Source organism: Rhodnius prolixus, unplaced genomic scaffold, assembly GCF_049639745.1.
Source record: "Rhodnius prolixus isolate KJV_2025 unplaced genomic scaffold, Rpr scaffold_9, whole genome shotgun sequence".
NCBI classification, from domain to species: domain Eukaryota; kingdom Metazoa; phylum Arthropoda; class Insecta; order Hemiptera; family Reduviidae; genus Rhodnius; species Rhodnius prolixus.
The window spans coordinates 29,031,438-29,167,719 of NW_027411604.1; the positions used below are offsets into that span (position 1 = coordinate 29,031,438).

Genomic DNA, 136,282 nt, shown 5'->3' on the forward strand with positions numbered 1-136,282 from the left:
ATTGTACTTTCATTCATTCACGCGTCTTGCACAAGTCATGCATGGAAAAGTAGATCCGTAGAAATATCATTTAATTGTGTAATTGTTGTACTTGATTACAATTGTTTACTGATCTATGAAATGTTCCTGTCTAACAAAATTTTATTTATTTCTCATAAGAGAGTATGGCAACCGAGGATATTTTTTTAGTTTTTAACTTTCAATAGAAATTCGCATTCTTTAGACTTAAGAGCAATTTCAATTTATTGTGTAATATTTATGAGAATTAATTGTACTGCTAGAATTGTGAGCTTGAAGAAATGACATAATTCCATACTCGAATTCTGTGTAGAAGGGTATTCAAGCCTTTCCTTTAAAACCACATTTTACTAAAACGTTCTTTTTTAAATGTAAAACTATCATGGATTAAATAATCTTCGAACTTTATAAAAACCTCTTAACTGAAAGTGTCAGAAAAAGATATTGCAGTTTAAAAACTTTTTCCTGAAAATACTGATTCGTCAGGTGAATTCTGGGAAGGTAAGTTCACTACATATACAAAGTATTATTTTGTTAAAGAGCAAGTATTGGAGAAAAAGTAATTCAGTGAAATATCAGTTTCAGAAGTAGTCAGGACCTGTGTGTATGGTGAATTCCTGATACCTTATAGTAGCAACCAGCTAGCTTTAGGATTTATAGTTAAATTGCACAGAAAACCTCTGAATTGTGACTCATCTGTCACTAGAAGTAAAAAAAGGTATTATTAAAATAATACTTATTAAAATTATTAAAGTTAATAAAGGGCAAGAACAATAAATCAAAGAAAACCTTGGAATAAAAAGTAAAACTATTAAATTCATTCCACATTCCATCTTTATTTAAGCCCTTAATAACAAGCTAATAATAGCCAACCACTAGTTAATTTAATTTGAGTTTTGACTAATATTATTTGAGGTCTCTTTTTGACGAAAACTGTTTTATTTGACACTTTCTTTAGTTATGTGAGAAAAGAGTTGAAAATTATCCTTCGTACCATACTCAAACAAAATTAAATTTCAAATATTTTAGATAAACATAAAGTCCCCTTTCTTTTATTTGAAAGAAATGCATAATAGGAATTTAGTATATAGCTTAATGTAGTCAATAACAACAATAAAAGAAAAAAGTTTTAATGAAATATTACGAAAATACTAATAAATAAATGCGCTCTATTTAAATCTATCAAATATCAAATTTAACCTTTCATATCACAATAACTATTATTGCGTTTCTAACATTACTATTTATGCAAGATACAGAGCAAACTTTTCTCCAGATTTTGGTAAAGAATTCATTGAAATCAAAAAAGTACGAAGAGACATATTAACGTTTGAATTTAGAACGAATTCAATTCGAAAACTTGGATCGAAAACTTCCAAAATTAAACCTTCAATATCTCCCTCAGTATCATAGATGAAAATATGCAGCTTTTACCAGTTATACAGCTAACTTTTCTCTACATTTTGGTAAAGAATTCATTGAAATGTGATGAATATGAAAAGAGATATAAGAGTTTGAAATTTTGAAGGAATACGAAAACCTTAAAATTTTAGTATTCCAAATCATAATAACTATTGTAACTAGAACATAACTATTTATGCCACTTATACAGCTAACTTTTCTCTATATTTTGGTAAATAATTCATTGAAATGTGATAAATGCGAAAAAAGATTTAAAGGTGTATGAAGGTTTGAGATTTAAACGATTTTCAAAAGCTCCAAAATTTAACCTTATATATATCAGTAACAAGTCTCAGTAAAACACTGCTATTTATACCATTTATGGCAGGCTTTTCACAGTTGTGTAATGAAATCATTATAATCTGATCTGTATGAAAAGAGATATAATGGTTTGAAATTTGATCGATTTGCAAAATCCATTGCGTTTCTGTAATTTTGTCCCAAACCTATTCTGAAGACAAATAGTTCAACGGGTAGTCTATTGTGTGGCTCCAGAAGTGCGGCTCATGATTTGCTTCATCAGTTTCATACCTAGTCTTTTTATGAGTTTCTCCGCTGCGTTCTTTTAAATATTTTCTTTTTTAATTCTTTAATGAGAATGTGGAAGCAATTTTGGGGTATTCTTGACATGCTCTTACTGCTAAACATAAAATAGATTGTGTGTCTCTTCGTTGCCCTGTAACTCGCAGTGTTAATAATCCACTAACCCATTAATGCCTCACAGAATTACACCTTCTAAAAACATCAGCTTGGCGTTAATAGCTGGGCATTAGATTAAATTTATGGCACAGTGAGAAGTGTCAAAGAAGTCTACATGATCATCTCTCTTTTATGAAGCGCCTCTGTGGCCATCGATAAAGCTTTAAGTTTGAGGTTCTTCTTCCTTTAGGCGCTTCAACATCATTGTTAAATTAAATTCAAAAAATTCAATTTATTTAAAACTGAATGATAAACATAACAAAGAACAGAAAGAAGAGGTGGTTTGTTGAAAATATTAATCACGTAAAACAAATGCAAAATGGTAAACGCAACGCCATCTAGCAAATTCTTATAAACTCTTCATATATCTTATAGTTACTACTATCGCCGTTAGATAGTATTAGCTGTTTAGTGCACTATCTTTTCTGGGCAGATTCAGGTATAAATTGAAAAGGTCATACATACTTAATGAAACTTGAAAACACTCTTTTAGAATAGATAAAACGTTTAAGAAGCTTAGTTTTTACATTTAGACACCATTTATGCTGGTAATTATGTATCTTTTTATTTTGTATCATTTGATGACCTAAACAATAAAAATTCTATTGCAGGGTGTTCCAAAAAGGTCAAAGAGAAAACATAATTTTTATTTATCTAAGAATCTCTAACAACCATTAAACATTACTATAAGCAATGCTTCGGTTTTCGACCGTTGTTTATAGTTTATCCTTGGGAATTTTGAGGAGCGATCAATAAAGTTTTGTAGGGCATAGGTTCTGATGATGAACAATAACCAAGTCCTTGAAAATTTTCTTATCTTTCTCCATAGAGTGGACGCAAATGCTGTGAAAGTGAAACATTAAAATGTAATGAATTAATATCATTTTTCTTTCTTTTAAGTTTATTTATTTTTAATTCAAGCAAAATGTTTAAAAAATTGCATAATGTTTAATTATAATTATTATTCAGTTCCTCAATTAATATTATAATATTGTTTGTTCAGGAAATTTTAGTTCATTATATTGTATTAACTTTTATAATTGAAGTATTAACTAGAATGAATAGTTTCTGATCAAAGAATTGCTTTAAACTTTGATATTACTCTCTTTATTAAGCAGAATTGAGCTTTAGTAACATAATAGTTAAATGTAAGCTCACAATCGTTAAAATAAAAATAAAATACATAAAATGGACTTTGCCAAGGTTTACCTGGCTGATAGAAAAATATTTTTCTTTCTTTTCTTTTTCAAAATGTTCCTGCTAACTACGAGTACTTCAGCACCTGTTCTCCGAAGCAAAAAATTAAATCTATTCTAACCAAAGGTAGTTCTCCACCAGATTGAACCGAATTAGTTACTTGGATTGGTTTTAATGATCTAGCACGGTCTTGGGTTCGCTCTTAATGAATTCGCTTTCCGCATTCTCCAAATCTATAAGTTAAAATATCGGATTCACTAACACAGTTCACCTGAGCATTTTATTATCCGAAATTAATTGGGTTTCAGCTAGCGCTCGGGGACCGCGCATAAAAAATAAATAAAATAAAATAAAAATAAACTAATTATCAGTTTTAAAATTACTATAATTTACTATTTTCTTACTTATACTAGCGAAAGACATACCTGTTTGTAAAAAAAAAAAAAAAAACACTTCTTGTGTCCCAGTGTAAATGTGTTTCCATTTATAACTGATTTCGAAAAATTGTTCAAGAATTACTATTCCCTTTGAGTGATGAAAATTCTAGTTGATGACGAAATCTTCTTATCGAATGGTTTCTGTATAATATAGCTTCCGGTCCTGTGATATTCTGTGGTTAAGAAATCTTGTTCATGCAGTTCTTGTTCTTGACCATACAGAGCGAAAATAAATCTTACAAAAATCATTATTACATACTTCAGCTTCCCCAAGCTAGTATTCAGGTGCCTGTAAACCGGAATTTATAAATTTGAGTTGATACATCATATGTATTATATAATTATGAATTGTATTTGTTCGAATCAGAATACTTTTACATTTTATGTTTTCAGTTAATTCAGTTACCAAAGAATCTTTATATTTTGGCATAGAATAAACCGTCTTCTATTTAAAATAAAATAAAAAAAAAAATTATGCAAAATAAAAGCATTTATTAGGTAAGTGACAGATATTCTGCGAAATGTTAATGCAGTCCTATTTATTTTTTATTTTGGGTCAAGGGTGTTTGACATCTTTACATTTGCATATAATACATAAAGTTCCCATTATGACTAAATGCAGCTATTATTTAATTGATTCTTTAAATAATAATAAATATATAATCCTATCCCTATTACGACATAGTTAAACCTAACAATTAAAAAATAATTGGAAAAATAAATAATACTTGTGCATTTTTGAACAAAATTATTTGAGTTCTGCTTTAGTATATTAATAATTAAGCCAATGATAGATTATACACCAAGGGTGTATTTTGAGTTACGATTGAAAAATTAATGGAAAAGTAAGGAATTCTCGTCTAGTTTCACTGAAAAGATTGAGATTTCGACTTCAGTGAATAAATAATTAAGCCAGAAGTCGAATGTATACACAGCGTAGTTGTATATACATAGTAGTCTGAATTTTGAGTTTCAATAGCAAAATTAGGAATTCTCGTCTACTTTGACTGGAAATATTAGGATTTTTGCTTCACTGTACATTATAATTAAGCCAGAAGTGGAATGTATACACAGGGTAGTCTGAATTGTGAGTTACGATTGCAAAATGAATGGCAAAATAAGGAATGATTGTCTAGTTTGACGTAAGATTTCAACTTCAGTGAATAAATAATTAAGCCAGAATTATTATTTTATTTTATAATATTTTTCATTTGTTTTATAGGTTCTAAACCTGTAACAAAAGGCCAGTATACATAGGGTAATCTGAATTTTGCGTTACATTTGCAGACTTAATTGAAAAATAAGGAATTCTCGTTCAGTTTTACGGCAAAGATACTGCCATGTTAACCATACCCGACTTTTAAAAATATCGTTTTAATTTATCAATTAATGAAAATTGCTTGTCCTTTACCCCCTAATTTTGGTTGCTAATGAAAATTATTTGACCTTTGCTACAGAATTTACAAATTGAATGGTTTTTCACTAATTTGCGTTAATTTTTGGTAGTTTCCCTGGTAAAATGGAGAGTAAAAATACAAAACGGTCAGAATAAGCTTCACGTAGCTGAGAGAGAAGCTTAAGATTAAAAGAGCGGGATGGGACCCACGTCACGCAGTCACAAGAGGCTTATTGTGCCTTCCCCCTTTAGATCTAATAGACGAAGACGAAACCTCCCCTACTAAAGAGGTTGAGGACTTTCCCGACTAGTTCTTGTTGCGCTACTATCTCCTTTGGTGTCAAAGTTCCAAAGCGCGGCCACTCGAATGTAACGCAATCGAACTGCAGGTGAGAGGCCGTCTCCACCTCTTCCTGACACAATTTGCACAATGGTTCCAAACTAATAAGCCCCCTTGTACAGATGCTACCTGAACCAGCTGAGAGAGAAAGTGGATTTTGTCTCTTATTACACAGTTTTAATATGTTTCAAGTAATGTAATTCCATGACAAGTCTAAATAATCATTTTTAAACTTTTACCAGGATGTGTAACTTTACAAGAATTGTGTTGGTTTGATCAGAATTTCCATTCTTGCCATGGAGTGACGCCGGCATTCTCCAGATGTGACCGAACTAAATAAATTATTGATTTTTCTTTTTTCTTTTCTTTCGAATGATTTTACTTAAACCAATAAACTGTACCCAAAATTTTTAATATTCTTAGCTTGTATAAGATGTGTATAATCTTTAAGAACTTGTGCGATTCCTAGATGAAATGAGCTCAGTAACAATTCATATATTCTTGTAATCTTAGTTTTAGGAAAATAAAGCAAACAGAACAACTCAAACAGCCATGAGCTTAATGAAAAAGCTATAGCTGAACTGTTAAAAGTCACAAGTACATCATAAAAATTCCGCTTGCTGAAAGTTAGTAAAATTACGTTAATAATAAATCAATAAAATGATAAATAGATGTAGATTTAATCATGCAATTAAAGGTCACATTTGCGTAGAATTAGTAATGGTAATTCGCCGATATGTTCAAGGATGCGATGCCCGAAGGATGGAATGGAGACTACATGCATTAGAATGTCCAATAAGATCATTGGAGAAATTAGATTTTAGAAGAGCTACTTAAACAGAGTTGACCACTCAGCTATCAGACAATTGTTTCAAGTAAGCATATAATCATTTTAAAATCAGTAGTACAATAAATGTCTATTTCCAATATATTAAAGCTTTTTAAAAAAGATAAGTATAATTTCGTATAACCTAATACTGAACCTTCATGAGTCAGTATGGTACTTATTATTAACAATTGCAAATAAATATAACAAAAAATTTAAGAAAAAATGATTTTAAATTCACGGTAAAGAAGTGATGTGATGCTTTCTTTGTGTAGAACTGGAATAAAAAATTGCGATTATATTGGAAGAGTTGAAGACCAACATTAAACTGATGTACTTGAGTGTGTTATACTTAAATTTTGGGCAGTCAGAAAGTAATTGGTTTCACATTAACTGGAGTTGTAATTGTTAAAAAACAAACATTATCCGATCTAGCTCCAAATTCCAACTCAAAAAATGTTTGTGTGTCAAAATTTGATTTATAGTTTCCATAATTATTAAGACTGAAGATATATTAGAATGAATAGCTTTGTTGTTTAAGTGGTCCTGAAGTGAGTGAAGCGCTTTCAGCAACCCAGAAAGTATACTGCTGCATTTACACCATTAAATCCTTATTTTGAGCAGACTGCCCGGTAATATCTTCGGTCTCATTAGTGACCACTTATTTATTAAATTGTTATTGTTATTTCTTTTTTTTAATGGAATGGAATTGTTTAATTTTAATAGCAACGGAAGTAATAAATAAATTATCATAATTTCATTGCAATATTAGTTGCAGAACCGGATGACAAAAAAAAACAGCCTTTTATATTAGCATACAATTGAAATAAATTGGTTAAATTTTGGCTTTACCGCCGTTAATACTTATTAGTGATGCGTTAGTGTCCTAAGAAACTTATCTTTTTCTCTTGGCAAGTTTTGTGACCTACTTTCTGGACAAAGGTTTGTAGAGTTTGTAAATTATTATTCTCTGACTAATGTTGAGACTATTTGTGAATTGAGCTTTGTGTGAAAAAGTTTATTGTTTTGTTATTCTTGTAAATTTTTTCTAATAAATAATTATTCGAAGTAAGATGAGTAAAGTATTGGCTACAAAGTCAAATCCGCTAAGACCAATCTCAGGCAAAGTTTTACTATGGTGCCAGAGATTGGGTTGTTTGTAAAGAGATAAGGTGATAGGGAATGAGTAAAGGTAATTTTTAGAAGAGTTAATAAACAAAAACTTTTCGCTGTTTAAAATTTGCAACAAAATAAATTTCTGATTGTAGCACTGGATTATGTTGGACAGAAATACAAAAATGTTTACACATACTCCAAGTGGAACAATTACACATTCCTAATAATATAAAAATAGTCTATTTTTTCCGAAGCAATATTTAACATTTTATTCAAGCTTCTTGAATTTTTAGATAGCTATTGGATTACCAGTGAAATAAAAAGAGTCAGTCCAAAAAAAAGAAATCAGAGGTCATGGGCCCGATAAATTATGAAGTTGTTATTTCTGGAATTGCTGGCATTTTCCCTGGCAGTGACAATGTAGAAGAATTTGAGAGAAATTTAATGAGTAAGAAAAATTTGATTGGTGATACTTCAGGAAAATGGGAAACCGGTAAGAAATACATGAAAATATAAAAATAATATTTTAATAAAAATCTGCAGTCGTAGATTATCGCAGTAGGCATAAGGCGCTTCAAATCAACATTTCTGTTTCTATCTGGCTAAAGGATGTAAAGGAAAATGGGCACTAGTCAGAATCTACAACAGCCATTTCAAAATCTGTAGTTGTCTGCCTTACTGTGATCATAAAATAGTGCATCTAAATTGGAAACTGCAGATTTTTAAATTGAAGGATCAATGAATTTCTGGTACAAAATGTAGTTTTAACTGAGCGACGCTTCTAAAAGTTGTGGCTTCAATAACTTTTTTTTGGAGCGCCAATCTTGTGTAGACAGAGAACGTGAGAGATAACACTCATGATTTCGTGATTATGTAGAAACTACGAGTATATAGAATAATATAATTCTGCATTCTAGAGTCCACAGGCTTCCTCTGCAAAATGTACATACAACAGCTTTTACAACATTATATATACATATATATAGGCGCTTTAAAATTTGGATTCTTCAATTTGATTGGGCTGTTCGGAATCAAGTCCAAAACTAACTATTCCATTATATTATGTAGAAAATAAATTTTTCACCGATGATATTAATTCACTCTCGTAGCTGAAGTTAATCGCTTAGCTATAAATACAGGCAATTTTTAAATAATGTCACTTTTATTACATTCTCAATAAATTTTATCGGTTTTTAAATTGTATTTTTCTTGCTTCTAATGTCAGCTTCTAACAACTATATATTTGTAACGGTAAGAAGCAACATAATTGCATACAATTTTAATTAGTATATCTTTTTTTTTTCTTAATGCACTTATCTTTTAACTCTTATAACACATTGTCGATAATTTAGCAAATAATACATCAATTAATACAAGATTATTACCTTAGATAGGATGTAAATTAATTATTCAAATTCATTTTCAGGTTTATTAGATGTTCCAAATTATTTAGGAAAATTTAAAAACAATTTAACTTTTGATAATAAACATTTTGGAATTCCGAATTCACTTTATCAAATTACGGATCCTTTAACAACACAAAGCTTAAAATACTCGTTTGAAGCAATCTGCGATGCAGGTATTTTGTTCAAATTCTTTTTAATTAATAATTTGAAAATTTAAAATGTAAATTAATATTTTACAAATTTTGTGTTAAAAAAACAAAATTCGTCTTCTGCTGCCATTAAAAGCAAACAACTCAGTGAGGGGCCATATACCAGCTACGCTAAACTACAAATTTGCCTAGTTAGGGTTCTCCAGTTTGTCTAGACTGTTCGGAATCATTTACAAAATTAACTATTCCATTATACGAGTATAATATTTACCAACCAATGTTTGAACTCAAGGAAGCCAGTTGAAAAGAGGGAAAGCAGGTGTGTAGTTTTGTGTTGTTTGCTTCAGGATAATGCAAAAAACAACAGTATACACATGAACTCATTGATGGTCTATCAGGAAAAGGCACATGAAAATTTGTTGCTATAATGACATTGACATTAAAGTGATTTTACATCAAATCAATACCTTTAACGGTATCAATCAAAATCTAAAGTATCTGATTTGTTGATAACTGTTAAGAATTGCTAAATCACTGCTTAATACCTCCCATCTAGCTCCGAGCCCTAGTATTCTCAGCTGTCTGTTAAAAAATTGTTGTAGAGTATTGTTCATCATTTTTGGTGACTGATCCATTAATTCAAAAGGAAGATCAAAAATAAATTATGATCAATATTATATATTATCAATATATTATTAATACATTATGATCATAATGTACCTAATTGTACTAAGATATAGATGCTATCAAAATATCCGGTATCTGATTTTTGTACTAATTTCAAGATGTTTTATTTCCAATTACTATCACAAACTATCTGCAGGCACTAGTATTCTTATCTATTTATTACAGCTAGATTATGCTCGCATATATCATCATCTTCAACAAAATAAATTAGGCCACTTGACCTTTTCCGTCGCCAAATCGTCAAAAGAAGTCGCTAATTATATTTGAGGCATTAAAATTAGACAGTATTAGAGGGAGAATAATAAAACTGGACGCATTATAACAAATATTTATTATGTAGGTAGGATTATAGCGTTTTAATCACAGCAATGGTACAAGTATATTCGATTAATTTCAGTCTAAGGAATCTTCAGTTGAGAACGTTTAGACTGTGGTAAAGAAAGCTATTCATGTCAATTCTCTTCATTCTATTCCATAAACGCTTCTCAATTTTCTGTCAAAAAATTCCATTTTATTTATAGGTGTGAATCCATCGTCTTTAACTGGTACTAACACTGCAGTCATAATGTCTTCTAGTATTAGCGAAACTGAATATGAAGTTTTGCATAACTGTAATTCTAGACTTTCATCTATGGTTGGGCAAAGTAGAAATATGCAGGCAAATAGAATATCTTATTTTCTAAATTTTAAAGGTAATCATTATTTTAGTTATTCATGTTTTTAACCTGTAAGAACTTTATTTACAAAAATACAATGCAGACTAAACTTAAAATTTTAAGGGCCTAGTTTGGTATTCAACTCTTCTTGGACTGGGGGAATGCAAGCCCTGCAGGAGGCTTATCAACTAGTATCTTCTGGCCAGGCAACTGCAGCTCTGGCTGGAGCTGGTAACATAATCTTTGGACCGGAAATTTCTTTTCACTTTCAATCAATGGGCAGATTAAATAAGGATGGCAAAACTAAGTCCTTTAGCGAAGATGGTAAAAATAATAATTAAGATTTTGCTGATTTTTTTTTTTTGCAATTTTCTCTAAAACTTTCCTTAAAGTTTGGATATCACCAAAAAACATAGAAGTTGTCAATTTTATTTATACCATTTTGGGGTGGGGGGAAAAATGGCGAGATTGAGACAATAGAAAGATTTTTCTGAAAGGCCCAGGCAATTCTGTTTCTTTAGCAGTATAACTAGTTAATTAAGAAACAATACGGCCTAGTCACAGGGCATTGTTATAAAAAAATAACTTCGTTCTTCATTTTAAGAAATGTGTGCGTTATGATATGATTGTAAACGATTCCTAAAATTTGGCATCTGTAATCTGGAGTTTATCTGGGAATTGAAATTGTGCTTCTTTTCTGGCTTATTTAAATGATACTTTACTAAAGTGATGTTAAGTAAGTGAGATGCTTCATTCTTCGGGACCCAGACTGCCTGAGTGTAACATAAGTTTTTCAGATTAGATTAGAAAGACATAAGATGTCAGTTCTGTTTTGGGAATACTTTTCCTAAGCACCATTCATATCGAAAAATCTAAGAATGTTTTGAGATAGATAACAAGATTGTCAAAATCGGATTTCAAAGAAAATTCAGATTAGAAATTATCATAAAACAGTGTTTTTATTGTATAAACTAAAAACTTTTTATCCTGATTAAAATTTGATAATTATTAGTTACATTTCTTTATCAGATTTTTGAAAATTCTGATAAAAGTTGTATTGGTTACCATTACAGAATTTACGAATCGTTTTTATTTATTTAGCCACATTTACGTCTAGCTAGTGTTGCCATAAAGACTGTGACAATTAAACATAAAAATAAAATCCGCAATTTCAATGGAAAATAGCATAATTAGAGCTGAAGAAAAAGAGGAGCGGGTTCCGCAGTAAATGCCAATGTGCGATAAACCAACACCTAGCCATTTCCTAACGTTGAAAGTTTTACTAATCTAAAAACCTTATTTGCCTAATTGATTAAGAGCTACTAGAACAATTTTTTTTTTTAATTATCTCCTGATTAATGATATTAGAAAAAAGTGAACCTAAAATTTGATAATAAAATCACCACTAACCGTACCACAATTTTTTGCTAAAAAGCTTTTCATTTCTTGACTGAGCTTTTGCTAATTAATTATGGCTGGACAGGAAAAGTCGTTGAAATTATATAATTACCTAAGCTAATCGATTTCATGAGCGATTAACATTGATTTGACGAAATATATGTAAATGGCAAGTAAAATAACAATTTGTGAGATGAACGCTTAAATATGTTACAGCTGATGGTTACACCCGATCAGAAGGATGTGTCGTGTTCTTCTTGCAAAGAGCAGAGGATGCGAAGCGTTCTTATGGAACTATTGTAAACGTTCTTACAAGTAACTATGGTGCCCGAAGTACTTCATTTTCTGATTTTAGTCCAGAGCAATACAAAGATCTATTATTGCGCATCTATAAAGAAGCACATATTGATCCATCAGAAGTTTGCTACATAGAAGCGGATGGCACCGGAATTAAGGTGAACATTTTGTAAGGAGTCTAAGGTTATCTATTTATCAAACCGTTGTATTTTGATAAAAGAACTCAGATCTCAGTCAAAGATTTTGATAAGCCTTTTAAACCCTGTTATACGGCTCTGCATACACCGAGTATTTAATTTTATATTTTATTTTTTTAAAATAAAAACATTGCGCTTTTATTTGTTTAAAGTTTAAGTTACTGGATTTTTTAATTTTCAGAAAATGGATGCTTTAGAATTAAACGCCATTTCAGAAGTGATGTGCAAAAATAGAACCACCCCATTAGCTATAGGTTCTGTTAAAAGTAACGTTGGCCATTCAGAAGTAGCATCTACTTTTATATCAATCATTAAAGTATTGTTTGCATTCAAAACTGGATATATATCACCAAACTTACACTATTTTTCTCCAAATCCTGAAGTACCCGCATTGTTATCTGGTCAAATGAAAGTGAGTATCTGAAATCACTAAGAATATAATAGGTTGTCATAAGAAAATGAAAGGTTTGAATGGATTTTATAAGAAAGAAGTTCATTCATTTTAATTTAACATTTTTCAGCGAAGGAAAACTCGTTATCGGAATTTATGTCTTCTCGATGAAAAATTGTTGACCGTCCTCCCATTAAGAAATTAAATATAAAGAAGTACAATACAATATAATTTAAGTTTTTCCTTTTTTTAGGCCCGCTTTTTCGTCCAGTGCCACTTAATTAAGAGTTTTAAATTAAACAATAAGATGCTTTGAGTAATTCATTATTACACCAATTTGCCATAATTTTCCCAGCAGATCTTTCATTATTAAAATATATATCAGTTTGCCAGGTGAAGAAAAAGACATACCTCCGAGGTGTTTTGAATCAACCACTTCCTTATTCCTAATCTAATTGGGATCGTTTGTAACTCAGTAGTTTGATACTCTAAAACCCATTTCCATTGGGTTTAATTCCTCAAAATGATTTAAATATTATTAAAATTACTCTTTGAATTTATTGATATATTAAATTTTCTGAAATTGTTTAAACAGGTGATCACTGAACCAACTCCTCTCGAGGGAAATACAGTTGGAATAAGTGGTGTAGGAATATCTGGTTCATATAGTCATACGATTATTAAAAGTCCTGAAAGAAAACATTTAAGACAGTTCTCTGCAAATAATGTTCCTTGGCTCTTTGTAATATCAGGAAGAGTAGAACCTGAATTAGTTAAGGCTATTGAAAAGGTATCATTTTGTGCACATATATTGTTAAATAAATATATTTATATGTATATATATTGTTTAAATAAAATTAGATTAATACAGTTTTTATTATTCCAGGTAGAAGCTATGCCTTTTAAAGAGGAGTTCATTGCATTGACTCACAATGTTTTTAAATCTCATATAAAAGGACATTTATATAGAGGATATGCTATACTCAATGAAGGCGACCATAAATTTCATGAAACTAAGGTAATATTTTATTTTCCTTTTTCTCACCTGATTATAATGTGTCTAATGATTTAATAATTGGTTTCAGTTGTACGACGTAGCTGAAAAACGGGCAATTTGGTTTCTATTCTCTGGAATGGGCTCCCAGTGGCCAGGAATGGGTGCTGATCTAATGCGATTACCAACGTTCGCAAGAACTATAAACTTGTGTCATGAAATTCTTCTACCGAAAGGAATTAATTTGTTGAAAATAATTAATTCCAAGGATTCTCATATCTATGACAATGTGTTACATTCATTCATTGGTATCGCAGCCATCCAGGTATTATCATTTATAACATTAAAATTATAAAAGCAGTTGTAAACCACTCATGGAGTGTTTAACATAGGATTTATACCTAGTTGTAATCAAAAAGGAATAATACTGGCAATAAACTCTGGTGTAGAAGCTTGGAACACTGCTGCACTGGTGCGATCTATTGTAAAATGTGTGCAACTTTTTTATTTTTATTTTTCCAGCATCGCACATGATTTATTTGAAAGTTTGTTGTTCAGAGGAATTGATAATTTGACAGAGAGTGCTGCAATGACGCTTACCTTATTTACAAAAATTCTAGAACCTTTTCTTCAAAACCCAACAAGTTAGAACAAGTCGTGCCATTTAAGTCAAACGATAGCCAATCACATTTTATGAACAAGAATAAGAAGAAGAAAATATCGGTCCACTGTTTGCTCAAAACACTTTCAGTAGATAAAATTAAAATTAATACAAAATCTTAAGACCATTCAGTAAAATTCACTCGGTCATATCCAGCATTTTCGTAGCCCCTAAACAAACCGTAATTCGGATCTTCCTGCGGTTTCCTCTTTTTCATTACTCATTGCAATAATGAACGAAAACATTGTTGCCAGTCAAAATGTAGTTATGAACCTCGTGCTAGCATTACGGAAGACTGAGATTGAAATGAGAAAAGAAAGGTTTTGATTACGTTTTACGTTCTCTCTGTTAAAAAGTCTGTTTAAAGTATTGTACGAGAATGGCTCGTAGAATGGCTTTAAGTTTACAACTCTATTTAACTGAAAATTATCCATCAGACAATTGCGCCATCGTTTATAGTTTTATTTATCTTTGCATTAATTATTTATAATTTTTTCAACAGATGGGTTTAGTAGACGTACTTCGAGAAATAGGCATTGAACCTGACGGAATAATTGGACATTCAGTTGGGGAATTAGGTTGTGCATATGCCGATGGATGTTTTACAGCAAAAGAAATGATACTTTCAGCTTTTTCTAGAGGAAAAGCTTCCATTGAAACCCAATTAGTGAAAGGGATGATGGCAGCTGTCGGTGAGTATTTGAAATTTCATTCTAGACAAATTAAAGGGGCCTATCTAGAATTATTTTTTCATCCACAAGTAGGAAGAAAATATTTCACATTCATTTCTTAGTCCAATTACACAACCTCGGATGCTGTTTGCAGATCTGGATGTGGCGTTTTGGGGTGTACTATAATGGGGAAGAATTCTATCAGAAATCAAATTGCAAACTGAAAATTTATTTGATATGAAGATACTAAATATTTAAAATTAGGGTTTTGTGTACGCTGATAATTAATTTATTTTCCATTGGTAAACAAAATAGATATATTTCAAGGATGAAAAAGAGTAGTTTGTCAGTCTAAGGAAGAATGGGAAGAAAGATTATTAAATGCTAGAAAAATCTGATTGGTGAACATCTGAGGCCATTTGCACCTGGAGCTTTTTCTCAGTGCGTTACTGGTCACTGTGCAGTATTTGTTTTGATTTATTATATTTTACTTTCAATTCAATGTGGATGAGAGCTATATCAAGAAATTAAGATCCACTATATCGGCAGACTAATTTATGAGAAAATGTGGATCAGTTGGTTATTTCATTTCTGTATATTACTACGAAGTTCGAGATTTCCCGGCCTTAACTCCATAGCTGCGATAAATAATACATCAGTACCAAACAAGCTTTAGCCATAAATGCTTTCCATAAACTTACATAATCTGCTTTCCTAGCTTCAACAGGCTATCGTCTTAACTGCCACAAGTTGTTCTTACAAATGCACAAAATCTTTGCTTTCTTCTTTTTTTAAGGATTGGGCTACAAACAGATAAAAGATCAATTGCCTCCTTCGATAGAAGTAGCCTGTCATAATTCAGACACTAGTTGTACCTTATCTGGACCAGTTGACGATATGAATGAGTATGTAGCTGGCCTTAAAGAGAAAGGAATATTCGCTAAACTAGTTAACGTATCAAATATTGCCTACCATAGCAGGTATATTAAACCTGCAGCACCTGCTCTACTTAAATATTTACAAGAGGTTAGTATTAAGTGGTTCAGATTGATGAATTCCATTTGTCCTATAAAATAAAATAATAATATTACAGGTCATTCAAAAGCCAAGGAAACGAACAAAACGTTGGATAAGCAGTTCCATTCCTGAATCCTCTTGGGACAGTGATCTAGCAAAGTTCAGTTCAGCTGAATATCACACGAATAATCTGTTAAATTCTGTATTATTTGAAGAAGCATCGGCACATATTCCGGAGAACGCCATAGTTATTGAAATAGCGCCACACGGTCTCCTTCAATCTATTGTCAAAAAGTCACTTCCCAATTGTACCAATATTCCATTGGTTAACAGATTTGAGATTGATACTACTTTACATTTAATTAAGGCTATTGGCAAGTAAGTATATTCTTTCTTATTTTTTTCATTATTTGTTTTATTTGTACGATTAATGTGTGAAAGCTTTTTTTTTTATGGATGCTGCACTACTAGTTCTACAACTATTATCTAAATATTTTCTCTGAAATTCGATTAAGGGCAATTCTGAGGGAGGGGATGGTTGAACTCTCCTTTAATATGTCATTTCAGTGTAACGTATTTATTTCTTATTATCTCTAAATATTAGTAAAGATTATGTTTGTAACAAAAATTTCAAAATTGAAGCAAAAGTAGTTAACTGGATGTTTCCTTTTATCAATTAGATTTTGTTTTTTGTTTCTTCTTTCTATCTTGAACATTTATTTATAATCTTACAGTCATTATTTTTTAATAAATTATATATTCCAAGAAAATTCAGGAACGTAAACTATAGTAAAGGAATAACGTACGTGTCCACCGTAGGTTTTTATCGCTGTTTTAAAAGAGCCTAAATTGTTTCAAATTAGCCATTCGAATTAACAAAAGTTAGGTGTCGTGGACGGAAGCGTCTAGCAAACATACTTTACTGTTAATTTCTTTTTTTAACCATTAAATAAAATCCAAGGCCTAAGACCGGGAATCGAACCCAGTACCACAATAAGGCGCCATTCGAATTATGGCGATATGAAGAGGTTGTCATGTGACTTATTCTAAAGGATTTGTAAAATAGCTTGAATCTTGGTAATGAAAACTAGGCCTATTGCTAAAATTGTTCTTTCAAATCTTTATTGCTTGTTTTGTTTATCAAATACATGTTTAACATTTCGACAACTTAGAGAAAGAGATATAACAATTAGAAAATCGTTTCCCAGAAGGGTCTAAAAAATGTAAGCAATTACCAGACCATGGTTGCCTTTGTAATGTTTACAAGGTTCAATACCAGTAGATAGGTAATAAGCTGCACAGTTTCTAACAATGTTCTCTACTACTATACGTAGTATATTCTTGCAACAAAACTTATTCTCGAACCTCACATTTCATTCCCATAAAGTTTTTCTCATGTGCCTGTCGTGTGCGTACTCCAGTTATGATTTCGTACGGGCTTTGCGTGCAACTGTCCAACAGGTGTCGTAGAGGCGGATAACTTACTTCATTTAATTATCTCATTAAACGCATTAAATAAAATTCAAGGCCGCAACATATCTTAGCTTGGGGATGTGTGGTATCGATGTATGGTATCGATGTGTGGTAACACACTAGGAACCTCAGTCGATAACCATCTTTTACCCACGTGATTAAGCTTTTCTTTATACCTAATTCATTTTTACAGAACTATCCATTTTGATTAGGTTTTTAGAAACTATTTAGTTTCTCTGTTCAGACATACTTTCTGGGATAAATTCTGGGACCTGCCTGATCAGTGGATCGACCGTACTTTTCTCGACGGTGATAAGGTCAATGGCTGTGTGCTTCAAAGTGAATCTAAGCAATTACAGTGACAAAATGTCTTGAGAGTGGAAAATTTTGTCCTTCTTGTACTGGTAAATAGCTCCAGTTGTCTTTCTTTCCAAATCCCCTTGAAGGGACATCATTCTTTGTTGCAAGCATAATTTGTAGATAAAGCGCAGCGCTGTGGTCGGATCACGGTATGGTTAATATTCTCTTCTTGGACTCGGATATAACGAGTAATGGGGTGATGATCAGTCCACTTTATTTGGAACGAAAACATGGATGGGCTTTCTATAAAGATTAGAAAGTGTTATGAGAACGTGTAATTTCTCTCTTAATTAGACTTATTACCAGTTATTCTAAATTTGTAATTTCTAGTTAAATTCTTTAAAATAATGATATACAATACTGGCAATCATCTCAGCTACACATTTATTTATTTTTTTATGTAAGGTTATATTTGGAAGGAATATCTATAAAAATCGACAATTTATATCCAAAGGTTGAGTTTCCAGTGAGCGGTAATCTACCTTACATTGCTCCAATGTTAACATGGGATGGCACCGGATCTTTCCAGAGGATAGAAGGAGTAAGTTCTTTATTTTTATTTAAAAAAAAAAAAATCCTCTTCTCGAAGCAGATTCTTGCAGGATCTGATTAGAGAAGCTAATAATGCTTGTACTTGCGGCGACAGTAGATGTTCGGACCCTCTGCCAAAGATGTGATATACTAGTGTATAAAGACGCCGTTCAATGTAGACTGAAAGAAAAAAGATGTTCTCTATCCTGTTTAATAAATTCGGAGGAAAACGTGGCGAGCGAATGTTAAGCGAATGAGTGAGACTCAGCATTCTCCAAGAAGTTGGAATTGATTCAAAAATGACTGACTTCATTTTGGATACAATTGGATCATTCATCACTTTTTTATTGATGAAAAATAAATTTCCTTCTATTACTTCCGTATCCATTACCTTTATTTATCTGCGGTCATTTTTGTTATTTAAAAATTAAATAAGGGCCAACACACTAACAACTTTAAATAAAGTGATACACTTTTAAATGAAGTTGCGGCCGTTAGAACAATATGAAACTTATAGAAATATTGTCAATTAGATTACGTTAGGCGATAGCAATTTTGTTGTGCGAAACAACAACGAGGTGTTTTTCTGTCTCAGAAAATAGAAACAAATAGCCTTCCCTAATGAACATTTTAGATTCAATTTCTGCCTTCATAATTACGAAAAATTAATTATGTAAAATATTAATTGCAGAGCTTTAAAAAAAAACCTTGCTGGGAATATTACAAGTTGTCAGAAAAACGATTGGAGAAGTACTTAGGCTGCAAAATATTTGATGCAGAAGTAATGCCTTCAGTTTCATTATTGGTAAGTCACATTTTATCTGCCATTACAATCGAGCTTCATTCAAGTAGTCAACACTTTAGATTTCAATCTGTTTTCAGATGCATGCATTGGATATATTTGCTAGAAGTAAGGAATTTTCGAAGAATGGAAATCCTTTATTAATAGAAAATATTCAGTTTAAACAGTCGCTTGAGATTGCAAAATATAGTAAGATAAAATATAAATACCAAATTGATTATCTTTGTTTTTTCTTTTACTAATGTAATGATTTGTATTTTAAATAGAAAACGCAGAAATATTCTTTCACTTACAAAAAGGTTTTGGAGACTTTGAGGTAAATTTCAAGTCACGCATTTTAGCATCTGGTCGAATAAATTCGCTTGAAACCAATCCGGTTTTTGAATTAGAAGAAAATACAATAACAAAACCAACGATTGTATTAAATCAAGTTGAAATTTACAAATATTTTAATGAATTTTCGGTTGAATTTGGTGACAACTTTAAATTAATACAAAATATTTCTTTTTGTGATCCTGGTAATAAACGTTTGTGTATTAATAAATATATTACTAAGTTATAATTTATAATTCAGAATGAGATGTTACAGTGCTTAGGACATTTTAATGAATAGGTAAAGATTCAAGTGTGAAGAGAAATCGATGATAACAAAGAAAAGGATGAGTTGAGGAATAGGTAATATTGATGTAAAACAATCAAGTAAGTTTTCACGGGATAATCTTCATTGCGGCAAAATAGATCTGTTGTGCCTCCTACAGTAGCAAGGCGATACCAATCACCTAGGGAAGAAATAACGCGCTCCTTTAACTCAAATTAAAAAGTTAGCTGTATGTTTGTTGATCCTTTTAACTCTGTTTATTCCCCTGGCCAACGGGAAGCATATAGCGGAGCCAGTGCTGTGCAGGAAGTATATATTCCGATCCTAGCTTGGCTTCTAAGGAAGTACGTGGAACAGGGGGCAAAGATGGTTCGCAAGACCCATTCGAATGAGGTGAGCTAGATTTTGTTCTTAGAATCGCTGTAATTTGAGCACACAAACTCTTCTATAAATTAAGAGTTTTTTTTTTAGGCTGGGATGTCTGAAAAGTCATTTTTCTGACTTTGACTGAAGGAGTAGCTAATCTTTTAGATTCCAAAATCAGTTAGGTACTTGCTGCACAACTTCAAATTTAAATTTAAAAAAGTAATTTTATTAAATGTTCTTGGATATATTTACAATGTCATCAGCGATCTTTACCTAAAATCTAATACTGCCCTCTTTCTGAATTATTAACATAATTTTTTTGTTATTGCTCCTTCCATGTTTGTGAATTAAATTATTTTTTCTTTTTTTATTCATAATTAGATATAATTGCTACTGTGCGCTGGAAGGGACAGTGGGTGGAATTCTTGGATGCCTTACTTATGGTAATATCACTGTTCAATTCATTAAAATATAATGAACTCAAAATTGTTCATTATATAAGGCAGTTATATATTAATAAAACCTATTTTGAATCCTTCAATATTAAAGGTACTTTACACGAATATTTAATGTTGAATACCACACTACCTGTGCTTGTCCTACTTATTATTTATATTTCAGACTTTAAAGTATTTTTTAATATCAACACAAAAATACTTTCTTGTGAAGGATTGACATTGCATTCACCAATATTAAAGCATTGCACCATTACGCATTCTGCGCCAAATCTGATTAAGGAAATTTGTCAATTTATGCCGTATTATAATTCTTCTGCTGAAGTAAGTATTTAGTAAATCTGAGAGGGTACTAACGTAACGTGTGTGATTAATGTAAGTTTTTGTTTTATAAATGTTTTTAGAAATATCAAGGGCAATTTGTTGATTGTTTTCAAATAGTGTTTCACCATATAGAGTGGTTCAAATGTATTACAAAGAGGCTGATCGTAATTCTAATCAAAGAAGATGAAGATTTCAAAAATATGTTATCAACTTATAGTAGTCATAATAATATTAATGTAGGTATTAAGCTTTTTAATTTATCACAATTTTATGTATGAGAACAGACAAAATAAAATACTAAACATAACTAAAAATTCCAAAGACTTTGGTGTTTTTAGAACAATCGGATATTTCTGCTTTTTCCCCCTTAACAAAAATGCTTTATTTTTTTACACCTAGTTATAATTAGGATTATTTATTCTTATTACATATTTAGGAATCTCAATTTTATAAAACGATTCCAAATAAAAAAAGAAGCCTTGTCGAGGTTCTACTAAATCATGCTAAAAGATCATTTTTTTTTTTAATTTTTTTGGCGCATCGACTGCCTTGGTCATTAACGCCTATAATTATTATTATTATTATTATTATTATTATTATTATTTTGTTACTAGCCTTGGAGATTCTAAATCGAAATTAATCTTTTGGGATTCTAACAATTTCTTTTCCTTTTTTCCCCCCACAGTTAATCTTGTCACTCTCTCTTTTACTGCCTCAGTGCACACAACAAAAATATGCACAGGCGTTAAACTTATGTGCGACATCTAACTGCTTAATAAACTTTAATAAGCAGGTTCAACGATTACAAGTTGTTTAAAATTGGGCAAGTAAAGTTAAGTTGTTTATAATAACTTTAAAAAGAATAAGAACCTTTTCAAATTTTATGGGCGCTTAGTGACACAAGACAACCCTCTAAAAAGTTTCATCTTGACATCTTCAATGTGGTCCATTGAAATAGGATGATTAAAAAACGCTATAAAAAAATAAAAAGTTTATGTATCACTTTTTAAACACAAAACAATTATAACTGAGGGATTCTTATGTCACAACAAATAGTTTTTCATTCTGAATCAAAGGGGATTTAAATATTGTTTCAGATTGACTTCATAACATCGCCAACCAAAGATTCAGTTGATGAGCTGCACCTAAATTTAAAAAGCTGGGAGCATTTGTTAATTATTGGTGAACTTCCTCCATACGAATCAGTATTGAATTGTTTAAAGAAGGTAAAAACTGGATTTATCCTTCAGAAAGAAAACAAAAACAAAAATGAAAAATTAAAAGACTTCCTTCCAATATTTCAATTTAAATACAAAGAACAGTTTTGTACGCTTTTTAAAATGGTAAGCTCATTATAACTTTATTTTTTATGATTTTTTTTTATTTGGAATTGTATTTTTACTTGTGTTTTGTTCTCATTTCGCAGATTTATGAAGAAAAATTTGATTTAAATATAATTAAAATTAATACAAGTAACAATTGGAAAGCTAATTTGAAATTATATCTTAAAAATAATGTTTCAAGGATTAAGTCGTCTAATGTTCAATATGTTGTGGGGAAAATAAAGACTTTGTCCACTGTTTACAACATAGTGCAATTTTGTAAAAAGTTAGGAACATCAGAAATGATCAGGTATTTTGGAAATTAAATCATCTCTTTGAATTCAGACAATCCAAGAACTAAATAATTATCTGGATCAAACAAACTTTTCACTTTTCAACCAATATTTTGTTATTTGTTTAGGTTCATCTTTACGGATGATGAGTCTCCTTCATTTTCATTAGATCTTCCATTTTATCAACAACAAATAGCATTAGATTTAATAATGAATATTTCTGTAAGAGGTAGATGGGGTTATTTAAAACTATTATCCCTTCCTAATAAACCACTTATGTATCCAGTAAATACAGAACAAAAACTTATCTTCCCTTTATCATCGATTAAGTAAGTTGTTAAACTTTAAGATCATTTGTTGCACATTGAATTTAACTTATCAATCGTTTACTATAAAACCAGTAATTCTTTTTAACAGGGGCGAGGATGTTAAACTGACTACACTTGGTATAAATTTATCGGAAATTGAAGAAAATTCACAAGAAAACCAGGTAACTTTTTTTGGAGAAGTGATTTAAACTTAATATTTATTTAAATTAAACTGTTTTGTTTTAATTTTTTTAAATAATTATCAAACTTCGATTAACAGTGATTGGATTCAGGTTGGAAGATATATGTATATGCAATTTTTTTTTTAAACGCCAAGCCGTTGGTGCTCAGTCCATTCGGCTTCTGGCAGCCCAATATAATTTAGTCATAATGGCTTTATTGTCGTGAATATTTAGATTCGTGCTGCGTTCGCGATGACATCTATCAAGGCGTGGCAGACTGGTAAGTGCTGATTATCCATTTCCTCCTCTTGCAGGCACAGGGGACACATAGGGCTGTCCACCACCCCAATCCTATGCAAATGTTTTTGGAGGTAGTCATGCCCTGTAGTCATACGAAAGCATGCCACAGCCTCCCCATCAAAATTAGTGCACATCCTACCCACTGGCTCAGCCCCTGCGTTATGGGTCGCCGCTCGGGCGGAACCATCTGTGTAGATATGTAGCCAGTCCCGAGCTGCGTATCGGGAATGTATTGTCTCCAGGGCCAACGCTCTCATTTCCTGCTCGGAAGTTTGATCCTTAAGAAGCGGTTGCATAAGATTTAGCCTTGCCTCCGCCAAGTGTCCATACTGCACGAAGCTGCGCTCAAAAGGTTTTCTGCCTAGATCCAGGCCTCTTGTTTTTTTTTTTTTTTTTTTTTTTTTTTTGGCGCATCAACAGCTGAGGTCATTAGCGCCCGGAGCTTATTCCAGTGCACTGCCGGCCTCCGGACAGTGTTCTCTCGTTACAGACAACACTGTCCATCACCGGACAGTGAGCTGTAAGAAGCAAAAAGGAGGAGCTGTAGGAAGAGAAAATCTAAGGGTCAGCTGCTGGATTCGAACCCGGGACCTCCGCGTGGGAGTCCAGTATGCTAACCTCATAGCTAATCCCTTCCCTCTTGTTGCTATGACTGTATATGTAAAAAATAGAGTTATGCATATTTTTCAGTCGTATTTTACGCCCATCTACCTATTAGGTGTCATGGATGAAGGCAGATAGCAAATACCATACATATACTTAACTACAAATTTAAATGTTTCCATCTTCTTTCTCCATTGTCGCATCTGGTAATCTTTATGAACTCCCTAGGTTTATTCAGTGCACTGGGCGATTGAGTCGCAATGCTCCCTAGTATGTTGTCACTACTTTTATCAGTTTATTGTACTGCTATTCGGCAATTTTTGGCCGGATTTATTGGTCTTGAAGCCCCCGGTGTCTTTTACGAGGTAAGGGGTGGGCGGGGAACAATGGGCATTTTGGATTGCTTGCGTTCCTTCCCCCTCTTGGTGGGACCAATACCTCTTTTATACAATCAATCATCTATAAATTCCTTTTATTAACCATTAAATAAAGTTTAAGTTCTATACCAGGATTCGGACGCAGTGCCAAACATGTACATATATTGTTCGAGATAAATGATGTCCTAAATGGGCGGAATTTAGATTTAATTCTTACTAACTTTATACAGTGCGGAACTGAATCATTACATTGAAATTGCTCTACCCACCTCTTGTCGTACAATTACCTTTGGTCAAATATTCCTGGCAAGATGTTTCAAAAACTAGCCATTTTCCAGGTAATCTAAAAATAAACTCTTTTCCAAACTACCTACAAGTGACTTTAAATTACATTAATCACTAGCAAGAAAGAGAATGCTTAGCGTATAGAAAGGAAAATTTGGTAGCTACTTCAGTTAATTCCAGTTTCCAGTATTTCATAAATTCCAACAAAGCTATCAATCTACTGTCCATTATCTATTTATTATTTGTTTAAAAATAAAGAAAACATTGTTGAAAACCAGGATTTATTTTCGGTTAAGCTATTTGACAATTCATTTCTAAGAAATTATTAAGGAAATTAATTGTTATACATATAAAATGCTGGTTAATGTAAATTTAATTTTCTTATAATTTCTAATATATATATATATATATATATATATATTAGATTTCATCATCTTATGCTTCGGTTTTTCAGCTTGTAATTTTTGATTACTGTGGACTGGATAAATTAGGTCGAGAAGTTTGTGGTATTGGAACCTTATCTCACACCATGAAATTAATCGATGATAAACTCTTATGCTGGCAGAAACCTCAGCATTGGACTAACGAAGAAGCTGTCAGCGTACCTTTATGCTATTTAATTGTAAGTTTCTTTGCTCACAATTATGGTATCAATTCTAAATTCTGATCCATTTTCGGATAGCAAATGATAATGTTGCTCAGCTTCCAATTCAGATATCCTGTTCCACAAACTTTGAATTTTCTTTGGCTGTTGCAAAAAGTTTTATTTTATCTTTGTTTTGCAGGCTTATTCTATATACGAACATGTATATAGTACATGCTCGTATGAACTTGCTTCCAAAAGTACAATACTAGTTCATAGAGCTACTTTGCTTGCCTCTCAAGCAATTATTTATGTAGCTCTGTCAAAAGGAATTGAAGTTTTCGTAACATATACAACTTTGGAAGAGAAAAATCTAATACTTCAGTTTTTTCCTCAAGTAATATATTTGTGCCATTTGCTGTCAATATTATTCAAACTGTTTCATTCATTTCATGATTATTCAATTGTTTTAGATTGACAAGAATAATATATTTCCTCGTAAAAATGGAATATTTGTATCACTTTTATTAAATAAGATTAAAAGAGGTGTTGATGTTGTTATTAATAGTGATGAAGATCGCTTAATGTTGGATTCATCTCTACAATGTATTGCTCGTCATGGGATATTTTTCCAGATGAATAATCATACTATAAATGAAAGTTGCGCAATAGGTAATAGATAAAGAAATTAAAAACATCATTAATTAAATTTGTCTGAAAATAAAATTAATACACTTGGTAAGCCAAATTATTTGTTAAAGAGGGTCAGAAAAGCACTGGCATTATCAAAGTTACTTTTATTACTAATTATTTTTGTCAACAAGCGTAAATTTCTTTATGAGTATATAACTCCTTTTTCTCTGATTTTGATTAAAGTTCATTCCGATCTTCCTTTATATTTTCGCTGTTAAACACATTATATTCTCCTTTAAATTATAAATTGAAGTTATTTTGTGTGGTATTTCAAATAGAAGACGTTCAAATCCTCCACAGAATAGAATTTTACAGATATTTATGGAAGATGTGCAATATAAACAGGATAACGTTGAAGTTAAATTAAACTTACGTTTTTAGTATTATGCAGTTTAAAAATCTTAAAGAGTGAAGTAATATTTTATAATTACAGTGCTAATCTATTTATATTTATTTTCAACTTTATCGCCAATTCATCAATTTATTTAAATTTAATGTCCCAAGAGTGAATATAATATTCTTAAGTCAAAATACGAGAATTACTGGAAATTGAAACGATCTTAAGTCCACCCTCCATGTAAAATAAATATTCGGTTACCATTCTTAAAGTAACCAACCCAAGCCAAATAGAAACGTTCCCTAAATTTATATTTACTATAATACCAAGGTTTTTTTTTATTAATTTTTTAAAGAAAAAATCACACGCGGATTCCAAAAATTTGCGTTTAGCTACTATGAAAACCTATGAGGCTGATAAATGGAAGATTGAAAGATCTTCTCCTTTAGATCCTCTTTGATTATCTCTTTCTTACTCCTCAAAGAAGAAGTATTGCGATTGAGCAGAGTTTAAATTTTCATTTTTTACCAGAAATACTATGGTTCTGACAGAGCGATATCATTGACTAGTCACTCTTTTCACTCTCCGGCGTATTTTAAAATTATAGGGAGGAAGAATTTAATTTCGAAAATTTGATAAAGTCACATTATTTCCTCTTATTACTGGAAGGCAAGTAAAATTTAATTCTCGTGATTTCGCTTTAAGAAGTTCTATTTGTTTGTGAGAAAATCTTTTTTTTCAAAAAATAAAAAGATGAACATTAATTTTACAATCTGTAAAATATTGGTACTTTATTTATAAAAAAAAAATTGTTTTGCTCATAGGAATGAAAGTTTTCTTGAAGGAAATTAGGGTTATTGGAGTATCAGCTGAATCTTTGTTAGATCGGCCCTTCTCTGTAAAAGAAGAACTCCACAGACGAGTACAATTAGACATAAAAGAAGGACATGTTAAACCTTTAAGAACCAACATCTTGCCTTACAATGCTGACAATGTTGATGCAGTTGAAAGGTTAAAATAAGTTTTTCATTTCTTAGTTTTAAGATCTAAGATGGGTATAGCCCACTAATGCAAATTAGCTTAAAAGTAAGGCTGCCGCGCTTGATGCTCAGAATATTATCGACCAGGATTGATTCTTTAATAAAATAGCTGTCTTTAAGACTGGCAATTGGTAGAGGTTAAGGGAAAATGTTCTTCGATGCTGAGGAGATGAAGCAGCCAAGTTGATAGTCACTTATTGATTCTTAAATGGCTACTGCGTGATAACTATGAAGATAAACAACTCTAAGGAAACGAGCAGTAAAGCGATAACGTACATTACAATATCCGATCAAATATGTAGTAGAGTATAAGCAGTGTATAAGCCTGTGTAATTAATTTAAAATGAACAGATTATGAAAGTAGGGTTAAATAAGATATTTTAAATCAGTGCGTTCGGAAAACGAATTTCTAAAGTTTCTCTAATAATTTAATAAAGATTATTGGAGCAAATAAAATACCTAACTCTCAGCTCTCTCAGAGAGTCAGTGAAGTTTTAAAAAACAATCAGGTAATTTACAATGAATAAATGAAAACTGCCAAAACATAGTTTTAGGATGTATGAGCCTAACATAGGGTGAAATTAACTTATCTTCAAAGTATCCAAAGATATATCCTTGAAGTTTGAAATACCATGTTAGCATGACTTTAAAACTGCTTTCCTTCACAATGATTCTACTAAAAGTGTGCACCGACCTGAGGCTGAGAAGTTTAATTTTAGAACTTCTGTGCACTTTACTTATATTGATTTGGAATATTATATATGTAAATGTTTTATTAAAATAATTAATGATCTACTTCTTAATTTTCTAATGACAGAGCTAAAAATGAAAATTCAGCAAAGTTAGTATTTAGTATGTTCTGCAATAAACCAGAAAGTATAAAGAAGGACTTGTTTATATGTTCTGAACGGAAAAGTTACATCATTATCAGTAAGATTCATAAATTTTAATAATGATTATTTTTTAATCATTCTCGTTTAGGTTATTTTTATTTAATTAATTAATTTTTAGGTAATGAATATAAATTTTGGTTGGACTTAGTTGGTTGGTTGTTAAACAGAGGGGCATTAAATGTACATGTATTCAGAGATCTCCAAAACATAACTCAGAGAAATAAGCAGAGGTGAGTGCTTTCTTGTTAATTCTGGCTTTTTAATTTTAATTTGTTAATACTTTTATCAATTAAGCGCATTAAACTTTACAAACGACTCGTAAGCTCACTAAGCGAACAACTACCTAAACGCCTTAAAATCTGATTTTAAAAAAAAGCTCTTTAAAGAAGTTCTACCACCATTCTTCAATCAATTTAGTCAGGATTTAAGTGGGCCCTTAGAATTCATTTTTTATTATATTGTAAAATACATTCAGATAAGTTGTTTTATTTAAGGAGTAGAAATAATAAAGAAATACCGATTCTCTGGTTTAAAATTTACCTAAGTGATACATTTGAAATCGAAAATTTTCTGGACCAGATCATATGGATTATATAAAAAGAAAGTAAAGCGGCAGATCCTAGTTTTAGGCGAGATTCCATTACTTCTTTCTCTCACTTGGGAAGTATTTTTGGTTTTGAGTTTTAAACGAAAATATTTGTTTTGAGTTCTCCTGAATCCAAAAAATTTGTTTTAGAAAATTTTGTGTACGAGTAAAATGTCTGAAATACTTGAACAACGAAAAATTACAGTAAAATTTTACAGGAAAAAAAACATTAGGGGATCCGACTGTAACTTACCGAATAAAATCCAGTAACCAGAAGTACCTCTGTACACTTTTTTTAAATTTCATCTTCATTCGAAATTACCTGCAAATTAATAAATAACTATTATTTGTAAAATTTGTCACAAAAAACATTTTAGGGCACTTTTGAGAGATAAGTGGTAGTTGGCTTTCTTCAAAGTGTAGTGTAATTTATGGTTTTAAAAACTTTATATTATAATTGAGGACTGTTAGCAAAAAGTAAATATGTTTTGTAGTTTGAAAAATTATAATAAGAGAAAATGTAAACCTTAAAAACAAGCATATTTTTCACTACTCTTTTTGATGATGACTTTGACATTCTCATATAACCAATTTTCTTGTCAAGAAAATTTGAGCGCCACCATCAGACTTTACTGTTAATTTCAACATTTTTATGTTCTTGTGTTTATGGTGTTTTCATTTAACAGTTTTTTTTTTTTATTCAAATTACCTTTCTACTTCTTGCAGAATAATGAGCATTTTGAATAAATATCCTTCAGCCAAGATAAGTTTGCATCCAATTTCAAACCCTACTAATTTCTCCGAAATGAAAAAATATTTTGTTACTATTAATTGCATTGCTGAAATTTCTGAAATCTTCATCCTAGGAAAGGTAAAGTAACAATAGAATTTTAAAGCGGTAAAAGGTACACAATAATAATAGCTTATTGTTAGTTAACCAGTTGTTAACTAATAATAATCAAAAATATTAAAATTTATTATTTTATTAATGTCTTTAGCACTAAGGATTCAAGATTGGCGAGGAATCGGTCAAATAAAATAGCCACGCCCTGAAGAAGACAATACATTTGTCGAAACGTTGGCAAAAAGACGAGTTTTTTTTTATTTGACCGATTCCTCGCCAATCTTGAATCCTTAGTTTAACAATAAACAGTCACGAAACCTATATATTCGTATTTAGCACTTTTTTTTTTTTTTTGTAATCCTGCTTAGTAACGTCAAATGCTTGGTATATTTTGGCTCAAACATAGTGTTTACGGTGAAGGCCCCAGTCAAATTGTTTCTATACCCATTATATTTATGTCATCATTTTATTAATGCTGACAATGAAAACTTATGAGGTGCTTATTTTTTTTTTTAAATAAAACCTTTTGTAAATTATATGTACTCGTATATTATTATTTTTTTATAGATTTAGGTCTTGGATGAAATTTTCAATTTATTTTGACTCAAAATTTTTGAGAAAAACAATTCCACTGAACAACTGCATTAAATTTAAAAAGATCATTATCATTTACTTTCAGAAGATTTAATATGTCCATCTTCTCATTTATGTAAGGGACTGATTAGAATGTGTACTATTCTAGGGCGAGTAAAATATCACGCCTCATCCAGCTTGGATTCACCTTATCATCTCTTTTTGGATTCCTTAAAATGTTTAGTGAAATCTTTATGGAGATGGTCTGTTTTTTGCCAGAAACTAATTCTGCTATTATACTATTCTGCATCAATGTTGAAAGTTGAACTACCATTCATAATTGTAACTTAGTATTTTCTTAGGTAAATGAAGAAGAAGTTAATAAAACTGAATCAATTTTAAGACAGTTGAATCGTAATACCAATTTGATTTGTATTGGAAATGGAGGCGAATCTGTCTGTGAACTAAGAAATAAAGACAAGATTCCATCCCTTGCTATTTCTTGTGACCAACAGTTAATGAAGGCGCATGTACTTCTGCCAGAACTCGATAATTTAATTAAGATTTCTAAACACAATAGCGTAATTTTCTTAAAAGAAAACATCATTAATCTAAACAAAGGTATTTTTTTCATCATTGCAAGCTTCTGTTTAGCAAGAAGACTAAATATTATATCTTATTCCATTTACAGAATCTAATGGATATAGTAGTTACTTCTATCAAAGACTTCCGGCAGATATCAAAGAATTGTTGGAATTCAGCAGCAAATCAGTATCTAAAGCTTGCTTTGTAGAAATAATGACATCAAGTCTTCCAAATAAATATAATAGAGAATTATCACCTATATTTGTAATTCCAAGTTTAAGGCCAAACGAATTATCTAATTTAACCGCCAGATTACATTATCCAACTTTTGAAGCGAGATTGCCTAATACTTTTGACGATATAGATAAGATAGCCAAACAGTTATTTGAAGTAAGTCGTTCTTTGTAAACAATTCGTCTTTAATTTAATGTAAAAATACTGTCACGTTAAGGCGTTATGAATGTTTTCTTAGAATAAGTAACAATAATAACTCAACTTTCTGCACTGTCAACTTCATTTCTTCTAATTTTTTCATTTTGGTTTATCTGCAGGATACGAAGCGATTCAAATTAAATGTATTCACCATTGTAGCTAATGATTGGGGCAGCGTTCTTGGATTCAATTTAGCCAAATATTTAGAAAATGATGGAAAACTTGTATTGCTTATTCTGCTGAACGGTTCTCCAGATTCTGTTAGAAACTGGGTTGGATCAGCGCTTCAAATGGGGGAAGATAATATCATTTATAAATACGTTAAGGCTCCGTATAAGGTGAATTATTCATATATCATATGTTTTATTAATATTATTTGTTATTTTTACATTTTATTCACTTCAGTATTTATATGGTTCTATTGATACATTAGCATCTTAATTTCATAACTGATGAGATTATATTTTAGCGGCAGCTTTTTAGGCTTATCGGTACCAGCCATTTTCCAGAATATGTCTGAAGGAGTGCCGTCGTCGTTAATTAGTTTGGAGGTACTTATCGTACCGGTTCTATCGGATGAGAAGAGGTTCGAAAGTGTTCTTCTTTGCGTAGTGTTGCACGCATTTCCGGTTGTTTGAAAGATTATAATCCTTTAAAAGGGTTAAATCCGGTTATGTATGACTGTGATAATGTTATGATTAAAGCGAATGGTAAATTGTACGGTAATGTACTACATTAGCATTGTTTGAGTTTTAGATCTTTTTTTTTTATATAACCATGTTAGACATATAAACAGGACAGTTAAAAAAATGAATTTGATAAACTTAGTGGTTATTATAATAGGAAATAAAATAAGGAGAACCTTAAGGAAGGCGCTCATAATTTGTTAATCTTTTTATTGCAGGTTCAAAATGAATTATTAAAAGAGAATAATTGGCAACAAAAAGTTTGCATTGCCTTACAAAACTATAGCAAAGAAGAAACTGAAAGGGAAGAGCTCAAAAATGCGTTGAACTTACTGAAAAATTCTTTATTATGTGTGATGAAACAAAATTTCTCTGACAAAACGTTTAACGGAAAATGCTTTATTTACCTTCCTAGTGGTCTAGAGGCCAGCTGCAACATTGCAAAGGTATTTCCATTGCTAAAGTCCAATTAAACTTTGATTCTCTTCCTATAAATATGTTCCAATCCCCTCTGCTCCAAAAGCCAATTGCTTCAATTGATCTTTTCTTCATCAGCTCCCAATTTGCATAATATAAAGTAGTTTCAAACAAAATAAATCAAAATTTTAAATAAAAGTTACATATTTTTGTTTTAAATTTAAAATTTTTAAATCACTATCAAATTCGAATATCATTGTCAAATAAACTTTTATTTAGCAATACTCTTCTGCCTCCCTCAACAAATTATTCTTCCTGGTATTCCTGTCCAATACTACTTCACTAAATTTTCCAACCAAATTCCTATATCGGGTCTACATCTGTCTCAACATATTTTCCAGTCCAAATGCGTTGAGTCTTTTTAGACTGCGATCTTAGATGGATCTGGAATATTGTAACTAGATTTTAGAAAATGTTCAGAGATTATTTCCATATTCTTTAGTTGTGAAAAACCTTTGATCAGTTTAAAGATGGAATTTCTGAAGTATTTCCAAAGATTATGTTATAAGAGTAGAAAATGGCAATAGTTCAATGACTATATTTCTTATAGGAAACGTAGCTATTGGTTTGGAAAAGTTCATTTAGTTCAAATGTTGTTTTTTCTTTTACAAAATACGTATTTCATGATTTTTTTAACTGCTTTATATGTATATTTTTTTAAAAAAAAAACATAAACTATTCTGAGAACGAAACTCAATGAATTAAATATTTTTAGAATTGTAAAAGAAAACCTGAAATCATTGTAAAAAATGCTAGTAACCACCAGGAAATGTTAGATGATCAAGAAATTGCAAATGAAATCAGTAGCCTTATTCCTTATGAGTATAAAACTGCAGCGCAAGATCTGGACTGTGAATCATTTGGCGTAAGTATTATTAGAGTTTACCATACTCATTAATGTTTAAAGAATTAAATACCTTTCATTAATATTTCCATTAGTTTCGAAATTGATATTATTCAAGGTCAGAAGTTTTCACTCTTCTGTTGTAAAGGAAGTGGGTTCGGCACTGGGTTTCTTACTTCGGACATCTGAATCAACTAAATTAAAAAAGGTTCTCATTTATCAACAATAGGCACATAATTTAAATTTCAGTTTGAAAGCATTCCAAAAGTGATATTCCCACGATAACTCCCAGATCAAAGCATTGATATGACATTACTTTTTGAAAACCTAAGAAACCCTACTCTGGTATTGGATCGTAAAGCCCGCCTGGCTGAAAAAATTGGCATGAATGTAATAATATATATGTATGTGATCATAAATGAAAATGTGTTATAAAAAAAATAATTTTAATCTAGATAAAGGTCAGAATAAAGAGGAATGATTAAGAAATATTTAATCTTTAAATATTGTAGAAATTAATGAAAATACTTATCCAATGTCCACTCGCTAAATTAAGTAGTTTTAAAAAGCTCGTTGAAAGAAACGTATTATAAATTCAAAGGACTAGCCTAAGGACCTTCCTCGTTTTTCTTTATTTTCCTTGACATTAGAATATATCTAGGAACTCATTGATTTCTGAAGTATAATTTTTCTTTTTCAGCAATATGAACACAAATCCTTGAGAAATTGGCTTTTTGATGAGGTAAGGTAATTTGGAAATAAAAATACATTAATTAGCTCTTAGATACTTTTTCGCTGCACATCATTTTCAATATAACTCCTTAACAAAAACTTACAGTTTTAAAAGTTAAGTATAAGGGTTGATTAAACGCCAAAAGGTACACAAATCAGCAGTTCCCAACATTTCATTAATACTTCATTGATATAATTTAAGTAATTTTACTGCATTAACTTTTCCTTCACATTTTTTAGAATTTATTAGATGTCACAGACCCTTATGCTGGCCATTTTCGTCTACAAAATATTTACTCAAGTAGCACACCATTTAACTTAGATTGACTGTAATATCTATTTATCTATAATAATCAAACTATTAATCACAGGTGAAAAAGAAAACGTTATAAAAAATATAAAAAAAATATGAGGCTAAAAAATTCATAAAATTTTTTAAAAAATGCTTACACCAACATACATCAATGATTTTATTTATTTATTTTTATTTTTAAATAAAAATCATTGGTTTAAGTTCATTCTTCGATTAAAGTAATTGTTATTTTATATAGTAGTCAAACGTTTGTAATAATAAGTAATAAATAATCTGGCTTTATCGCAAATAATATAGTTTTATTCAATTACATTCTCAATCTAGGTATTCATCCCACAATGTTATATATATGTAATATAAAATAAAGAAAATAAAGATATGCATATTTTTAGGGCAGCTAATTATTCCAGTATTTTACCATAAGTAAAATTAGGGGGACTAAATTAAATTACAATTGAGAAATGAGTAAATATTGTTGAATAATCTACTTGTTATTAACTGTATGTTATTTGTGCTCACGAATATTTCGGTAAGACGAATTCAAGACTGAAATATTGTTTTGAATCCTCTGTGATTCAAATTTAAACAGTAGCCGACTCTAACTTAGGCTTTTTCTACTTTAACATGCATGTATATGTGACTACTCAGAATAAAGGGCATATTAAAGATAAATCAGAAGAATAATTTGGAATAGAGTTAAAATAAAGTACCTATTTAATTAGGAAGATATAATATACATTTTATCATAATTGTAACAAAATAATATTATGAATGAACTGGCCAGCATAAGGGTCAGTGACATCTAATAAATTCTAAAAAATGTGAAGGAAAAGTTAATGCAGTAAAATTACTTAAATTATATCAATGAAGTATTAATGAAATGTTGGGAACTGCTGATTTGTGTACCTTTTGGCGTTTAATCAACCCTAATACTTAACTTTTAAAACTGTAAGTTTTTGTTAAGGAGATTTTTGTACCTTTTGGATAGATTTTCCCTTTTGTCTATTTGCAAAGTTACGTCTGCTTTACAGATTTTTTAAAATTTGGAATAAGCTATTCTATCATTATAACCTGATAAGGTGTTAAATCGGAACCGTAACTACCACTGGAGAGATCTTATTAAAGAATGATTATAGTTGCGGTCCCCAAACCATCCTCAATAACAATTTTTTTAAGAAAGCGTTTTGAATAAAATAAGAAGGTATTTGTACGTAAATAGCAAAATTAAACTGCGATTTCAGTACTTCCTTTTAAGAGGAGCAAGAAAAATAAACTACGATTACAGTACTTCTCCCTAAAAGGCAAAGATTTTGAATCGAACGACAATTCATTGCTGTAAATCGGTTCACTCATTGATAATTTTAACGATTGCAGTACTTCCCTTAGTAGGTGTAAGAGCATGATGGCACTTCACAGCCACGTAGAGGAGCTTTAATCACTTTTTCGTGCTAAATTTTATCAAAATCGGACTAAGCGTTATAGAAATATTGGTAATAAAAGTTTTAGAAAGGGCCTTATTTGGGTGGGGCAAAATTCCCTTCTTATGAGGCATAGCGTCGAGACTTTTAAAGTGCAAATCTGTACAAAATTTCAAATGACACTGCATTCATGAAAATCGGTTCACGTGTCGATAATTTGAAACGATTGCTATACTTCCCCTTAACAAGTGTAAGAGTAGATCGTCGCTTTATTGTTACGTAGGGGAGCCCTAACTCTATCATCCTACCAAATTCTATCAAAATCGGGCCAAGATTTACAGTTTTTTTTTTGTTTTTTTTGCGCATTAACAGCTGAGGTTATTAGCGCCCGGAGCTTTTTCCAGTGCACTGCCGGCCTCCGGACAGTGTTCTCTCGTTACAGACAACACTGTCCATCACCGGACAGTGAGCTGTAAGAAGCTCCTAAGAAGAGAAAATCTAAGGGTCAGCTGCTGGATTCGAACCTGGGACCTCCGCGTGGGAGTCCAGTATGCTACCCTCATAGCTAATCCCTTCCCTCATTTACAGAGTTATTAGTAATAATAATTTTAGAGGGGGCCTTACATAAAGAAGGCTAACTCCTCTCCCATTAGATATACAGCGCTGAGACCCCCAAAAGGCACATCTACATAAAATTCGGAATCGAATGACACCTCATTCATGAAAATCGGTTCGCGCGTTTAGGCGCTACGTTGTTTACAAAAAAGGTAACAACAATAACAACAACAACAAGAACATTTTTTGAAAAAGCCGTTTTTGCTCATTTTCGGCAACTTTTTTCTCGAAACCTATTAGATCTGGGTGGTTGCAAAAAAATTATAGTTATAAAAGAGGATTTGCCCTATATTTTAAAGAAAATTTAGCAATTTTATCTTTTATAGAAAAATAGAAAAAAATTGTCAAAGTTGGGTGTTTTTCAATGTTACGCTTTTCCGTGCAGTTTTTGATGGTCAACCCTTATACAACCGCCCTACCGGACAGTTTTAATAATTGAGAAAAACAAAGTGTACAAGAGAACGAAATTCCATACTAATACGTGGTTCACAGTGGGAGATATAGAACGGCCATAATTATACAGAATTTTATGACCCAAAAAATTTTCAACCCTTTATATTTTTTACCTTTTTAGGTCTGTGAACAAAATAACTATAGTTTATAATTGATAAAAACAAAGTGTACAAGAGATCAAAATTCCATACCAATACGTGGTTCACAGTGAGAGATATAGAACGGCAACAATTTTACAGAATTTCTTGACCCAAAAAATTTTCAACCCTTTATATCTTCTACCTTTTTAGATCTGTGCACAAAGTAACTATAGTTTATAATTGAGAAAAACAAAGTGTACAAGAGAACGAAATTCCATACCAATACGTGGTTCACAGAGGAAGATATAGAACGGACACAATTTACAGAATTTCATGACCCAAAAAAATTTCAACCCTTTATATCTTCTAAAATGATAGATCTGTGCACAAAATAACTATAGATTATAATTGAGAAAAACAAACTTTACAAGAGAACAAAATTTCATACGAGTACGTGGTTCACGGTGGGAGATATAGAACGGCCACAATTTTACAGAATTTCATGACCCAAAAAATTTTCAACCCTTTATATCTTCTACCTTTTTAGATCTGTGAACAATATAACTATAGTTTATAATTGAGAAAAACAAAGTGTGCAAGAGAACAAAATTCCATACCAATACGTGGTTCAGAGAAGGAGATATAGAACGGACACAATTTACAGAATTTCATGACCCAAAAATTTTTCAACCCTTTATATCTTTACCATTTTAGATCTGTGCACAAAATAACTATAGATTATAATTGAGAAAAACAAAGTGTACAAGAGAACAAAATTCCATACTAATACGTGGTTCACAGTGGGAGATATAGAACGGCCATAATTATACAGAATTTCATGACCCAAAAAATTTTCAACCCTTTATATTTTTTACCTTTTTAGGTCTGTGAACAAAATAACTATAGTTTATAATTGATAAAAACAAAGTGTACAAGAGATCAAAATTCCATACCAATACGTGGTTCACAGTGAGAGATATAGAACGGCCACAATTTTACAGAATTTCATGACCCAAAAAAATTTCAACCCTTTATATCTTCTAAAATGATAGATCTGTGCACAAAGTAACTATAGATTATAATTGAGAAAAACAAACTTTACAAGAGAACAAAATTTCATACGAGTACGTGGTTCACGGTGGGAGATATAGAACGGCCACAATTTTACAGAATTTCATGACCCAAAAAATTTTCAACCCTTTATATCATCTAAAATGTTAGATCTGTGTACAAAAAAACTATAGATTGTAATTGAGAAAAACAATCTTTACCAGAGAACAAAATTTCATACGAGTACGTGGTTCACGGTGGGAGATATAGAACGACCATAATTTTACAGAATTTCATGACCCAAAACATTTTCAACACTTTATATTTATTACCTTTTTAGATCTGTGCACAAAATAACAATAGTTTATAATTGAGAAAAACAAAGTGTGCAAGAGATCAAAATTCCATATTAATACGTGCTTCACAGTGGGGGATATAGAACGGCAACAATTTACAGAATTTCATGACCCAAATAATTTTCAGCCCTTTATATTTTCTACCTTTTTAGATCTGTGCACAAAATAACAATAGTTTATAATTGAGAAAAACAAAGTGTGCAAGAGAACAAAATTCCATACCAATACGTGGTTCACGGTGGGAGATATAGAACGGCCATAATTTTACAGAATTTCATGACCCAAAAAATTTTCAACCCTTTATATTTTCTACCTTTTTAGATCTGTGCACAAAATAACAATAGATTATAATTGAGAAAAACAAAGTGTGCAAGAGAACAAAATTCGATACCAATACGTGGTTCACAGTGGGAGATATAGAACGGCAACAATTTACAGAATTTCATGACCCAAAAAAATTTCAACCCTTTATATCTTCTAAAATGATACATCTGTGCACAAAATAACTATTGATTATAATTGAGAAAAACAAACTTTACAAGAGAACAAAATTTCATACGAGTACATGGTTCACGGTGGGAGATATAGAACGGCCACAATTTTACAGAATTTCATGACCCAAAAAATTTTCAACCTTTTATATCTTCTACTTTTTCGATCTGTGAACAATATAACTATAGTTTATAATTGATAAAAACAAAGTGTACAAGAGAACAAAATTCCAAACCAATACGTGGTTCACAGTGGGAGATATAGAACGGCCATAATTTTACAAAATTTCATGACCCAAAAATTTTTCAACCCTTTATATCTTTTACCTTTTTAGACTGTGCACAAAATAACTATAGTTTATAATTGAGAAAAACAAAGTGTACAAGAGAACAAAATTCCAAACCAATACGTGGTTCACAGTGGGAGATATAAAACGGCCATAATTTTACAGAATTTCACGACCCAAATAATTTTCAACTCTTTTTATTTTCTAGTTTTTTAGATCTGTGCACAAAAAAACAATAGTTTATAATTGAGAAAAACAAAGTGTATAAGAGAACAAAATTTCATACGAATAAGTAGTTCACGGTGGGAGATATAGAACGGCCATAATTTTACAAAATTTCATGACCCAAAAAATTTTCAATCCTTTTTATTTTCTAGTTTTTTAGATCTGTGCACAAAAAAACAATAGTTTATAATTGAAAAAAACAAAGTGTGCAAGAGAACGAAATTCTATACCAATACGTGGTTCACAGTGGGAGATACAGAACGGCAACAATTTACAGAATTTCATGACCCAAAAAAATTTCAACCCTTCTAAAATGATCGATCTGTGCATAAAAAAACTATAGATTATAATTGAGAAAAACAAACTTTACAGGAGAACAAAATTTCATTTGAGTACGTGGTTCACGGTGGGAGATATAGAACGGCAACAATTTACAGAATTTCATGACCCAAAAAATTTTCAGCCCTTTTTATCTTCTACCTTTTTAGATCTGTGCACAAAATAACTATAGTTTATAATTGAGAAAAACAAAGTGTACTAGAGAACAAAATTCCATACGAATACGTGGTTCACAGTGGGAGATATAGAACGGCCATAATTTTACAGAATTTCATGACCCAAATAATTTTCAACCCTTTATATCTTCTACCTTTTTAGATCTGTGAACTAAATAACAATAGTTTATAATTGAGAAAAACAAAGTGTGCAAGAGATCAAAATTCCATACCAAAACGTGGTTCACAGTGGGAGATATAGAACGGCCATAATTTTACAGAATTTCATGACCCAAAAAATGTTCAACTCTTTATATCTTTTACCTTTTTAGATCTGTGCACAAAATAACTATAGTTTATAATTGAGAAAAACAAAGTGTATAAGAGAACAAAATTCCATACGAATACGTGGTTCACGGTGGGAGATATAGAACGGCCATAATTTTACAGAATTTAATGACCCAATAAATTTTCAACCCTTTATATCTTCTACCTTTTTAGATCTGTGCACAAAATAACAATAGTTTATAATTGAGAAAAACAAAGTGTGCAAGAGAACATAATTCCATACCAATACGTGGTTCACGGTGGGAGATATAGAACGGCCATAATTTTACAGAATTTCATGACCCAAAAAATTCTCAACCCTTTATATTTTCTACCTTTTTAGATCTGTGCACAAAATAACAATAGATTATAATTGAGAAAAACAAAGTGTGCAAGAGAACAAAATTCCATACCAATACGTGGTTCACAGTGGGAGATATAGAACGGCAACAATTTATAGAATTTCATGACCCAAAAAAATTTCAACCCTTTATATCTTCTAAAATGATAGATCTGTGTACAAAATAACTATAGATTATAATTGAGAAAAACAAACTTTACAAGAGAACAAAATTTCATACGAGTACGTGGTTCACGGTGGGAGATATAGAACGGCCACAATTTTACAGAATTTCATGACCCAAAAAATTTTCAACCCTTTATATCTTCTACTTTTTCGATCTGTGAACAATATAACTATAGTTTATAATTGAGAAAAACAAAGTGTGCAAGAGAACGAAATTCTATACCAATACGTGGTTCACAGTGAGAGATATAGAACGGCAACAATTTTACAGAATTTCATGACCCAAAAAGTTTTCAACCCTTAATATCTTCTACCTTTTTAGATCTGTGCACAAAATAACAATAGTTTATAACTGAGAAAAACAAAGTGTACATGAGAACAAAGTTCCATACCAATACATGGTTCACAGTGGGAGATAAAAAACGGCAACAATTTACAGAATTTCATGACCCTAAAAATTTTCAACCCTTTATATCTTCTACCTTTTTAGATCCGTGCCCAAAATAACTATAGTTTATTATTGAGAAAAACAAAGTGTACAGGAGAAGAAAATTCCATACCAATACGTGGTTCACAGTGGGAGATATAGAACGGCCATAATTTTTACAGAATTTCATGACCCAAACAATTTTCCACCCTTTATATCTTCTACCTTTATAGATCTAGTTATCTATAATAATGAAACTATTAATAACAGGTTAAAAAGAAAAACGTTACAAAAAATAAAAAAAAATTATGAGGCTAAAAAATTCAAAACTTTTTTTTAAAAGAAACTTCACCAACATACATCAATGATTTTCAAAAATCGTCGGTTTAAGTTCATTCTTCGATTAAAGTAATTGTTATTTTATGAAGTAGTCACACGTTTATAATAATTATCTCGTTTTATCGCAAGTAACATAGTTTTCTTCAATTACATTCTTAATGTAGGTATTCATCCCACAATGTTGTATATATGTAATATAAAGTAAATAAGATATGCATATTTTTAGGACAGCTAATTATTCCAGTATTTTACTATAAGTAAAATTAGGAGGTCTAAATTAAATTACAATCGAGAAATCATAATTGTTGTTGAATAATCTACTTGTTATAACTGTGTGTTATTTGTCCTCTCGAATATTTCGGTAAGACGAATTCAAGACAGTAGCCTACTCTAAATTTGTCTTTTTCTACTTTAACATGCATGTACATATATGTGATTTATCATAATTATAACAAAAAAATATTATAAATGAAGTGGCCAGCATAAGGGTCTCTGACATCTAATAAATTCTAAAAAATAACTTATTAATGAAAATTAATGCAGTACATTTTAAACTGTAAGTTTTTGTTAAGGAGATTTTTTGTACCTTTTGGATAGATTTTCCTTTTTGTCTATTTTACAAAGTTACATATCTGCTTTACAGATTTTTTTAAAATTTGGAATAAGCAATTCTATAATTATAACCTGATAAGGTGTTAAGTCGGAACCGTAACTACCACTGGAGAGATATTTTTAAAGAATAGTTGCGGTCCCCCAAACCATCCCCAATAACAATGTTTTTGAAAAAGCGTTTTGAATAACATAGGAAGGTATTTGTACGTAAATAGCAAAATTAAACTGCGATTTCAGTACTTCCTTTTAAGAGGAGTAAGAAAAATAAACTACGATTGCAGTACTTCTCCCTAAAAGGCAAAGAGGCAAAGATTTTTTAATCGAACGACAATTCATTGATTTAAATTGGTTCACTCATTGATAATTTAAACGATTGCAGTACTTCCTCTTAGTAGGTGCAAGAGCATCAGCAACGTAGTGGAGCTTTAACCACTTATTCGAACTGAATTTTATCAAAATCGTACTAAGCGTTATGGAAATATTGGTAATAATAGTTTTAGAAAGGGTCTCATTTGGGTGGGGCGAACTCCCCTCCTTATGAGGCACGGCGTTGAGACTTTTAAAGTGCAAATCTGTATAAAATTTCGATTCGAATGACACTTCATTCATAAAAATCGGTTCACGTGTCGATAATTTGAAACGATTGCTATACTTCCCCTTAACAAGTGTAAGAGCTGATCGCCGCAATAATGTTACGTAGGGGGGCCCTAACTCTATCATCCTACCAAATTTTATCAAAATCGGGCCAAGTTTTACAGAGTAATTAGTAATAATAATTTTGGAGGGGGCCTTACATAAAGGGGGCTAACTCCTCTCCCATTCGATGTACAGCGTCGGGACCCCCAAAAGGCACATTTACATAAAATACTGAATCGAATGACACCTCATTCATGAAAATCGGTTCACTCGTTTAGGCGCTACGTTGTTTACAAAAAAGGTAACAAGAACAAGAACAAGAACATTTTTTGAAAAAGCCGTTTTTGCTCATTTTCGGCAACTTTTTTCTCGAAACCTATTAGATCTGGGTGGTTGCAAAAAAATTACAGTTATAAAGGAGGGTTTGGAGTAAGATTTAAAGAAAATTTGGGAATTTTATCTTTTATAGAAAAAGAGAAAAAAATTGTCAAATTTGGGTGTTTTTCAACGTTACGCTTTTTCGTGCAGTTTTTGACGATCAAGCCTTATACAACTGTCCTACCGGACAGTTTTAATATGGAGCTATACGTGCACTAGCTTTTTAGAAACGTTTCTGTGTGAACTGAAACAATTAGTAAATTTTCATCATCTCTTCTTGCTATAATTATTATTATAAAATAATTATTTCAAGTTACTTTCTTTCAGAAAAAATTTATTCATTTTATGTTTTAGTAGGATTAGGAACAACTCGAGGCTTCCATGCTACAATTCTATTTATTTTTTTTAGACTATTCTTTAGATAAGAAGTGAAATTCAGAGTTGGATTTCTTAAAACAATAATCAAGAATGCGGAACTGGATGATAGATCTATTTAAATTAATAAATAAAAAAGAGAAAGTGGATGGTTCCAGCTAAAGAATAAATACTACATTCTGGTTGGAAATGAGAAATATTCGCAAATGTAACCATCTTTCTCTCGTTCATTCTCACCTTCTTTCCGTTTCTCATATAAATAATCTTTGTAAATATATTTATGGTTTTGTTGGATTTTTTTGTTTCATTCTTATCCCTGAATAATTTACTATCCAAACATTTTAGAGAGATTTTAGAAAATGTTCAATTACTTCACATTTCGTAAATGAGATACTGTAAGATTTTAATACAGAATTTATTAAACATGTTTTTTTTTTTAAGCAAAATAATAATGCCAATGACAAGAGCATTTGGGCGAAATTCTGCGCTCATTAAACAAGAAAATAATCTTTTTTTTTACGAGAGAAGTTGGGTAACGAATAGTGTACATGGCACAATTTTATTTTCACTAGTTTAATACTGCATTTCGAAAAAGCATTACTTATAAGATTGATTAGGAATAATAGTAAAAGGAAGTAAAATTCTTATAAAACATCCCTAGACTCATGGAAAATTAATAACCTTTAGTTGAAATTATTATTAAGATAGAACTAACTGTTGAAATTACCCTGCCTAAGCACATTTAGATCGAATAAGTGGCCTGCAATGGGGGCCTAACCTGCGATCAATCCTACAAGAAAAAGGTTCTACTCCATTAATAAACTTCATGGACTTTTTGTCTTCATGTCTCGGGCAATCCAGCAAACAAATAATCCAAGAACAATTTCATTGAATGAAAGTTATCTAAAGACGTAAATCCATGTACACAAACCCCTCAGTGGGCTACCTCACATTCAGGTTATGTGCACACTCAATTACAAATATAAGATACACATCACATATAGAACCTGTATAACTTTAATATTTCTAACACTCGGCGCCTCTTGGGTATAATGTTGTTGTAGTACAGATTACCAAGCCTGTCAGATGTCAGTTATTTAGTACAGATACATCTGTACTAAACATCAGAGAGATAATATTCTTTTCTTATGAAAGCATATTTTGAACATTACAGCAACAAATGGATTCATTAGAATTTGGTGTCTTCATGTCACACATAATAATGTGCTTATCTTCTTTAAAGTAAATTTAGCATCATGCCACATGTCTTTCGGCCTGCTCCAACTGAGGTAATAGTGTTTCCACCCAGATGTACCCAAATATGTTAATAAGTACATTATGATTGAAGCTACTTAAAATTACTGAATGCATATAGAGAAAGAAGATGCAACTCTTGACAGAGATTAAATCACTCTTTTTAAAGAGGGAAGAATTGTCCGATTCATTAAAACTATGCAGAACGAGGTATTGAAAAATTTTGACTTTGCGGCTCAAACAAGTCCCTCCCGCGATCTATTCGCTACTTCAGCTACTTATTCAAAATATCTATAAAATTACATGAAATTGATTTTTTCAAATTTTCTACCGTCAGTTGCTTGGTTCATGATATTTGTGTGGAAATTGTGTTTTACAGGCTGATTTTTGGCTGTGCAAAAATATGAGTATCTTATTTTCTTTCAGGATGTCTTCTACACATGCCCCGCAACAATTTCAGCCTGGATAACTGGAGTAATTGCCCCCTAAAAAATGTCAATGAATGTCTCTGGCTTCACACATATCCCGGCAGTATGGCAACATGCCATCTAAACTTTTTTCGGGCCAATTGCTCGTAGCCCAAATAGTAATTGTTCGTATTCAACTTTTAATCTTGGAAGAATATGATTTTTTTGTCGTGCTAAAGCAGAAGAAGTTATTCTAAATATTGAGTAAATGTCTTTTATTTTAACTACAATCGCGCATTTTATTTACTCTGTGTTCAAATTCTTTTCTTTAGCTCCTGGATCCTTTTCAAGGTAAAGATCGTCTGTCACATCACTCGTTACTGGCAATGGGCGCCTTATAGCAAGATTCTTAGGAAGGCAGGCTATACACCCATTTGGTCACAAATCAAGATTTCCCGCTGTGTACAGTATACTAACCATTTAGCTTTGCTCCATCCTAAATAGAAGCCGTTTGACTGCTGACTCTAAATACGTATCTAGAAATCCGTTGAGCACACCCCTTCGCATGCATTTCCTTTGCTGCCAGTCTCTGACCATCAGGTAAACATATTTGCCTCATAGCCTGGTTCTAGGTACTGTTCAATTTCGTGAGGTTTTCTAAGTGGTATTTCACACAGTACTCAATGGTAAGTCTTGCATAAACCCCGGTACACCCAGGTTCAGTACTTTCTCAGAAGTGCCTCATTTAGATCCAATCAACTTTTTTAATAATAGCATCCTTTTTGAATCCTCATTATCAAATTATTATTAGTGTGTTTTGTCTATTGAGCTCAGAATTTAAGTAGATATCGATATATGCGACTTATATGTCAAAAAAAAGAGAGGTTTTTTGGTCGACATGTAAATAATTGAAACTGGATTTAACTGATCGTTAAAATCATTGTTTATTTACCTATTTCTATTGAGTGGTTAATTCATCATTAAGGCTAATCTCCAAAATTTGAATTTTACCGTGAATAGTTCACTTTACCCGCCCAACGGCGTAGAGCTGCACTTGGGATCTGGAATTCTTTGTATAAGTTCCCTTACGTTATTATATTAAATAGCGTTGAACCGATTATTGTTCTTTATAGAAGACTTTGCCTGGTTTTCGGATTAAAAACCACAGTTCATTATACTTAATTTAGATGTAACTTTGCTTAAAAAAAGAGGCGATAGCATTAACACATATTACCTTTTATTTATTTTTTTTTTTCTCATCTCGCAAAGTGAAAGGGATGTTAAACTCTTCTGTCAGAATGGTGTTTCTGAGCCCATTTTGACTCTATCCTTTCCAAATCTAGCTGGTTTCTGGAAGGATTGTACACGATCACAAATTTTCGTTTGATTCCTTCTGTACTACCAGCTCGACTGCCCCTTTTTCTGCAATCAGGATCTCGGATTGCTTTCTTTGAGACACAGCTCTGGTAACCATGTAACTGGAAGAATATTTCATCATCTATACTAGATCAGCTCCTGCTATTACAAAGAAGTCTGTGACATAACTTAAAAATGATATGTTTAAATTATGTGAAATTGAGTTTTGAACCAAAAAAATATTCTTTTAGCATCAAGTTTGAAAAGATCATCAAAAGTGGGATACGTAACACAAGGTGTAAAATTTAATTGAAAAATTTGCCAGCTTTTTTGTATTTGAAGACGAACCTAAAATTCGCTTTTAAAGCTTTAACGTTTTAATTAAAATGTTGAACTAATTAACTTTTCGTCCAAAAGAATATATTCTGCCCGTTTAGCTTACCCGGGGTTAATCTAAGCTTAAGGGTCAATTCTAGTTTTATCCCGTACTTACTTCCTTTCTGCCTTAGAGCCGTTAATGTACCATTCACAAAAGATGTTTTATAAGGAGCTGCTATTGAACTTCTCAAAAGATACTTGTTGAAGCAAACTACACGCATTGAATGCCTTGCCTCAAGAAACTTTCTTAACTCAAGGTTACTTCAGAGGGAGAAAGAAAAGAAAAGAAAGATCATAATTTCAAACTTAATTTACCTTGAAATGTGAACAAAAAAAAATGATCAGACAATAAAGATATCGTGGAAAAATATTAGTTTTGAATAAACAAATCAAAATTACAAATGCCTTTTTATATATCCAATAAATTATGTCTCCTCCGCGAAAAAAGCTTGCTTTAAATTTTAAATTTTGTGTGTTTAGAAATGTATATCACCTCATACAATTCCTCAAGACCTTAATACAATAAAGGTCAGTTTTTATGTAAAACAGGTATCAATACATGTACAGTGACTCCCATTAATATTGGGACAGTACATACAGAAGTTCAAAATTGACGAAAATTAAAAGTGGCACCCATTTATTCAAATTTTTATAAATTCATTTCATTATATAATTACTATTAATTAAATAAAAACTATTTAAATAAGTACATAAAAATGTTTTGGTAGATTAAAAAAAATATATATAATAATAAGTGCAAATTCTACCTCTCATAAATATTGGGACACTATTATAATTTATAGTTTGTCCAAGGTTTTGCCCGAATATTTATACATTTTGTAAATATATACCTTAAGCATATATTCAATATGAAATTAATAATTAAATTAGTTTATATAAATCAAGCCACGTATAACATGTCGCGCAAAAATACAAATACAACGATTGAACAAAGAAAAATTGTAATTTCTTTGCACAAAGACAATAAAAAGTGTTAGAGAGACGGAAAAACTGATCGGACCTAAAACATCTACTGCGTGGAACATCATTCAGCGTTACCAAAAAGAAAAAGAATTGTTTCAATCCCACAAAAAGGCCGTCCTCGACTGCTCTCTGAGAGAGAGCAGCGTTATACATTAAAAGAATTAGAAAAGATCACCGACTTAGTGCTCCAAAACTTCTATGTGAAATTTTTGACATGTTCAGAGAGCAAAAAAGGAGCAGAAACTGTTCGGAGAGTGCTAAGAAAACTCGACTATCATGGTAGAGTAGCCTGGAAGAATCCTTTTGTCAGTAAGATAAATCGTGCTAAGAGAGTGAAATTTGCCGAAAAATATTTTAATGAAAATAGTGAATTTTGGAATGATATACTCTAGCGATGAATCAAAATTTAATATTTTTTAGCCAGATGGAAGGGATATGGTCTGGAGGAAAGCGAATGCTGAACTCGAAAAGAAGAATTTACAGCCAACTTTAAAGGGTTTTAAAGCTGCACCACCGGGTGGTGGGTCAGTTATGGTTTGGGGCTAGATGTCCGCATCAGGATTTGGAGAATTAATGTTTGTTGATGGAGTGATGGACAAAATGGTTTATAGTAATATATTAAAAAATAATTTGAAAAAAAATGCCCAAAAATTGGGTATTTTAGGGTCTTTTAAATTCTACCAAGAGAACGACCCCAAACCTACGGCTTGGGTGATACGCCAGTGACTGTTATATAATTGCCCAAAAGTATTCCAAACCTCTCCGCAGTCTCCAGGTCTTAATCCCATTGAAGATTTATGGCAATATTTAGCTAGTGCTTTAAGCAAACGAGTAATATCTAACAAAAATGAATTAAAACGATGTTTCCTGGAAGAATGGGAAAAAAACACCACCTGAATTAACCAAAAATTTGTTTCACCTATGCCTGATCGTTTGAGGGCTATTGTAAGTCAAAAAGCAATTATTAAATTATTACCAACCAAATATTAAATAGTAGGAGATTTTAAATATTGAACATTTAAACTCTAGCACTTCTGGTGTCCCAATATTTTTGAGAGCCTTATTTCACACTTTTTCAAAAAGTGCTACCTAACAGTTTGGAATTTCATCGATTTGTACTTATATATAATTTCCACAGATGTTGCTAATGTAATTAAAAAAAAAAAATCCCAAACTTTTATATGTTGTTTTCGTTTTCCTTTTAAATCATTTTGTAATAGGTGTCCCAATATTAATGGGAGTCACTGTATATATATGTATATAAACAAGTTCTTCGGAACATAAGCAAATTTAAGTAAATATCTATATATAGATGGATAGTCGTTATTTTAATAATTGATACAGAAATTTCTAATTAATTTCAAAAAATAGGCGTCAAAACAACGTCGGTATTAAGAACGGAATTCACCTACCATAAGAATATAATTGATAAGAAACATCAAATCCAGTAACATTTTTTGCAAACATCTAATTTAATAATTAATTAATTTAAGAACTATATTCAAAAATATAAAACTTACATTATAAATAATAAAATAAAATAAAAAGAAGAAAAATGAATATGATGTTAAATGAGTGTTAGGTACCAATTTCGAAAGAAAGGATTTTCGTTTAACGAGTTTAGGACTGTGCGCTATTCTTTAGTTAATTAAAGAAATATGCCAAATAATGTGTATAAATCATCATTTTGAACTACTCAATAAACTTTTGGAATTAACAGGTTGTGGAGAGCTAATGAATAAGCCAAAAACTTAATAATCGCTCTAATCCCCAGATTAAATAATAGTGGATGGAATACTTCACAGGACCGTCTGTACATAAGACGGTAAGTTTAAATCTCTAAACCAAACTCTCTGATAATGGATGGAAGTCCGAAACCAGTTAAGGATACAATAAACTTGTTGCAATGGATCAAATCAAAATCAAATTTTCCTCTATTCTCTGAAATTGTATTGAATCACTTAAGTGACGTTTTTAAACTTAGTTTATTAACCACATTTACAAGAAACCTTTTCCCAGAAAATATATTTTAATGAGGGATTGGGAAGGCTTAAACATATCAAGTTTTTATTTTTGTTTTAAATTTAAACAATATCAATATCGGAGGCACTGGCGCTCGGAGCCTTCTCGGGGCACAGTCTGTTTTCAGATAGGGCTGTGTCTATCACAGGAGGTTAGTGAGCTGTTAGGCTAGCTGGATTCTGTACATTTCCGTGTATAAATTCTGTGCAACACCATATAATCCCTTTTCTCTTAATTAGCTATAAGCAGCTATTATTATATCATGATAATTATGATTTGTAAAGAATAAAGAAAAATTCTAGAGTCTAAGGCTAACAGTTGCTTTATTCTCATACATTTTTTTTAAGAGAAGGCAGAATAAAAATATGGGCTTTAACTCAAATAAAATTCAAATGTATCGATTACAATAATTTTGTAGTCTACTCGAAATTAAGATCATGCAAAATATCCAAAATTGAAATGCAAATCTTGATATTAAACTCTAAATTTGTTAATCAAGAAAGAGGAGGGAAAAATGATTAGCATACAATGGACAAAAATACGTATAATTTGCTTTTGGGTAAATTCAACGCTCTAGTGATCTTTTGAATTTAGAGTGATAAATCTAAAGTTTGAGCACTATTTCTTAGTGAGTAATTTTTAAGAATTATGTTTGGTTCTAAAGCTGTGACCTTGATACAAGCATAGAGAAATACAGGCTTCTCTATGTACTATCTGAGCATCACCCGAATTTTTAAGGATGTATTTTCGTAGTAGATAGGGTTTATAATATTTATAACCTTGTTTCAGCGAGCGCGATAATGAGCCTTAAAAAATATGAAGTAGTGATATCTGGTATGGGAGGTCTATTTCCTGGATGTGAGGATATGTATGATGTGGAAAAAAAGCTGTATAATATGGAGGAAATGGTTGAAGAGCAGCAACTCTGGTATTCAGGTATTTTAAGTAGAAGCTGCATTATTCCAAAATGTTTCTATTTAAGGTCAGTAACGGACGAACAGGCATGCCAAAATAAACCCAAAATTGTGCGCCTACATTACGAAAATGCAATATGCGGAATTTTATATGTATTATACTGAGGAGTTGGCAAGTGTAGAGTAAGACGGAAACATAAGTGAAGTCGAATTCTCTACACTAAACTGACTTATCTGTCTCTGATGATGGATAAAAACGGTCTAGAATACAAGCACGCATGCTTCAAAGAATAAAATTAACGATACTATCCAGCACTGCGGACCTTACCACATTTTCAACAATTATTTTTTTCATTTTCAGATTTTGGGGTTCCTAAATTCATTGGAAAATTAAGATATTCACACGCTTTAGACAACAAATTCTTTGGCCTCTACTCACAATTGTATAACATAATGGATCCTTTAACCACACAAAGTTTGCAGTACTCATTTGAAGCAATATGCGATGCAGGTAATGTAAAAATTAATTGCCACTTAAGGCAGCCATTTTTTACGAAACTGGTTAAAAGAAAGGCTTGTAAAACTACATTTTTTCATTTCTTGTACTTAGGATCTAAAACTTTCATTTGAACATCATTTCCCGGACCATTTGCGTTCAATTCTTATCTTGCTCCCCAACTTTACAATTAAAACATAGTTAATATCACTTCTTGGCAAGCGGGGTCAAATTTCGACATTGATTTTTAATTTCAAATCTTCAAAAATATTAAAATAGGATGATATATGCACTTTCTTGGCTTATTTGGTTACTATACAGGGTGTCCCAAGCTATATGGATAACGACTTTTTCTCGGAAACTAAGATAGCTAGAAAAAAACTAAAAAATATGTGTTCCCTTAGTTTTTTGTTAGGAATACAAATTTAATTTGTAATTTTTTTTCGGTGCATCCAGAAGCGAGATACAGGCACCAACTTCATTTTTTCAAATGTGGAGGTGTGGTTTTTATTTCAGAAATAGATTCCTCTATTTTTTTAAGAAAAATTTACTTGAACAGTTTTTTTCTGTGAGCAATATTTTACAAGTTATGAATGAAAACATGATTCTTATAAGAAATTTCAAAATGATATTATAACGGCTTTTTGATTGAATAAGAAGAAAAGTACTATTTTATTATAAATTTTACTCCTCATTAATATTACAGATCATGCTAGAAATGGCCTCCACCATTAGAGATGCATAGCATGCACTTTCCTGCCAATTGTCCCTTACTGCCAAAGAAATAGATTCGAATTTAACCGAGTTACAGGCATCTATTATTCTCTGCTGTAGTTCATCTACAGATGCAATTCCGGCTTGATTCTTATACACCTAGATTGAGAAATGCTTTCAGATAAGCAGAAATAGGAAAAGAAAGAAAAAAGTTATGAATAATCACCTTGTTTTTCAGGTATCCCCAAAGGAAATAGTCCATAGGTGTCAAATGGTGGCCATTGAATCCCCCCCGTGTCGATATAACACGCCCATCAAATTTTCTATCGAGATATCTCTTTACATGCCTGAATTTTTATTATAATTAAAATATTGTATCTACTTTAATAAAGGGTTTTAAAAATAATAATTTATTTTTTTCCTATCCCACGACAAAGGCGTTAAGCTATTTTTTGCCTGGCATCCCTATATTTCTCATGTGTAGTACTCATGCCCTGTAATGCCGGACACGCGTTCAATAGTTAAAAAGTCATAACGCTGTTATTGCACAATGGGGAAATTGGCGAGTCCCTAATACCTATTTTGTGGAGGTAATCGTGCCCTGTAGTTTCTCGGAAGAGCACGACAGAATCTTTTCTTGGCTGGTCGGCAGGGATCTTATCACCTAGCACCCACTGCTTTCCAGCGGTCATGTCTTAAATTCCGCGTACATAGAACATAGAAAGTTCTATATAAAACTTAATGATGATTCGAGTGCCAAAAAGTATCTTGATTAATGAGAATTACTAATAATTAAAACTGTCCGGTAGGACAGTTGTATAAGGGTTGATCATCAAAAACTGCACGAAAAAGCGTAACGTTGAAAAACACCCAACTTTGACAATTTTTTTCTCTTTTTCTATAAAAGATAAAATTCCCAAATTTTCTTTAAAATATAGGGCAAATCCTCCTTTATAACTGTAATTTTTTTGCAACAACCCAGATCTAATAGGTTTCGAGAAAAAAGTTGCCGAAAATGAGCAAAAACGGCTTTTTCAAAAAATGTTCTTGTTCTTGTTCTTGTTGCTGTTGTTGTTGTTGTTGTTGTTGCGATCAGCTCTTACTCTTGTTAAGGGGAAGTATAGCAATCGTTTCAAATTATCGACACGTGAACCGATTTTCATGAAAGAAGTGTCATTCGAATCGAAATTTTGTACATTTTTGCACTTTTAAAGTCTCGACGCTGTGCCTCATAAGGAGGGGAGTTTGCCCGACCCAAGTAAGGCCCTATCTAAAACTATTATTACCAATATTTCCATAACGCTTAGTCCGATTTTGATAAAATTCAGCTCGAATAAGTGGTTAAAGCTCCTCTACCTTGCCGATTTTCTTGCTCCTACTAAGAGGAAGTACTGCAATCGTTTAAATTATCAATGAGTGAACCGATTTAAATTAATGAATTGTCGTTCGATTAAAAAATCTTTGCCTCTTTGCCTTTTAGGGAGAAGTACTGCAATCGTAGTTTATTTTTCTTACTCCTCTTAAAAGGAAGTACTGAAATCGCAGTTTAATTTTGCTATTTACGTACAAATACCTTCCTATGTTATTCAAAACGCTTTTTCAGAAAAATTGTTATTGAGGATGGTTTTGAGGACCGCAACTATAATCATTCTTTAAAAAGATCTCTCCAGTGGTAGTTACGGTTCCGATTTAACACCTTATCAGGTTATAATGATAGAATTGCTTATTCCAAATTTAAAAAAATCTGTAAAGCAGATATGTAACTTTGCAAAATAGACAAAAAGGACAGTCTATCCAAAAGGTACAAAAATCTCCTTAACAAAAACTTACAGTTTAAAATGTTAAGAATAAGGGTTGATTAAACGCCAAAAGGTACACAAATCAGCAAGTACCTAACATTTCATTAATTCTTCATTAATATTTAAGTAATTTTACTGCATTAATTTTCATTAATATTTTTTAGAATTTATTAGATGTCACAGACCTTTATGCTGGCCACTTCATTTATAATATTTTTTTGATATAATTATGATAAATCACATATACGTACGTGCATGTTAAAGTAGAAAAAGACAAAGTTAGAGTCGGCTACTGTCTTGAATTCGTCTTACCGAAATATTCGTGAGCACAAATAACACACAGTTAATAACAAGTAGATTATTCAACAACAATTATTGATTTCTCAATTGTAATTTAATTTAATCCCCCTAATTTTACTTATAGTAAAATACTGGAATAATTAGCTGTCCTAAAAATATGCATGTCTTATTCATTTTATATTACATATGGGTATACAACATTGTGAAAAGAATACCTAGATTGAAAATTTAACTGAGGAAAACTATATTATTTGCGATAAAGCCAGATAATTATTACCTGTTGTTATAAACGTTTGACTACTTCATAAAATAACAATTACTTTAATCGAAGAATGAACTTAAACCGACGATTTTTATTTAAAAATAAAAATAAATAAATAAAATAAACAAAATCATTGATGTATGTTGGTGTAAGCATTTTTTAAAAAAGGTTTTGAATTTTTTAGCCTCATAATTTTTTTTTATTTTTAATAACGTTTTTCTTTTTAACCTGTAATTAACAGTTTGATTATTATAAATAACTAGATATTACAGTCAATCTACAGAGCTACTTGAACATATATTTTGTAGACGAAAATGGTCAGCATAAGGGTCTGTGACATCTTATAAATTCTAAAAAATATTAATGAAAATTAATGCAGTAAAATTACTTAAATATTAATGAAGAATTAATGAAATGTTAGGTACTTGCTGATTTGTGTACCTTTTGGCGTTTAATCTACCCTTATACATTTTAAACTGTAAGTTTTTGTTAAGGAGTTTACTTAAGCGTTGAGGTCACACAGAGTTATGTGAAGCCATTCTATTGTAATTTAGCTAACCATCTTATGATCTTAAACGACAAGTTCTAGATAAGAATTAAACTTTCATTTATCCACTTTAAGACTATATACTGATCGATTTATAAATTCTATAATAAATTCATCGTTTGACAAATGCAATTAAACAGCAATTCAAAACCGAAAAAACATCCAATTCGCCCTAATTTATTACAACTCGCTTTGCCTCTTTTAACAATTAATCTTTGCTAGCCAGTTTTGGAAAAATTTAAAAACTAAATACTTTAGTTCAGCTCTTATCAGTTTCCACTTTGATCATTTGCCTGATTGTTTGAAACTTTACTATATCGATCTCTTCAGATATTTCAACTTTCAAATTCCATTACTTTAGAGTAGGTACAGTTTTAATGGACTTCCAATTTAGAAACTCAAAAATTGTAAAACCAGAGTCTGGCCGAACACTTTTAACATTCGTAATCTGTAAAATATCAATTTAATCGAGCTCCTTAATTATTTATGTGGGATTCACTCAATCAGCTCAACTGACATTCTGTTTTTGTTATCTCAAACTATTTGACCTAGGACTTGGGCAGATAGAACTAAGATAGTGGTGATGTATTTTTATTTTTTTGTAACTTCAAAAACTATTTTGGTTTTCAGCTAATATTTTGAAGATTAATAACATAATTTTCTAGGTGTCAATCCATTTAGTTTAAATGGTAGCAAAACTGCTGTTTTAATGTCGTCAGCAGTAAGTGAAATAGAATTTAGCGTTATTGAGGCGTACAAGCAACAAAATATTGGATTGGTTGGACAAAGTAGAGGAATGCAGGCAAATAGAGTATCATATTTCCTAAATTTACAAGGTAGTTATTTTTAATTGATATATAATTTATTTTTAAGTTATTTATTTTTCAGTGATTGGCAAAGTTGAGTGCGTAGAATTCATTGAAATGAAAACGCACTTATCCTTTACTAACATTCTCTTAACAATGCAGCAAATGTTATACGCTGTTAAATATTAATGGCGATTGCTGCTTTGCAGCCACCCAATCCGTTGTTCCAGTTGAGGTATTTTGATTGCTAGGTTGTTGTCGGGTTCCCCGGTAGGGTATCTAATTATAAAATTTCAGTTTTTGAGGCATCTTGTTCACACTCACTCGGACTAAAAATCACTTTTTCGGACTGGGGAGGCCTCAAAGTGGATATTTCCACTTATGGAGTAAACCTCAAAATAAACAACTTGACAAGTCGCAATACTTACCTGGTAGTAGTTAATTATTAACAATAGATAATATGTACAAATTCTCAAGAAATTTACGAATGTTGAGCAGCGATACAAAAAACTGGGAGAGAATACATGGGCATATGGAAGTTCTCTAATAATCATTGACTATTAAGATGTAGGGACGGATCCATGTCGCTTGATAACTTGTCGTAGATACGAGGGTCGTTTGAAAAGTCCGTGCAAAAATAAAAACTACTTAATTTTTTGGGGTAAACCTTTTTTATTTTTCAACATAGTCTCCTTTTAGGCTTATACACTTCGTCCAACGCTGCTCTAGTTTGTTGATCCCTTCCGAATAATAGGATTTGTCCAAGTCTGAAAAATAGCCATTCGTTTCTGCAATCACCTCCTCGTTTGAATAAAATCTTTTTCCCGCCAGCCATTTCTTCATATTGGGGAACAAATAGTAGTCCGAGGGAGCCAAGTCTGGAGAATAGGGGGGATGTGAAACGAGTTGGAACCCTATTTCCATTAATTTTGCGACCACAACTGCTGAGGTGTGAGCTGGTGCGTTGTCGTGATGGAAAAGGACTTTTTTGTGGGCCAATCGTGGGCGTTTTTCTTGCAGCTCGGTTTTCAAACGGTCCAATAACGATGAATAATATGCACCTGTAATAGTTTTACCCTTTTCCAGATAGTCGATGAGGATTATTCCTTGCGAATCCCAAAAGACAGTCGCCATAATCTTTCCGGCCGAAGGGACGGTCTTCGCCTTTTTTGGCGCAGATTCCCCCTTGGTAACCCATTGTTTAGATTGTTCTTTGGTCTCAGGAGTGTAGTGATGTATCCATGTTTCATCCACAGTGACGAAACGACGATTAAAGTCCTGCGGATTCTTCTGGAACAGCTGCAAACCGTCCTTGCAACACTTCACACGATTTCGTTTTTGGTCAAGCGTGAGCAATCGCGGCACCCATCTTGCGGATAGCTTTGTCATGTCCAAATGTTGATGCAAAATATTATGTACCCGTTCATTCGAGATGCCCACAGCACTAGCAATCTCACGCACCTTCACTCTTCTGTCATCCATCACCATATCATGGATTTTATCAATGATTTCTGGAGTAGTAACCTCAACAGGGCGTCCAGAACGTTCAGCGTCACTTGTGCCCATATGGCCACTCCGAAAATTTTGAAACCACTTATAAACTGTTCTAACCGAAGGTGCAGAGTCACCATAATGTTTATCAAGCTTCTCTTTAGTCTCCTGAGGCGTTTTGCCTTTCATAAAGTAGTGTTTAATCAACACACGAAATTCTTTTTCGTCCATCTTTTGAAAATCACTCGACTTCCTCGATTCAAACGAATGCCAAACACAAAGAAATAGACCGATCTGGCTGAAACTTGGTGTGTGTTCTTCCAAGAGATGCTACTAACTAAACATAACCTCGATACGCGCCAGTAGTGCTATCTCTCTGACTTTGCACGGACTTTTCAAACGACCCTCGTAACTATTTAAATCTTCAAAAAAGTTTGTAATAACAAAACAATTTCTCTTTAAATTATTAAATTATGTATTTATTTGGATTTACGTAAAACCTCTTGTTTTTCTCAAGTGACGCCAAATGTACAGATCAAAGTGAAAAATTGTCTCCCACCATACACCTCTCTCTCTCACTCGCTCATACGCGCTTTCATTCTGCCAGTATGCATAATGGTACAACAAAACTCATTGCTTTCGATCATCAAATGTTAAGTCAGATGGTTGATTATTTATTGTGGGCAGAGTGTGGTTGAGGATTTCTTCTGACAAACAATAGTCAACCAAAGTAAAACTATATAATGGGTTGGGGAAAAAGAAATCCATTATTTACTCGGTAGATGGCTGTAGTGATCGATATCTCGTAAAGTATCGATCTAACAATTTCAAGTTTATGCTCGTTGTCAAGGTGACATTTCACACTAAAAAAAATTCTTTTACTGTTTTTTGTTTGTTCCATTCAGTTGTGAGATACAGGGTGTTAACAATGGAAGTCAACAAAGAGAAAATTCGGTACATTTTACAATTTTTCCTTGATAAAGGCGAAAATGCAAGCCAGGCCGCTGAAATTGTGAATGGTGTTTATGGTGCCGATACTGTAACAGCTAATTACGTGCAATTTTGGTTTCGACGATTCCGTTCAGGCATTTTTGATGTTAAAGATGCACCTCGCACAGGCAGGCCCGTCGTCGAAAATGTCGATAAAATCACAGAAATAATCGAAGTTGACCGGCATGTTAGTAGTCGTAGCATCGCCCAGGAGCTAAAGATTGACCACAAAACAGTTTTAAACCATTTGCGCAAAGCTGGATTAGAAAAGAAGCTCGATGTTTGGGTGCCACACCAATTAACATCAAAAAATATGATGGATCGAATTTCCATCTGCGAAGCCTTCGCCAAACGGAATGAAATCGACCCAGTTCTTAAACGGATGGTGACTGGGGAAGAGAAACGGGCCTCATACGACAATATTGTGCGAAAACGATCGTGGTCAAGGCGTGGTGAAGCAGCTCAAACGGTGGCCAAACCAGGACTAACTGCCAGGAAGGTTCTACTGTGTATTTGGTGGGAGTTGAAAGGAATCATTTATTATGAGTTGTTTCCGTATGGCCAAACTCTAAATTCAGATCTCGACTGTCAACAACTGGACCGTTTGAAGCTAGCGATTGACCAGAAACGGCCAGAATTGGCGAACAGAAGAGGTGTTGTGTTCCATCAAGACACGTCTGTAGTGACTCGCCAGAAACTCCGGGAGCTTGGTTGGGAAGTTTTAATGCAACAAGCGATTACCACCTTTTTCTCGCATTGCAAAATTTCCTAAGTGATAAGAAATGGGATCGATTGTGAAAATCGATTACTAGAGTTTTTCGCCAATAAGGGCCGAGACTTCTATGAGAGAGACATTATGAAGCTACCTTTAAAATGCCAACAAATTATACAACAAAACGGTGCATATTTGACCCAAATCGGACAATTCGAAACATCTTAAATAAAGTTTTGAAGTTCACACAAAAATAATGGATTTCTTTTTCCCTAACCAATATTTGAAATACAAGTAAAAAGTGCCAGGCACGTGTTCACAATGGAAAAGTATAAAAGGTTAACAATAACAGAAGGTAGCAAAACGCAGTGTTGCATTATAGTCCTTTATTTTTAAATATATTTTGTACAGTTTCTTGTGGTGCAGTTAGTTCCACTTTTAGTTTATTGTATTACGTTGGTATACTTCTTGTATTTACACAATGCCTCAGATGGTGTGTGCAACTATTTTGGTTTTGTTTATCATAACATTGTTACACAGCTCACATTGTTCATAGTTGTCTACGTTACACGAACAAACCCTATCACTAAATAAGGCTTTCTTGCTCTTCTAATCCGAAGAACTCTTAAAAGAGAGCATCCATGTACCCGAAAATTTTTCAAAAAAACCCTTTCTCTAGCCGTTTCCGAACATCCTTCCCTTCATCCTTAAAATTTACGGCCTGACGCAATATGGACCAAAAATCTAAATACTTTTAGGGTTCAAATCTCTGATTTATTCACATTTAATTTATTGGATTCACTACAGTTGATGTAACAAAAAAAACATTTATCAGGGCCAAGTTTTCTAGTTCAAGACACTTGGACTGGAGGAATGCTAGTTCTCCAAGAAGCTTATAGGTTAATATCTAGTGGTGAATGCCCTGCAGTCGTAGTCGGTGCCGCAAATACCGTATTTGGGCCGGAAATGTCTTTCCATTATCAAGCGATGGGCAGATTGAATAACGATGGCAAGACCAAGAGTTTCAGTGCAGATGGTAAATAAATTAAGAAAAGTTAAGTTAAATAAAAAGAGAATTTTTGTTGCCAAATAAAACTATATTTGTTACAGCTGATGGTTACACCCGATCAGAAGGATGTGTCGTGTTCTTCTTGCAAAGAGCAGAGGATGCGAAGCGTTCTTATGGAACTATTGCAAACGTACTTACAAGTAACTATGGTGCCCGAAGTACTTCATTTTCTGATTTTAGTCCAGAGCAATACAAAGATCTATTATTGCGCATCTACAAAGAAGCCCATATTGATCCATCAGAAGTTTGCTACATAGAAGCAGACGGTAGTGCTTCGAAAGTATGTACACGTAATTCTTAGCACAGCTATATGTAACTTTCACATCATATGGTCATTCCATTATCTTTTTCATATTTATTCCGGCATGTACGGAATGATTTGCTGAGAGATTTTTAAAAATTGTCAGAAAGCACCAAGTGTCCTAATAAGTTAAATTCTGGTAGGATTACAGCAAAAGCGCTTTCATCTTTAGAGCTATGCTTGCCATGGCCGTCCAACTACTTTCCTTTTTCTACACATTACCTAATTTGATTTGTTTAAATATAACCCTTTCTTTTATAGAAGAAGAAAAATACTTAGAAGTATTTTCCTAGGCGTAGGGAGGTGGCGGCTCCATCGCCCATCCAGTTAGGATGCGATCAGCCCCTCGCAGGGGAAAACTGATGCATGCAGTTTCGGGAGTAGCGCCCCCGCGGGTAACCGCAGCTCAGTATACCATGCAAAATCATTTACTCAGAACATTACACATACACACCAACACTGACACTAGCACATATTTTACAGTACTCACCCGTTACCGTTCCTAGTAAGCCGCCCCGGATGGAGGAGCCTGTCTAGGGGCTTGGAAGGGGCAGCCCCTCTACTAGAATCGGATGCTGGGGGCTAATCCCCTTCACATCTTAAATCAAAAGATTCCGAAACCCAAAGATATTTTTTTAAGAATAATCTGGATGGATGTAATGGAAAAAGACATAGGAAATCGGATTTGGTTTTAGCTACATGGAATGTACGTACGATGCTCCAGCCGGGAAAAATGGCTGAGATTGCGGAGAAGATATTGTAATTTAACATACGAGTAGACGCGGTGGCCCTACAGGAGATTAGATGGCAAGGTAGCGGTAGAATAGATAAGAAGGAATATACAGTACTGTACGAGTATAATGGACCCGAAAGGAGAAGTGGAAGAAATGGAACCGGATTTATGATAGGTAAGAAGGTGAGGAAGAGTTTGTTAAGTTTTGAACCGGTAAATGATAGAATCTGTAAAATTAGATTGAAAGGCAAATTCTGAAATATAAAGCTGATAGCAGCATACGCTCCCACAGAAGATGCTGACGATGACTCGAAAATTGATTTCTACCAGAATTTAGAGTTGACATTTAATGCTACTCCGAAATATGACTTAAGAGTAATCCTTAGGGATTTTAATGCACAATTAGGCAGGGAAAGTTTCGTACAGCCGCGGGCCATTTCTCGCTTCATAAAGAAACCAATGAAAATGGAAAGTACTTATGCCAATTCGCAAATGCCACCAATATGTTGGTGAAGTGCACCTCCTTCCATCATAAAGATATACACAAGGAAACATGGAAAGCGCCCAATGGTTTAGTTACGCAAATAGACCATGTCTTAGTGAACAAAAGATATGCCTCATCAATTATGGATATGAGAACTGCACGAGGTCCTAATTGTAATTCAGACCACTTTATGGTTAAGGCAAAATTAAGAGAACGGTTGGCTTGAGTTGAGGGTGGAAGCGGAAAAAGATATAAAAGGAAGAGGTGGGATATTGATAAACTTAAAAATGAAGAATGCGCAAAAAAAAATTCAGAAACCAGGAAGTAGAAAGAAGGATTGGAAAAAAGGGGTGAGGATGAAATTGAGTAAGGCAACAATTATTAAATTGCAAATCTACCAAAAACAAATACCTCCAAAAAGATACAGGTAATCTACAGAATATGTAATAGCGTCCGACTTAGACAGCTGACCACTTAGCCTAAATTATCCCAGGACATTCATCCAGATTAAATATTTAAAATTTAAAAGTACAGTAAAATGTACGATATACTGGCTTACCGGAGGGAAGTACATTTCCAAGGATAGCATTAAATAATGTTGCATTAAGTGCCCCTTGCATTATTAAGCCTTATCTAGCAGGTTTTTCAGTGATACAATGGTGGAAGCTATGTTTCCCTAGAAAAGATAATTGTTACATTCACTTTTGTAATGCACTTGACAGTTTCCAAAAACGGTTAAAAATCGTTCTAGCGGTTGAAAAACGATCTTGTTTTCATTTCTTCCTTCCTTTTTTAACCATTGAATCGGAAGTATCTAATTAGGAATCTGAACTTTTGTAAGCCCCATGTGAGACTTTTTTTTGGGCCTGTTATCATTTCTATTCCATAATTTTTATAAATAAAAATTATTTGTATTATACCGAACCACGTTGAATATATAAAAATATGAATGCCTCAATTTCAATTGAATCAATTAACTTGGCATTTCTTGATTTTTAGTAAAGATTATAGAACTTTCAAAAGATATTGGATTAATCAGATATATGCTCTAATAAGCTGATTCATTTCCTACAATAAGTTTTTCTACTTCAGATAGATGTTAATGTTCCGTGGATTATTAGCACACATACGATATGAATAGCGTTGTGATTCTGATTACCACTAAAGTTCAGTTGTTACAAAAATCTATGAATTAATTATGATTATATCAATTATTATTTTTAAGTTTCTTATCTTTCCAATTATTTTGGAAAAATCACCGCTGCTGATGTAAATATTGAAATAAGTAAATGAAAACTAATATTCATTTCTTTTTTCTAGAAAATAGATGCTCTAGAATTAAACAGCATATCAGAGGTGATGTGTGCGAACAGAAAAGAACCCTTAGCTGTTGGTTCGGTTAAAAGTAACGTAGGCCATACGGAAGGAGCTTCAAGCTTTGTGTCACTCGTTAAGGTTTTGATCGCTCTAAAGTTTGGAAAGATTCCTCCAAACTTGCATTACACTGCACCAAATCCTGACGTTCCAGCATTATTAACTGGCCAGATGAAAGTTAGTATCGTTTATATATTTTAGTTTACTACTTTTCTTAAGATTTTTTTTTTTGCATGAAGGAATAATGTCAACATACAAAAGCCCCCTCCCTATTTTTCTGTTATTGGCGATAGAAAATTCTTAATGCAATGAAGGCATAGAGAACAAAGTATAAACATTCTAGAAAATGCAGCCTCCCCGAGCCATTGAGCCACTACCACTTTGATCTATCTGGCTATCTCCCTCATATCATTAAACTAAGTACGCAATAGTAGAAGTGCGATTATTCGCTGCAGAAAAAGTGATGTGATTTGGTACAATGACTGGCAAATTGGTTCTTGAGGATACTAGCAAGAGCGAAATAGGCTCTCTTCACCCACAATATTCTCTTACTCACCACCTCTCCCTTATCCTATTCTTATTAATTATGAAGTCGAGGACCTGGAAAATGTTAAACGCTTCAAAAGTGTAGTTCCGACAGCGTAGTGCCGCTGGCGGTGAAGTGATTCACGAGAGAGGCAAACATGCTCTTTTAAGCTGAACTTAGAAATAATTTTTCTCCTAAGTAAAAGTAGAAACATGTTCTCACATTATTTTGCTATTTCCTCAAAATCCAAGGATTTTCTTATTTTTCAAGCTTCAAGAGTCTTATCAGACATCAATTTTTTTTATTTAATGTCACAGACAGTTTAAAATAATTTGTTTAATCAATGTTTAATTTTAATTATTATTTCGAGGGTTGTTTCTGACAAAGCACCATATTCATATTAAAGTACTTTTTCTACTTACTTTCAGGGAACAATTAAGTGTACTCTAGAGTGCAAAACAAATTGATTTGAAGGTTTAGCTGATAAAATTGAAATGTTTTCCTTCCACAGGTGGTTACTCAGTCTACTCCTCTGAATGGTAATATTGTTGGAGTGAGCACAATAGGCTTGTCAGGCAGTTATGGACATGTTATTATCAAACAAAATCGAAAAAATACAAACAATGAAAAACAATCATCTCCAAATAATATACCTCGGCTATTTCTGATATCAGGAAGGAATGAAAATCTTTTGAAAGATGTAATTGAGAAGGTAATTAGTTTTAGTTAATTGTGCTGTTCATAATTAAATAAATATCCTAAGAAGTATAATAATGTTGTAACTGTGCAGATTGAAGCGATGCCTTTCAATGAAGGATTCTTTTCACTGATAAATGATATCTTTAATTCACACATAAGAGGACATTTTTTTAGAGCTTCCACATTGAAGAATACATTGGATAAACAGGAGCCTGAAATCAAAGTAATTGTTTATTTTTTACTTTTGCAAGAAGTTGACGCAACTTTCGCTTAGATAGAAAATTATAAATTCGATTAAGATAAATCAATCAAGAGTACGGTCTCTTCTGTTCAGCAAGTAGTATCTATTCTCTAAGTTACCTCCCCCCCCCCCAGAATTCCTTTCTCCTTTACATTGCTTGTTTTTAGCTAATCACAATTTTAATAACCTTTCAGGTCACACAACTTATACGAGTTCTCGTTTGATTAGTGACATATAACTTTAAATCCAATTTACTTTTAAAGTACATACTTATTTTCACTTACAATTTCCAAATACTAGAGGGAACTGCTTAATTTGTTTCTTTTTCTTTGTAATTAACTGGTTAGCGGGTCTTGTTTTTGCACCTTTCTTCAGATTCTCTTCTTTTCATCATTAGAACACTTAATTTTCGAAGCAGTTCCTCGCTTTATTAAAAAATATGTTGCAATTCATCCGTAAATGGTTCTTAAGTAAGTTCATTTTAGTGATTTAATTAAGCTTTTTTACTTATAACTCTTTTTTTTTATTGGCTTAATATTATCTTAGTGAATACAACTGTACAACTTAAAATATTTCGAAATTGTTTACAGAGATATGATGTAGGAGAAAAGAAACCTATGTGGTTTTTATTCTCTGGAATGGGTTCTCAGTGGCATGGAATGGGCGTTGATCTTATGCAGTTACCAATCTTTGCAAAAGCTATAAATCATTGCCATGAAGTTCTTCTACCTAAAGGAATTAATTTGCTGGAAATCATACATTCTACTGATCCCCATATCTACGATTCAATACTAAATTCATTCGTTAGTATAGCAGCCGTACAGGTATTATTATCTGCTTTCTTTTCATGTTTTCTTCATTTTCATATAACATTTAACTTAATTATTAAGACCATTTAAACTTTGTGTGAACTTATAATGGAGAAAACAGTTTGATGTTTTAAATAAACAAACTCTTAACTGTTTGAAATTAGTTATGTATGCATAAGTTATTCACTAATGACCAGATTTAGAACAATATGTTTAATGGGTAAAGGCCAAAAAGGTTGAGACAGAATCTACACAGGCTATCCCTCTGCTTTGCCCGTGCTATGCTTGTGTTGCTTTTATTTAGTGACTATTTACTCGTTGAAAACTGGACATAATCTGGGATGAGTCCTGAGGAGTTTTCTCGTGACGCTTTTGTGGCAATGTATAATAGTGGGTCAACATTGAAGCAAAAATGATCGGGACACAGTAGAGCAGGGAATAAAATTTACCCATAACTACTCGCCTAAACTTACGATCGAAGGCCTCCTAACAAGCCATTGTAGGTTAAAGAAACTCATGCATCGTATGGGCCCGGAAGAGAACAGCCCGTTTAGGTGCTGTTAAAAAAAAAGAAAAGAGGAAATGGCATTGCATTTATTTGGCTAGTGCAAAGGGCTGGTATGTATCAGGGTTCGACACTGAAAAATCCGTGCCTTTATACTTCGTCAAGAAGCCCCCGCTACAGACTCTAGTGTCTAATCAAGTCTTAATTAAATTAAGACTGAGAGAGGTGCTCTAGCTATGTGTGCCACAATGCACCTTTCTGTTTGCCATGACAAGGCTATTGGCCAGCCCTGATAGAATTTTATCTAATTTGACCTTTCTGATCATGAAGCGTAATCAGAAAGGACAGAATCTAATTCTCCAGTGTAGAAATTAAGTTTTTTTTTTCTAAAAAGCGTGATATTTTCGGGGGCTATTGCACTAAGGCCAGAAATACTAACGTTAACGGGATGAAACCATAATTTATCTAAGCACAACTTCATGTCGTTAATTAACCACCAGGTAAAAGCAAGAAACGTTTCGATCCCTGATTCAGACCCTAGCTTTCCCATTCCCCATTTTCGCTTAGGGAGCAAGTCCACCAAAATGCAAACATTTGCATCTTTCGTAGATCAAAGAAAAGCACGTATCGAGTGTTAATGTAGAAAAATGCGTTAGTGTTGTTCTCATCGTAGATTTGGTTTAATAAATTTCTGTTCAGTTTATTTAAATTTCATTTTTAGATTGGATTATTAGATGTGCTGAAGGAATTAGGCATAGAGCCGGATGGTATTATTGGACATTCCGTTGGTGAACTGGGCTGTGCTTATGCTGATGGTTGTTTTACAGCAGAACAAACGATCCTTGCTGCGTACTCAAGAGGAAAAGCTTCGGTTGACGTTCCTTTAATAAAAGGAATGATGGCTGCAGTTGGTAATAAAATTTTAAAAATCAGTTCTGGATTATTGCCCATCGTTCTTGGCGACCAATTCATTAATCCAAAATGAAGGAAAAATATTGTAATTTCAGTTTTTTTATTATTGAAATTGGCAATATTCTTTCTTCCTATTAAAAATTAATTGATTGTAATTTACTCATTACAATCAATTTATCAGCATGATTTCTTTCAACTTTAATTTCCCAGCTTCCTTGCAACTATTCTCGTTACTTAAATTTCCCTTGAAGGCAAAGAAAACAATTAAAATCAACCATTTGTAAAATATGGTTGTAAACCTCTTTCTGTGCCCTTTAGTAATAGGAGCATTACCGGCTTACTGCTGATTAAAGAACTCTATCTAGAGATACACCAGTTAGAACTGGTGCTTGGTCGATAAATCCTTTATACTAAGGAATGTAAATATCAACATTTTTCATACCACTAACTTTCCAGACAAATAGATCTATTGTATTATTTCTTTTGCATAAAGATGTTTTAGTTAAGCTTAGAGCAAATGAAAGATTAATTTAATTCGAGGCAACATCTGAGTTTATCAATTCCCAGAATCTTTTCACCGCTGTTTCTGTTCAACATATTGGTGTTTTTCTATGAAAGAAACTACCACCAGCTATGAAACCTCTACCTAATAATGATTCTAACAAGGTTAGGGAATGAAGATTTAACACCTGTTAGTTGACTTTTAGACTTAAGGTCCTCCTGCTAAAGGCTATTCAAGGTTTTATATGAAATAGTGCTCCGCATTAACGTGTACGCTGATTTGAATAATCATGAAAAGAAGTTGACGTAAAGACGACTTCCAGCAAACAGGCACTCCAAAAGTCGGCACAGATTCTGGCCTCTGTATGTGAGACAATATCACACAATGTTCCTTAAATGATAAAAGCCTTTATTAACATAGTGAGAGCTGCTGAGAAGACAGATTGGAAGTTAATGAGATCAAAACAAAATATATCCACGCAAGAGACCAGGAAGAACTGCAGGCGTAATATTGAAAGGGTGAACATCTTTATCAACTTTGACACCATGAAATAACGATGGAAAAAATTGGTTGTACCTTTGTTTAACGTTTCACGACCTTATCACACTTTTGCATTTTATTTTTGATAAATCTAAGATATCTAGAAAAAATTAATACAAAACATAGTTTATGTTAAGATTTGAAAAATAAATTGATTTGAATAAATGAATCAACATAAGAACACTTCTTTCAGGTTTGGGCTATAATCAAATTAAAGATCAACTGCCTCCTACCATTGACGTAGCCTGCCATAATTCTAACATAAGTTGTACATTGTCCGGACCAGCTAATGACATGGAACAGTACGTAAATGGTCTTAAAGAGAAGGAATTATTCGCTAAACTTGTTAATGTAGCTAACATTGCCTACCATAGCAGATATATTAAATCTGCTGCACCTGTTCTTCTCAAATATTTACAAGAGGTAAGTATTTTTTTATTTGCCGCCTTAAGTCGTAAAGTCGTTCATCTGTGTGTACTTCAAAAAAGTGATTAGAAATCTAAACATTTTTGCTTAGAACACATATGCCCGCAGGTAATACCAGAACCAAAGCAACGTACCAAACGTTGGATAAGCAGTTCCGTTCCAGAATCATCATGGGATAATGATGTGGCGAAGTACAGTTCGGCTGAATATCACACGAATAATCTACTGAATCCAGTACTGTTCGAAGAAGCCTGTGCACATATTCCAGCTAATGCTATAGTGATAGAAATCGCTCCTCGTGGTCTACTTCAGGCTATAGTGAAAAAATCACTTTCAACATGCACTAACATACCATTGGTCAATAGATTTGAGAAAGATACCCTGACTTATTTATTTAAGGCTATTGGCAAGTAGGTACCATTTCATGAGTCACATTTTACTTCTTTAAATTAAAATTGATTTTATTTTCGTTTAAAAACTGTTTCTAGAATATATTTGGAAGGAGTTAATATTAATATAAATAATTTATATCCGAAAATTGATTACCCAGTGTCTGGGCCCATACCTCCAGTTGGTCCACTCTTAACTTGGGACAGAGTACCATCGAAAGGATTGAGCGTTTTTGCTGAAAAAGTAAGGTTTATTTTAAATACGTCCATACCCTGGACTTAAGCTGTGTTTGAGTGAGCCATTTTGAGTATAATACACATTATATTGATTATTATGGATTAAAAGAAAAGCTGCATTATTTAAAAGGTCATAATATTATTTGTATCTGACGTAAAAGAGAGAGTAAAGTAATTTGGTGACCATTTCTTCACTACCTTGTGTAACAAAATATAATGAACCTGAGAAGTGTAACTTAATTAGCTGATATTCAAATTGAATATTTAATTGATACAAAAAATAAATTGATACAATCAAGTTAGCGCAATGAAATTTCTCAGTTAAAATTACAAAATTATAAATACTCATCAATACACATTGTTTATCGTGCAACTAATTCTGAATTGTGTGTCTTGAGGGGTTTATTGACATAGAGCATTTTATGAAGTACTTATCTAAATATGGAGAACTTGTAACATTTAGCATTGAACACTGAACATTATTAAATGCACTATGTAATTATTATTGTTTCAGTATAAAGCTTACAGATTTTCTATTTTATACTAAGTTAATTCGGGTCCCACATGGAGGGACAAAATCGAAGTACGATTCGTACTCAGCTTCATCCGCCTGCGATTGGGGGATACACTTTCTCACATACACATCAGATCATTTTCTATTAACCTCCTTTTCGGACTAAGAGGGCCTTAAAACGGTTAATTCTGGTGGATACTTAGTATCGAAAATTTGCGAAAATAATATTGCAATACTTTCCTTATCTAATTAAAAAATAAAGTGTGAACAATCACCGATTACTTCTTACTATCGCATTATTTCTATAATCCGCATTCATATAGCTCAAGTGCACATGACAAAAATATTAATGCTACCCGATGCAGTGATGAAACTTACTTTGTATCATTAATTATTTGATTATGTAGAAATAAGTACACCAAACGATGTAAATTAATCAATGGTTGAATAAAGATAGGGGAAAAAACAAATTAAATAGTAAAAATTGTCAACTTTAATCAAATTAGTTGAGTAATAATGGTAATAATTATTGGTTAAAATTCAATTGCAGATTAAGACCAGCAAGTCTGTTGCCCAGATTAAGATAGATAGATCTTTAGAGAAATACTACGGTCACACTATTTGTGGAAAACAAATTATTTCCCTTGCTTATTTATTAGTAAGTATAATACAAAAATTCTTTTCAAATACTCTGAGGAAAGTAATTATTCATTTTAAGTTCAATTAATACTTTCATAAACTTGGGTCGATATAATTTTCTTGAGTTGAAAATCAGAGATAGGTTCTGAGATTATCCTAATTAGTCAAGAGTTTACGGTCATAAATTTATAAAAGAATCGAAATTCCTTAATGAACTCGATAATCTTTAATCTAGTATTGAAGGGAACAAATTCTTGAACGATCTAAATTCCAATAGCTTGCCCAAGATGAATTCGTTTAGTTTTAGGGAGTGGATGAGGTAGAGTTCGCCTTGAGTTTGCTAAGGGAAAACCATAAAAACTATCAATCCAGAATTTATGGATTAGAGTTTAAGAATCGCCACTGAATATTATTCGTAGTTTTGGGATAACTGCAAGATAGGTTGGAAAATAGCTGGCTTCCTTAACATTCTAGACAGCTTAAGAGTTTCCTTTGACCTTGCACATCCATGCATTGTTTTATTACAATGAAAATTAATTTTCTTAAATTAGGCCTATTATCAAAGCTTTTATAGCTTCTCCAATAAAAAAATTACTTGGTGCTCTAAATCTGAGTTGCAAAAGGTGTTAAAGAACGATCTTTTGTGGCGCTTTGAAACTTCGAGCAATGAGATTCTGAAAAAACCGGACCCCATTTGCGTTATTTTTTGAATTAAGCTCCAGAAGGAATAAAGAGAGGGACCTTTCTTTCCACTCCTTACTAAATAAAAAATTCCAGTTTACAAAAAAAAAAAGTATTCTTTTTTCATTATATCTCTAATTTCAGAATACTGTAGTAGATAAATCCAAAAAATTAAAGGATGCGTCCACAGATCAGAATTTATTAGTAATTGAAAATTTATTTATTTATCAACAACTTGAGGTTTTAGGAAACTGTAAGTTATCATTACTGATTATTTTAAAATTTATAAATCCTGAATTTATCGTTGAAGACAATTTTTAATTGAAACTATTTTCATATATTTTAGTAAATAATGAAGTTGTCTTACAAGTACAAAAAGGGGGTGGTAAATTTGAAATAGCTCTTAATTCCAAGGTTATAGCATGTGGCCAAATCTTGTTAGATTTTCTTGCATCTAACAATGATTTCAGTCGAAATAAAGAAGAAAATACTATCAAACAGAATTTTTTGGAAATGAATCACGCAGATATTTACAAATATTTGGAAGAATATTCTGTAAATATTAGGAATAATTTTAAACTGATCCAAAAAATTTATTACAACGAAACCGGTAATCAACTTTTAACCACTTTTTTTGTTATCAATTAATGCAGGATTTTTGTTTTATTTAGTCTTTTTTAACTTTATAGATATTAAAGCGTCAGTTTTCTGGAGAGGTGACATGACCACATTCCTGGATGCTTTACTTATGGTAGTATCTTTGTTTGAAACAATGAAAAGTAATAGTTTTCAAATTGTTCACTTTGTAAGGCAGATTTACATAAACTATTCTTATTTTAATTCTATCAATGACAGAGGTAATGAGAATGCTCTTTTCAAATGTTTTTCAACAGATTAAGGTAGTATTACTTACTAGTATCGCTATTTTCAGAAATTGATGTTTCTTATAACAGAGTTACCCAAGAACTTTATTGTGAAGGTTTAAAACTACATCTTCCTTATACCAGATATTGTAACATTAAACCTGCACCATTAAAATTGATCAAGAAGAGTTGCAAGTTTTTACCTTACTTTACACCAGATAATGGAGTGAGTTTTATTATTTCCACTTATCGTACATTTTTGTTAATGTACTAATTTAGATTTGAAAATATTACATCTTAATTCTTTTTCAGGAGCACCGTGGTCAGATTGGTGACTGCTGGCAAGTAATATTTCAAAATATATTTCAACACAAAGATAACCCCAAGAAACTTACCGCTATTTTATTTGATGGTAGTGTTGATATGTACAACAATTTATTATCGCTTGGAGAAGAGGTTTGTTTTTGCTTAGGCACGACAAGTGCTTTGTAACACACAAAAAATATTTGAAACAGGGATTTAAAAATTGATAGAATTATAGTAAAAATTCGTCCCCTCAAGGGAAACTAAACTCAAGGAAGGGAAAGGCTATGAATATACATACATAAGGGGTAATCTAAAGAATAGCTCCCCGGAGGTGTGGCCTGTTTATTTTTAGGGGGTGGGAAGTACAGCGCACCTACCGGTGAGATTTTAAACTACTTCCCGCCAATGAACTGTTTCGGATTGTGCGAATTTCGTAACTCTTATGTTTCGCGGGCAAGCGCAGTACACTTTCTGCATAGTAACTGCTTCCTGTTTAATGTATTAATAGTTCCCGCGAGTGCCCTGTTTGTGACTTGAGGTGCCCTTTTTTTGTAACTTTATGAGTATGAGCGTTTTAAATTTGCAGTTTTTTTTTTTAAATTAAAGCATGATTGTAGTGTGAGTGAGGATGGAGTAATGAATGTTCTAAAATTTTGTTCGATTTTCTGGAGGGAGTTCGACAAGTATACCCTCCTCAGGAAAAGGACTCCACAGAATAAGGTAAGTTTCTTTTGTGTTGTTCTGTGTAATTATTGTAATGAATCTTGTGACACAAATTAAAAAATTGAGGGTGATTAGTTAGGTTAGGAGGGGTTATGGGGGGCGAAGCCCCCATTAAGAAAAAAATCAGTGGGTGTGGGGGGCGAAGCCCCCATTAAGAAATAAATAAATCAGGGGGTGTTTAAATAGAAATATCAATCCTAAATAAATAATTCGAAGTGATTCTGATTCGCTGTTACCATATAACCCGCTAGATTTAAGTGTAAATATAAAATAAAGAAATAGTTTTATATTTATATGGAGGGTTCTATAGTAACAGCGAATCAGAATCACTTCGAATTAGGCCACTCCTCCGGGGAGCTATTCTTAAGATTTACCGCGAATAGATTTGGATTTGAGAACTTCGAAATGCTTTCGTTAGGAATAAATAAAAAATATATGTAAACACTCGTTCGACTTACACCTACATACTTCTGTTCTCTAAATTCTAACAAACGAATCTTCTTTAACCTCCGAAGTTTTTAGTTATATTTAATTCTTATCAATTTAAAAGAAATGTACCTAACCTCTTTCTCAGAAGTATCCTTAATCGAATGATTGAAATTAAAGTTGAAACAATGAATTTTTTATGTTTACAAAACTTGAACCATGTGTTTTAATTATTCATTTCTAATTAGAGATAATACGGTCATTCTTCAGAACTTTGACAAGGTGAATACTACTAGTGTGTTAGTACAATACAAAAACGTATGATATTAGTTGACTTGATCTTTGTAAAGAAATTTTAATTTAGACCAGTTCTGTACACTTCGTGGAAATGCATAACCTAAAAGAGCGGATGGATGCAGCATTAAAGCTAATTTCTATCCGATTATCGATAATTAAAGTAATCTAATTTGGGGATTTTCATGTGTTGGCTCCATTAAGGAAAAAAAAAGTCAATTAATGAGTTACAACATTCCAACATTAATTAAAATATTACTGCATTTAAGGTGGAGATTATATCATCGCCAACAGAAAACAGACTGGCTGAGCTGTATCAAAATCTAAAGAGAGAGGATAATCTGTTATTGGTTGGTGATTTTCCTTTCAGTAAGACAGCTTTAAGTTGTTTAGAAAAAGTAACCGCTGGATTTGTTCTTGTGAAAGATAAATCATCTTCTTATAAGCTAGACAATCTTTATCCAGTTTATCAATTCAAATTCAATAATGCAGAACTTACTCTTCACAAAGCAGTAAGTTTGTAACAATAGTTTGTATAATTGCGAGAATTTGTATGTATATTTACCTTAATTTTTTGTACATTTTAGTGCTATGAAGAAAAACTGGCGGCTAACACAATAGTTAAAATTGATATTACAGTTGATGACAAATGGGAAACTAATTTGAGGTTATCTCTAAGAAACGTTAATCATGAAAATTTCAAGAATAATTTTTCAAAGATAGTATATCTTGTGGGAAAAATGAAGTCTTTATTTGATATAAAAGAATTATTGCAGTATTGTCAGAGTTTGGAAAACTCACATTTTATCAGGTGTAACACATGTTGAAATATGTATATATTTATTTGTTATTTTTTTAATTTAAGGCAAATTAACTTCTAAGGTCCTCTGGTCAGTGTTCCCTCGTTAAAGAACGCATAGTGAGCTGTAAGAAGCTGCTGGGAAGAGAAAATTTAAGGGCCAGCATCGATCCGAACCCGGGATCCCTGAATGGGAATCCAGCACGCTAATCACGGAACTAATCCCTTCCTTCTATAAAATATTGTTTTGTAAATATATAGATAGGGATTTGGCTATTAGAACTATAGAGATTGGATGACCTTCCCTTACCTAACCCCTCAAGAAATTTGTATACCACTCATCCACGAGCCAGCAACTTAGTTGACATTTTGAAGCAGTTAAGCGGCCTCCAAAACCCACTTTATTTGGGAAGCTACTTATGCTGAAAGTCACCCGTTGCCTCGGAGGATCCGCTCATGACAAAGTTACACCCTTCGACACGAGTTGCATGACACCATTTAGATTGGGCTTGGGAATTGTTGAGAAGAAACTGTAGCAGCGGGGATGTTTTACTTCCTAGCGCGATGTAGATATTTACTTCTTTCGTCACCCCTGGTGTTCTTAGGGTAGCTTTCTTTGCCCACCTCTCAGCATAATAAAGTAGTGTGGGATTGAGATCCACAATTCTGGCAATGGGGCAATATCCTCACACTGTCTCTCCTGGCCTGCTTCTAGAAACAGTTTACCCAGAAGGGATTACCACGAGAAGGAGTGTTCGGATATTTTTATCGTAGGGAAAAGTAATTTTAATTAATTTAATTTATAAGAACCCATTATACTATTTTATAGGAGTTCTTTTTGCACATAAGATGAAATTCTGTCTTCCGCTCATGGTTTCATAACATGGTTACATTAGACTAGCCCTAATTGTAGCTTTTGAAGCTAGAAATGAGCCGTCATTTCCATAATGAACCTTGTTCAAAAACTTAATCTTTGGAAAATAAAACAAAACCTTTGTAATTTTATAATGTTAATGAATCGTGAAAAATGAAAATTAATGAAACCTAATACTTGTTTGAGAATAAGGATTGTAAAGTTGGAGTTGTGTTTTAAATGGAGGGTGCGTGAATTTAAGCAGAAAACACAGAATTATTTTAATTTCTTGATTTGTGTATCATAAAAATTGCTGTTCTATTTTTACTTATTAAATTTATTTATTTTTTTGTAGATTTATCTTTGCAGATGATAAATCACCTCCATTTTCTTTCGATCAACCGTTTTATAAGAAACAACTGGCGATGGATTTAGTAATGAATATTTGTATAAATCATACTTGGGGTTGTTTGAAATTATCAACACCTAATATCAAATCCAACCGTGTTCCATTAGAATCACAGGAATCAGTTTATTCCATCTCTTCTATTAGGTAAGTAAGCGATAAGTAATTGACTTATATATGAGCTGTTATTTTTGAAAGTGGTATAAGTCCATTTTTCCATGTATCGAGATATTTAAGGTTTTGCATTTGAATTAATTTAAAAATATTCGTAAACCTTAATCTATTCAAGTGATGTTATTAACACAAATATACCTTTTAAATTTTATTATGAAATAATAATTATTACAATTCTTAAAAAAATAAACGATATTTTTAGCTCCAAATGTACTTATACCACATTCAAAAATAACATATTACAAGAAATAAAAACAGAAGTAAATTTAAGTCCATATTTTTATAGACATTAGCTTTACTGAAATGGGTTTTTATGTAAAAAGTAATAATTAAAATGAAGACATTTAAGTACACGAATAACCAAGTTTGTTTTTTTTAATTTCAGTTATATTAAAAATATAAAAATGGAAATTACTTCGTTAAGATCTTTAAAGCAAAAAAATATATTTTAAACTTATTTTTCTTTTTCAGTTAGCTTAATATCTGCTAACGAGCAGCGTACACTGAAATAGCAATAATCAAAAATAATTGCAATAAGAAAGTTGTTTTAATTATAATTATACGAAATGGACTTATACCACTTTCAAAAATAACAGCTCTATAATGGCTGGTGGATTGTTCTAAACAAGAGTCTTTGTCAACAAAGACTCTTAAAGTTATTTATCCTTGAACGTTAAAAAAATATCTGTATAAGAGGTTTTGTTTTTGCCTAATCTACTGAGAACCTTAGAGATGCCGTTAATCCTTGAAAAAAAAAGCATGAATCTATTCAGTTTTTCTGTAATTAAATCACCCTAATTTTGCAATTACTGATACATATATATGTACCCTCTCCAAAAGTTGTGAGATTGACTCCCTTTGTCCACGTCTCAATATATTGTTGAGGGGAGTGCTTGAGGATTATCGCGATCCGGTCTTTGATAACGTCTCAATTGATGTACGGCTGGAGCAATTGTTCGATGGGGGCACCATGATCAATAAAATTTTTGTCATTGAAATCTGTAAAACAAATAGCCAAGATAGTTTACTGGAGGAGTAACAAGTAGTACTTTTAAGTTGCAAAGTGTTACCGGCTTAAGCAAAACACTGATAAATAAAGAATAAACCCTCAATTCGCATTGAGTAACCAAGTCGGTTCAAAAAAATGAAAAACAAGGTTACATTAGGAAAGTTTTAGTGGATTTTATACACTTCAAGACGCCTTCAAAATCGACTTTGCGAGTCATCATTTTATCGTGTCTAAATTATTTTCATTTCGTTTTAATTAATTGTTTTTCTAAGCAACCTGCACAATTAAAATAAAACTTAATCATAAGTATTTTTTAGTAGATGGGTAGTATATATGTAAGTAGCTGGGAAGGTTCTAAGTCTATTACTGTTTTGTTATCGTTTTCTGTAATAGAATCCTTTTTCAGACAAATGCCAACTTATGGGCCCAATATTGTGGGTGGAAAAGACGTAATTTTATCACAATATACCCACGATTATCATTTTAGCTACTCTCGTCATGAAATTAACTTTAAATTAAAACTAAGTACTTTAAATTTCTTTCTCTTTCCGTACTAAATAAGAGTGATATTAAACAAAGTACAAAGTACAATTAAGTACAAATTAATTTGGAAAATTTTTCCCGGAAAAAATCTTAAATATTCTAGCGACTACTAAATGTGAAACCAGGGTCACAAGGCCTAATATCTTCAATTATTGGGCACCTATTTGGTCATTGATTTAACATATGTACAAGCCAACTGGAAATGCCATAGGTAAGACTTCAAGAAGTATTACAGTTTCTTACAAGAGTACTACGTCGGATGGTACAATTAGATTTGAAACTGTTCTACCTCTCATGTTAATAACTCTCTTCAGATAATGGCTTGCTCTGAAAAAATTTTTAACTCTAGCCTGCCTAGATCTTGACTTTGCCATCCTTAAGTGCTGCTACAAGCAAAGCGTGGGAGTCCAGAATTTTGGCTTGCCTATCCGTTGATTGTGCCCAGTTTGAACAGATTCTTTATAAAAAATAACGTAATTTTGACAATAAACTGAAATTTGTTTTTCATATTTTAAATTACCATAACTTTTGAAAAACCTAACCGATTTCAAATTTTTTTTTTTAGGAGCTCTAATATTATAAAAATATGCAAAAAAATTATAACGTTCTATTTGAAAAAACAAAGTTGGATGCTGTATCTCGAGATACAGGGGTTTAAAAAAATACCCATTTTTTGTGATTGACCCCAATCACAGAAAATAAACTTGACTAAAAATGATTAAATACGTGTTTTTAATTTTTTCGAAATTTCCCGGAGTTAAAAAAAAGTGGGTGGAGCATGTAACCATGGTTACCCTGTATATATATATATATTTTTTTTTTTCAAGTGGTGAAAATGTAACACTGACTGCACTCGGTTTGAACGTAAAAGAACTTCCTGTAAACTCTGAAGGCGGTAAGGTAAGTTTGTATTTCTGTTTTTATTGTTCCAGTCTGGCTATTTAAAATTGAAAATAGTACTTAAAATCAACTACATTAGAATTTAAAAATTAGGTGTTTGTACAGTGGAAGGTGAGGAAACATTTGCGCATGAAAAAACTTTAGTTCTGAACCAGGTTGGTGTGTCGTATGGCACATGTACGAGTATGTCGACCTTCCAGGCTTAGACTGCTTCGCCAGATTCATCCTTATAGTTGAGCTCTGTGGGCAATCGCTAGAATAAAATTTTGATTGGGAATCCGTCCTGGGTTGTTAGTTCTATGTTCTCTCACAGACACCATTGCTTCCCTCTCTTTCAGAATTGCAGTTTTCTTAAACCTTAGAGAGTCTCCTTAGACACCTTTACAAACTGGCGTTTGTAACAGACGCCGATTGTGGTATAAATTATAAAAAGTTGAATAAATCCTTAACAAAAACTTACAGTTTTAAAAGTTAAGTATAAGGGTTGATTAAACGCCAAAAGGTACACAAATCAGCAGTTCCCAACATTTCATTAATACTTCATTGATATAATTTAAGTAATTTTACTGCATTAACTTTTCCTTCACATTTTTTAGAATTTATTAGATGTCACTGACCCTTATGCTGGCCATTTTCGTCTACAAAATATTTACTCAAGTAGCACACCATTTAACTTAGATTGACTGTAATATCTATTTATCTATAATAATCAAACTATTAATCACAGGTGAAAAAGAAAACGTTATAAAAAATATAAAAAAAATAAGAGGCTAAAAAATTCATAAACTTTTTTTACATCAATGATTTTATGCATTTATTTTTATTTTTAAATAAAAATCATTGGTTTAAGTTCATTCTTCGATTAAAGTAATTGTTATTTTATGTTGTAGTCAAACGTTTGTAATAATAAGTAATAAATAATCTGGCTTTATCGCAAATAATATAGTTTTCTTCAATTACATTCTCAATCTAGGTATTCTTCCCACAATGTTATATATATGTAATATAAAATAAAGAAAATAAAGATATGCATATTTTTAGGACAGCTAATTATTCCAGTATTTTACCATAAGTAAAATTAGGGGGACTAAATTAAATTACAATTGAGAAATGAGTAAATATTGTTGAATAATCTACTTGTTATTAAATGTATGTTATTTGTGCTCACGAATATTTCGGTAAGACGAATTTAAGACTGAAATATTGTTTTGAATCCTCCGTGATTGAAATTTAAAAAGTGGCCGACTCTAACTTTGTTTTTTTCTACTTTAACATGCATGTATATGTGACTACTCAGAATAATTCATCACTCATTTTATCATAATTATAATAAAAAAATATTATGAATGAACTGGCCAGCATAAGGGTCTGTGACATCTAATAAATTCTAAAAAATGTGAAGGAAAAGTTAATGCAGTAAAATTACTTAAATTATATCAATGAAGTATTAATGAAATGTTGGGAACTGCTGATTTGTGTACCTTTTGGCGTTTAATCAACACTTATACTTATCTTTTAAAACTGTAAGTTTTTGTTAAGGAGATTTTTGTACCTTTTGGATAGATTTTCCTTTTTGTCTATTTGCAAAGTTACGTCTGCTTTACAGATTTTTTAAAATTTGGAATAAGCTATTCTATCATTATAACCTGATAAGGTGTTAAATCGGAACCGTAACTACCACTGGAGAGATCTTATTAAAGAATGATTATAGTTGCGGTCCCCAAACCATCCTCAATAACAATTTTTTTAAGAAAGCGTTTTGAATAAAATAAGAAGGTATTTGTACGTAAATAGCAAAATTAAACTGCGATTTCAGTACTTCCTTTTAAGAGGAGCAAGAAAAATAAACTGCGATTACAGTACTTCTCCCTAAAAGGCAAAGATTTTGAATCGAACGACAATTCATTGATGTAAATCGGTTCACTCATTGATAATTTTAACGATTGCAGTACTTCCTCTTAGTAGGTGTAAGAGCATGATGGCACTTCACAGCCACGTAGAGGAGCTTTAACCACTTATTTGAGCTAAATTTTATCAAAATCGGACTAAGCTTTGTAGAAATATTGGTAATAATAGTTTTAGAAAGGGCCTTATTTGGGTGGGGCGAACTCCCCTCCTTATGAGGCATAGCGTCGAGACTTTTAAAGTACAAATCTGTACAAAATTTCGATTCGAATGACACTTCATTCATGAAAATCGGTTCACGTGTCGATAATTTGAAACGATTGCTATACTTCCCCTTAACAAGTGTAAGAGCAGATCGTCGCTTTATTGTTAGGTAGGGGAGCCCTAACCCTATCATCCTACCAAATTTTATCAAAATCGGGCCAAGATTTACAGAGTAATTAGTAATAATAATTTTGGAGGGGGCCTTACATAAAGGGGGCTAACTCCTCTCCCATTCGATGTACAGGGCCGAGACCCCCAAAAGGCACATCTACATAAAATTCCGAATCGAATGACACCTCATTCATGAAAATCGGTTCACGCGTTTAGGCGCTACGTTGTTTACAAAAAAGGTAACAAGAACAACAAGAAGAAGAAGAAGAAGAACAAGAACAAGAACATTTTTTGAAAAAGCCGTTTTTGCTCATTTTCGGCAACTTTTTTCTCGAAACCTATTAGATCTGGGTGGTTGCAAAAAAATTACAGTTATAAAGGAGGATTTGCCCTATATTATAAAGAAAATTTGGGAATTTTATCTTTTATAGAAAAATAGAAAAAAATTGTCAAAGTTGGGTGTTTTTCAACGTTACACTTTTTCGTGCAGTTTTTGATGGTCAACCCTTATACAACTGTCCTACCGGACAGTTTTAATACATAACCACCATAAGAGGATTGTTTGGTGGTTTAAGAGGGTTGAATGAGTATCTTTAATCGGAATAGGTGGACGTAGGTATTCTTTTAATGTCGTTGTAGTTTTAATTTCTTCGGGCGTTTTTGAAACTTTTATGGCTCAGATCCGGCCGTGGACTTTTTTCCTGGACTTGGGTTTGTTGTAGTGTTATTTTTCTTTGAAATAGTTACACAAAAGGCATGGAGAGTCTTTGAATAGCGTATGGCTTCCAAATGCAGATAAGGAAATAGCATGTAAGTAGTGCAGTTTGACTTGAAATAATAAATCTAAAGCGCGGTTTTCATTTCACATAGTAAAGCAATATTTTGGACCGTCTCAAGAAAAAAATTCTTTAAGTGGTACAAAGCTTGGGATCTTAGTTAAAAAAAACTACTTCTGTAGAATTGAACTTCATTTTAAGTACAGTAAAAGCTCCTTATTCGCGCTTCCTTCATTCGCGTTTTCACTATTCGCGGATTAAAAAAATGCGACCAAATTCCTATATTCGCGGATATTCGCAGAAGTACACTATGATAATAAAAGGATTCCAATAGGTATCCAACCCAATATCCTTTGTAAATGCCGTCAAATGGACTAATAAAAAAAGTAAAATAGATCTTATTACAACTTTGCCTAAAGTATGTTGTTAAATGATATCGCCGAGGACTTTGACATAAGCCGCCTTCGCCGCGATCGGTGTTTTTGAGAATGTAAACGCACAGAATGAAAGCAACCTTATTACTCGATGAATAAAGTATATTTTTAAATGTTGCTGTTCCGTTCTATAGTAAAAGCCGCTTTGCGTGTTTTATTGTTTCGTCTTTCACATTCGTTACAAAAATTGTGATCGAGTAACACGTCTCTACCGCTCTTTTTCTAATTTATATTGTCAACTAAAAAAAATGAGAAACGAGTTTCGACACGAAAAAAATCTGTTACCGCTAAAAGTGCAAATAGAAATGCTTGATCATTTACGCCTTGGAGAGTCATTTGCATCCATATCACGCTCATTCAATGTCAACGAATCAACTGTACGATCGATAAAAAAATCCGTAGATAAAATAAGATCGTCTGTAGCTTCAACTTCACTGTCAACGAAAATTGTTCGTGATCCAGCAATAGAAAAAATGGAAGTGGCGTTGTCATTATGGATCGAAGACCGCAACCAAAAAAGGGTGCCCCTGAGTGGTCCAATGGTCCGGGAGAAGGCAAAGTATCTTTACGCTCATTTTAAAGAACCTGATGGTAGTTGTAGTGGCAAGTTCAAACTTTGACTGCAAACAAAAGCTTTTAAAAACTGCCAAGCAAGAGAAAATTACAAAATTCTTCAAACCATTGCCTAAGCCTTAAGATAATTAATCAAAATGTTCAAAAACTTCAATTAAATTGATTTTTTTATATATTAGTTTTTTTTTTTATTTTGTCAGCTAGGAACGTATCCCCTATAATCCCATATAAATTACCATTCCGTATTCACGGTTTCTGTATTCGCGGCATATTTATGGAACATATACCCCGCGAATACAGAGCTTTTACTGTACTGAATTATTATTATTAGATTGGAGTACATTGTATTTTTAAAATGCTTTTTTGCAGCTTTATATCTTTGATTACTGTGGCTTGGACAAAGCAGACAATGTTATCTGCGGTATAGGTAGCTTGTCAGATAGAAAAGTATTAATCGAGGATAAAATACTACGCTGGCAGAAGCCTCAAGATTGGACTGATGAAGTTGCAGTCAGCGTTCCTTATTGCTATTCAATTGTAAGCTAATTACTTATTATGTTTGAGAAACATAAAGAAGTATTTCCCAAAATTTATCGTATTAGGTGCAGTTAATAGCAGTATTAGATGTAGATAAGTATGTACTGCTCCGCTCTGAGCAATTATTAACCGCTCAGATGAAAACAAAGCTTAACAGATCAAAGCGAGATATTCGAGATTGTCTGTAGAGCTGAACGGAGGGAGTAGATGTTCCAGAGAAGAACGCGACCAACTGACCTTGTCGGTGGCAGAACGGTTTTTATCATTACTGTTCAAAATTTGAATAAAAGAATGTAATAAAGCTATTTAAACGCTGACATAGTGTTACTCTAGTTCTGAAGAATCGGTAAAGGTTTGTAGGGAGTCCTATTTTACAGGAACTGGACACTGGGATTGTGGGGTACAGAACTGCTGCCGCATGTCGCGAAAAGATTTCACTCAAGCCAGTGATTCGAAAACAAGAACCAGTGGTACAATGGAATACCTACTAACTTACAATCTAAATATTGGGTATATTTAATCCACAATCAAGGTTTTTCTTACACTTTTATTATCTTTTTAATGTGTGTCATGTATGTGTAATAAGGTTTTTACGTGAAAACGAACAGAGAAAATTTTATATATTTTATCTTCTTTTAAAGTATAAAAGAATACCAATACCAAAAAAAAGAAGCTGAACAGCTGATTTTCTTGATTCTAGAAGATTAGAAATCGGCTAATCCTCATCAACTATAGTTCTAGTTCCTAATATAGTCCACTCAGTATTTTCCATATAAGACAATGCTGTTAGAATTACTTTATTTTAAAAATTATTTTTCTCGGTGTTATACCTTCAGGCGTACTACATTTTAAGAAGGAGTAATGAAGATATTTCTATAAATAGAAACACTATTTTGGTGCATAGAGGAAGTCTGCTTATATCTCAGGCTATAATTCATATAGCTTTATCCAAAGGATTTGAGGTTTTCACTACCTACACAACCGTTGAAGAGAAAAACCTAATTCATCAATTATTTCCGCAGGTAAACATATTGATCACAAAGAAAATACCTAAGTACAAATTATAAATCAATTGTTTAAACAAATTTTATGAATGGCTATAATTTACTCAACGGGCAAAATATTTATGTCTTGGAGCGGTCAGAAAAATATAAAACTCTCTTTTGGTTTTCTATTATTGCTTCAAATGTGCTTAACATTTAAAAAAAAAAAACAACCGTTCATGGCAATTAGCTTAATAAGGATTTCTATTCCTGGTTTTTACTGTTTCCTTAGAACTCAAGACAAAATTATTTTACACCTTGGAAAAGTTACTTTTAAAAATACTGTTTGTTTTTTTTTATGATATTCAATGTAAGATACCATTTAAAGTAGCTAATCCTCTTTTAATTTCACTCTTCCTTCATAGTTATCATATTCGCATCAGCTAGTGAATGAGAATTCCCAGATTCAATGCATTACTGCGAGTTGAAAACCTTTTAAAGTCAAACTTAAGTCCAAACTTAATGCCTTAAAAACCTTTAAAGTCCAAACTTAATGAAGAAAATTTTTTTTTTATAGTTTTTTAATCAATTATTTATAAAATGATAAATTTTGTTCGTTCTATAATTATAGGAGCATTAAAGGCACTAATGACGGTAGAAGTCGATGTGCCCTCCCGAAACTTGCATTAAACATAGCTGTAATTAATACTTATTTTTATGTGTTCACAGATTAATTATAGCAATATATATTCATACAAAGACACGTCATTTGAAGAAAGGTTATTAATTAGAACTAAGAGTAAGGGCGTGAATATAGTAGTGGTGACTTGTGATGATCATGCAATGGTTACTTCAACGATGCTGTGTTTGTCAAAACGTGGTCGTTGCTTCCTGCTAAATACAAGTGCCGTGAATAATGACAAAGCAATAGGTAAAAAATAGTCTTTTATTATTAAAAACTATCATCGAAAGCAATTTTTGGTAGGAATGTTTCCTTAAAGGGTGTTTAAAGACTTTAAAAGCAATGAAAAGAAACACTTCGATCGCAGCAGCAGAACTAATAATATAATGTTAAGATGATATTTCGGAGGTATGTAAGAATAAGTACGCAGTCCAATATGGGAAAGATAACTGTGAATACTTATCAAAGTTGTGACGTCAGTTAGCTTCGCCTAAAAGTTTCTTTACAACTTAAAAAGCGATGGGTTTTGAAATCGGCACAAAATGGCACACCTAATCCTAGTCTGAAAGTAATATTTCCTAGGTAATATTTCAATATTTCTTGCACCCTTTTCCGAATTTGATGAATTCCGTCCAGCTTCATTATTGCAAAATAAAGTGGATAGAAGAACGTAAAATGACGAATAAAGTAGAAATGAACACCTTTATTGAAACAGTAAACTTAAAAACAATCGCTCCAATGTAAAGGAACGACTGAAGTCTAATGTATAAAGAAAAATGTGAATATTGCTGTAATTTGTTTACCTGGTAGATGGCGAAATTAGAAATAAAGCAATTATTTTACTTTTTAGGAGAATTAATCGCTCTTTATTACAATAAAGCAAGTAGCAAAGTTTCGAAGCATGTCCACTTTCTGTAAAGGAGGGTTTTGGAATTTATAAGTTCAGTGACTTTGAGATATTAGATATATATTATATTGTAATAAATGTAATTGTAATAGGGATGTTCCGTTTCCTGAAGGAACTTACTGTGGTAGGAGTACCTACTGATATCCTGCTGGATTTGCCTTCTTATACAAAAGAATTAATTCAGCAAGATATCACTACTGGCCTAAAAGAAGGTCATGTTAAACCATTGAGAACTGTCTCCTTACCTCCTGATATTCTAAATATTGATGCAATAGCCATGTTGAAGTGAGTAATAATACGAGTTTTAAATAACACATTAGCATCTTCCTGCGATAAAGAGAAGAGTTTAATTCCATTTTATTAAATGCTTCAGTTCCAAGAGCAGTTACAGCGACAAATTAGTTGCTACAATGGATTACGGTAAAAATCAAAGAGTGAAGGACTTATTTATTTGTTCTGGCCAAAGTAAACAAATTATAATATGTAAGTGATCAATATTGTAGTTAGTGTTAATTGTTAAGGTATAATTGTTTTTTTTTAATTTGATTATATGCTTATAGCTAGCAATGAATCAGGCTTTTGGTTTGATGTGGTGAACTGGCTGTTATGCAGAGGAGCCATGAATGTAGATGTTATTCTGGTTGGTGTTAAAAAATTAAATCGCTCTAAATCTCAAAGGTATGTTGACAATGTAGTTTCTTTGGTGACTATTAGTTTAAATCAGACTAATTGCTTTACGCTATCTCAATTGGTTTGAAATTTCCTGCGGTAATTTCTCTCTTTCTTTAACAACTCCTTCCTACAATCTCTTCTTGTGGTTTTCTCTTGCACATAGGTGTAAAAGCATTATAGTACTAAACCTAGTGGAGGAACAGTCACAAAAGAAGTAGCAGTCATTGTGGAAACTCTTGCTATAAATAAAAGACAAAAAAAAAAGTGTGAACATTATGTGAAGCAAGTTGCTTTAATAATAAAGCGGAATTGTATTAGCTTACGGAGGATTAGCCAAATTCAAATTTTATAGAAATAAAGAAATAACTGATTCAGAGGTTAATATAGACATCTCTGAACAATTCGAGCCATTACATAAAATAATTTGCGAAGACAATAAACTATAATAAACTAACAAAAAAATATCCATTTATGGAAAAGTGTCCCTGAATACCTCCTTAATTGTAGAGCCTTATCAAATAGTTTTAATCGTTGGATAGAGACAAAACTTTCTGTACAAGAAATTATTTTTTTTTGTGGTGTGTGCAACTATATCATGCACCGTAATGTTTTAATCCTTATTCATAATTATATGGTAGGTAGCCATATTTTATTTATTATGCTTATAAATTTCCATTGATTTTAGATTAATGAGCATATTGAACAAATATCCTACAGCCTGTGTAAGTTTAATTCTGAAGGAATGTTACTCAGGTTTGGAAGCGTTATTCGAAAAAACAAATTCACAACAAGTAATCTCTGAGGTTTTCTGCTTAGGAAAGGTAAGATGAAGAATATTTTATTTTGAATTTAGATTAAGCACAAAAATTGTTTAGGAAAATGACCTAGTCCCTGAGTAGATCATCGTTTCGTTATTTGGGTAATAGAATAGGGTTTCAGGATTTTTTTCTCAAAAAATCTATATGCACAGTGAAAAATTATATACACTAATGTCCGGCCCAAGCCGACAGAAGGAGCAACTGTTTCTCAGAATTCTATTGTATTAAAAATAGTTTTCAAAAAGAGTTTCGATCTAAACTGTGCACATGGGCTACTTTTTCCTTTTCTTTAATTTATATACAATATGAAGTCAAATTGATAATTTCGGTCTTAGGTAGAGAAACATCTCGAAAGTTTCATTACTTTTGCTTTGCGACGATCGTTACGTATCTATTTTATACGATTACATTTAGCCCACCATTTTAGCGATGATATTAGTCTTTTCAAAAAGCCACTGAAAGTACTAGGTCGTTTTGTAGGTTTCTACAGCATAATTTGTTATATTCAATAATGCCTCTTGGCATGAATGCTCACAGTCGGTTTCCATTCTGCACCCAAATCTTAATGCCCATTATTTTTCTTGGGATAGCGGGGTTAAAAATTCAGAAGCGAGTACCTTGTTGGAAGTTGTAGTCCTGGTTCAATCAGTGACAGAAACATTATCAATTAGCTTTTTGAGGATCTAACATCCCGCCTTTTAGATGTCTGCTCCTGGGCGAAATTACTACAGTTTCCATTACTGTTTCCAGTTAATGTGATCTGATCTAGCGCAATCAACTTAATTCAGACATTAAGATTGGTGAACCTAAAGTTAAATGTGTGGTAGATTTTGAATATTCTATCCTAAGAATCATTTTTGGAGTTCCGTCGCTCAGCGCGCGATAAATTAGATCTATCCAAAATTTCAGTCTATGAATGCTAGTTCATGAAGATGTTGACTTTAAGATCATCCCAAACGGATAGATGAAACTTCATTCAGGAGTTCCGGACTACAGTAAGCACCAAGAAGAGTTGTCCACACGATCTGGACCAACTGTTATGTCTAGAACTGTCATTTGTTTGTGAATATGGCACAATCACCATAAATATGGTCAAGTGCTGCTCAAATTAAATGATAACTTTGATAACGAGAGCGCATTCTCCTAAAAGTCCATACCTTCTCAACATTCTCTTTCGCGACTTTTGAATCATTATCCTCAATGATGGAGTAAAATATTCTTTTTATTTTCATAGTATATATTTTCTCACAAAACTGGGTGTATTATTTTGGAAAGCCTTACTTGCCTAGCTTTTTGTTTAGCACTTCCTTCTTTCTTCTCTAAAATCAAGCTCAAATACTTAAATCACTTAATTCCCTTACAGTATTGGTTACTCAGATATGATGTTATATTAATTTGTAGTATTTTCATCACTATTAGGACTTTAGCACGTAACTAAGATGAGCTAGCTTAATGGCATGCCTTGAGATGGCTGACCTCCATGATCTCTTTGGATATGCTACTAAGTTAACAAGTTGATCTAAGAAATGTCTGAGTACGAGTGGTACCTTTTGGTGTTGTCCCCTGAAAATTATTCTTATCGCTTTCGTTCACATTCTTGAGTACAAATTAGCTGCCTTAACTGCTTAGTTTACAAAGTTAAATTTTCTTCTCATTTTTCAACCCCGTCATTAAGATTATTAAGTAGTAAGATTATTTATTTAGGAAAGATCTAAACTCACAGTTCCTCTAACTTCTACAAAATACGATTGGGCAATTTAATTATTGTTTTCTACCTTTAAAGATACCTAAAGAAGAAATAATCTATCTTGATAATACATTCAAAGAGATAGACAGCAACATAAGGCTGATATGCATTGGAAATGGTGGTGAAACCGTCTGTGAATTAAGAAGTAAAGATAATATTCCTGCATTTGCTATTTCTTGTGACCTCCAGACAATAAAAGCGCATGTAATTCTACCAGAACTAGACCGTATTGTCAGTATCAGTAAAGATGATGATGTAATTATCCTACATGAGGATGAATCTTCTAAAAAAACAGGTAAAATTAAAATCATGACGTACCAAAGAATCTTTTTTTCGCTTGGATAAATCTACCGAATCGCTTTCACATGAGAATTTTGTTGTGGTTTTTGATCCCCCTCCCCCAAAATCACCCTAGTTACCGAAATGATGCCAAACACAACAAAACCTGGCCGGCCTTTAGCTATGGCGCAATGAAGTTTTATTGTTTGGCAAGAACTTCCTGCAAATTCCTACATTATATTCAATGATTTTATTGTGCAAACTAGTAACTACACCTCAGCTTTTAGTATTTGCAATTTTTAACCTCTGTATTTATTATTAATTATTACTGGTACTTGGGTCTCTTAACTTCAAAGTCTTTTTAGTCCTGATTTAATGTAGACCGGACAAATGTAAGTATTTGATTCCTGAAATGGCCTTTTGGATTAATGCTCCCTTTTGACTGTTCGCACAGTGTCTTAGGTCGTCGGTTCCCAATCTTTTTTCATTAGTGTACCCCCTTTACCTGGTTGTTTCCTCAGTGTGTACCCCTAACATATGTATATATAATATATAAATAAAAAAAAAAAATAATCGTATTCATGATTTTACGTATTGTAACTTTAAATTAACAGCAAAACAATCTGAATATAATGTATCTTGTAAAGAACATATACATATGAAATGTTCCTATTAAAAAAATCATTTATGAATAGGTAAACATTTCAAACCAATAACTATTGCAGGGGTCGTAAATTGAAAGAGCAAAACGTTAATAAAGGATAAGTAAATTATATGCGGGCCATGTGTAATATTAGTCAAAACTAAAGCAATATTTTTTCGAATTTTTACAATTTCAAGAAATCATTTAATAATTTTTGATTTACAAATATATTTACTTTTAAAAAAAATTCTGCAGTATCGAATGAGTACTTAATTCGTGTCAATTTATATGTTATTCAGTTTTATTATAATTAATTATAAATTTTATTATAATTTTGTAATTAAGTTGTAGGAATCATTTATTATATAATTTTTTTCCCATTAATAATATATCTGTATAATTTTTATATCTTCCGCCATAATAACTTTTTTTTGCGTACCCCTAAACAATCTTTCGCGTACTCCTAGGGGTACGCGTACCCCAGGTTGGGAACCACTGTCTTAGGTAATGCCTAAGGACAGGTTCTGGGACAACGAATGGAGTAAATACTATATTCCTGGCCAGCTATCAGCAGCTTCGTTGCCTTTGATGCCAGCATAACGTAGCATCACAAATTCAAACCTTTGAATCGATCTAATCCAAAACAGCAATCTAATTTAATACGTACTACTTCCCATTTTACTGTAGGCTAACGCTATCTTAATATCCAATATGCATTTAATCCCACAAAAATATTTGTCCCAAATATTCATCATTGGTAAAAATATATTTTCTGTAACAACTTCTTATTTTTATGTAAAATGTAATTTTTTGACAGAATCCAATAATCATCTCGAGAGACTGCCAAACGATATCACAGAATTAGTAGCATTGCAGAAGAAATTAGTGCTAAAAGCATGTTTCGTAGAAACAGTGACTAAGTGTGCGCCACATAAGTATAATAGAGAAGTAGATCCGATATTTGTAATTCCCAGTTTGAAGCCAAATAAAATGAATAACTTAACTTCTAGACTGTTTTATTCTACGTTTGAGGCGAGATTGCCTTGTGAATTTGACGATATAGATTCTATAGCCAAAGATCTTTTTGAAGTAAGTTATATTTGGAAAAACATTCTTTCTAAGTTTAAAACAAAATATTTAAATTTTCTTAATATTGGAATTGAAGTAAACTAAAAAACTTACAATCGCTTGATGTTTGACTTTTTCGTTTTTGCATCAGTCATATTGTTCTTATTTTATTTTTTTCAGGATATGAAGCGTTTTAAATTTAATTTATTCACCATAATAGCCAATGACTGGGGCGGTGCTTTAGCTTTCAATTTAGCAAAATATCTAGAAAATGATGGAAAACTCGTACTACTTGTATTGTTGAACAGTTCTCCAAATTCTGTACAAAACTGGGCCTCTGCAGTTCTTCAGTTTGGCGACGATAATCTTATTAATAAATATATCAAACTACCATTCAAGGTAAATTAAATTTATTTGAATGTTAATTTAAATATAATTACACCAGACTATTCAGATCGTATTCTATTGCGGGCATTTATACAGCAAGTATTTCAAATAAGAGATGCACAATACAAGTTTATTCATTATCACCAATATTTCACTATAATTAAAACTTTGGTTTTAATGTAAATGACTTATTAATTTTTACTTCCTCTTTCTCCCTAGTAAGGGGAGGATTTGATTTTTTTTTTTTTGAAAAATATTTTTGGGTCTTCTAAATGCGAAAATGTAATTTTACTAATTGGGCCTGTAAATTGTTTATCCTAATAAAATTAATAAAAACGAAATATAATAATGTTCAATTTTGATCTTGCTATCGCCAGAGAACTCGAAAAAACACCCAAACTAACAATGCTGCTTTGCAGAATCAATTTTTTTAGGTTTAGATTTATTTAAAGTACACACTACTCCAGTAGTTTTAGTTACTCCAAATGGTGATTAATTGCTGAAAATATTAGTAAAAAAACTAGCTTTCTTCTTAAGTTACTTTACTTTAATTAATTGACAGATACAACTGTTTTTTTTTAATGAATCTATCATTCCTTTTCCTTCTAATAACCCTTCTGGCGATTGAAGAAGTTTCCTGAAGAATTTGAAATATTGAACTCTTGTATTAAAGACGATTTAATATAATAATTGCAATTTATTATTAGTAAATGAAGAATATATAATCTAATTTAAAATCACATCCATTGAGTATGACTATTAATTCAACCAGTGCTTTAGTAGTTTAGTAGCCATCAAAGATAATCTCCAAAGCTGTCTCCAGTTAGTGGACAAGTTTATAGTTGTTAATTTTATTGCAGATGAGGCAGAAAATGTCACAAATACCGCATTGGGATGAAAAACTTGACTTTGCTCTTCTAAGTACTTTTGAAGAAGTGGATGAAAGAAATGAGATTAGGAAAGCGTTAAACATCTTAAGGAGATACTTGTCATCTACCGTTAAGTATAATGCATTTAAGGAAGTATTTAATGGTAAATGTATTGTCTACCGCACCAAGGACTCTGCACAAGATGACTATTTCAAACAGGTACTTCCTTTTTGTACTGTTGATGCCTTAGTTGAAAGTTATTGTCGGATCTCATCTAGCCTTTTAAATAAGTAAGGGGGATTTTATATGCTGCCGTATGGAGATGATGCTGTTATTTCACTGTTGTGGCTTTTACATTTAGAAACTTTTGTACAGATCAGCAAATCGTGAAGTTTTCTGAAACAGTTTTTGGTAGTAAATAAACAGGTCAGAACATGTTATGACACAGCTATAGAAGACATTTAATTTCCTGTTGACAGTGAAGAATCATTGATCATTGAAGATTGTCCCCAAAGTTGATGTGATGATGATGCTCTACGTTTGTAAAACCTATCTATATGCGACAGTGGTTTGGAGGTTTTAAATCGTTAGACAGCTACTTGAGAAATTCCAATGCTTGTTTGACTCGCTGTCACTGGTTTATTTAAATTCAACTGCTGTCTTGGAAACGTTTTTGGAAATTACGCCTCTTTGTAAGGTGAAATACTTAGCAAACATTGTTCCAGAATGATGTAGGCAGGTTTATTTTGATTTTTAAGGTTCCAATCTCAAGATTTCCTTCTGAACGAGTGACATTTATTTTTTAAATATTTTTACAGAATTAGATGCCTTCAAGTGAGGATTGAGTAACTATTGTTTCGAGTGGTGTGATGGTTTTCTGATTTGAGAGGAGAATTGTGAATCTTAAGAAACTCAAGCTGCAAGTCTGGATTTTTGTTTAGACTCGATTTGTGTGGCTGTAGTTGTTTTTTTATTAGCGTATCTACAAAAGACAAGAGCAGTTTGGATAGCTTAGGATTAGTCCCATCTCCACAGACGAATAATTGGGAATATTTTCATTCGACTTATAAGCAAGAGATATTATCTTTTGACAATTTATGTAGTGTAAATAATTATTTCCCTCTATTTGTATTGGTAAAGATTTGAGAAAATTATTTTTATTAAAATCGAAAAGCAATTTTGACAAATTGATATAAATTGGCGTTTATAATTTTTTTCAGTTCTGCAAACTTTCCCCAATAATAAATACAACTGATTCACGTGATAACAGAGAAATGTTAGATGATCCTGAATTTGCCAAGAAAATAAACGAACTTATACCATTTGAGTATAAAACTGCTGCCCACGGTCTGAAGAGTGATTCATTTGCTGTAAGTATTTTCAGCTTTGTAGATATGCAAGAAAGCCTGTTGGTTATGTTAAATAAGTATTTAACTTTAAGCTTTCTTTTGGTAAAGGGTAAAAGAAAAGGGCTTTTGGTAAACGGTTTTTCGCCAAAACTGTCGTATCTTCTTATAACGCAAGAGGACTTGTGACTTAGTACTTTTTTAAGAAAACTTTTTTTTAAATAACAAAATAGAAATCAAATTCAAAAAAATGGCTTCCACTAATTGGTTTAAAAAATGCAATAAAACTTAAATAGTTCGTAGATTTTAAATGATACTAATAATGTACGAAAAATCATTAAATCAGTTCACTTTTACAGGAAAACACTTGTGAATTCACCGAAACTGGTCACTTCTTCCCGTCACTTTCGAATTAAGAGGAGTGGACCGTTGCAGGCGACATCAACCCTAAAAACATATCTGAGTAAGATGGATATTCTGTAAAATCAAGGAAATAGAACACCACATGCATACCACAATTCTTATTAAATTATTTTGTTGTTTTAAAATTAATATTAGACTTTTTATTTATGTAAAATTTACTAAAATATATTTGTTTTTACTATATTTAATGTTTTTTGCTTCTCACTTATTTTTAAACAAAATTTTGATAAACAGGTTGTGTTAATATAACAAAAGTTATCCTTTTCTAGCCTCTATAATTTTTTCAAAATTAAATTAATTGAATTAAAAGGCAACCACATTTTTACCCGTATATTTCTGCGAGGTGGTGGATCCATGCAAATATTCTTAGGTTTAGAATCAACAATCTGCTGCACTTCAGTTTCTGTAAACTCATTAAATTTCTAAAATGCGCCTTGCACCGGAACTAATGAAGTAAATGAAGGTAAGTGCTTTTCTGTCAGGAAGTGAAGTCGATAGTTATTTTGTTGGGAAAAAAAATTGTTTACGGTTAATTTACGTTGTTGCCATAAATGAAGGAATTGAAGGAAAGCCTACAGGGAACAAATTCGCAATGAATTATTTCTTCGTAGCATAAATTTGTCTTAAAATTTGTTAATAAAGTGGCTGTAAAGCGAAATCCATTTTGAAGTAAAAGATTTATTATGTGCCCTTCTTGAGATTTTTTGAAGTAGACGTTTGTAAAATATGTGTAATTTTTTTCTTTCTTTCTCATGCAAATAGCCTTGACCCAAGGCCGTTTGTTTACACATATCTCATACAAGAGCAATAATGATTGTGATGATAAGCTGTGATTTACCTGGAGGTTCGTCAACAAGTTATTCTACCTGATTAAATTGTTTGCAAATTTGAAAGTTATATCACAGATTACAATTCATTGCCTTCGATTTCGAGTAAGGCGTAATTATTTATTAGTAAAAATAAATTCCTTTTTAAGAAGGATAATCGTTATTTAAAAGCATAAAATATACCACCGATTTTGTCAAATCTGAAATTGGTAACAACTTAAGAAATAAAAGAAAAAGAACGCCTTTAGCAGAGCTCGTCTCATTAGACACCTCTCTCTAAAATTATTCCCTCATTACAAATAACACTACATTTACCGACCAGTAAGATGTCAGAGGTTTCAAACAAAGATATAAAAAAAAAACTTAGTGTCAAAAAAGAGAAATAAAGGGATTGGATATTTGCAGAGGAACTTTTCTTAATCTACTAAGAAAAGTTTTTTCGCTGCATTGTTGCTGCTATTTATATTATGTTAATTAGTTCGAAAATTTAAATTAGTCAGGTTATTTGCCTTCTTGTTTCATCAAGGCAATGTCTGTTGGAGGGAGAGAATAATTACTCCTCTGAGATAATACTAATTACTAAGATAATAAGATCTTTGAAATCTTAAATTTCTCCAGGTACTATCTAAATCTTCTAAATAAGGAGTATAAGAAGAGCAGGATTTTTTGAGGAACAATAATGACTAGAACTGGAGTGATTATAATCATACACTTCTTCGAGTTACATTTGCAATAAACAAATCTGCTTCCTGAAGGTTTCAAATATTTGTTCTTTATGAGAATGCCGCCCACTTAAAACAAATTCAAAGATATTATAACTAGAATTAAGGCCTTTTAAAATATTTTTCAATTAAAATGCGACTTAATGTAGTTGCGTTTCTGTCATTTTAACTAATATTTGAAATCAGAAATGTCAGATTTGGGTTTGTTTCTTAGCAATTTCATATTTTCTGGAGTGTGGAAAACCAGAGGATTGATTGCAGAATATCCTTCTCTTAGAAGAGTTATCAGTTATAATAAATAGATTAATTCTGCTTCTTTCTCTCTCCCTAATGGTCCGATGCAGTTGGTCGCCTAACTCAACCTATGAGCGCTGTTGTGAACTATTACTGCTCTTCCACCAAATAATCATGTGTGATGATTGATCCTATCTTAGTGAGCCAAAACCTCAGTCACAAAAGGCGCCTCATTAAGACTTAGTGATTTAAGTTTAAGTCTCGTTGTAATCTCTTGGAAACCTATGACTTTGTTGATCCATGATGCCAAAGAATTGGCTACCACAGGGTCCATTAACCTGGCGGCACTTTGGTTGAATTTTGAGACAAAACTTTTGCACCAAGCTCGAAACACATTGCACTCTTATGCACCACCAAGAAAAAATCTAAATTCGCAAAGGAAAAGCCACAATAAGCAATTAAAGTTTTTTCCCGCCAAAAAAAATTTGGCCGGATTTGATTGAAACTTACTTCATTATGTTAAGTACACTTTGCACTCCAATGCACCACTTAAAAAAATTCATTAACTTCAATAATTATGGAGATATGGCCATTCAAAAGATCAAAGGAATTTGCCGCAAACACTGAATTTCGAACCGCGACTTAGTATACAGGTAGAGGAGAGCTAGCACCAGCTAGAACCACAAAAAAAATCTAATAAAATATGCACACATTCAGAAATATAAGGAATTAAAGTGCTAAAAAAAGCATTAACTTGGCGGCACTTTGGTGGAATTTTGGGTAAAAAATTATTGCACCCTGTTCGGAACACTTTGCGCTCCTATGCGCCACCAATGAAAAAGCTAGCGCCACTAAAGAAAAGCCTCAATTTTCCATTTAAAGTTACGCGCGAAATTTAAATTAAAAAAAAATGAGTTTTATTTGCGGGAAAATTGGAGCGCTTTTTTCCAAAATAGCAAGTACTAGTATTAGAAGAACTAGCCCCACACAGGAAATGCCAAAAGTTAGCATATTTTCAAAGTAATTTACAAATTATTCAACCGATTTTTTCGCCAACTTACCTTTAACCGGAAGTGCTCTAAATTGAATTGAAACTCATCCCATTTTGTTCATGGTAGCTAGCACCAATATGCGCGACCAAAAGTGAGGGTTTGCAGTTGACCCCCATTTTCATATACACAGTTTTCACTCAACTTGTGAAGCATGTATTGTGCCTCCAAAGGTGCCTCCTCTGGCTCGCAGGACAGGTTAGCCAGGAGGTTATCAACTGCTCTCTATATCTGAGGAGACACCTATGACGGCACAGTACATGCTTCACAAGTTGAGTAAAGTGCATTATTTGATAAATTAAGGAATAAGTTTGATCCTTTACATGAAAGATATTGATTACTTAAATATGTGGCAGGAGGTTTCCAATGTTTTTGGTAATTAAACGCAACTCTCCCAAAATTATCAAATAATTATTAAACCTTCTTCTTTGTAACAGATGCAAAATTAATTTTTAGCCGTTTTGTGTATGCTTGAGAACATCTAAAGCTCTTAACATTTGATTTTTCTTAGAAAAATCACTCGGAAAACGACTTATTTCCCGATATTAAGAAAAATACTAGCCTTACAGCCTTGGCGATATTTTTAATAGAAAGGGGATGAAAAAATACATAAAAATGACCTATCGCGTGCTCTTCTTTCTCTTTGATAACAAGTTAAAAAATTGAAATATAATTAATAAATACCAGATTTTGAAATGGCCTAGCACCTTTAATTTTGAAGATATCGAATTGCGGTTTCCGGTTTCTTTCATAACTTTTTATACTCTTTAAAACTGTGTATATGAAAGTGGGGGTCAACTGCAAACCCTCACTTTTGGTCGCGCATCAGCCGCGTATGCGGGCAGGAATCTAAAATCAAGTCACATGTTCTGAAACTAGAGGTGTCGGGCAACAAATTTTTCCTCTACCATTTTTTGCTCAGATTAACCGTATAAGCATGAAATGCATTTGAGCCGTCTTAAAATGAATGCCCTGTATATTACTCCTTAACAAAAACTTACAGTTTAAAAAGTTAAGTATAAGGGTTGATTAAACGCCAAAAGGTACACAAATCAGCAAGTACCCAACATTTCATTCAAGCTTAGTTGATATAATTTAAGTAATTTTGCTGCATTAACTTTTCCTTCACATTTTTTAGAATTTATTAGATGTCACAGACCCTTATGCTGGCCAGTTCGTTCATAATTATATTTGGTTATAATTATGATAAAATGTATATTATATCTTCGTTTTTAAATAGGTACTTTATTTTAACTCTATTCCAAATTATTCTTCTGATTTATCTTTAATATGCCCTTTATTCTGAAGTTGTCACATCTTATACATGCATGTTAAAGTAGAAAAAGACAAAGTTAGAGTCGGCTACTGTTTAAATTTGAATCACGGAGGATTTAAAACAATATTTCAGACTTGAATTCGTCTTACCGAAATATTCGTGAGCACAAATAACACACAGTTAATAACAAGTAGATTATTCAACAACAATTATTCATTTCTCAATTGTAATTTAATTTTACTTACAGTAAAATACTGGAATAATTAGCTGTCCTAAAAGTATGCAATACTTATTTATTTTATATTACATAACATATATATAACATTGTGAGAAGAACAGCTACATTGAGAGTGTGATTGAAGAAAACTATATTATTTTCTATAATGCCAGATAATTATTACCTATTATTATAAACGTTTGACTACTACATAAAATAACAATTACTTTAATCGAAGAATAAACTTAAACAGACGATTTTTATTAAAAATAAAATAATCGAAATCATTGATGTATGTTGGTGTAAGCATTTTTTTAAAAAAGTTTTTAAATTTTGTAGCCTCGTATTTTTTTTTATTTTTTATAACGTTTTCTTTTTAACCTGTAATTAATAGTTTGATTATTATAGATTAATAGATATTACAGTCAATCTACAGTGCTACTTGAACAAATTTTTTGTAGATGAAAATGGCCAGCATAAGGGTCTGTGATATCTAATAAATTCTAAAAAATGTGAAGGAAAAGTTAATGCAGCAAAATTACTTAAATTATATCAACTAAGCTTGAATGAAATGTTGGGTACTTGCTGATTTGTGTACCTTTTGGCGTTTAATCAACCCTTATACTTAACTTTTTAAACTGTAAGTTTTTGTTAAGGAGATTTTTGTACCTTTTGGATAGATTTTCATTTTTGTCTATTTTGCTAAGTTACATATCTGCTTTACTGTTTTTTTTAAATTTGGAATAAGCAATTCTATCATTATAACCTGATAAGGTGTTAAGTAGGAACCGTAACTACCACTGGAGAGATCTTTTTAAAGAATGATTATAGTTGCGGTCCCCAAACCATCCTCAATAACAATTTTTTTGAGAAAGCCTTTTTATATAAAATAGGAAGGTATTTGTACGTAAAAAGCAAATTTAAACTGCGATTTCAGACCTTCCTTTTAAGAGGAGTAAGAAAAATAAACGGGCGATTACAGTACTTCTCCCTAAAAGGCAAAGAGGCAAAGATTTTGAATCGAACGACAATTCATTAATGTAAATAGTTTCACCCATTGATAATTTTAACGATTTCAGTACTTCCTCTTAGTAGGTGTAAGAGCATGATGGCACTTCACAGCCATGTAGAGGAGCTTTAATCACTTCTTCGTGCTAAATTTTATCAAAATCGGACAAAGCGTTATAGAAATATTGGTAATAATAGTTTTAGAAACGGCCTTACTTGGGTGGGGCAAACTCCCCTCCATATAAGGCGTAGCGACGAGACTTTTAAAGTGCAAATCTGTACAAAATTTCGATTCGAATGACACTTCATTCATGAAAATCAGTTCACTTGTCGATAATTTGAAACGATTGCTATACTTCCCCTTAACTAGTGTAAGAGCAGATCGCCGCTTTAATGTTACGTAGGGGAGCCCTAAAACTCTATCATCCTACCAAATTTTATCAAAATCGGGCTAAGATTAACAGAGTAATGAGTAATAATAATTTTGAAGGGGGCCTTACATACAGGGGGCTAACTCCTCTCTAATTCGGTGTACAGCGTCGAGACCCCCAAAAGGCACATCTACATAAAATTCCGAATCGAATGTCACCTCATTCATGAAAATCGGTTCTTGCGTTTAGGCGCTACGTAGTTTACAAAAAAGGTAACAACAACAACAAGAAGAAGAAGAAGAAGAAGAAGAAGATGAAGAAGAAGAACAAGAACAACAACAATTTCTGAAAATGCCGTTTTTGCTCATTTTCGGCGACTTTTTTCTCGAAATCTATTAGGTCTGGGGGGTTGCAAAAAATTTACAGTTATAAAGGAGGGTTTGCCCTATATTTTAAAGAAAATTTGGGAATTTTATCTTTTATAGAAAAAGAGAAAAAAATTGTCAAAGTTGGGTGTTTTTTAACGTTACGCTTTTTCGTGCACTTTTTGACGATCAATCCTTATACAACTGTCCTACCGGACAGTTTTAATTTCGGTAGCTGAGGATTTTACTGCTTTGGGTTTTGGATACTGATTAAGTTTCATTCACTGTTCGTGGAATTATGCATGGCCGCATCTATTATACTTGTAGCTTCATTTAGATTTCCTTCTTACCCTTAATTTTTTTGTTTTTTTCACAAAACGTTCTTGGCTATTCGCGATGAGGATGTGCATTGGACCCTGTAATCAAAAATCCGGAGTCAAAAGGCAAAAAAGGAAAAAAACAAAACCGCAAAAACATTTTAATAGTTATAGATGGGAATTAATTTACTTCTTTTGTTTAAGCTCTGATTTCTTGTGCTGCTAAACAGACATTACTTTATCGTACCTACGAATTATTGTAAAAATTGCATATTAAAATTCTTAATTTAAAGTTTTATTTAATTATCTCTCTGCCTCAACCTTTCGGAAATAGGATGGATCCGTGGGACCCAGTTAACTAGTTCGGATTATAGAGGTTCTGCTGAACTCGTATAATTAATTCACTTCTTTTGTTCAAGCTTGTAATAACTCATGTGTGAGCACGCAATGAGAATTATTTATTATGTAAGAAGTATTGTCGTATGTGAATAAATAATATTAGTATTATGATGCATTGCGATAACTTTTAATTATAAAGTATTTTGTCAGAAATAATTATTCAAAACGTATTTAAATGATCAATGTTGAGTTTTTAAGTGAGAAAATGAAACATAACTAATTAAAAAATATTTTAATTGTTTATCTTTTATCGAATTGGTTTAATAAAAACTACAATAAATATTTATGTAACGTATGATTGCAGATTAACTCCTGCCAGTCTCTAAAACGGATTAAGATAGACAGATCTTCAGAGAAATACTACGGACACACTATTTGGGGAAGAGAAATTATTCCATTTGCTTATTTATTAGTAAGTATAATACATAATCTTTTTAATGCCGTTATTTTCATGTCTTTTCATGTTTAATAACACTTTCATAATCTGGCAGTCGGCATCGCCTACAAATTATTTTCTTCAAAAAGTGTTCATTACTCTTGAAAAAAAATTTATTAGTGGTAGTTTTTGTATTAGTTGTAGCCGATATTTTCATTCTTCTAAGTAGAAATTCAAAAATGCTCCCCAATCATATTTTCTTTCGAATATCCCTTTCTAAACTTATGACCGAGGATCATATTTTCTATCATTTTATCTCTAATTTCAGAATTCTGCAATTGACAAATTTAAAAAATTAAAGAAAACGTCTACGAATCGAAATTCAATAGTAATTGAAAATTTATTTTTTAATCAACAACTTGAGGTTTTAGAAAACTGTAAGTAATAATTAATTTTATAACTTTTCTAATTATGTTTGTAAATTCAAAGATCTTGAATTTATCATTGAAGATAATTTTTAATTGAAACTATTTTCATATATTTTAGTAAATAAAGAAGTATTCTTGCAAGTACAAAAAGGGGGTGGTAAATTTGAAATAGCTCTTAATTCAAGGAGTATAGTATGTGGTCAAATAAATTATCTTGAATCTGATAATGATTTTTGTCAGAATTTAAGAGAAAATATAATCGAACGGAATCTTGAGGAAATGAATCACTCAGATATTTACGAATATCTTGAAGAATATTCTGTAAATATTAGGAATAATTTTAAACTGATCCAAAAAATTTATTACAACGAAACCGGTAATCAACTTTTAACCACTTTTTTTGTTATCAATTAATGCAGGATTTTTGTTTTATTTAGCCTCTTTTTTAACTTTATAGATATTAAAGCGTCAGTTTTCTGGAGAGGTGACATGACCACATTCCTGGATGCTTTACTTATGGTAGTATCTTTGTTTGAAACAATGAAAAGTAATAGTTTTCAAATTGTTCAATTTGTAAGGCAGATTTGCATAAACTATTCTTATTTTAATTCTGTCAATGATAAAGGTAATGAGAATGCTCTTTTCAAATGTTCTTCATCAGATTATGGTAGTATTACTTACTAGTATCACTATTTTCAGAAATTGATGTTTCTTATAGCAGATTAACCCAAGAACTTTATTGTGAAGGTTTAAAACTACATCTTCCTTATACCAGATATTGTAACATTAAACCTGCACCATTAAAATTGATCAAGAAGAGTTGCAAGTTTTTACCTTACTTTAAACTGGACAATGGAGTGGGTTCTATTATTTTTATATGTCGTACATTTTTGTTAATGTACTAATTTAGATTTGGAAATATTACATCTTAATTCTTTTTCAGGAGCACCGTGGTCAGATTGGTGACTGCTGGCAAGTAATATTTCAAAATATATTTCAACATAAAGATAACCCCAAGAAACTTACCGTAGTTTTATTTTATGGTGGTGTTGATATATACAACAATTTATTAAAGCTTAGCGAACAGGTCTGTTTTAGCTTAGCATTTCACGTGGTTTGTATTTATAAATAAATAAATTATCGCAATAAAGGGAATTAAACATTACTGGAATTAAAAATCAGTTCATTTAGGGGATACTGACCGGTGTAAAGCATTCTTGAATATGTCTAAATTAAGGCGGGCTTTAAATCCAGCTACCAATTTGGTGTCGTGGACGGAGGCGACTACAGGTCTCGCCTCTACCGTGGCTAAGTGCCTTAATTAATTGCCTTTAATTGAATCCAAATTTTCCTGGACAGTTATAGACCTACGTAAATTTTCATTTAGAACTAAATAAATGTTTTTCCGACTTTTGTTATTGATTTAGTTAAAATAATTACTTTCAAGGTGGACATTATATCATGGCCCACAAAAGACAGACTGGATGAGCTGTATCAAAATCTAAAGAGAGAGGATAATCTCTGGGAGGATAATTGGTTGGTGATTTTCCTTTCAGTAAGACAGCTTTAAGTTGTTTAGAGAAAGTAACCGCTGGATTTGTTCTTGCGAAAGACAAATCATCTTCTTATAAGCTAGACAATCTTTATCCAGTTTATCAATTCAAATTCAATAATGCAGAAATTACTCTTCACAAAGCAGTAAGTTTGTAACAATAGTTTGTATAATTGAGAGAATTTGTATTTATATTTGTATTGTATATTTACCTTATTTTTTTTTTGTAAATTTCAGTGCCATGAAGAAAAGCTGGCGGCTAACCCAATAGTTAAAATTGATATTAATGACAAATGGGAAACTAATTTGATATCAACTCTAAAAAACGTTAAAAATGCAAACTCAGAGAATATTTCCTCACAGATGGTTTATCTTGTTGGAAAAATGAAGTCTTTAGTTGTGGTAAATAGAATTGTGCGATATTGTCTGAGTTTGGAAAACTCACAGTTAGTCAGGTATAAATGCATTTTATCAGGTTCTCATGTTAGATAATACAATTATTTTGTGGATCTATTTACACTATTTCACGCTGGATAACCATTCGCTTTAGCTAACCACCTTTTTCCTCTGAGTGGATGTATCCAATTTTACCGACTAGTGACTTTCTAGCATAATCAAACGACCTTTCAAGCCTGCTTTAAGCAGAAAAGACTATTAACTACATTTGGGGTGCCCAGTCTCCCATAAGAAGATAAGATGCAGTTCTCTTTGTTCAAAAGATGAACAAAGTCAGTTTTTGAAGCTGCCTAAAAGAAAAGGTTAATTTGCTCTTACAAAGTAATACTGTACGAAAGTTGTCTCTCTTTAAAAAATCCTCTCAAGTAGATTTAAATTTGTTATTTAAATACTGGTGCTTTAAACAGCTTGTAAGAAGAAGGTAACCTTTGCAGAACCTAGAAAGAAGCCACGTCACACCATTACTTCAGATAACTAAAGCATGTACGTATGCTATGAACTTGCATACAGCATTCAATATGATTCCTTTCTTACAAGGCAAGCTCTTTTTGCTTAATCAGTAATTTTTACATCTAAAACGTTTACTAACGAAGTTATTGCTTACTACACGAATGATAATAATGTTTCTTGTCTGTATTGTTGTCCATCTGTAACGAAGGAACACTGATCTAAGGTCTGCAGGTCTCTAAAAAAAGGCTGCAAAGCCCCATTTGCGGTCGCGCTTTAATAAAATAATAGTCTAGCGCCTTTTTACTCAGTATTATTTTATTTTTTTCAGGTTTATCTTTTTGGATGATAAGTCGCCTTCATTTTCTCTTGATCAACCATTTTATAAGAAACAACTATCGAAGGATTTAGTAATGAATATTTGTATAGATCATACTTGGGGTTGTCTGAAATTATCAACTCCACGTATCAGATCTAGCTCAGTTCCATCAGAATCACTACACAAATCTGTTTGTTCTATCTCCTCTATAACGTAAGTACGAGTGTCGGTAAAGCTTCGCTCAGGAACTATCAAGATTCTTTTGCAAGTTCCCTGAATATTAATTATATACTCAGAAATGTTTCTTCCTTTCTGTTTATTTTTAAGACCAAAACTCTAATTATTAACCTTCTGTTCAAGTGGGGACAATGTGGAATTGACTGTACTCGGTTTGAACTTTAAGGGACTAACTGTAAATACTACAGACGAGAAGGTAAGTATGTATTTAAGTTTTCATTCTGTCGGTGTATTTAAATTTGAAAATAATTCTCAGGATTAGTCTATGCATTTCTTCTCTTGCAAATTGCACTGGCATTTCAAATTAAATCGAAACATATTAAACTTTTGCCTAAAAATCTAGGAGTTGGCATTAAAAGAGACTGTCAGTGGATACTCATGGATATACATGAGACATTAGGTCACATGCTTTTGTAAATCGCTTTGGTTAATTAAGATTACCAGTCGCGGCTAATCTATAGAATAGCGCCCCGGAAAAAAAAGGCTGCAAAGCCCCATTTGCGGTCGCGCTTTAATAAAATAATAGTCTAGCGCCTTTTTACTCAGTATTATTTTATTTTTTTCAGGTTTATCTTTTTGGATGATAAGTCGCCTTCATTTTCTCTTGATCAACCATTTTATAAGAAACAACTATCGAAGGATTTAGTAATGAATATTTGTATAGATCATACTTGCCTGTTTATTTTTAGGGGGTGGGAAGTACAGCGCACCTACCGGTGAAAATTTAAACTACTTCCCGCCAATGAACTGTTTCGGATTGTGCGAATTTCGTAACGCTTATGTTTCGCGCGCATGCGCAGTACACTTACTGCCTAGCAACTGCTTCCTGTTTAATGTATTAATAGTTCCCGCGAGTGCTCTGTATGTGACCTGAGGTGCCGTTTTTTTTGTAACTTTATGAGTATGAGCGTTTTAAATTTGCAGTTTTTTTTTAAATTAAAGCATGAGTGTAGTGTGAGTGAGGTTGGAGTAATGAATGTTATAAAATTTTGTATGGATGTTGGTTTTGTATGGTTGTATGGAGAGATTATCTGGAGGGAGTTCGACAGGTATACCCTCCTCAGGAAAAGGACTCCACAGAATAAGGTAAGTTTCTTTTGTGTTGTTCTGTGTAATTATTGTAATGAATCTTGTGACGCAAATTAAAAAATTGAGGGTGATTAGGTAGGTTAAGAGGGGGAATTAAGAAAAAAATCAGGAGGTGTGGGGGCGAAGCCCCCCATTAAGAAATAAATAAATAATTCGAAGTGATTCTGATTCGCTGTTACCATATAACCCGCTAGATTTAAGTGTAAATATAAAATAAATAGTTTTATATTTATATTTGAATATGGCGGGTTCTATAGTAACAGCGAATCAGAATCACTTCGAATTAGGCCACGCCTCCGGGGAGCTATTCTAAAGATTTACCCCAGAAGCAGCCAGCATTCCTTATTGCTATTCAATTGTAAGAACTTGATAGGTTTCTTGATTATTAGCACCACTTAAGCTAATTACCATTAACTATTGTGTAGGTGGCATCCAGAAAAGTTGTTTCAGCATTTTTTATCGAAGTAAATTAATAACGTTATCTATCACCATTAAATTCCAAGACTGATTCTCCCAAAATATATTTCGAACGAAGAAATATTGATTTTTATCATTTTTCTATCTTTTGTTTCTTGGCTATTTCCATGTAACGTTTGTCCGATTGAATTGCACTCTACACGGAGTAAACAAACCCTGAACATTTACGACTGCAAACTGAACATTCAGCTTTCATCGTATTCAAATTTGTCATTACTGACAGATGTGCAACTTTGTGGGACAACGAAGGCTAGCCCTCGGTAGTGTTAAGAAAGGCAAGAAGTTGTTAGTTAATCTTTCAAGTTTAAAAAACCTCGTCAATACTGTAATGTAAGCAGTTTTCTTCTTTTTTTTCTTTTTTAATAAAAGCGCGTGAGTTATCTTTACATAAGTTTTCCTGTTTTTTGGAAAAAGTGTGATTTCTTTATGGCACAGTTTCTGGCTTATTAAAAACTAAAGTTGAACAGTTATTATAATACGTAGAATTTTCATTTTCTTCATACATATTATGAGGAAAGAAGATCTTAAAAGATCTACCCCTGTTTTACAAGAAAACATGTTGAAGAATTTACACCTAATGTCCAAAAACAGTTTCTATGTGCCGAAATATGGACTCGAACAATAGACTGAAAACCGTAGGCCCTAGTGTTCGAAAGAAAGATCCTAGTGATCGATCGCGAAGGTGATTGTTGGAGAAGGCGATTGATTTCAAGGCTGCAGTGGGCAGAATGTACCCACAGAATAAAGTAGAGCGCCATGCTATTGCGAATCATAACTACAAGGACAAAAGGTTTTCGCTGAAGCTCAGATGAGTAGCCAATGTAAGCGCAATGCTTCGGTCTTTTCAACGGAGGTTTTTGTAAGCATATGCTTATTTTTTCGAAAAATGAGTTTAAAAAAGCACTCACACAAAACAAATAGGGTGAAGGGACCGGTAATTTAGAGCTTAAGAAAAAATTCGAGTTTCGTTTAGAATATCTTCCGTTATTTTGGCTCCAGGTGTTGGTTGGTACAATTATGCCGCTCCATTAGATTGTATTATGTATTCAGTAAATTCGATTTTAAGTCAACCAAAAATTATTACTTTTTTTAAAGTATTTCAATGACCCGGTGATTGACATACCGAATTTTCGGTGGTACCAGTGTTTGACATGGAGTGGGACCAGTGATTGACAACAAGTATATTCCTGAAACGACCTAAAAAATTCAAAATACCTAAATCACTGTTCCACTTAGATTTTTAACAAAAAAATCAGTCTAATTCATAATTAATAACAATCGGTTTTTAAATTGGCCTACCTAAATAATGTAATATTTTTCAACATTACGCTTTTTCATGCAGTTATTGAAGATCAACCCTTATACAACTATCCTACCGGAGAGTTTTAATTTCGTTCAAACCTTCTAGGGCATCTGCGTCATTCAATTATCGAGAAACTTCATTATACAAAACGATCAAACTAGTAATGGTTACTTTGGCTCAAGAAACAGTTCGCTTATCCTTCTTGCAATGATAGGATGACGATTCCGGAATGCTTTCTACCAAGATTTACCTGGTAGGTTATTATTGAAAGGGTTCGGTATATCTAGTTTTTTAATAAGCTGCCACGCACTCATCAGTAGATAGCTTTTAGTGATGGGAAACCCAGCTCTGGCAACAGACGTGATCCACAAAACTAAAAAAAATCCTCTTCCGCAGAGGAAAGTACTGTAAATGGCTCTATTCGTCTGCTGACTGTAGATTTACCTTTCACATTGTATAGTAGGGTAACTCGAGCGAATGGGTGATTTTTAGCAGCTTTACCAATTGATCTTCCTTGACCTATAACTACCTCCCACAGTTAAAACATTATTGGCATGAAATTTTATTCACTTATATACTACACTTTACTGAGTTAAAAGCTAAATTCTGTAGTTTCCTTGAGTACAGATCCATTAGTTGAGAAGATATTGAAAGTTGAAATTTTTTTGGGTCATGGTTATGCTGTGAAATGGGGCCCTTATAACTCCCACAGTAAACAACGGATTATTAGTATAAAATTTTGTGCTCTTAAACACTATTTTACTGAGTAGTATGCTATAGTTTTCTTGAGTACACATCCATTAGTTGAGAAGATATTGAAATTGAAATTTTTTTGGGTCATGATTTTGCTGTGAAATGGGGCCCTTATAACTCCCACAGTAAACAACAGATTATTCGTATGAAATTTTGCGCTCTTACACACTCTGTTTTACTGAGTAGTATGCTATAGTTTTCTTAAGTACAGATCCATTAGTTGAGAAGATATTGAGAGTTGAAATTTTTTTGGGTCATGGTTTTGCTGTGAAATGGGGCCCATATAACTCCCACAGTAAACAACAGATTATTCGTATGAAATTTTGCGCTCTTACACACTCTGTTTTACTGAGTAGTATGCTATAGTTTTCTTAAGTACAGATCCATTAGTTAAGAAGATATTGAGAGTTGGAATTTTTTTGGGTCATGGTTTTGCTGTGAAATGGGGCCCTTATAACTCCCACAGTAAACGACAGATTATTCGTATGAAATTTGGTGCTCTTACACACTCTGTTTTACTGAGTAGTATGCTATATTTTTCTTGACCACAGATTCATTAGTTGAGAAGTTATTGAGAGTTGAAATTTTTTTGGGTCATGGTTTTGCTGTGAAATGGGGCCCTTATAACTCCCACAGTAAACAACAGATTATTCGTATGAAATTTGGCGCTCTTACAAACTCTGTTTTACTGAGTAGTATGCTATAGTTTTCTTGAGTACAGATCCATTAGTTAAGAAAATATTGAGAGTTGAAATTTTTTTGGGTCATGGTTTTCCTGTGAAATGGGGCCCTTATAACTCCCACAGTAAACAACAGATTATTCGTATGAAATTTGGCGCTCTTACACACTCTGTTTTACTGAGTAGTATGCTATAGTTTTCTTAAGTACAGATCCATTAGTTGAGAAGATATTGAGAGTTGAAATTTTTTTGGGTCATGGTATTGCTGTGAAATGGGGCCCTTATAACTCCCACAGTAAACAACGGATTATTCGTATGAAATTTTGCGCTCTTACACACTGTTTTACTGAGTAGTATGCTATAGTTTTCATAAGTACAGATCCATTAGTTGAGAAGATATTGAGAGTTGAAATTTTTTTGGGTCATGGTTTTGCTGTGAAATGGGGCCCATATAACTCCCACAGTAAACAACAGATTATTCGTATGAAATTTGGCGCTCTTACACACTCTGTTTTACTGAGTAGTATGCTATAGTTTTCTTAAGTACAGATCCATTAGATGAGAAGATATTGAGAGTTGAAATCTTTTTGGGTCATGGTTTTGCTGTGAAATGGGGCCCTTATAACTCACACAGTAAACAACAGATTATTCGTATGAAATTTGGTGCTCTTACACACTCTGTTTTACTGAGTAGTATGCTATATTATACTTGACCACAGATCCATTAGTTGAGAAGATATTGAGAGGTAAAATTTTTTTGGGTCATGGTTTTGCTGTAAAATGGGGCCCTTATAACTCCCACAGTAAACAACGAATTATTCGTATGAAATTTTGTGCTCTTACACACTCTGTTTTACTGAGTGGTATGCTATATTTTTCTTGACCACAGATCCATTAGTTGAGAAGATATTGGGAGTTGGAATTTTTTTGGGTCATGGTTTTGCTGTGAAATGGGGCCCTTATAACTCCCACAGTAAACGACAGATTATTCGTATGAAATTTGCTGCTCTTACACACTCTGTTTTACTGAGTAGTATGCTAAATTTTTCTTGACCACAGATCCATTAGTTGAGAAGTTATTGAGAGTTGAAATTTTTTTGGGTCATGGTTTTGCTGTGAAATGGGGCCCTTATAACTCCCACAGTAAACAACAGATTATTCGTATGAAATTTGGCGCTCTTACACACTCTGTTTTACTGAGTAGTATGCTATAGTTTTCTTGAGTACAGATCCATTAGTTAAGAAAATATTGAGAGTTGAAATTTTTTTGGGTCATGGTTTTGCTGTGAAATGGGGCCCTTATAACTCCCACAGTAAACAACAGATTATTCGTATGAAATTTGGCGCTCTTACACACTCTGTTTTACTGAGTAGTATGCTATAGTTTTCTTAAGTACAGATCCATTAGTTGAGAAGATATTGAGAGTTGAAATTTTTTTGGGTCATGGTATTGCTGTGAAATGGGGCCCTTATAACTCCCACAGTAAACAACGGATTATTCGTATGAAATTTTGTGCTCTTACACACTCTGTTTTACTGAGTAGTATGCTATATTTTTCTTGACCACAGATTCATTAGTTAGAAGATATTGAGTTGAAATTTTTTTGGGTCATGGTATTGCTGTGAAATGGGGCCCTTATAACTCCCACAGTAAACAACGGATTATTCGTATGAAATTTTGCGCTCTTACACACTCTGTTTTACTGAGTAGTATGCTATAGTTTTCTTAAGTACAGATCCATTAGTTGAGAAGATATTGAGAGTTGAAATTTTTTTGGGTCATGGTTTTGCTGTGAAATGGGGCCCATATAACTCCCACAGTAAACAACAGATTATTCGTATGAAATTTGGCGCTCTTACACACTCTGTTTTACTGAGTAGTATGCTATAGTTTTCTTAAGTACAGATCCATTAGATGAGAAGATATTGAGAGTTGAAATCTTTTTGGGTCATGGTTTTGCTGTGAAATGGGGCCCTTATAACTCACACAGTAAACAACAGATTATTCGTATGAAATTTTGTGCTCTTACACACTCTGTTTTACTGAGTGGTATGCTATATTTTTCTTGACCACAGATCCATTAGTTGAGAAGATATTGAGAGTTGGAATTTTTTTGGGTCATGGTTTTGCTGTGAAATGGAGCCCTTATAACTCCCACAGTAAACGACAGATTATTCGTATGAAATTTGGTGCTCATACACACTCTGTTTTACTGAGTAGTATGCTATATTTTTCTTGACCACAGATCCATTAGTTGTGAAGATATTGAAAGTTGAAATTTTTTTGGGTCATGGTTTTGCTGTGAAATGGGGCCCTTATAACTCCTACAGTAAACAACAGATTATTCGTATGAAATTTGGTGCTCTTACACACTCTGTTTTACTGAGTAGTATGCCATATTTTTCTCGACCACAGATCCATTAGTTGAGAAGATATTGAGAGTTGAAATTTTTTTGGGTCATGGTTTTGCTGTGAAATGGGGCCCTTATATCTCCCACAGTAAACAACAGATTATTCGTATGAAATTTGGTGCACTTACACACTCTGTTTTCCTGAGTAGTATGCTATATTGTATTTGACCACAGATCCATTAGTTGAGAAGATATTGAGAGTTAAAATTTTTTTGGGTCATGGTTTTGCTGTGAAATGGGGCCCTTATAACTCCCACAGTAAACAACAGATTATTCGTATGAAATTTGGCGCTCTTACACACTCTGTTTTACTGAGTAGTATGCTATAGTTTTCTTGAGTACAGATCCATTAGTTAAGAAGATATTGAGTGTTGAAATTTTTTTGGGTCATGGTTTTGCTGTGAAATGGGGCCCTTATAACTCCCACAGTAAACAACAGATTATTCGTATGAAATTTGGCGCTCTTACACACTCTGTTTTACTGAGTAGTATGCTATAGTTTTCTTAAGTACAGATCCATTAGTTGAGAAGATATTGAGAGTTGAAATTTTTTTGGGTCATGGTATTGCTGTCAAATGGGGCCCTTATAACTCCCACAGTAAACAACGGATTATTCGTATGAAATTTTGTGCTCTTACACACTCTGTTTTACTGAGTAGTATGCTATATTTTTCTTGACCACAGATCCATTAGTTGAGAAGATATTGAGAGTTGCAATTTTTTTGGTTCATGGTTTTACTGTGAAATGGGGCCCTTATAACTCCCACAGTAAACAACAGATTATTCGTATGAAATTTGGTGCTCTTACACACTCTGTTTTACTGAGTAGTATGCTATATTTTTCTTGACCACAGATCCATTAGTTGAGAAGTTATTGAGAGTTGAAATTTTTTTGGGTCATGGTTTTGCTGAGAAATGGAGCCCTTATAACTCCCACAGTAAACAACGGATTATTCGTATGAAATTTTGTGCTCTTACAATTTCTGTTTTACTGAGTAGTATGCTATATTTTTCTTGACCACAGATTCATTAGTTAGAAGATATTGAGTTTAAATTTTTTTGGGTCATGGTTTTGCTGTGAAATGGGGCCCTTATAACTCCCACAGTAAACAACAGATTATTCGTATGAAATTTGCTGCTCTTACACACTCTGTTTTACTGAGTAGTATGCTATATTTTTCTTGACCACAGATCCATTAGTTGAGAAGATATTGAGAGTTGCAATTTTTTTGGGTCATGGTTTTACTGTGAAATGGGGCCCTTATAACTCCCACAGTAAACAACGGATTATTCGTATGAAATTTTGTGCTCTTACACACTCTGTTTTACTGAGTAGTATGTTATATTTATTTTGACCACAGATCCATTAGTTGAGAAGATATTGAGAGTTGCAATTTTTTTGGGTCATGGTTTTGCTGTGAAATGGGGCCCTTATAACTCCCACAGTAAACAACAGATTATTCGTATGAAATTTGGTGCTCTTACACACTCTGTTTTACTGAGTAGTATGCTATATTTTTCTTGACCACAGATCCATTAGTTGAGAAGTTATTGAGAGTTGAAATTTTTTTGGGTCATGGTTTTGCTGAGAAATGGAGCCCTTATAAATCCCACTGTAAACAACAGATTATTCGTATGAAATTTCGTGCTCTTACACACTCTGTTTTACTGAGTAGTATGCTATATTTTTCTTGACCACAGATCCATTAGTTGAGAAGATATTGAGAGTTAAAATTTTTTTGGGTCATGGTTTTGCTGTGAGATGGGGCCCTTATAAATCCCACAGTAAACAACAGATTATTCGTATGAAATTTGGCGCTCTTACACACTCTGTTTTACTCAGTAGTGTGCTATAGTTTTCATAAGTACAGATCCATTAGTTGAGAAGATATTGAGAGTTGAAATTTTTTTGGGTCATGGTTTTGCTGTGAAATGGGGCCCTTATAACTCCCACAGTAAACAACAAATTATTCGTATGAAATTTTGTACTCTTACACACTCTGTTTTACTGAGTAGTATGCTATATTTTTCTTGACCACAGATCCATTAGTTGTGAAGATATTGAAAGTTGAAATTTTTTTGGGTCATGGTTTTGCTGTGAAATGGGGCCCTTATAACTCCTACAGTAAACAACAGATTATTCGTATGAAATTTGGTGCTCTTACACACTCTGTTTTACTGAGTAGTATGCCATATTTTTCTTGACTACAGATCCATTAGTTGAGAAGATATTGAGAGTTGAAATTTTTTTGGGTCATGGTTTTGCTGTGAAATGGGGCCCTTATAACTCCCACAGTAAACAACAGATTATTCGTATGAAATTTGGCGCTCTTACACACTCTGTGTTACTGAGTATTATGCTATAGTTTTCTTAAGTACAGATCCATTAGTTGAGAAGATATTGAGAGTTGAAATTTTTTTGGGTCATGGTATTGCTGTGAAATGGGGCCCTTATAACTCTCACAGTAAACAACGGTTTATTCGTATGAAATTTTGTGCTCTTACACACTCTGTTTTACTGAGTAGTATGCTATATTTTTCTTGACCACAGATTCATTAGTTAGAAGGTATTGAGTTGAAATTTTTTTGGGTCATGGTTTTGCTGTGAAATGGGGACCTTATAACTCCCACAGTAAACAACAGATTATTCGTATGAAATTTGCTGCTCTTACACACTCTGTTTTACTGAGTAGTATGCTATATTTTTCTTGACCACAGATCCATTAGTTGAGAAGATATTGAGAGTTGAAATTTTTTTGGGTCATGGTTTTGCTGTGAAATGGGGCCCTTATAACTCCCACAGTAAACAACAGATTATTCGTATGAAATTTGGTGCTCTTACACACTCTGTTTTACTGAGTAGTATGCTATATTTTTCTTGACCACAGATCCATTAGTTGAGAAGTTATTGAGAGTTGAAATTTTTTTGGGTCATGGTTTTGGTGAGAAATGGAGCCCTTATAAATCCCACTGTAAACAACAGATTATTCGTATGAAATTTGGTGCTCTTACACACTCTGTTTTACTGAGTAGTATGCTATATTTTTCTTGACCACAGATCCATTAGTTGAGAAGATATTGAGAGTTAAAATTTTTTTGGGTCATGGTTTTGCTGTGAGATGGGGCCCTTATAAATCCCACAGTAAACAACAGATTATTCGTATGAAATTTGGCGCTCTTACACACTCTGTTTTACTGAGTAGTATGCTATAGTTTTCTTGAGTACAGATCCATTAGTTAAGAAAATATTGAAAGTTGAAATTTTTTTGGGTCATGGTTTTGCTGTGAAATGGGGCCCTTATAACTCCCACAGTAAACAACAGATTATTCGTATGAAATTTGGCGCTCTTACACACTCTGTTTTACTGAGTAGTATGCTATAGTTTTCTTAAGTACAGATCCATTAGTTGAGAAGATATTGAGAGTTGAAATTTTTTTGGGTCATGGTATTGCTGTGAAATGGGGCCCTTATAACTCCCACAGTAAACAACGGATTATTCGTATGATATTTTGTGCTCTTACACACTCTGTTTTACTGAGTAGTATGCTATATTTTTCTTGACCACAGATTCATTAGTTAGAAGATATTGAGTTGAAATTTTTTTGGGTCATGGTTTTGCTGTGAAATGGGGCCCTAATAACTCCCACAGTAAACAACAGATTATTCGTATGAAATTTGCTGCTCTTACACACTCTGTTTTACTGAGTAGTATGCTATATTTTTCTTGACCACAGATCCATTAGTTGAGAAGATATTGAGAGTTGCAATTTTTTTGGGTCATGGTTTTACTGTGAAATGGGGCCCTTATAACTCCCACAGTAAACAACGGATTATTCGTATGAAATTTTGTGCTCTTACACACTCTGTTTTACTGAGTAGTATGCTATATTTTTCTTGACCACAGATCCATTAGTTGAGAAGATATTGAGAGTTGCAATTTTTTTGGGTCATGGTTTTACTGTGAAATGGGGCCCTTATAACTCCCACAGTAAACAACAGATTATTCGTATGAAATTTGGTGCTCTTACACACTCTGTTTTACTGAGTAGTATGCTACATTTTTCTTGACCACAGATCCATTAGTTGAGAAGTTATTGAGAGTTGAAATTTTTTTGGGTCATGGTTTTGCTGAGAAATGGAGCCCTTATAACTCCCACAGTAAACAACGGATTATTCGTATGAAATTTTGTGCTCTTACACACTCTGTTTTACTGAGTAGTATGCTATATTTTTCTTGACCACAGATTCATTAGTTAGAAGATATTAAGTTTAAATTTTTTTGGGTCATGGTTTTGCTGTGAAATGGGGCCCTTATAACTCCCACAGTAAACAACAGATTATTCGTATGAAATTTGCTGCTCTTACACACTCTGTTTTACTGAGTAGTATGCTATATTTTTCTTGACCACAGATCCATTAGTTGAGAAGATATTGAGAGTTGCAATTTTTTTGGGTCATGGTTTTACTGTGAAATGGGGCCCTTATAACTCCCACAGTAAACAACGGATTATTCGTATGAAATTTTGTGCTCTTACACACTCTGTTTTACTGAGTAGTATGCTATATTTTTCTTGACCACAGATCCATTAGTTGAGAAGATATTGAGAGTTGCAATTTTTTTGGGTCATGGTTTTGCTGTGAAATGGGGCCCTTATAACTCCCACAGTAAACAACAGATTATTCGTATGAAATTTGGTGCTCTTACACACTCTGTTTTACTGAGTAGTATGCTATATTTTTCTTGACCACAGATCCATTAGTTGAGAAGTTATTGAGAGTTGAAATTTTTTTGGGTCATGGTTTTGGTGAGAAATGGAGCCCTTATAAATCCCACTGTAAACAACAGATTATTCGTATGAAATTTGGTGCTCTTACACACTCTGTTTTACTGAGTAGTATGCTATATTTTTCTTGACCACAGATCCATTAGTTGAGAAGATATTGAGAGTTAAAATTTTTTTGGGTCATGGTTTTGCTGTGAGATGGGGCCCTTATAAATCCCACAGTAAACAACAGATTATTCGTATGAAATTTGGCGCTCTTACACACTCTGTTTTACTGAGTAGTATGCTATAGTTTTCTTAAGTACAGACCCATTAGTTGAGAAGATATTGAGAGTTGAAATTTTTTTGGGTCATGGTTTTGCTGTGAAATGGGGCCCTTATAACTCCCACAGTAAACAACGAATTATTCGTATGAAATTTTGTACTCTTACGCACTCTGTTTTACTGAGTAGTATGCTATATTTTTCTTGACCACAGATCCATTAGTTGAGAAGATATTGAAAGTTGAAATTTTTTTGGGTCATGGTTTTGCTGTGAAATGGGGCCCTTATAACTCCCACAGTAAACAACAGATTATTCGTATGAAATTTGGTGCTCTTACACACTCTGTTTTACTGAGTAGTATGCTATATTTTTCTTGACCACAGATTCATTAGTTAGAAGATATTGAGTTGAAATTTTTTTGGGTCATGGTTTTGCTGTGAAATGGGGCCCTAATAACTCCCACAGTAAACAACAGATTATTCGTATGAAATTTGCTGCTCTTACACACTCTGTTTTACTGAGTAGTATGCTATATTTTTCTTGACCACAGATCCATTAGTTGAGAAGATATTGAGAGTTGCAATTTTTTTGGGTCATGGATTTACTGTGAAATGGGGCCCTTATAACTCCCACAGTAAACAACGGATTATTCGTATGAAATTTTGTGCTCTTACACACTCTGTTTTACTGAGTAGTATGCTATATTTTTCTTGACCACAGATCCATTAGTTGAGAAGATATTGAGAGTTGCAATTTTTTTGGGTCATGGTTTTACTGTGAAATGGGGCCCTTATAACTCCCACAGTAAACAACAGATTATTCGTATGAAATTTGGTGCTCTTACACACTCTGTTTTACTGAGTAGTATGCTATATTTTTCTTGACCACAGATCCATTAGTTGAGAAGTTATTGAGAGTTGAAATTTTTTTGGGTCATGGTTTTGCTGAGAAATGGAGCCCTTATAACTCCCACAGTAAACAACGGATTATTCGTATGAAATTTTGTGCTTTTACACACTCTGTTTTACTGAGTAGTATGCTATATTTTTCTTGACCACAGATTCATTAGTTAGAAGATATTGAGTTTAAATTTTTTTGGGTCATGGTTTTGCTGTGAAATGGGGCCCTTATAACTCCCACAGTAAACAACAGATTATTCGTATGAAATTTGCTGCTCTTACACACTCTGTTTTACTGAGTAGTATGCTATATTTTTCTTGACCACAGATCCATTAGTTGAGAAGATATTGAGAGTTGCAATTTTTTTGGGTCATGGTTTTACTGTGAAATGGGGCCCTTATAACTCCCACAGTAAACAACGGATTATTCGTATGAAATTTTGTGCTCTTACACACTCTGTTTTACTGAGTAGTATGCTATATTTTTCTTGACCACAGATCCATTAGTTGAGAAGATATTGAGAGTTGAAATTTTTTTGGGTCATGGTTTTGCTGTGAAATGGGGCCCTTATAACTCCCACAGTAAACAACAAATTATTCGTATGAAATTTTGTACTCTTACACACTCTGTTTTACTGAGTAGTATGCTATATTTTTCTTGACCACAGATCCATTAGTTGTGAAGATATTGAAAGTTGAAATTTTTTTGGGTCATGGTTTTGCTGTAAAATGGGGCCCTTATAACTCCTACAGTAAACAACAGATTATTCGTATGAAATTTGGTGCTCTTACACACTCTGTTTTACTGAGTAGTATGCCATATTTTTCTTGACCACAGATCCATTAGTTGAAAAGATATTGAGAGTTGAAATTTTTTTGGGTCATGGTTTTGCTGTGAAATGGGGCCCTTATAACTCCCACAGTAAACAACAGATTATTCGTATGAAATTTGGCGCTCTTACACACTCTGTTTTACTGAGTAGTATGCTATAGTTTTCTTAAGTACAGATCTATTAGTTGAGAAGATATTGAGAGTTGAAATTTTTTTGGGTCATGGTATTGCTGTGAAATGGGGCCCTTATAACTCCCACAGTAAACAACGGATTATTCGTATGAAATTTTGTGCTCTTACACACTCTGTTTTACTGAGTAGTATGCTATATTTTTCTTGACCACAGATCCATTAGTTGAGAAGTTATTGAGAGTTGAAATTTTTTTGGGTCATGGTTTTGGTGAGAAATGGAGCCCTTATAAATCCCACTGTAAACAACAGATTATTCGTATGAAATTTGGTGCTCTTACACACTCTGTTTTACTGAGTAGTATGCTATATTTTTCTTGACCACAGATCCATTAGTTGAGAAGATATTGAGAGTTAAAATTTTTTTGGGTCATGGTTTTGCTGTGAGATGGAGCCCTTATAAATCCCACAGTAAACAACAGATTATTCGTATGAAATTTGGCGCTCTTACACACTCTGTTTTACTGAGTAGTATGCCATATTTTTCTTGACCACAGATCCATTAGTTGAGAAGATATTGAGAGTTGAAATTTTTTTGGGTCATGGTTCTGCTGTGAAATGGGGCCCTTATAACTCCTGTAGGGGTAGTGAACCCCCCACAACTCATCCACTCTAGCGTAGGGGTAGTGAAACCCCACCACTCATCCACTCTAGCCAGAGGGAGAGGTTCAGCCCCCTGGGCACACAGAGAAGGGAGGCTCGACGAAGATATATAAGAACAAGAGGAAATTCAAAGGGGAGATTCAACTGGGATTCAATTCAGTGATAGATCATATTGATATTGCGTTACATATTCAGTTCGAAGTTTCTGCTCAAAGTCTTACACTTCAGTTGTACACATCGTTTAGCCACGTCAGTCAGTCTTTTCGGTTCTTGTGTAAAGTATACAGTCCTTGGCAGTCAGTCACATACAAATATAATATCTTATACCGATACTAAAAGTGTTATTTATCAATCAACATCTACAACCAACATCTCTCTCCTCAAAAACCATTACAACTCCCACAGTAAACAACGAATTATTCGTATGAAATTTTGTACTCTTACACACTCTGTTTTACTGAGTAGTATGCTATATTTTTCTTGACCACAGATCCATTAGTTGAGAAGATATTGAAAGTTGAAATTTTTTTGGGACAAGGTTTTGCTGTGAAATGGGGCCCTTATAACTCCTACAGTAAACAATAGATTATTCGTATAAAATTTGGTGCTCTTACACACTCTGTTTTACTGAGTAGTATGCTATATTTTTCTTGACCACAGATCCATTAGTTGAGAAGATATTGAGAGGTGAAATTTTTTTGGGTCATGGTTTTGCTGTAAAATGGGGCCCTTATAACTCCCACAGTAAACAACGGATTATTCGTATGAAATTTTGTGCACTTACACACTCTGTTTTACTGAGTAGTATGCTATATTTTTCTTGACCACAGATCCATTAGTTGAGAAGATATTGAGAGTTGCAATTTTTTTGGGTCATGGTTTTGCTGTGAAATGGGGCCCTTATAACTCCCACAGTAAACAACAGATTATTCGTATGAAATTTGGTGCTCTTCCACACTCTGTTTTACTGAGTAGTATGCTATATTTTTCTTGACCGCAGATCCATTAGTTGAGAAGTTATTGAGAGTTGAAATTTTTTTGGGTCATGGTTTTGCTGAGAAATGGAGCCCTTATAACTCCCACTGTAAACAACAGATTAGTCGTATGAAATTTGGTGCTCTTACACACTCTGTTTTACTGAGTAGTATGCTATATTTTTCTTGACCACAGATCCATTAGTTGAGAAGATATTGAGAGTTAAAATTTTTTTGGGTCATGGTTTTGCTGTAAAATGGGGCCCTTATAACTCCCACAGTAAACAACAGATTGTTCGTATGAAATTTGGCGCTCTTACACACTCTGTTTTACTCAGTAGTATGCTATAGTTTTCTTAAGTACAGATCCATTAGTTGAGAAGATATTGAGAGTTGAAATTTTTTTGGGTCATGGTTTTGCTGTGAAATGGGGCCCTTATAACTCCCACAGTAAACAACAAATTATTCGTGTGAAATTTTGTACTCTTACACACTCTGATTTACTGAGTAGTATGCTATATTTTTCTTGACCACAGATCCATTAGTTGTGAAGATATTGAAAATTGAAATTTTATTGGGTCATGGTTTTGCTGTGAAATGGGGCCCTTATAACTCCTACAGTAAACAACAGATTATTCGTATGAAATTTGGTGCTCTTACACACTCTGTTTTACTGAGTAGTATGCCATATTTTTCTTGACCACAGATCCATTAGTTGAGAAGATATTGAGAGTTGAAATTTTTTTGGGTCATGGTTTTGCTGTGAAATGGGGCCCTTATATCTCCCACAGTAAACAACAGATTATTCGTATGAAATTTGTTGCACTTACACACTCTGTTTTCCTGAGTAGTATGCTATATTGTATTTGACCACAGATCCATTAGTTGAGAAGATATTGAGGGTTAAAATTTATTTGGGTCATGGTTTTGCTGTGAAATGGGGCCCTTATAACTCCCACAGTAAACAACAGATTATTCGTATGAAATTTGGCGCACTTACACACTCTGTTTTACTGAGTAGTACGCTATAGTTTTCTTGAGTACAGATCCATTAGTTAAGAAGATATTGAGAGTTGAAATTTTTTTGGGTCATGGTTTTGCTGTGAAATGGGGCCCTTATAACTCCCACAGTAAACAACAGATTATTCGTATGAAATTTGGCGCTCTTACATACTCTGTTTTACTGAGTAGTATGCTATAGTTTTCTTAAGTACAGATCCATTAGTTGAGAAGATATTGAGAGTTGAAATTTTTTTGGGTCATGGTATTGCTGTGAAATGGGGCCCTTATAACTCCTACAGTAAACAACGGATTATTCGTATGAAATTTTGTGCTCTTACACACTCTGTTTTACTGAGTGGTATGCTATATTTTTCTTGACCAGAGATCCATTAGTTGAGAAGATATTGAGAGTTGGAATTTTTTTGGGTCATGGTTTTGCTGTGAAATGGGGCCCTTATAACTCCCACAGTAAACAACAGATTATTCGTATGAAATTTGGTGCTCTTACACACTCTGTTTTACTGAGTAGTATGCTATATTTTTCTTGACCACAGATCCATTAGTTGAGAAGTTATTGAGAGTTGAATTTTTTTTGTGTCATGGTTTTGCTGTGAAATGGGGCCCTTATAACTCCCACAGTAAACAACAGATTATTCGTATGAAATTTGCTGCTCTTACACACTCTGTTTTACTGAGTAGTATGCTATATTTTTCTTGACTACAGATCCATTAGTTGAGAAGATATTGAGAGTTGGAATTTTTTTGGGTCATGGTTTTGCTGTGAAATGGGGCCCTTATAAGTCCCACAGTAAACAACAGATTATTCGTATGAAATTTGGTGCTCTTACACACTCTGTTTTACTGAGTAGTATACTATATTTTTCTTGACCACAGATCCATTCGTTGAGAAGTTATTGAGTGTTGAAATTTTTTTGGGTCATGGTTTTGCTGAGAAATAGAGCCCTTATAACTCCCACTGTAAACAACAGATTATTCGTATGAAATTTGGTGCTCTTACACACTCTGTTTTACTGAGTAGTATGCTATATTTTTCTTGACCACAGATCCATTAGTTGAGAAGATATTGAGAGTTAAAATTTTTTTGGGTCATGGTTTTGCTGTAAAATGGGGCCCTTATAACTCCCACAGTAAACAACAGATTATTCGTATGAAATTTGGCGCTCTTACACACTCTGTTTTACTCAGTAGTATGCTATAGTTTTCTTAAGTACAGATCCATTAGTTGAGAAGATATTGAGAGTTGAAATTTTTTTGGATCATGGTTTTGCTGTGAAATGGGGCCCTTATAACTCCCACAGTAAACAACAAATTATTCGTATGAAATTTTGTACTCTTACACACTCTGTTTTACTGAGTAGTATGCTATATTTTTCTTGACCACAGATCCATTAGTTGTGAAGATATTGAAAGTTGAAATTTTTTTGGGTCATGGTTTTGCTGTGAAATGGGGCCCTTATAACTCCTACAGTAAACAACAGATTATTCGTATGAAATTTGGTGCTCTTACACACTCTGTTTTACTGAGTAGTATGCCATATTTTTCTTGACCACAGATCCATTAGTTGAGAAGATATTGAGAGTTGAAATTTTTTTGGGTCATGGTTCTGCTGTGAAATGGGGCCCTTATAACTCCTGTAGGGGTAGTGAACCCCCCACAACTCATCCACTCTAGCGTAGGGGTAGTGAAACCCCACCACTCATCCACTCTAGCCAGAGGGAGAGGTTCAGCCCCCTGGGCACACAGAGAAGGGAGGCTCGACGAAGATATATAAGAACAAGAGGAAATTCAAAGGGGAGATTCAACTGGGATTCAATTCAGTGATAGATCATATTGATATTGCGTTACATATTCAGTTCGAAGTTTCTGCTCAAAGTCTTACACTTCAGTTGTACACATCGTTTAGCCACGTCAGTCAGTCTTTTCGGTTCTTGTGTAAAGTATACAGTCCTTGGCAGTCAGTCACATACAAATATAATATCTTATACCGATACTAAAAGTGTTATTTATCAATCAACATCTACAACCAACATCTCTCTCCTCAAAAACCATTACAACTCCCACAGTAAACAACGAATTATTCGTATGAAATTTTGTACTCTTACACACTCTGTTTTACTGAGTAGTATGCTATATTTTTCTTGACCACAGATCCATTAGTTGAGAAGATATTGAAAGTTGAAATTTTTTTGGGACAAGGTTTTGCTGTGAAATGGGGCCCTTATAACTCCTACAGTAAACAATAGATTATTCGTATAAAATTTGGTGCTCTTACACACTCTGTTTTACTGAGTAGTATGCTATATTTTTCTTGACCACAGATCCATTAGTTGAGAAGATATTGAGAGGTGAAATTTTTTTGGGTCATGGTTTTGCTGTAAAATGGGGCCCTTATAACTCCCACAGTAAACAACGGATTATTCGTATGAAATTTTGTGCACTTACACACTCTGTTTTACTGAGTAGTATGCTATATTTTTCTTGACCACAGATCCATTAGTTGAGAAGATATTGAGAGTTGCAATTTTTTTGGGTCATGGTTTTGCTGTGAAATGGGGCCCTTATAACTCCCACAGTAAACAACAGATTATTCGTATGAAATTTGGTGCTCTTACACACTCTGTTTTACTGAGTAGTATGCTATATTTTTCTTGACCGCAGATCCATTAGTTGAGAAGTTATTGAGAGTTGAAATTTTTTTGGGTCATGGTTTAGCTGAGAAATGGAGCCCTTATAACTCCCACTGTAAACAACAGATTAGTCGTATGAAATTTGGTGCTCTTACACACTCTGTTTTACTGAGTAGTATGCTATATTTTTCTTGACCACAGATCCATTAGTTGAGAAGATATTGAGAGTTAAAATTTTTTTGGGTCATGGTTTTGCTGTAAAATGGGGCCCTTATAACTCCCACAGTAAACAACAGATTGTTCGTATGAAATTTGGCGCTCTTACACACTCTGTTTTACTCAGTAGTATGCTATAGTTTTCTTAAGTACAGATCCATTAGTTGAGAAGATATTGAGAGTTGAAATTTTTTTGGGTCATGGTTTTGCTGTGAAATGGGGCCCTTATAACTCCCACAGTAAACAACAAATTATTCGTGTGAAATTTTGTACTCTTACACACTCTGTTTTACTGAGTAGTATGCTATATTTTTCTTGACCACAGATCCATTAGTTGAGAAGATATTGAAAGTTGAAATTTTTTTGGGACAAGGTTTTGCTGTGAAATGGGGCCCTTATAACTCCTACAGTAAACAATAGATTATTCATATAAAATTTGGTGCTCTTACACACTCTGTTTTACTGAGTAGTATGCTATATTTTTCTTGACCACAGATCCATTAGTTGAGAAGATATTGAGAGGTGAAATTTTTTTGGGTCATGGTTTTGCTGTAAAATGGGGCCCTTATAACTCCCACAGTAAACAACGGATTATTCGTATGAAATTTTGTGCACTTACACACTCTGTTTTACTGAGTAGTATGCTATATTTTTCTTGACCACAGATCCATTAGTTGAGAAGATATTGAGAGTTGCAATTTTTTTGGGTCATGGTTTTGCTGTGAAATGGGGCCCTTATAACTCCCACAGTAAACAACAGATTATTCGTATGAAATTTGGTGCTCTTACACACTCTGTTTTACTGAGTAGTATGCTATATTTTTCTTGACCGCAGATCCATTAGTTGAGAAGTTATTGAGAGTTGAAATTTTTTTGGGTCATGGTTTTGCTGAGAAATGGAGCCCTTATAACTCCCACTGTAAACAACAGATTAGTCGTATGAAATTTGGTGCTCTTACACACTCTGTTTTACTGAGTAGTATGCTATATTTTTCTTGACCACAGATCCATTAGTTGAGAAGATATTGAGAGTTAAAATTTTTTTGGGTCATGGTTTTGCTGTAAAATGGGGCCCTTATAACTCCCACATTAAACAACAGATTGTTCGTATGAAATTTGGCGCTCTTACACACTCTGTTTTACTCAGTAGTATGCTATAGTTTTCTTAAGTACAGATCCATTAGTTGAGAAGATATTGAGAGTTGAAATTTTTTTGGGTCATGGTTTTGCTGTGAAATGGGGCCCTTATAACTCCCACAGTAAACAACAAATTATTCGTGTGAAATTTTGTACTCTTACACACTCTGATTTAGTGAGTAGTATGCTATATTTTTCTTGACCACAGATCCATTAGTTGTGAAGATATTGAAAATTGAAATTTTTTTGGGTCATGGTTTTGCTGTGAAATGGGGCCCTTATAACTCCTACAGTAAACAACAGATTATTCGTATGAAATTTGGTGCTCTTACACACTCTGTTTTACTGAGTAGTATGCCATATTTTTCTTGACCACAGATCCATTAGTTGAGAAGATATTGAGAGTTGAAATTTTTTTGGGTCATGGTTTTGCTGTGAAATGGGGCCCTTATATCTCCCACAGTAAACAACAGATTATTCGTATGAAATTTGTTGCACTTACACACTCTGTTTTCCTGAGTAGTATGCTATATTGTATTTGACCACAGATCCATTAGTTGAGAAGATATTGAGGGTTAAAATTTATTTGGGTCATGGTTTTGCTGTGAAATGGGGCCCTTATAACTCCCACAGTAAACAACAGATTATTCGTATGAAATTTGGCGCACTTACACACTCTGTTTTACTGAGTAGTACGCTATAGTTTTCTTGAGTACAGATCCATTAGTTAAGAAGATATTGAGAGTTGAAATTTTTTTGGGTCATGGTTTTGCTGTGAAATGGGGCCCTTATAACTCCCACAGTAAACAACAGATTATTCGTATGAAATTTGGCGCTCTTACATACTCTGTTTTACTGAGTAGTATGCTATAGTTTTCTTAAGTACAGATCCATTAGTTGAGAAGATATTGAGAGTTGAAATTTTTTTGGGTCATGGTATTGCTGTGAAATGGGGCCCTTATAACTCCTACAGTAAACAACGGATTATTCGTATGAAATTTTGTGCTCTTACACACTCTGTTTTACTGAGTGGTATGCTATATTTTTCTTGACCAGAGATCCATTAGTTGAGAAGATATTGAGAGTTGGAATTTTTTTGGGTCATGGTTTTGCTGTGAAATGGGGCCCTTATAACTCCCACAGTAAACAACAGATTATTCGTATGAAATTTGGTGCTCTTACACACTCTGTTTTACTGAGTAGTATGCTATATTTTTCTTGACCACAGATCCATTAGTTGAGAAGTTATTGAGAGTTGAATTTTTTTTGTGTCATGGTTTTGCTGTGAAATGGGGCCCTTATAACTCCCACAGTAAACAACAGATTATTCGTATGAAATTTGCTGCTCTTACACACTCTGTTTTACTGAGTAGTATGCTATATTTTTCTTGACTACAGATCCATTAGTTGAGAAGATATTGAGAGTTGGAATTTTTTTGGGTCATGGTTTTGCTGTGAAATGGGGCCCTTATAAGTCCCACAGTAAACAACAGATTATTCGTATGAAATTTGGTGCTCTTACACACTCTGTTTTACTGAGTAGTATACTATATTTTTCTTGACCACAGATCCATTAGTTGAGAAGTTATTGAGTGTTGAAATTTTTTTGGGTCATGGTTTTGCTGAGAAATAGAGCCCTTATAACTCCCACTGTAAACAACAGATTATTCGTATGAAATTTGGTGCTCTTACACACTCTGTTTTACTGAGTAGTATGCTATATTTTTCTTGACCACAGATCCATTAGTTGAGAAGATATTGAGAGTTAAAATTTTTTTGGGTCATGGTTTTGCTGTAAAATGGGGCCCTTATAACTCCCACAGTAAACAACAGATTATTCGTATGAAATTTGGCGCTCTTACACACTCTGTTTTACTCAGTAGTATGCTATAGTTTTCTTAAGTACAGATCCATTAGTTGAGAAGATATTGAGAGTTGAAATTTTTTTGGGTCATGGTTTTGCTGTGAAATGGGGCCCTTATAACTCCCACAGTAAACAACAAATTATTCGTATGAAATTTTGTACTCTTACACACTCTGTTTTACTGAGTAGTATGCTATATTTTTCTTGACCACAGATCCATTAGTTGTGAAGATATTGAAAGTTGAAATTTTTTTGGGTCATGGTTTTGCTGTGAAATGGGGCCCTTATAACTCCTACAGTAAACAACAGATTATTCGTATGAAATTTGGTGCTCTTACACACTCTGTTTTACTGAGTAGTATGCCATATTTTTCTTGACCACAGATCCATTAGTTGAGAAGATATTGAGAGTTGAAATTTTTTTGGGTCATGGTTTTGCTGTGAAATGGGGCCCTTATATCTCCCACAGTAAACAACAGATTATTCGTATGAAATTTGGTGCACTTACACACTCGGTTTTCCTGAGTAGTATGCTATATTGTATTTGACCACAGATCCATTAGTTGAGAAGATATTGAGAGTTGAAATTTTTTTGGGTCATGGTTTTGCTGTGAAATGGGGCCCTTATAACTCCCACAGTAAACAACAGATTATTCGTATGAAATTTGGCGCTCTTACACACTCGGTTTTACTGAGTAGTATGCTATAGTTTTCTTGAGTACAGATCCATTAGTTGAGAAGTTATTGAGAGTTGAAATTTTTTTGGGTCATGGTTTTGCTGAGAAATAGAGCCCTTATAACTCCCACTGTAAACAACAGATTATTCGTATGAAATTTGGTGCTCTTACACACTCTGTTTTACTGAGTAGTATGCTATATTTTTCTTGACCACAGATCCATTAGTTGAGAAGATATTGAGAGTTAAAATTTTTTTGGGTCATGGTTTTGCTGTAAAATGGGGCCCTTATAACTCCCACAGTAAACAACAGATTATTCGTATGAAATTTGGCGCTCTTACACACTCTGTTTTACTCAGTAGTATGCTATAGTTTTCTTAAGTACAGATCCATTAGTTGAGAAGATATTGAGAGTTGAAATTTTTTTGGGTCATGGTTTTGCTGTGAAATGGGGCCCTTATAACTCCCACAGTAAACAACAAATTATTCGTATGAAATTTTGTACTCTTACACACTCTGTTTTACTGAGTAGTATGCTATATTTTTCTTGACCACAGATCCATTAGTTGTGAAGATATTGAAAGTTGAAATTTTTTTGGGTCATGGTTTTGCTGTGAAATGGGGCCCTTATAACTCCTACAGTAAACAACAGATTATTCGTATGAAATTTGGTGCTCTTACACACTCTGTTTTACTGAGTAGTATGCCATATTTTTCTTGACCACAGATCCATTAGTTGAGAAGATATTGAGAGTTGAAATTTTTTTGGGTCATGGTTTTGCTGTGAAATGGGGCCCTTATATCTCCCACAGTAAACAACAGATTATTCGTATGAAATTTGGTGCACTTACACACTCGGTTTTCCTGAGTAGTATGCTATATTGTATTTGACCACAGATCCATTAGTTGAGAAGATATTGAGAGTTGAAATTTTTTTGGGTCATGGTTTTGCTGTGAAATGGGGCCCTTATAACTCCCACAGTAAACAACAGATTATTCGTATGAAATTTGGCGCTCTTACACACTCGGTTTTACTGAGTAGTATGCTATAGTTTTCTTGAGTACAGATCCATTAGTTGAGAAGTTATTGAGAGTTGAAATTTTTTTGTGTCATGGTTTTGCTGTGAAATGGGGCCCTTATAACTCCCACAGTAAACAACAGATTATTCGTATGAAATTTGCTGCTCTTACACACTCTGTTTTACTGAGTAGTATGCTATATTTTTCTTGACCACAGATCCATTAGTTGAGAGGATATTGAGAGTTGAAATTTTTTTGGGTCATAGTTTTGCTGTGAAATGGGGCCCTTATAACTCCCACAGTAAACAACAGATTATTCGTATGAAATTTGGCGCTCTTACACACTCTGTTTTACTTAGTAGTATGCTATATTTTTCTTGACCACAGATCCATTAGTTGAGAAGATATTGAGAGTTGAAATTTTTTTGGGTCATGGTTTTGCTGTAAAATGGGGCCCTTATAACTCCCACAGTAAACAACAGATTATTCGTATGAAATTTGGCGCTCTTACACACTCTGTTTTACTCAGTAGTATGCTATAGTTTTCTTAAGTACAGATCCATTAGTTGAGAAGATATTGAGAGTTGAAATTTTTTTGGGTCATGGTTTTGCTGTGAAATGGGGCCCTTATAACTCCCACAGTAAACAACAAATTATTCGTATGAAATTTTGTACTCTTACACACTCTGTTTTACTGAGTAGTATGCTATATTTTTCTTGACCACAGATCCATTAGTTGTGAAGATATTGAAAGTTGAAATTTTTTTGGGTCATGGTTTTGCTGTGAAATGGGGCCCTTATAACTCCTACAGTAAACAACAGATTATTCGTATGAAATTTGGTGCTCTTACACACTCTGTTTTACTGAGTAGTATGCCATATTTTTCTTGACCACAGATCCATTAGTTGAGAAGATATTGAGAGTTGAAATTTTTTTGGGTCATGGTTTTGCTGTGAAATGGGGCCCTTATATCTCCCACAGTAAACAACAGATTATTCGTATGAAATTTGGTGCACTTACACACTCGGTTTTCCTGAGTAGTATGCTATATTGTATTTGACCACAGATCCATTAGTTGAGAAGATATTGAGAGTTGAAATTTTTTTGGGTCATGGTTTTGCTGTGAAATGGGGCCCTTATAACTCCCACAGTAAACAACAGATTATTCGTATGAAATTTGGCGCTCTTACACACTCGGTTTTACTGAGTAGTATGCTATAGTTTTCTTGAGTACAGATCCATTAGTTGAGAAGTTATTGAGAGTTGAAATTTTTTTGTGTCATGGTTTTGCTGTGAAATGGGGCCCTTATAACTCCCACAGTAAACAACAGATTATTCGTATGAAATTTGCTGCTCTTACACACTCTGTTTTACTGAGTAGTATGCTATATTTTTCTTGACCACAGATCCATTAGTTGAGAGGATATTGAGAGTTGAAATTTTTTTGGGTCATAGTTTTGCTGTGAAATGGGGCCCTTATAACTCCCACAGTAAACAACAGATTATTCGTATGAAATTTGGCGCTCTTACACACTCTGTTTTACTTAGTAGTATGCTATATTTTTCTTGACCACAGATCCATTAGTTGAGAAGATATTGAGAGTTGAAATTTTTTTGGGTCATGGTTTTGCTGTGAAATGGGGCCCTTATAACTCCCACAGTAAACAACAGATTATTCGTATGAAATTTTGTGCTCTTGCACACTCTGTTTTACTGAGTAGTATGCTATATTTTTCTTGACCACAGATCCATTAGTTGAGGAGATATTGAGAGTTGAAATTTTTTTCGGTCATGGTTTTGCTGTGAAATGGGGCCCTTATAACTCCCACAGTAAACAACAGATTATTCGTATGAAATTTGCTGGTCTTACACACTCTGTTTTACTGAGTAGTGTGCTATATTTTTCTTGACCACAGATCCATTAGTTGAGAAGATATTGAGAGTTGAAATTTTTTTGGGTCATGGTTTTGCTGTGAAATGGGGCCCTTATAACTCCCACAGTAAACAACAGATTATTCGTATGAAATTTGGTGCTCTTACACACTCTGTTTTACTGAGTAGTATGCTATATTTTTCATGACCACAGATCCATTAGTTGAGAAGTTATTGAGAGTTGAAATTTTTTTGGGTCATGGTTTTTCTGTGAAATGGGGCCCTTATAGCTCCCACAGTAAACAACAGATTATTCGTATGATATTTTGTGCTCTTGCACACTCTGTTTTACTGAGTAGTATGCTATATTTTTCTTGACCACAGATCCATTAGTTGAGGAGATATTGAGAGTTGAAATTTTTTTGGGTCATGGTATTGCTGTGAAATGGGGCCCTTATAACTCCCACAGTAAACAACAGATTATTCGTATGAAATTTGCTGGTCTTACACACTCCGTTTTACTGAGTAGTGTGCTATATTTTTCTTGACCACAGATCCATTAGTTGAGAAGATATTGAGAGTTGAAATTTTTTTGGGTCATGGTATTGCTGTGAAATGGGGCCCTTATAACTCCCACAGTAAACAACAGATTATTCGTATGAAATTTGCTGGTCTTACACACTCCGTTTTACTGAGTAGTGTGCTATATTTTTCTTGACCACAGATCCATTAGTTGAGAAGATATTGAGAGTTGAAATTTTTTTGGGTCATGGTTTTGCTGTGAAATGGGGCCCTTATAACTCCCACAGTAATCAACAGATTATTCGTAAGTAATTTTGTGCTCTTATACACTCTATTCGAACTTTTCGTTTGTCCATCCACTCTCCTTAAGTGAGGATTCCTCCATTTCTGAAATCATCTTATCTAACCCTTCTCTTAGAGACTTTTCAATAGAGGAATCTTAGCAAATTATCTGGTTTTTGTCTTGAATGCGCGATTAGTTGTTTCCTCTTTCATATTTTCAAATGTAGCCTCCAAAATCAAATTATATTTTATTGCGGTTTCATCGTCACCCATGACACTTTCAATTAGTCGATGTAATTTTTCTTGCTTACCTGCTAGAAACTCTATTACATCAACTTCTCCAGAGCACGGTATGAAGAAAGTTCTCAGAGTTCCACCAAACGACGATTCCACCTCGTATAAATTTCCTTGTGCGGCGTCCAATCGTGTGATTTTTTGGTTAAGTTGGCCGGTGTTTTCTGTCCACAGCTACGACTGTGACTGTTTAATGTTTTCTTAGTAAAATAAAACTCGCCGCATGCCACACATTGGAAACGAGTCTGATGCTTCAGACATGTTTTTCATGCCGTTTTTTGGTAAATGCTCTTGAAAATATTTGTTTGCAATGACTGCATTCAAATGGCATAATGATAGTATTATTTGAACAAAGTTTAAAAGTTAAGAGACAAATCTGTAACAAACTATATGCTCAACTTAAGAATGTATAAATGCTTTAGCTTAGTAGATATAATTGCGGTTCTTGAAATCAAAGTGTACAAGTGTCTAACCAATTGACAGCTTGCGCACAGTCATAGAACTAATAAATAATACATACTTCGCACCACTTTTATCATACAAGGGATTGATATCGAGACTAGCGTTCCTGTCGGCAAAAATAATAAATAAGTCTAAGATCTGAACTGGTCGTAACATGCATGTTATAGCCCTTCCCCTCCCCCCCAAGCGGCTAAGTCATCGAATTTATTCAAGTATTTTAAAGATTTAACTGTACTAAATTATTTTTAATTGTACATTTGAATTTCGAATCGTTATGGGTGACGATGAAACCGCAATAAAATATAATTTGGTTTTTGAGGCTACATTTGAAAATATGAAAGAGGAAACAACTAATCGCGCATTCAAGACAAAAAACAGATAATTTGCAAAGACTCCTCTATTGGAAAGTCTCTAAGAGAAAGGTTTGATAAGATGATTTCAGAAATGGAGGAATCCTCACTTAAGGAGAGTGGATGGACAATCAAAAAGTTCGATGGAGTCCTCTTAAGAGTGAATTATTTCCAACCTTTAGGCCACAACTGCTAAATCTCATCCATCCTTCTTCAATCGCCATAAACAACACGAACACCAAAAATATCTAGTGATACTTTTACTAAGATATGAAAAATAGTACGCTACCTTTTGTGTTATGTATTCATTCATGCTTACCCTGTCCGCCATCTTGAGTACTACAGCGGTTAAGCCATCTTGTAGGAGGATTGATAGGCGAATAAATATGACGACTGAGAGGTGGGATAAAGGTAGGTGTCATGTAATAGGAGTTGGAGTTGGGCTTGGTGGGGGGTGAAGGTGGTGTCGTTGAATTCGCCGATTAATGGATTAAGAAGGGGCGAAGGGGCGTGGCTTAAAGCCCTCATCCAAGTTCCTGATTGGTCGATTAAGAAGGATGTGGTAGGGGCGGTGGTGTCGTCGAATTCGCTGATTGCCTGGGAGGGCAGCCATCTTGCACATTTTAGGTGTGTCGATGATTAGTCAATAATGAGGGGGTAGCGGGCGTGGCTTAAACCCACGTCCAATTTGATGATTAGTCAATAAAAAGGGGGGGCGTGGCTTAAACTTTCGTCTAATTCGATGATTAATCAATAAGGATCGGTGTGGGTAGGGTTGGGCGGAGTAGGGATGGCGGCCATCTTGCACAAAAAAGGTGCACATTTTAGGTGCGCCAGAACCGCCATTTCCCTACTACTAACTGCTTAATAAACTTTCAGTTTAAAGGCAAAGAATACATCCATGGTGTTAATAATTATTATTCAGCGAGATGTTTGTAACCATAAAATTTACAATCATTTTTGCTGTGTTATTTGTGGTTTGATGCTTAGAAAATCTAATATGAAAACCTTCTGAATCCGGCAACGAATTACAAAATAATCTTCAGGCATAGTGAATATGGAGGGGAAAAACATCTTTGAAAATACACTGACAGGCTTTTTCTTCCACTCGTCTTCGTATTGGTCCAGTATAATTTGCATTAAATAATGAATGAGGAACCTCATTGCGTAAATGATTGAAATTCTTTTCGTTAATTGTAAGCTTGAAGTGGAAGGAATAGTATGTATATATTTTTACAATTACTTATTTATGTAGTGAGCAATCTTGTTTCATCTTTCATTAAATGTTCGCTTAATTGAAGTCTATTTTTATATCTTCGCAGATTAATCAGAGCAATATATATACATATAAAGGAACATTGTATGAAGAACAGTTATTAATTAGAACTAAGAGTAAGGGTGTGAATATAATAGTGGAGACTGGTGATGATCACGCAATGGTCACTTCAACGATGCTGTGTTTGTCAAAACGTGGTCGTTGCTTCCTGCTAAATACAAGTGTTGTGAACAATGATAAAGCAATAGGTAATTTTCTTTTTTATTAAAGAAAAAAAGCTGCCATTTTTAACAGTTTGCAGTACAGGTATCTCCTTACTTTTTTGTTTTTTAATTTGAAAACATTGGGTTTTTAAAGGGCAAAAACATTAAGTGGTCATTCTTATCAAAAATTAAATATTTATCACAGCCTAATTTTAGGTGCTAGCGGCCATTGTATTAAAGGACTTGGAATATATTCTGGCCTGACAACTTTCCAATGTTTCTTACATTTGGGTTATGAAGGATCTTTAAGAAATTCTTATATGAAATTTTATAAATAAAAAGCGCCTATCAAGAAAAGATGATGTAATTAGGCCAATAAAATGTGCTGATTATGCTTTGCAATAACTTGACAGAAGTTATTGCTATGAAATAAACTCCCCAAATCTTTTAAAGGACAATAGTCAAAGTTAAAGTTTAGAGTTTCTTTTAACTTCTGTTAGATCTTCTTGTTCCTAAAAGTAAACCCTTAAAAATATTTCATTTTTTCCTGTAAGCTTGTTTGAATATGACCAATCCCGTTCACCTTTGCTGAAATATGGTTACAATCAAAATTCCAGTCAGCTTATTGCAATTGAGATAGAATAGTGGCCTAGTTCAAAGCAAAACCTCAATTCTCAATCTCTGTTGTAAGCCGTGCACAAGAAAAACTCATTTCGAAGTCAGCCTCTTATTTGAAATATATGTATTGTTCCGCATGGTTTACAATATCTTGGTGCATTCCCTAACATCCGGAAAGGATGTTATGTGAGTTCCCTTTAAGTTCTTCTGGTGGATGAATGTCTCTGAGCTCTCTTTTTCTTAGGCAAGTTTTTTTTTGTGTTTACGGCCAAAGCAGTGCGTGCACAGCAGGCTGTCGTGGCGATAAACACTTTTATTGAAAAGGTAAACTTTAAAACATTGTAGGTTCTATGCAATCGCTCAAATGTAAATAAGTCAGCAATAAAAGAAAGTTAAGTTTTATTCAATAGAATAAGAACTTCCTAATGTTTAAAGAAACTTTTAGATGTTCTATAACGCTGGAAACAGGTAGACGGCGGAATTAGAAATATTTTTTTTTTGTTATTTTTTAGAAGTATTAGTTGCTCTTCATTGTGTTAAAATAAAACAATTAAGCAAAGTATCGAAAGTATACTGCATCTTCTATAAGAAAAAGATTGTTTTGGAATATTAAACCTCAAGTTCAGCAGACTATGTGATAAATAATAATATATTAGTTATACTAATAAATGTAATTTTACTAGGGATGTTCCGTTTTCTGAAGGAACTTACTGTGGTAGGAGTACCTACTGATATCCTGCTGGATTTGCCTTCTTATATAAAAGAATTAATTCAGCAAGATATCACTACTGGCATAAAAGAAGGTCATGTTAAACCATTGAGAACTGTCTCCTTACCTCCTGATATTCTAAATATTGATGCAATAGCCATGTTGAAGTGAGTAATAATACGAGTTTTAAATAACACATTAGCATCTTCCTGCGATAAAGTGAAGAGTTTAATTCCATTTTATTAAATGCTTCAGTTCCAAGAGCAGTTACAGCGACAAATTGGTTGCTACAATGGATGATAGTAAAAATCAAAGAGTGAAAGACTTATTTATTTGTTCTGGCCAAAGTAAACAAATTATAATATGTAAGTGATGAATATTGTATTGAGTGTTAGTTGTTTAGTGTATTTAGGTTTTAGGTTTAGGTTTTTCTAATTTGATTATATGCTTATAGCTAGCAATGAACCAGGATTTTGGCTTGATGTGGTGAACTGGCTGTTATGCAGAGGAGCCATGAATGTAGATGTTGTTCTGGTTGGTGTTAAAAATTTAAATCGCTCTAAATCTCAAAGGTACTTTTATTAATGTATTTCATTTTGTAAACAATGATGTAATTTTTTATAAGCAAAATCAGTCAGCGCTTTATGCTGTCTCAATTGGTTTGCAAATATCACCTTTCTCTCCTTTGTAACTCTTTCCTCCAATCTCCCTTTTACTTGTTTTGGGAATTAATTAAGTGGTCACCTGATTATTTTATTAGCTGCACTCTAGTTTTAGTATTTTTAATTTTTCTTATAATTTCGCCATCATTTACTGTTAACAAATTTATCAATACAAATAAAATGAGTGAGCTCAGGATTAGGTAAAGTAGCTCTGCAAAAGCATTTTGATACAGTTAAACCTAGGGATGGCTTATTACACAATGTAGGTAGTCAAACCTTCCTACAACGCTACAAGAAACTTTTTTTCATAGTATTAAAGACTGATAAGGAGATGACTAGATTCGAACGTGACGTTAAGGACGTTCGAAAAAAAATGACCTGTCTTATAAGCGTTGGAAATCCGTTTCAAACAAATTTCTTTTTATCACAAATCGCCAGTAACGGAAATGACACCATAAGAAGAATTATGAAATAATCGTGTGCCGTGATAAAAAAGAAATTAAAAAACAAAACTGAAGATGATCTGTGCACAAACTGTGTTCGTGTGGTTCTTTTCATTTTACTTAAAAGCCCAAATTTTATAAAAAGTTCCTGTAGATTCACGATAAAAATTGAACCGTTCAACAAGTTGTGTACTTTCGTGTTTTAATCTTAAATTTTGTATTGTTGGAAAGAATTCCTTAAAATTTCCAATGGTTTCAGATTATCCAGCATTTTGAATAAATATCGTTCAGCCACTGTTAGAATTATTCCGAAAAAAAACTGCTCAGATTTAGAAACATTATTAGAAACAAAATAAACACAACAAGAAAACTCTGATGTTTTCTGCTTAGGAAAGGTATGTTTAGGAATATTTCATTTTGAATTTAAATTAAACACAAGAATTGTTTTAGAATATATTCTAGTATATAGAAGTATTATATATTCTAGTATATTCTAGCCTTGAATGTTTGATTCATCTTGCTATCTGGGTAATAGTATAGGAAATTTTATTACACAATATAAATGCCTGATAAAAAATTATGTACCCTAATGTAATGTCTTCTTGAATTCGTCGATGTGCTAGAAACTTACAATATACTCTATATCACTTTAGGGAGAAGTGTAACGGCTGAGAACCTTACTTAAATACGATTTGTGATAAAACTATTAGATTTGCATGAATCAAGTGTCTATACTCAGTTTATTGGTGGCACCTCAATCGCTTATACCAGAGGTCGGCACTGCGGGCGCCATTGCGCCCCTTCAATAAATTTTAGTGCGCCCTTAAACTATTGTTAATTTAGACAAGAAATTCAAAACGTAAATTTTAAAATTCCTTGAATCTACTGTACGTCAACGGTGACGCGCTTACGCGTTGAACTGAGCAATCATGTCAGTAGTAGTCAGTACACAAGAGAGCATAGATCAAGAGAGTTTGTCACAGGTTTATGCCATCCCTAATATGGACTCATCGAAAAGAAAACGTACTTATTATTTCAATGCCGAGTGAAAAAAAGAGTTCCCATATTGCTGATATGATTAGCACATTTAATTCTTTCAAATGTAAGTTGGAATTGTTAAAAGCGCATTT

General features: G+C 32.9%; 3 protein-coding genes and 2 long non-coding RNA genes across 5 annotated transcripts; 4 read left to right on the forward strand and 1 right to left on the reverse strand.

Moving 5' to 3' along the window:
- Nucleotides 1-603: 603 nt before the first annotated feature.
- On the forward strand, nucleotides 604-7,144 carry LOC141454045 (uncharacterized). Its single transcript, XR_012458379.1, has 4 exons — nucleotides 604-736; nucleotides 6,062-6,174; nucleotides 6,294-6,423; nucleotides 6,650-7,144. It is a non-coding gene; the product is annotated as an uncharacterized lncRNA (long non-coding RNA).
- Nucleotides 7,145-7,210: 66 nt separating this feature from the next.
- On the forward strand, nucleotides 7,211-43,791 carry LOC141453925 (fatty acid synthase-like). The gene is made up of 38 exons (XM_074127549.1): nucleotides 7,211-7,316; nucleotides 7,784-7,983; nucleotides 8,917-9,069; nucleotides 10,254-10,424; nucleotides 10,512-10,712; nucleotides 12,003-12,241; nucleotides 12,462-12,692; nucleotides 13,267-13,461; nucleotides 13,558-13,689; nucleotides 13,757-13,990; nucleotides 14,829-15,018; nucleotides 15,794-16,023; nucleotides 16,091-16,392; nucleotides 18,253-18,388; nucleotides 19,070-19,183; nucleotides 19,261-19,369; nucleotides 19,447-19,698; nucleotides 20,526-20,693; nucleotides 20,766-20,923; nucleotides 21,004-21,159; nucleotides 22,021-22,266; nucleotides 22,350-22,555; nucleotides 22,667-22,867; nucleotides 22,956-23,028; nucleotides 25,048-25,215; nucleotides 25,379-25,573; nucleotides 25,650-25,848; nucleotides 27,031-27,217; nucleotides 28,064-28,176; nucleotides 28,258-28,369; nucleotides 29,452-29,596; nucleotides 30,505-30,763; nucleotides 30,834-31,117; nucleotides 31,279-31,497; nucleotides 32,064-32,291; nucleotides 33,038-33,187; nucleotides 33,867-33,908; nucleotides 43,335-43,791. The coding sequence occupies exons 2-38, from the start codon at nucleotides 7,845-7,847 to the stop codon at nucleotides 43,344-43,346; spliced, it is 6,549 nt and encodes a 2,182-aa protein (XP_073983650.1). The 5' UTR covers nucleotides 7,211-7,316; nucleotides 7,784-7,844; the 3' UTR covers nucleotides 43,347-43,791.
- LOC141453927 (uncharacterized) lies at nucleotides 32,259-73,684 on the reverse strand. The gene is made up of 4 exons (XR_012458312.1): nucleotides 73,491-73,684; nucleotides 68,419-68,478; nucleotides 33,240-33,360; nucleotides 32,259-32,706 (listed from the first exon to the last, which is right to left on the reverse strand). It is a non-coding gene; the product is annotated as an uncharacterized lncRNA (long non-coding RNA).
- LOC141453924 (fatty acid synthase-like) lies at nucleotides 50,257-93,216 on the forward strand. The gene is made up of 37 exons (XM_074127548.1): nucleotides 50,257-50,329; nucleotides 50,491-50,637; nucleotides 50,977-51,126; nucleotides 55,399-55,569; nucleotides 59,568-59,768; nucleotides 59,843-60,081; nucleotides 62,640-62,870; nucleotides 63,731-63,931; nucleotides 64,010-64,141; nucleotides 64,750-64,983; nucleotides 66,195-66,384; nucleotides 67,621-67,850; nucleotides 67,962-68,263; nucleotides 68,342-68,486; nucleotides 69,544-69,651; nucleotides 70,458-70,566; nucleotides 70,660-70,923; nucleotides 71,003-71,170; nucleotides 71,245-71,402; nucleotides 71,489-71,632; nucleotides 73,195-73,437; nucleotides 73,513-73,736; nucleotides 74,933-75,130; nucleotides 77,537-77,609; nucleotides 82,042-82,209; nucleotides 83,046-83,231; nucleotides 83,922-84,123; nucleotides 84,874-85,066; nucleotides 85,155-85,264; nucleotides 85,342-85,459; nucleotides 86,139-86,274; nucleotides 88,055-88,313; nucleotides 89,758-90,029; nucleotides 90,189-90,407; nucleotides 91,256-91,483; nucleotides 92,485-92,634; nucleotides 92,970-93,216. Exons 2-37 carry the CDS (start codon nucleotides 50,502-50,504, stop codon nucleotides 93,024-93,026), a joined length of 6,549 nt encoding a protein of 2,182 aa, XP_073983649.1. The 5' UTR covers nucleotides 50,257-50,329; nucleotides 50,491-50,501; the 3' UTR covers nucleotides 93,027-93,216.
- LOC141453926 (histone-lysine N-methyltransferase SETMAR-like) lies at nucleotides 57,920-58,861 on the forward strand. The gene has a single exon (XM_074127550.1). The coding sequence runs from the start codon at nucleotides 57,959-57,961 to the stop codon at nucleotides 58,790-58,792; it is 834 nt and encodes a 277-aa protein (XP_073983651.1). The 5' UTR covers nucleotides 57,920-57,958; the 3' UTR covers nucleotides 58,793-58,861.
- Nucleotides 93,217-136,282: the final 43,066 nt, after the last annotated feature.

Excerpts from the sequence above, each read along its gene's own strand:
- LOC141453925 (XM_074127549.1), top strand. The coding sequence starts at position 7,845 with ATGGGCCCGATAAATTATGAAGTTGTTATTTCTGGAATTGCTGGCATT. Across the intron at positions 19,699-20,525 it reads TATTTCTTTTTGTGATCCTG|ATATAATTGCTACTGTGCGC; the intron begins GTAATAAACGTT and ends ATTCATAATTAG. Across the intron at positions 28,370-29,451 it reads ACTCAGAGAAATAAGCAGAG|AATAATGAGCATTTTGAATA; the intron begins GTGAGTGCTTTC and ends TACTTCTTGCAG.
- LOC141453924 (XM_074127548.1), top strand. The coding sequence starts at position 50,502 with ATGAGCCTTAAAAAATATGAAGTAGTGATATCTGGTATGGGAGGTCTA. Across the intron at positions 60,082-62,639 it reads CAGACGGTAGTGCTTCGAAA|AAAATAGATGCTCTAGAATT; the intron begins GTATGTACACGT and ends TCTTTTTTCTAG. Across the intron at positions 71,633-73,194 it reads TATTATCGCTTGGAGAAGAG|GTGGAGATTATATCATCGCC; the intron begins GTTTGTTTTTGC and ends ACTGCATTTAAG.
- LOC141453926 (XM_074127550.1), top strand. The coding sequence starts at position 57,959 with ATGGAAGTCAACAAAGAGAAAATTCGGTACATTTTACAATTTTTCCTT.